A 128,120-nucleotide genomic window follows, 5' to 3' on the forward strand; every position below is an offset into this window, starting at 1 on the left:
TCTACATAATTAACCTTCATACCTTTCTTTCGTAGATTTCAAGCTAACCTAACAAAAAAAAAACATTTTCTTCTTTTTCATTTTCATTGGAAAAAATAACAAAAATTAACAAAAAATTCGTTATTTAGGTCATTAATGCCACAGGCCAACGTTGGGCGCCATTTATCAAATTTGGCAAAAAGTCAAAAAAAAAACACTGCAAAATTTATAAAACTGTGACAGGTAGTATTAAAAATTATATATATATATCTAGCTCATAACTCAAATGATTCTATCCAAATTTTCCTGAATTTGTTTTTGAGTTCCACGTTGGGCGCCATTTTTAATTTATTCATACCCTAAACTTGCTTTTAATTTTCGAACAGAGATAAGTGGTGTGAAAATTGATTTCAAAAATGGCAAATATGTTCTACGTACAGCATTTGAAACAAATTCTTCTTTGAAGCCAATACATTGAGTTCCAACGTTGGGCGCCACTTCTGATAATTTTAACAAGATTTGTAATTAAATCCAACAACCACATTGATTTCCAATTCTTATGGTTCAGCTATTATAAAACTACCAAATTTCACGTTTATTTTAACAGATTGTTTCAATGGACCCTCCATTGGGCGCCATTCCATAATACTAAACATACATATTGGGGGCCATTAATTTAAAAGCAAAAATAGCATCTACGAATATGTAAATTGACAATTTTTAAAATATTTGAAGATTTTTGGGTGGTTATACAGAAATACCATCCGATGACCCCACGTTGGGCGCCATTTATTTAAGGAAATTTTCAAAATTCAATAATCACAATAATTTTCAATGCTCAGCGTTCAGGTATTATTCTGAATATGAATATGTGAAAATTCCATTCGTCGACCCACGTTGGGCGCCATTTTTTAAGGGAAATTTTTAAAATTCAGCAATCCCATTAATTTGCAATTCTCAGCGTTTAATAGACATCGCGTGTTGAGCACAAAAAAAAATAAAATATTTATTTTCAATTTTACGGGTTCATAAGAACTGTTGAGATTTCAATGGATTGGGCGCCATTTATTAAAAAAATAATTTTTAATGATTCGATGGTAGATTTTTTGGTGAATATGAAGTCAGTTTTATCCGTTCAACCAACATTGGGCGCTATTATTTAAAAAAAAACATTTTGAACTTCTTTTGGGATCTCTGAAAAATTATTTCCAAAATTCACGTTTGAAAGCCTTCGTGGACTTCTGGAAAGCCCTTTGAACATTTCTTTGAAAACTAAAAAAAATCCAAATTTAAAAGCCTTTGTCGATCACTGAAAAACTCTTTAAAAATCCACGTTTGAAAGCCTTTGGGGATCTTTGAAAAATTCTTTAAAAAATCACGTTTGAAGGGTCCCTAAAAAATCCAAGTTAAATGCGTCGAAAAATTATTAAAAAAAATTTTCCTTGGGAATCCCTGAAAAACTCATTAAAACTCCACGTGTCAAAGCCTTTGGGGATCTCAAAAAAAATCAATTTTACGGGTTTATAAGAACTGTCGGGGTTTCGGTTAATATTTGGGAGTTCCTTCACTTGACCCCGCAATGTGCGCCATTGAAAAAAAAAAAAAACTTTTGAAAGATTTTATTGATAAAGAAAATTACATCCATTCAAACAACGTTGGGCGCCATTGGTTTAGAGAACATTTTGAACTTCTCTTGGGATATCTGAAAAATTATTGAAAAATCCACCTTTGAAAGACTTCGGTTTTCTCTGGAAAACTCCTTTAAAATCGTATTTAAAGCCTTTCAATATTTCTTTAAAAATGAAAAATCTAAACTTAAAAGCCTTTGGGGATCACTGAAAAACTCTTTAAAAATCCAAGTTTAAAGGGCTCTGGGGATCTCAAAAAAATTATTTAAGAAAAAATCACGTTTGGAGACCTTCGGTATCCCTAAAATATTTTAAAAACTCCTCGTTGTTAGGCCTCCGGAAATCTCTGAAAAAAAATTTAAAAAATCCACGTTTGAAGGTTTTTTGGGAAACTTTGAAAAAAAAAAAATTAAAAAACCACGTTTGAAGGCCTTTGGGTGTCTCTGATTTTTTTTTAAATCCATATTTAAAAGCCTTTGGAAATCACTACAAATAATATTTTAAAAAACCTAGTTCTTTGGCCTTTGGGATCTCTAAAAAAAATCTTAAAAAAATCCACGTTTAAAAGCCTTTGGGAATATCTGAACATTTCTTTTAAACCCCCCTCTTTTAAAATCCACGTTTGAAGGGCTTTGGGGATCTGTAAAAAATTCTTTGAACAAATAACTTGAGATCCCTAAAAAGTACTTTAAAAAATCCAAGTTTAAAGGCCTTTGGGGACCTCGAAAAACTATTAAAAATATGCCTGGGAATTCCTGAAAATCTATTAAGAACTCCACGTTTGAATGCTTTTGGAGATCTCTATAATTAAAAAAATCTTCTTTAAATCCATTTGGGGATCTCTAAAAATACTTTAAAAGATCAAAGTTTAAAGGCCTTTGGGAATCAATGAAAAAATTCTTTAAAAAATTCACGTTTCTGGGCCTTTGGGAAAATCGTCAAAAAATCCACGTTTCTGGGCCTTTGGGAAAATTATTAAAAAATCCACGTTTGAAGGCCTTTGGAAATCTATGAAAAATTCTATAAAAATCTACGTTTCTAGGTCTTTGGGGAATTCTGAAAAATTCTATAAAAATCTACGTTTCTAGGTCTTTGGGGAATTCTGAAAAATTCTATAAAAATCTACGTTTCTAGGTCTTTGGGGAATTCTGAAAAATTCTATAAAAATCTACGTTTCTAGGTCTTTGGGGAATTCTGAAAAATTCTATAAAAATCTACGTTTCTAGGTCTTTGGGGAATTCTGAAAAATTCTATAAAAATCTACGTTTCTAGGTCTTTGGGGAATTCTGAAAAATTCTATAAAAATCTACGTTTCTAGGTCTTTGGGGAATTCTGAAAAATTCTATAAAAATCTACGTTTCTAGGTCTTTGGGGAATTCTGAAAAATTCTATAAAAATCTACGTTTCTAGGTCTTTGGGGAATTCTGAAAAATTCTTTAAAAAATCCACGTTTCTTGGCCTTTGGGAATCACTGAAAAATTCCTTAAAAAATCCCCGTTTGAAGGCCATCTCTAAAAAATTCTTTAAAAAATCCACGTTTGAAGGCCATCTCTAAAAATTTCTTTAAAAAATCCACGTTTTATGCCTTCGAAAATATCTGAAAATTTCTTTAAAAAATCCACGTTTTATGCCTTCGAAAATATCTGAAAATTTCTTTAAAAAATCCACGTTTTATGCCTTCGAAAATATCTGAAAATTTCTTTAAAAAATCCACGTTTTATGCCTTCGAAAATATCTGAAAATTTCTTTAAAAAATCCACGTTTTATGCCTTCGAAAATATCTGAAAATTTCTTTAAAAAATCCACGTTTTATGCCTTCGAAAATATCTGAAAATTTCTTTAAAAAATCCACGTTTTATGCCTTCGAAAATATCTGAAAATGTCTTTAAAAAATCCACGTTTTATGCCTTCGAAAATATCTGAAAATTTCTTTAAAAAATCCACGTTTTATGCCTTCGAAAATATCTGAAAATTTCTTTAAAAAATCCACGTTTTATGCCTTCGAAAATATCTGAAAATGTCTTTAAAAAATCCACGTTTTATGCCTTCGAAAATATCTGAAAATTTCTTTAAAAAATCCACGTTTTATGCCTTCGAAAATATCTGAAAATTTCTTTAAAAAATCCACGTTTTATGCCTTCGAAAATATCTGAAATTTTCTTTAAAAAATCCACGTTTTATGCCTTCGAAAATATCTGAAAATTTCTTTAAAAAATCCACGTTTTATGCCTTCGAAAATATCTGAAAATTTCTTTAAAAAATCCACGTTTTATGCCTTCGAAAATATCTGAAAATTTCTTTAAAAAATCCACGTTTTATGCCTTCGAAAATATCTGAAAATTTCTTTAAAAAATCCACGTTTAAAGGCCTTTGGAGATCTCAGAAAAATTCTTTAAAAAATCCACGTTTAAAGGCCTTTGGAGATCTCAGAAAAATTCTTTAAAAAATCCACGTTTAAAGGCCTTTGGAGATCTCAGAAAAATTCTTTAAAAAATCCACGTTTAAAGGCCTTTGGAGATCTCTGAAAAATTCTTTAAAAAATCCACGTTTAAAGGCCTTTGGAGATCTCAGAAAAATTCTTTAAAAAATCCACGTTTAAAGGCCTTTGGAGATCTCAGAAAAATTCTTTAAAAAATCCACGTTTAAAGGCCTTTTGGAGATCTCAGAAAAATTCTTTAAAAAATCCACGTTTTATGCCTTCGAAAATATCTGAAAATTTCTTTAAAAAATCCACGTTTAAAGGCCTTTGGAGATCTCAGAAAAATTCTTTAAAAAATCCACGTTTTATGCCTTCGAAAATATCTGAAAATTTCTTTAAAAAATCCACGTTTAAAGGCCTTTGGAGATCTCAGAAAAATTCTTTAAAAAATCCACGTTTAAAGGCCTTTGGAGATCTCAGAAAAATTCTTTAAAAAATCCACGTTTAAAGGCCTTTGGAGATCTCAGAAAAATTCTTTAAAAAATCCACGTTTAAAAATCAATGGAGGATCTCCCAAAAAATTAAAAAAAAATCTCGTTTAAAGAATCTCTGAAAAATTCTTAAAACAAAAACTGAACTGATCTAAAAAAAATTAAATCTACATTTGAAGGCCCTTTCGGTCTATACAAAAAAAGTTTAAAGACTTTGGTGGACCTATAAAAAAATCTTTAAAAAATCCACATTTTAAAGCTTTTTGAGGATCTTTAAAAAAATATAAAAATCCCTTTGCGTTCTCATGGAGGACTCAAAGATCTTTTTATAAAGAAATGTTTTTAAATAAAATCTAGAATTATTTTGAAAGTCTTACACATTTGCCAGCACGAATTTCTTAAGCTCTCTTTAGTGGGAAGTGCCCCACGTTGGGCGCCATTTCAACCATTAACACCATATTCATACAATTAACGACTAAATATTATCAATTAAAATAAAACTAACATTTCCTAATGGACTATGAACATGTAGCTTATTGTATTAGCACATACATATATGTATCTATATATGTATATGCCTACCTTTACCTCGAACTTCCATTGTATCTACGTTGATTCCTCTCATCTCTCCTGTATCTAGAAATGTATTTTCTCCAAAATATCTACTCTCCTCGTCATGCTCCTACTGTAGTCGACAATAACATTTGTGGTTTCATCGATATCTTCCAAAAAAAAAACCAACAACAACAACACTTTTCTCTCAGTAGTTACGACTCTAGAGTTTTAAAAATAACCGAATTTTGAAATTGATTGATTTAATTATTTTTTTAATTTTTTTTTTCGATTTTTCCAGCCAGAGTAAAAATTCCCAACAACGTCAACAGCAACAGCAGCAGCAACATCATCATCATCGCCCAAACCATTCCTCCTCCGCCTCATCATCCAAAGAACGTTCCAGAGAACATGCAAAAGACCCCACCTTAGTATCCGAACGAAAGCAAAAATCTGCAAAGACTCCTACGGAGGTCATAACCAAGACCCATGAACATGTCTATGGTCTGAAATCGGCCATAATAAAGACCACAACGAAACTACGTGAAAAATCTCGAGCTCGCAAGGAAAAGAAATGAACAACGAAAAATTAACCAATTCCTAAAACCACTGGAAATCGACATGCCCGCAAACAGGGACCCGCTCTACTCCCTGTTATCTGCCACCCTAATATACATTCAAATGCTAATCCATGACTTATTTTATAAAAATAAATAATATTTTTTTTTTAATTAAATACTAATTTTACTCACTCGCACTTATTGACTTAACCTAGAAATATTTGAATTATTATTATTACGTTTTTAATTTCGACAACAACATAAACAAAGTATTAATTAATTAAACAATTATTTCTTGTATTATTTTTTTTTGTATTATTATTAACCTCTACATGATACTCATATTTTATGAATTTTATTTCGATGCCTAGAATTTTAAGATTTTGTTTTTTTTTTTGTGTATTTTTATGTGTTTTCAAATGTCAAGCAAAACATCCGATTTTGCCTTAAAGTACTTTTTGTGTTTAAGAGAGTGTGTTATGGTTTAGAAATGTTTTTTTGTAAAACAAAAATAAGAAAGAAATTTTGAAGAAAAAAAAATCAAATCAAAGCAAAAACAAGAGTTTTTGCTTTTTAGCACTTTAAGTTTTGTGGAGAATCTCCCCAAATCTCACCCACTTAAATTATTTAATAAAATATTAATAAATTTTTTGAAAAAATAAAAACAGAGATTTTTTATTTAAAAAAAAGCTATTAAATCAAAAAATAAAACTTTTAAATAATTTCTTAAAAAATTCATGTTTGTGAATCTCTGGAAAATCATAAAAAAATCCGCCTTTTAAGATCTTTGGGAAACTCTGAAAAATTCTTTAAAAATCCATGTTTAAAGGCCTTTGGCGATCTCTGGAAAAATTCTTTAAAAAATTCACGTTTAAGGGCCTTTGGGAATCTCTGAAAATTTCTTTAAAAAATCCACGTTTCTAGGCCTTTGGGAATCTCTGAAAATTTCTTTAAAAAATCCACGTTTCTAAGCCTTTGGGAATCGCTGAAAAATTCCTTAAAAAATTCACATTTGAAGGTCTTTGGGGATCACTGAAAAATTCTTTAAAAAATCCACGTTTCTAAGCCTTTGGGAATCACTGAAAAATTCTTTAAAATATCCACGTTTCTAGGCCTTTGGGAAACTCTAAAAAATTCTTTAAAAAATCCATGTTTCTAGTCCTTTGGGAAACTCTAAAAAATTCTTCAAAAATCCACGTTTGAAAGCCATTGGGAATCACTGAAAAATTCTTTAAAAAATCCATGTTTCCATGCCTTTGGGAATCACTGAAAAATTCTTTAAAAAATCCACGTTTCTAGGCCTTTGGAAAACTCTGAAAAAAATCCACGTTTAAAGGCTTTTGGGAAATTTTGAACAATTCTTTAAAAAATCCACGTTTAAAGGTCTTTGGAGATCTCTGAAAAATTCTTTAAAAATCCACGTTTAAAGGTCTTTGGAAATATCTGTAAAATTCTTTAAAAAACCCACGTTTAAAGGTCTTTGGAGATCTCTGAAAAATTCTTTAAAAAACCCACGTTTAAAGGTCTTTGGAGATCTCTGAAAAATTCTTTACAAATTCCACGTTTCTAGGCCTTTGGAGATCTCTGAAAAATTCCTCAAAACAACCACGTTTTAAGAACTTTGGGAAACTCAGAAAAAATCTTTAAAAAATCCACGTTTAAGGGGCTTTGGGAATTTTTGAAAAATTCTTTAAAAATCCACGTTTAAGGGGCTTTGGGAGTTTTTGAAAAATTCTTTAAAAAATCCACGTTTCTAGGCCTTTGGGAATCTGTGAAAAAATCTTTAAAAAAATCCACGTTTAAGGGGCTTTGGGTATTTTATAAAAATTCTTTAAAAATCCACGTTTAAGGGGCTTTGGGAATTTTTGAAAAATTCTTTAAAAATCCACGTTTAAAGGGCTTTGGGAGTTTTTGAAAAATTCTTTAAAAAATCCACGTTTAAAGGGCTTTGGGAATTTTTGAAAAATTCTTTAAAAAATCCACGTTTAAAGGGCTTTGGGAATTTTTGAAAAATTCTTTAAAAAATCCACGTTTAAAGGGCTTTGGGAATCTCTGAAAAATTCTTTAAAAAATCCACGTTTCTAGGCCTTTGGGAATCTCTGAAAAATTCTTTAAAAAATCCACGTTTCTAGGCCTTTGGGAATCATTAAAAAAAAATCTTCAAAAATCCTCGTTTGAAGGCTTTGGAGATCACTGAAAAATTATTTAAAAAATTGTTAGAAATTCCACGTTTCTAAGCCTTTGGGAATCACTAAAAATGCTTTAAAAAATCCACGTTTAAAGGGCTTTGGGAATTTTTGAAAAATTCTTTAAAAAATCCACGTTTAAAGGGCTTTGGGAATTTTTGAAAAATTCTTTAAAAAATCCACGTTTAAAGGGCTTTGGGAATTTTTCAAAAATTCTTTAAAAAATCCACGTTTCTAGGCCTTTGGAGATCACTGAAAAATTCTTTAAAAAATCCACGTTTAAAGGGCTTTGGGAATTTTTCAAAAATTCTTTAAAAAATCCACATTTCTAGGCCTTTGGAGATCACTGAAAAATTCTTTAAAAAATCCACGTTTAAAGGGCTTTGGGAATTTTTCAAAAATTCTTTAAAAAATCCACGTTTCTAGGCCTTTGGAGATCACTGAAAAATTCCTTAAAAAATCCACGTTTAAAGGCCTTTGGGTATCTGAGAAAAACTCTTTAAAAAATTCACGTTTAAAGACCTTTGGATATCTCTGAAAAATTCTTTAAAAAATCCACGTTTTAAGGTCTTTGGATATCTCTGAAAAATTCTTTAAAAAATCCACGTTTGTAGGCTTTAGGGAATCTCTGAAAAATTCTTTAAAAAATCCACGTTTGTAGGCCTTTGGGAATCTCTGAAAAATTCTTTAAAAAATCCACGTTTGTAGGTCTTTGGGAAAAATGAAAAATTCTTTAAAAAATCCACGTTTCTATGCCTTTGGGAATCACTGAAAAATTCTTTAAAAAATCCACGTTTCTATGCCTTTGGGAATCACTGAAAAATTCTTTAAGAAATTCACGTTTGAAGACCTTTGGAAAACTCTGAAAAATTCTATAAAAAATTCACGTTTAAAGGCCTTTGGGAAATTTTGAAAAATTGTTTAAAAAATCCACGTTTAAAGGGCTTTGGGAATTTTTGAAAAATTCTTTAAAAAATCCACGTTTAAAGGCTTTTGGGAAATTTCGAACAATTCTTTAAAAAATCCACGTTTCTAGGTCTTTGGGAAACTCTGAAAAATTCTTTAAAAAATCCACGTTTCTAGGCCTTTGGGAATCACTGAAAAATTCTTTAAAAAAAAATCACGTTTCTAGGTCTTTGGGAAACTCTGAAAAATTCTTTAAAAAATCCACGTTTAAAGGCTTTTGGGAAATTTCGAACAATTCTTTAAAAAATCCACGTTTAAAGGCCTTTGGGAAATTTTGAACAATTCTTTAAAAAATCCACGTTTAAAGGTCTTTGGAGATCTCTGAAAAATTCTTTAAAAATCCACGTTTAAAGGTCTTTGGAAATATCTGTAAAATTCTTTAAAAAACCCACGTTTAAAGGTCTTTGGAGATCTCTGAAAAATTCTTTAAAAAACCCACGATTAAAGGTCTTTGGAGATCTCTGAAAAATTCTTTACAAATTCCACGTTTCTAGGCCTTTGGAGATCTCTGAAAAATTCCTCAAAACAACCACGTTTTAAGAACTTTGGGAAACTCAGAAAAAATCTTTAAAAAATCCACGTTTCTAGGTCTTTGGGAAACTCTGAAAAATTCTTTAAAAAATCCACGTTTAAAGGCTTTTGGGAAATTTCGAACAATTCTTTAAAAAATCCACGTTTAAAGGCCTTTGGGAAATTTTGAACAATTCTTTAAAAAATCCACGTTTAAAGGTCTTTGGAGATCTCTGAAAAATTCTTTAAAAATCCACGTTTAAAGGTCTTTGGAAATATCTGTAAAATTCTTTAAAAAACCCACGTTTAAAGGTCTTTGGAGATCTCTGAAAAATTCTTTAAAAAACCCACGATTAAAGGTCTTTGGAGATCTCTGAAAAATTCTTTACAAATTCCACGTTTCTAGGCCTTTGGAGATCTCTGAAAAATTCCTCAAAACAACCACGTTTTAAGAACTTTGGGAAACTCAGAAAAAATCTTTGAAAAATCCACGTTTCTAGGCCTTTGGGAATCTGTGAAAAATTCTTTAAAAAATCCACGTTTCTAGGCCTTTGGGAATCTGTGAAAAATTCTTTGAAAAATCCACGTTTCTAGGCCTTTGGGAATCTGTGAAAAATTCTTTAAAAAATCCACGTTTCTAGGCCTTTGGGAATCTGTGAAAAATTCTTTGAAAAATCCACGTTTCTAGGCCTTTGGGAATCTGTGAAAAATTCTTTAAAAAATCCACGTTTCTAGGCCTTTGGGAATCTGTGAAAAATTCTTTAAAAAATCCACGTTTCTAGGCCTTTGGGAATCTGTGAAAAATTCTTTGAAAAATCCACGTTTGAAGGTCTTTTAGGATCTGTGAAAAATTCTTTAAAAAAATCCACGTTTGAAGGTCTTTTAGGATCTGTGAAAAATTCTTTAAAAAATCCACGTTTGAATGTCTTTTAGGGTCTGTGAAAAATTCTTTAAAAAATCCACGTTTGAAGGTCTTTTAGGATCTGTGAAAAATTCTTTAAAAAAACCACGTTTGAAGGTCTTTTAGGATCTGTGAAAAATTCTTTAAAAAATCCACGTTTGAAGGTCTTTTAGGATCTGTGAAAAATTCTTTAAAAAAACCACGTTTGAAGGTCTTTTAGGATCTATGAAAAATTCTTTAAAAAATCCACGTTTGAAGGTCTTTTAGGATCTGTGAAAAATTCTTTAAAAAAACCACGTTTGAAGGTCTTTTAGGATCTGTGAAAAATTCTTTAAAAAATCCACGTTTGAAGGTCTTTTAGGATCTGTGAAAAATTCTTTAAAAAATCCACGTTTGAAGGTATTTTAGGATCTGTGAAAAATTCTTTAAAAAATCCACGTTTCTAGGCCTTTAGGAATAACTGAAAAATTCTTTAAAAAATCTACGTTTAAAGGTCTTTTAGGATCTGTTAAAAATTCTTTAAAAAATCCACGTTTCTAGGCCTTTGGAGATCACTGAAAAATTCTTTAAAAAATCCACGTTTCTAGGCCTTTGGAGATCACTGAAAAATTCTTTAAAAAATCCACGTTTCTAGGCCTTTGGAGATCACTGAAAAATTCTTTAAAAAATCCACGTTTCTAGGCCTTTGGAGATCACTGAAAAATTCTTTAAAAAATCCACGTTTCTAGGCCTTTGGAGATCACTGAAAAATTCTTTAAAAAATCCACGTTTCTAGGCCTTTGGAGATCACTGAAAAATTCTTTAAAAAATCCACGTTTAAAGGGCTTTGGGAATTTTTCAAAAATTCTTTAAAAAATCCACGTTTCTAGGCCTTTGGAGATCACTGAAAAATTCTTTAAAAAATCCACGTTTAAAGGGCTTTGGGAATTTTTCAAAAATTCATTAAAAAATCCACGTTTCTAGGCCTTTGGAGATCACTGAAAAATTCTTTAAAAAATCCACGTTTAAAGGGCTTTGGGAATTTTTGAAAAATCCTTTAAACAATCCACGTTTGAAGGTCTTTTAGGATCTGTGAAAAATTCTTTAAAAAATCCACATTTAAAGCCCTTTGGGAATCTCTAAAAAATTCTTTAAAAAATCCACGTTTAAAGAGGTTCGGAATCTCTGAAAAATTCTTAAAAAAAATCCACGTTTAAACTACTTTGGGAATCTATAAAAAATTCTTAAAAAAAATCCTCATTTAAATGCCTTTGGGAATCTCTAAAAAATTCTTTAAAAAATCCTCATTTAAAGGCCTTTGGGAATTTCTGAAATTTTTTTTTAAAAATCCACTTTTAAAAGTCTTTTAGATTCTGTGAAAAATTCTTTAAAAAATCCACGTTTGAAGGCATTTGGGAATCGCTGAAAAATTCTTTCAAAAATCCACGTTATATCTATAATAAGAATTTTATTAATTTTATCCCCCACCCCCTTCTAAGACTACCTACACCTCGAAACATAACCTATCATAATCTTCTGTCACATGAAGAATTTTGTAAACAAGCACAAGTTTTCGTGTTATCTTCAAGAAATATACGCATAGCTACATCACTTGATTCCTCTCCCACTTATCTGGCAATGATATCAGTTCCCCTGATAAGCATCAAGCAGGTGGGAGCTCATTTTCCAACCACATAGATTTCCCGTTAGAAAAAAAAACTCCCTTCGCATTCCTGATGATTCAGTTGTCAATGATTTGCCAAAAAAATCGATTTGAGCTGTTGAAGCCAATGACTAATGCAGTGGCTTGTGATATGAGAGTTAGCCATCACCTGGAGGTTAACCCGAACATTCCTGCCACAGTCAAAACCAAAAAAAAATATTCAAACAAACGAAACCTCAAATTACCCAGAATTGAATACAAAAACAAAATATTATCTAGCACCTTTATCGCTTTTGAGCTGATAGCTAGCTGGCTTTGCTAGCTGCCAATGGTCGCTGTCTGATAAGAAACAAATATTCTGGCCTGGCTGGCGGAGTGATAACAATAACAAAGGTAGTATGGGTCTTTATTGTTGTTGGGTAAATAGTAAGGTTATGTTAACTGGCTCTCTCTCTCTCTCTCTCGGTTTTTTTTTCCTTGAGAGGGAGTTAAATTAATTTTCCCTAAAAATGTCTCTCTCTTTCTTTCTCTCTCTCACTCTCTCTCCAGAACATATAATGTTCGTGTTTAGGCCGTTTTCTGATTTGAACTGCTACCACATTAACTATTGTTGTTGGTAGCTTACCCCTATTACTGTTGTTGTAGTTGTTATTCCATATCATATAGTTATTAATTATTTGGAATAAAAAAATATAACACACAAGTGGTCATGACGATGAAATGCAAAATAGCTTAAGTCTAAAATTCTACAATGGATCTTTAAATGTTTTTTTTTTTTTTTTCAAAGATTCCCAAAGGCTTTTAAACGTTGTTTTTTTAAAGAATTTTCCAAAAATCCCTAAAGGCCTTCAAACGTGGATTTTTAAAGAACTTTTTCAGAGATTGCTAGAGGCCTTTAAAATTTAGATTTTTAAAGAATTTTTTCAGATATCTCTAACGGCCCTCAATCGTGGATTTTTTAATGAATTTTTCAGAGATAGACAAAGACCTTCAAACGTTAATTTTTGAAGAGTTTTTTAGATATTCCCAAACGCCTTAAAACGAGGATTTTTTAAAGAATTTTTCAGAGATCGTCAAAGGCCTACGAACGTGGATTTTTTAAATAATTTTTCAGAGATCGCCAAAGGCCTACAAACGTGGATTTTTTAAAGAATTTTTCAGAGATCGCCAAAGGCCTACAAACGTGGATTTTTTAAAGGATTTTTCAGAGATCGCCAAAGGCCTAAAAACGTGGATTTTTTAAAGAATTTTTCAGAACTTCCCAAAGGCCTAAAAACGTGGATTTTTTAAAGAATTGTTCAGAACTTCCCAAAGGCCTTCAAATGTGGATTTTTTAAAGAATTTTTCAGAGATCTCCAAAGGCCTTCCAACGTGGATTTTTTAAAGAATTTTTCAGCGATTCCCAAAGGCCAAGAAAAGTGGATTTTTTAAAGAATTTTCCAGAGATCCATAAAGGCCTTGAAACGTGGATTTTTTAAAGAATTTTCCAGAGATCTATAAAGGCCTTGAAACGTGGATTTTTTAAAGTATTTTCCAGAGATCCCCAAAGACCTTCAAACGTATATTTTTTAAAGAATTTTTCAGAGATATGTCGAGGCCTTTAAACGTGGATTTTTTAAAGAATTTTTCAGAGATATGTCGAGGCCTTTAAACGTGGATTTTTTAAAGAATTTTTCAAAGATCTTCAAAGGCTTCAAGTGTGGATTTTTTAAAGAAATTTTCAGAGATCTCCAAAGGCCTTTAAACGTGGATTTTTTAAAGAATTTTACAGAGATCTCCAAAGGCTTTTAAACGTGGATTTTTTAAAGAATTTTCCAGAGATCCCCAAAGGCCTTCAAACGTGGATTTTTTAAAGAATTTTCCAGAGATCCCCAAAGGCCTTCAAACGTGGATTTTTTAAAGAATTTTCCAGAGATCTCCAAAGGCTTTTAAACGTGGATTTTTTTAAAAAAATTTTCCAGAGATACCCAAAGGCCTTCAAACGTGGATTTTTTTAAAGAATTTTCCAGAGATCTCCAAAGGCTTTTAAACGTGGATTTTTTTAAAAAAAATTTCCAGAGATACCCAAAGGCCTTCAAACGTGGATTTTTTTAAAGAATTTTTTAGAGATTCCCAAAAGCCTAGAAACGTGGATTTAAAAAAAAAAATAAGGATTCCCAACGGCATAGAAATTTGGATGTTTAAAATAATTTCTGGAGATCCATAAGGCCTTGAAACGTGGATTTTTGAAAGTATTTTCCAGAGATCCCCAAAGGCCTTCAAACGTGGATTTTTTAAAGAATTTTCCAGAGATCCCCAAAGGCCTTCAAACGTGGATTTTTGAAAGTATTTTCCAGAGATCCCCAAAGGCCTTCAAACGTGGATTTTTTAAAGAATTTTCCAGAGATCCCCAAAGGCCTTCAAACGTGGATTTTTAAAGTATTTTCCAGAGATCCCCAAAGGCCTTCAAACGTGGATTTTTAAAAGAATTTTTCAGAAATTCCCAAAAGCCTTCAAAAGCCGATTGTTTAAAGAATTTTCCAGAGATCCATAAAGACCTTGAAACGTGGATTTTTTAAAGAATTTTCCAGAGATCCATAAAGGTCTTGAAACTTGGATTTTTTAAAGAATTTTCAAGAGATCCATAAAGGCCTTGAAACGTGGATTTTTTAAAGAATTTTCCAGAGATCCATAAAGGCCTTGAAACGTGGATTTTTTAAAGAATTTTCCCCGAGATCCATAAAGGTCTTGAAACTTGGATTTTTTAAAGAATTTTCAAGAGATCCATAAAGGCCTTGAAACGTGGATTTTTAAAGAATTTTCCAGAGATCCATAAAAGCCTTGAAACGTGGATTTTTTAAAGAATTTTCCAGAGATCCATAAAAGCCTTGAAACGTGGATTTTTTAAAGAATTTTCCAGAGATCCATAAAGGCCTTGAAACCTTCAAATGTTGGTTCTTATTTTATTTTAGTTTTATTTTTTTGAAAATTGATTTCCTTTTTTGTGACTTATTCAATTCTGCCTTTCACCCACCACATATTTGCCGCTAACGCGATAGTGCCACTTGCCTGCGCCTCGCGAACGAAACAGACAACCCCACTTGCGGTTTAGTTGATATTCATGTGTGAATGCAGTTGAACGTTTTGGGACCCCAAAAAAAAACGGCACATCGGGAAGAAAATAGATCACATCGAAACCTCCGAAACTTATATCTATTGTGAAATTAGAAAAAAAAAAACAAAAAAATAATTTATTGAACAAGATAACCAACAAACCAGCCAAGGGTAATAGCTTCAGAGACTTGAATAAATAAATAGAAAATTTCGGATAGCACTATTTGACGGGCATACTCGTGGCGGAAGTTCAATATTGAAAAAAAAGAGGTGCTAAAATTACAACAACAAAAAAAAGAAAAATAGAGGGTAAGTGTTGAAGTTTGTGAGTGGGTGTGGGGTTGAAAAAATAATTGTTCATAGTTTTAATAATATTAAAAATATATTTTTTTCTTAGAAAAAATATAACAATTTTAAAAAAAAATATAAAATTTTGTAATAATTAAAAATATGTATAAAAAATTTATTTTTATTTTTATTTTTTTATATAAAAAATTAATTTTTATAAAAAATATATTTAAAAAAAATCGGTTCAGATTTGCATTTAACTCCCATATATAGGTTGAGATAAAAAAAAACTGCAACGAAGTCAAACGCCATAATTTTTACATTTTTTTTTTTTTTTTTGTTTTAATTTAATTTTAAAAAAATATTGGAAATAGCATCAAACTTTGGATTAAGTTTACATTTGTTCGAATTGGTCACCTTTGGCACGAATTATGGCCTTAAAACGGCCAATGAAACCGCCGTCACATGCTGCCCGAATTTTGCTCTGCGGTATTTTGGCTCATTCCCGGCGAAATGCTTGCTTGAGGTGATCGACACTTTGGTTTTTTTTAGTGCCAAACTTGCTTTCCAAAATACTCCAGACACCAGATAGTCAAACGGATTGGTTTCCGGAGATTTTGGTGGTCATTGTGCGCTGGAAATGAGGCGAGGAACCTCATTTTGTAAACATTCTTGGGTGGCGGTGGCGTGCTGAGTGCGATGGTGTTGAGTCCTGTTGGAATCTCCAAGGTCTGCGTCCAAAATGTTTGCGTGCCCAAGGCCTAAATACACCCTTCAGAATTTTTTCGCAATAATATTCTTCATTTATTTTGATGCCACGGTGGATTAATACGAGCGGAGAGCGACCATCGGCTGTTATGGCGGCCCAAACCATCACCATGGCCGGCGCTTGAGTTCTGGTGGCCAACCGAAGGTGCACATTTTCAGCTGACCTCTTTGGCAAGTACACTCGATCATTGTGTTTGTTTACAAACAGCTGGACACGAATGTTTTCTTATCGGAGACGGAGAAAACAAAATGCGGCAGTTCACCACTTTCGGTCAAGCGAAGCAACTCTTTAGCTCTTCGGAGTCTATTTTCTTTCTGTTGCGGTATAAGTTCTTGGAATTTCAATGGCTCACTTTCGAGCTCATTTTTCAATATTTGTCGAATGGAATATTGCGATATGTCCAGCTCACGAGTCATTTTTCGGCCACTGCGACATGGGTTTCGATCATATTGGGTGAAATTTTTAAGAATTTCCGAGAGAACCCCAAAGGCCTAGAAACGTACATTTTGTAAAAAAAATTAAGAGTCTCCTAAAAACCTTTAAACGTGGATTTTTTTGAAAAACATTTCAGATATTCCTCAAGGCCTTTAAATTTGGATTTTGAATTTTTTTTTTTTTTTGAGGTTTCCAAAGACCTTGAACCTTGGATTTTTTAAGAAATTTTCAGGGATCTCCAAGGGCCTTTAAATGTGGATTTTTTAGGAAATTTTTCAGAGGTTCTCAAAGACCTAGAAGCGTGGATTATTTTGAAGAATTTTTCAGAGAACTCCCAAAACTATCAAATGTGGATTTTTAAGGAATTTTTCAGAGGTTCTCAAAGACCTTTAAACGTGGATTTTTTAAAGAATTTTTCAGAGATCTCCAAAGGCCTTTAAACGTGGATTTTTTAAAGATTTTTTTCAGAGATCTTCAAAAGCTTTTAAACGTGGATTTTTTAAAGAATTTTTCAGAGTCTCCTAAAGGCCTAGGAACGTGGATTTTTTTAAGGACTTTGCGGAGATTTCCAAAGGCCTAAAAACGTGGATTTTTTAAAGCATTTTTCAGAGATTCCAAAAAGCCTAGAAACGTGGATTTTTTAAAGATTTTTCGGATAACTCCCAAGTTTTCAAATGTGGATTTTTTTAAGGAATTTTTCAGAGATTCCCAAAGACCTTTCAACGTGGATTTTTAAGGATTTTTTCAGAGGTTCACAAAGACCTTTAAACGTGGATTTTTTAAAGAATTTTAGAGACTTTCCAAAAAACTTTCAAACGTCGATTGTTTAAGGGATTTTTCAGAGGTTCCCAAAGTCCTTTTAAACGTGGATTTTGTAGGATTTTTTCAGAGGTTTCCAAAGACCTTTAAACGTAGATTTTTTAACGAATTTTTCAGAGGTTCCCAAAGACCTTCAAACGTGGATTTTTAAAGACATTTTCAGGGATCTCCAAGGTTCTTTAAATATGGATATTTAAAGAATTTTTCAGAGATATGGCGAAACCACGTAAACGTGGTTCAGAGGATTTTTAAGGAATTTTTTAGAGCTTCCCAAACACCTTTAAACGTGGATTTTTAAAGAAATTTTTCAGAGGTTCAGAGGATTTTTTAAAGAATTTTTTAAAGGTTTCCAAAGACCTTTAAACGTGGATTTTTTAAGGAATTTTTCAGAAGTTTTTAAAAAATTTTTCAGAGATATGTCGAAGCCTTTAAACGTGGATTTTTTTAGGAATTTTTCAGAGGTTTAGAGGAATTTTTAAGGAGGTTTTTTTAAGGTTTCCAAAGACCTAGAAACGTGGATTTTTAAATGTGGATTTTTTAAGGAATTTTTTTCAGAGGCTCCCAAAGACCTTTAGACGTGGGTTTCTAAGGAATTTTTCAGAGGTTTCCAAAGACCTTTAGACGTAGATTTTTTAAGGAATTTTCCAGAGGTTCCCAAAGACTTTGAAACATGGATTTTTTAAAGATTTTTTAGAGATTCCCAAAGACCTATAAACCTGGATTTTTAAAAGAAATTTTCAGTGATCTCCAAGGGCCTTTAAATATGGGGTTTTAAAGAATTTTCCAAAGATATGTCGAAGCCTTTAAACGTGGATTTTTTAAAGAAATTTTCAGGGCACTCCAAGGGCGTTTAAATATGGATTTTTAATGAATTTTTCAGAAATATTTCGAAGCCTTTAAACGTGGATTTTTTAAGGAATTTTTTTCAGAGGTTCCCAAAGTCCTTTAAACGTGGATTTTTTAAGGAATTTTTTCAGAGGTTCCCAAAGACCTTTAAACGTGGATTTTTTTAAAGATTTTTTAAGAGATTCCCAAAGGCCTATAAACGTGGATTTTTTTGAAAAAAATATCAGGGGTTTCCAAAGATCTTTAAACCTGGATTGTTTAAGGATTTTTTCAGAGATTCCCAAAGATCTTTAAATATGGATTTTTAAAGGATTTTTTTGAAGAATTTTTCAGAGATACCCAAAGGTCTAAAAACGTGGATGTTTTAAGGATTTTTTCAGAGGTTTCCAAAGGCTGTTAACGTGGATTTTCCCAAAGAAATTAAACGTGGATTTTTTAAGGAATTCTTCAGAGGTTCCCAAAGACTTTTAAACGTGGTTTTTTTAAGGATTTTTTCAGTGGTTCCCAAAGACCTGTAAATGTGGTGTTTTTTAAGGATTTTTTTTTTGTAACCCTACCGAACGTGTAACGTATACGTGTTGTCCAATTACTAATACGCCTCAAGGCACTAGAATCTATATTTTCCAATTGTACAGGGTTTCAATGCCAAACTAATTTCTTCACAACAATTTCCGCCACTATGACCGCCTAATATTTTTTGGGGGGCCTAATGACTTTCCCATGTTATATATTTATTCCTACATGGGCTATATATTAACGATATTAAATTTTTGTTGGCATTGTGTTCTTGTTGTTGTTGTTATCTATATATTTATTAGCACAACAAGTGTTTCACATTCACACGTCAATATTTACTAATCAGAGGAAAAAGGTTTGAGCGTTCTCCCACAAGCAAGCCATCTCCCCCTCACACCTCCCATTTTTGACAAGCAACGCCAGAAAAGAAACCTAGGTGTGAGTAGTGTGATTTTGTACGGAATTGTTGTTTTTGTTGTTGTAATGTTGTTTTATTGACCAATATTGCATGCTCGCCAAACGCAAGGGGTATAATGAAATTCTTGTTTATCAATCGTGTCGGGAGGTCGAAGCTTTTTTTTCGGGGGGCTTTGGAGGTGATTTCATTGTTAAGTTTTTTGATAGGTATCTGCTCATAATTGTGGTGAAATTAATTTGGAATGGAGGGGAGAAGGGAATAACAAATGAGGAAGAAGTAGGGGAAGGGTAGGGCTTTTTTAGTTGTGAAGTTGAAAATGAGATTGACTTCAATCGAAAATACATTTCAATCATAATTATGGTTATGAAATGACCTATGTTTGTATGTGTGTAAAACCCCAAAGGATATGGTGTAAATCAATTCTAGAATAACTGATTGAGCCACACACACACCTAAACATATGCACAACTACGTCATTGTCAACAATATTGCAAGTGTAAAGTTTAAAGGTCATTTGGTAGCCATGGGCAACCATGGGGGTATTACAAAATCAAGTTCAAAGTAGGTTCGGTCACTATGCATCGGCGTGGGGAGGTTTTGTAGGATCTAAAAAAAATATTTCACTTTTGTGTACAGTCCCAAAAATGTATTTTAGAAAAATCTACAATTCTGCATAGCCCTTAAAAAAATTAAAAAAAAAAAAACAAATTTTTTAAAAAGTTACTGAAAATATTTTAAAAAAATTATTTTCAAAAATTTTTGAAAATTTGATTTTTTTAAATTATTTTTTAAGGACTATACAGACTCTTACAACATACTTTAAAATGTGTTTAAATATTTTTTTATTACAAATATTTATTTTAAAAATCCACAATTATATGAAGACTCCAAACAAAAAATAAGAAACCAAAATCTCCATAAAATATTTTTTAAAAAATCCTCCATTATGTAAAGTCAAAAATATTTTTTTTAAGTTCACAATCATGTAATGTCTACAAAAATTATTTTTAAAGAAACTTTCGACTCAATCTCCAAAAAATATTTTTTCAAAAATCCTCGATTATGTGAAGACTCTAAAAAATATCTTTTAAGGAGCCATAAACTTCTAAAGTCTCCATAAAATATTTTTTTTAAAAGATCACATTCATGTAAAGTCCCCAAAAAATATTTTTAAAAAATCCACAATTATGTGAAGACTTCAGAAATTTTTTTTTGGAACCCATGTAGAATGGAGACTTTAGAAAGTCTCCATATTTTTTTTTTTAAATCCTCCCTTATGTAAAGTTTAAAATATTTTTTTTAAATTCACGATTATGTGAAATCTACAAAACCTATTTTTAAAAAAATCGCGATTACTTAAAATCTACCAAAAAATATTTTTAAAAATTCACGATTGTGTAAAGTCGCCAAAAAATATTTTTTCAAAAATCCACGATTCAGTAGAGTATTCAAAAAATATTTTTTAAAAAAATGGGGTTCTGTTAAGTCTAATATTTTTAAAGAGTCTCCAAAAAATAATTTTTAAGAGCATGTAAAATCTCCAAACAAATAATTTTAAAAAATCGAAAAATATATTTTATGATTTTCACGACTATTTGAAATCTTTCAAAATTATTTTTGAGAAGAGACGACTATGTATGTAGAGTCTCCAAAAAAATATGTTTAAAAAATCTGCGGCTACGTTAAGTCTAATATTATGTTTATTATGTTAAGTCTTCAAAATATATTTTTACAAGAAATCCAAAAGTAGGTAAAGTCTTCAAAAATATGTTTCAAAATTCCACAATTACATAAAATTCCGAAAAAAAAATATTTTTAAAAAATCCACCATTATGTAGTCTCAAATTTCATTTTTTTTAAATCCATGATTATGAAAAGTCTCCAAAAATGTTTTTGAAAAAATCCACGATTTTGAGTTTTATTTTTTTAATCCATGATCATGAAAAGTTTCCAAAAAATAATTTAAAAACTTCATGATTATGAAAAGTCTCCAAAAATGTGTTTAAAAAAATCCACGATTATATAGTCTCAATTTTTTTTTAAATCCATGACTATGAAAAGTCTCCAAAAATATGTTTAAAAAAATCCACGATTATGTAGTCTCAAATTTTTTTTAATCCATGATAATGAAAAGTCTCCAAAAATATTTTTAAAAAAATCCACGATTATGTAGCCCTATTTTTTTAAAATCCTTGATTATGAAAAGTCTCCAAAAATATTTTTATAAAAAAATCTACGATTACGTAAAGTCTCAAAATTTGTTAAAAAAATCCAAAATTATGAAAATCCTCCAAAAATATTTTTAAAAAATCCACGATTATGTAAAGTCTCCAAAAAATATTTTTAAAAAACCCATGATTATCTAAAGTCTCTTAAAAATATTTTTAAGAACTCACAAAACAATATTTTTATGAAATCCGTGATGAGGGAAAGTATCCAAAAAATACCTTTTTAAAAATCCACGATTCAGTAAAGTCTTCAAGAAATATGTTTAAGAAATCCACGATTATTTGAAATCTTTCAAAATAATTTTTAAAGTACCCATGACTAAGCAAAATCTCCAAAAAATAATTTTAGAAAACCTCACGATTATGAAAAAATCCACGATAATATGAAATCTTCCCAAATTATAAAAAAAAAAAAGATTTTTTAAAAATTTCAAAAACTATTTTTAAAAAATTCACAATAATGTATAGTTTCTTATAAGAAATCCACGATTATTTGAAATCTTTCAAAATTATTTTTAAAAAAATCCACCATTATGTAAAGACACGAAAAATATTTTCGAAAAATTCAGGGTTTCCAAAAAAAATATTTTATAAAAATTCATGATTATTCAAAGTCTCCAAAAAATTATTGTTATATTATAAGACCAGATTATATTAAGACCCCAAAAAAATATAAAATCCACAATTATGCAGAGTCCCCACAAAATATCTTTAAAAAATCCAGTTTCTAAAAATATTTTAAAAATCCTCGCTTATGAAAACATTTCAAAAATTATTTCCTAAAAAGAATACCTAGGTTTCGGAAAGAGCCATCAGTTCCCTTGTTTTTTGTCTGGGATATTCTCCCCAGGAGTTATTTTTAAAATAACATCTATGACAAAAAAAAAATTACCCAAGTGACGAGATTCTAATCTCAATGGAAGAGGAATGTACTTCTTTGGTTTTGGTTTCTAATTAATCCACTTTGAACCATGGCGTATACGTACTGTCATCACTTACACGCTCCCTATTCCAGATAATATAATTTCAAATTCCTTGAAAACTTGTCAACTTTAATTTTTTATCTCTTTTCGGCAAATTTGTAAATAGCCTCCATTCATTGTTAAGATTTGAAAAAAACTATTCGACAAACATAACCATAAATAATATTAAAATATATATATAGACAGTGTCAAAAATTCCGATATTTGGTTATCTAGAAAAAAAATAAAAATTAACACAAATATTTTTCTTATACGAAAAATGTTAAAATAGACAATAAATAAATCTAAAAACTACATATTTACGATGGACAGGTGTCTATCTAGGATAGAACGAAAAAAAAATTGATTTTTTCCAACAAAACAAAAATCAAGGTATCGAGGTGATAAGCCAGGCAAGCTCTTCATTAAAAAAAAAAAAAAAACAAATCTACTTTTTTTTCTTTTTTTGCCCCAAAACCTTTGAAGTAAACAAAGACTTTCATTTGAATGGTCTTTTCGCTATTTTTGTTTCATTTATTCTTTAATACTCTTTTTCAATTCCTCTATGCTTTCATGCATTTTTCCTATGTCTTTTTTTCTGTGGTATCATAAAGATAAGACCCAACAAATCGAAAAGATTAGAAAATTCTATCGACAGCAAAATATATTGACTTTGAAAGATATTTATATTTCTTTTTTTGTTTAGTTACGATTTCGATTAACATTTAGAGTGTTCATGGTTAGTATATAGGCTAATACTGGTCGAAGGCGGGCCAAAAATTTATTTGCGTTCCAAAAAAAAAAAGAAAAATTAAAAACGAAAAAAAATTGTTCGAAACGATTTAGAAAAAAAATCGAAACAAAGACCAAGAAGTGACAATTTAAAAAAAGAAATGTATGAAAAAGTGAAAATAATTATTAAATGTTTTAGAATATTTTGTGACCTAACATAAAAATTGATTTTGAGTGCAAAACAATCCACTGAGAACCATTTATAAGCTAAAATCATTAAAGCCCATTACTGCGTATTAGTAATGACGCAACGTATACGTCACATGGGCTGGAGGAATTATTAACCAATTAAAGTTACTATTTAAAGAAGATTCTCAAAAACAATAACACAATTTTTAAACACCACAAATAGTGCTCCCTGCTTCAGTGCGATTTCAAGACCCATCTGGGTCAAAAAAGTGAATAAAATATTAGAAATATTGGCAATGAATGAGAAAATCACAAAAAAATGGAAAACAATTTTTTTCGATAGTCGAATTTTGAAAAAGATATAGCTCCGTCCCGTGACCCACCTATGCCTTGAAAATTTACACACACTTACAATAAGAACTCAGCATTAACCAATACAAATTTCGACCCTATAACTCTATTTCTTCTATGAGGCATAAAATCTAAACAAAGAAAATCGGATAAAATACCAAACAAATTTTATAGCCTTTAAATAGTCAAATTTAAAAAATTATAGCTCGGTTCCTGGTCTCATCTAAGCCTTGAAAATTTACACAAAAATGCAACAATGCCTCAGGATTAAGACCTAAAAATATTGGCCACATATCTGCGTTCCTTCTAATTTTTTCGGCCATATAATTCAAATAAACAAAATCGGGTGAAAAAAAATAGAAATCACTAAAATCACGAATTTTCCCCCATTTTATGGACACAATATTGAGGTATAGATTACATTTGATTGTATGAGTCATAGCATACCCATAACCCGATTTATAATCCAAATTAAAAATTTAAACCGGAGCGTATGAGTTATGACACTAGGTATACGCCACCTGGACCCTACTGCCTGGACCTAATTTGGGAAATCATTTTTCAAAAATTTTTCAAATACCAAACAAGTACCTCCGGACTTGAGCATAATTTCAAGGCTAAGCTGAACTCAGTTACCGAACAAAATTATGAAAATTTTAATATTTAAATTAAAAATAAAAAAAAAGAAAAAAAAATAATTTCCAGTTCAAGTAGTGAAATGTAAAAAAAAGTATAACTCAATTCCTGATCTCATCTAAGCCTTGGAAATTTACACAAAAATCTAAGATTCCATCAATGTTAAGCAATAAAAAATTCGGCCTTGTATCTATAATTCTTCCATTATTTCGAGACATATAATTCAAATGAAAAACATGAGGCAAAAAAACTAGATTCTTAGAAGCTATTAAAAGTGAATTTTTTTATTTCATGGTAACAAAATTCGATTATATGAGTCATAGGATGTCCATAACCCGATTAATAATCCAAATTGAAAATTTAAACCGGAGCGTATGAGTTATGACACTAGGTATACGCCACCTGGACCCTTGGAATTATAGTCTAATTTATGTTTTTTTTTTTTTTATTAAAGTGGTTTGAGAAAACATGGTGTCATTTTTCAAATACCAAAAAAGTACCCCCGGGCTTGAGCACAATTTCAAGGCCAAGCGGGGCTTAGTTACCGAACACAATTATGAAAATCTTAATATTATAATGAGAAAACCATTAAAAATTCAAAAAAAAATCCCAGTTCAAGTAGCCAAAAGTAATAAATTTATATCTCAATTCCTGGTCTCATCTAAACCTTGGAAATTTACACAAAAATGCAAGAAGCCGTCAATATTAAGCAATAAAAAAATTCGGCCTTGTATCTATATTTCCTCCATTATTTCGAGACATATAATTTAAATGGAAAAAATGAGGCAAAAAACTAGATTTTTAGAAGCTATTAATCAAATATTAACAGCTTTATTATATATATTATAGCTATTAATTAACCTTAATAAAAAAAGTTTAAAAAAATCCGTTAAAAATTCTATTAAAATCTTAAATATACCGAATATAGCCGTTTTATTGGAGTCTAGACGAAGAAGTGGACCTGCGTAGGCAACTTTTGTCATAAGCCATTACAATATTCAAATACGAAACTTAACAAAAAATCGGTGAATAATGTTCCCAAAATCGTTCAAATATCGAATATTGGAAGGTACAGTTATATGGAGGCTATACGAAGACCTGGACCTGCATACGTAATTTTTTGTCATAGGCTGTAGTACCCATTACGAATTCTAAATACAAGATTGGAAACAACTCCGGTACATAATGTCCCTAAAATCGTCAAATAACGAACATCGGAATGTACCGTTGTATGTGGGCCATACGATATGGTGGACCTATATAGACATTTCTCTTCCAGGGCGTAAAGAGCTTAGAAAGAGCTTATATTATGGCTAAAATCAACAAAATACCGAATATCGGGATGTACAGTTATATGGGGGATATTCAATATCGTGGACCCACTTAGAGGCCTCAATTTTCATAATTTTAAGATCGTAAAATATTTAAAGGTCTGAAAATGAAGCAAAGATCTCAAAACGGTCATTGCAAATAAGTTTGAAAACAGATTCTAAGTTCAAAAAAAACTCAAATTGTTTTTTAAAATCAAAAAGCCTAGTACTAAGCATGGGACTCAAAAACTTCATGTAAATCTAGAATATTGTTTTAAATTTAAGGCATGAGCTGAGCTTAGGTCTTTCAATTTTGTTTTCAAAATTGCAGCTAAGCTAAGGTATTACAATTTTTATTTGAATATTGACAATTATAGGCATCCAGATTGTCTTTAAAGACTAAATTTTAAACTTCACAAATCCTTTAAAAATCCAGGGCTGCGGGGAAAATTATGGGCTTCAAGATTCTTTTAAAAATAGATATTAAAGATTCGAATTTGAGAGCCTCGCTGTTTAAGAAACGAATTCTAGAGTCTCATAATTTCTTTAAAAGTCAATGTTTTATGACAAATTTTCGGGAACTCCAAATTTTCATGTAAATTCCAACTTTAAGGCCAAATTTTAAAATTTGAAGAGAAACCTTAAAAAATTCCTTATTCATTGTCATTTTGTTTTTTTGGTCTCGGAAATCTTTTAAAAATCGACGTTTGAAAGAAATATTTTAGGACCACAATTTTTTTTTTAAATTCTACGTGTTCAGTTGCCATTAAAAAACCCTACAATAGAAGCAATGTTCGAGGTTCGATTTTTGCATACCATGCGACGTATACGTATACGTATTGTCATAAATCATACGCTCCATATATTTGTGGAATCAAATCGATCAAAGTTGTCATATTTAGTTGGACGGTGTTCCGAAACATTCCATAGAAACTGATTTATATTAATGTCAAGCCTCTTATCGATATACAAATGTCAAGGCTAGTGTAGACCAAATTGTAGTGACTCATTAAAATATTTTTTTCCAAAAATTTAAAGATAAAAATTCTTGAATTAAGAAATTGAGAAATAAGCTTCTTGAGAACCTTCGCAAAAGTCTCCCTAGCACTCCGTTTGACCTCAATGTGTTTCAAATATTTCCCGGTTTTTTATATTTTACACATGCAAATAATTGGAATAAATCAAGCACGAAGCACCACTGGCGTATACGTATTTTTATTAGTTATACGTCCCCTGTCTGCAGACCTTCAAAACCATTTTCAAGCACTGTTTCCACAGCAAATTTTTCTTATTAATATGAAACCTTGATCGACATATATACATTTCAAAACCTTGACATATATATTTGGTGTAAACAAAAATTTAAGGACCAATTAAAAAAAAATATTTTTTAAGTTGAAATAAGTTTTCGAAGAAAAAAATATTCTTCGAAACAATTGTCTTAAATAAAATACTTCAAATATGTTTAACATGAATCTTCTTGATCTTCTCTCTAACACGTCTATTTTTCTCAATTCCTTCATAATATCTTTCCTATTTTATATAAATAGTTTAAGTTAACCGGTATTGTCGTTACTTATACGATCCTTTTTATACCCTCAGCCAAAAGGTTATACATCATTTGATACGGTCAAAACGTATCTCATCGAAATATCGTTTTTAGACCCTAAGTCTCTTTGGACCAAATCCGTTTTAGGACATTTGGAGTTGATCCAGCGACGCCCTTCCCTCCCTCCGTCCGCCTTTCTCTCTGGCTGACTAGTGCTCACAATAACTCTCCAAGTGAGTTTCCGATTTAGTCTAAACTTGATACATCGTAATTTTATTATCAAAATTAAATCAAGTTCGGAGATGTACAATATCGGCCCACTGCTTTTAGTACTTTCCCCACAAATGATCGAAATTTTCAATGAAAATATGTTAATGCACAGAAAGAGAAACGATAATTCGATTTTTCTTCAACTTTGCAAATCCTAATATTTGTATCAGTGCTAGGTCAGGTGCGATATTTGACAATGTCAGTCCACTCCATCAAGTGCCTCTCCCACAAAGGGTCAAAATTTTGAATAAATATAACTCTTATAAGATGTGATATAAGAGTCCGACTGTCTTCAAATTTCACATATTCCAATAATTTTATTAACCCAAGGTATGGTGTGATGATGGAATATATCGGTAAATTCCTTCTGGTAACTCCCCCACAAAGGGTCGACATTTTGAATATCCATGAAGCCCATAAAACACGAAATTATCATCCGATTCCCTTCAGACTAAGTACATCTCAATATTTCCATCAACAGCAAATCAGTTATAAAAATGGTAGATATCGGACCATTCCTTCTGCTACTTCCCCTACTAAGGGTCACGATTATAAACTGATTATAAAATCCGAAATAAGCATCCGATTCTCTTCATATTTCACACATTTCTTTATTTCTACTAACACAAGATCTGCTGTGAAGACGGGATATATCGGCCCATTTTTTTCTAATAAAACCAGATTTCCTCCAAAAAAAAAACGCCTGGAACGATTTTTTTCCTCTCCTTTGGTCTCTCCATACTCCTACTTTCAATCTCCTTTTAATATTTCATCTTTATTATGTTTGATCCAAAATCAAAACTCTGGCGTATACGTATTGTCTTTAATTATACGCCCTACGTCATTAAAGCTTCAAAGGCATGGTTTGGAACGGAATATATATTTTTGATCGGCATACAATTCTAAGACGATTTAGCCCTAACCGTCCGTCCTTCTATCCGTCTGTTGTAATCACGCTAGAGTCAAAACAAATAAAGATAGGAAGCTAAAATTATGCACAGATCAGTATTTTGTCTGCAGTCAGATCAGGTGCGAAGATGGGCTATATTGGTCCACGATATCGTATAGCCCCCATATAACGGAAATTTCCGATTTTCGGTATTTTGAAGATTGTAACCAAATTGTTCAATAAAATTGTCTAAAAATCTACAAAAGGAGTTCCTTCTGAGTACTTTACCACCTGAAAGAATATTGTCTATATAGGTCCACGATATCGTATGGCCCCATATAACGGAACCTCCCGATATTCAGTATTTTGATAATTGTAGCCACATTTTTCAACGAAATTGTCTGAGAATCCACAAAAAAAGTTCCTTCTGAGTACCTTACCCCCTGGAAGAGAATTGTCTATATAGGTCCACGATATCGTATATCCCCCATATAACGGTATCTCCCGATATTCGGTATTATTATGATTTTGGCTATATTTTTTCAATGGAATTGTCTAAAAATCCATACTAGAAGTTCTTCCCATTTGTTTTACCCTCCTGGAAGAGAATTGTCCATAGAGGTCCACGATATCGTATAGCCCCCATACAAGGGTACCTCCCTATATTCGGAATTTGATGATTTTAGCCTCAATTTTTGATGGAATTGTCTGAAAAATCACACAAGAAGTTCTTTCCGAGTACTTTACCCCCTGAAAGAGAAATGTCTATATAGATCCACGATATTGTATAGCCCCCCATACAGCCGTACATCCCCGATATTCGGTATTTTGACGATTTTAGGGACATTATTCATCGGAGCTGTTTCAAATTTCATATTTAGAGTTCGTAATTGGTACTACAGCCTATGACAAAAAATTACGTATGCAGGCCCACGTCTTCGTATAGCCCCCATATACCGATCCCTCCCGATATTCGGTATTTTGATGATTTTAGCGACATTATTTGCCGAAGTTGTTTCAAAATTCGTACTTAGAGTTCGTAATAGGAACTTCAGCCTTTGACAGAAAATTGTCTGCGCAGGTTCAGGACTTAGTATAGGCCCCATACATCAGTACCTCCCAATATTCGGTATTTTGACGATCTTAGGTATAATTCTCACCGAAATTGTTTGAAATTTCGTATTTGAAGTTCCTAATAGGTACTACAGCTTATGACAAAAAATTGTCTATGGAGATCGAGGACTTTGTATAGCCTCCATATAACGGTACTTTCCGATATTCGATATTTGGACGATTTTAGGGACATTATTCACCGGAATTGTTCCAAATTTGGTATATGAAGTTCGCAATAGATACGGCAGCCTAAGACAGAAAATTGTTTATGCAGGTCAAGGACTTAGTATAGGCCCCATATATCAGTACCTCCCCATATTCGGTATTTTGACGATTTTAAGTGCAATATTCACCTAACTTGTTTCGAATTTAGTATTTGAAGTTTCTAATAGGTACTACAGCCTGTGACAGAAAATTGCCTATGCGGATCCAGGTTTTCGTATAGCCCCGATATAAGGGTACCTCACTATATTCGGTATTTTGCTGATATTAGCTATATTAATCATCAGTTTTTTTTTCTTCAAGTTCCGTATTGCTTATGCAGGTCTACGTCTTCGTATAGACCCAAAATATAATGGCTATATTCGGTATTTTTAAGATTTTAACAGAATTTTTTTTTTACTGGATTTTAATTTATTTATTTATTTATTTATTTATTTATTTATTTTATTTTTTTTTTTTTTTGAAAATTTCCAAATTCTTTCCAAAGAGTGGAAGATATTCAAAGTTCGGCCCGGCCGAACTTTCTGCTTTTTTACTTGTGCTTATGTTTTACCATCCTCTCTTTATATTTTAAAAAATAATTACATATTTGTTTATATAAACCCCAAGAGTGGTTGCGTATACGTGCTGTCGTTACTTATACGCCCCACACCCCAGTATTTAACTAAAAATCGATTTTTCAGCCTCAATTACAATTTTTTTTAAACATTTTTCCTAATACCTTGTATTTTTCTTTTACTTTCAGATTTTTTTTCTCCAGCAAAACATAAAATTTTCGCAAAGCTTTCGCAACAACCACACAAAAGCAATCTAGAAAAAAATGTCTCTGCTGACGGGTAGTGCAAACTGCATCAAATATGTTTTGTTTGCTTTCAATTTAGTTTTTATGGTAAGTTTTCGATTTTTGCCTGCCATTGGCATTTGACGATAACATGGAGCTGATATTCCGCATTGCTTTTTCATTATCATTTCATCCACCGTTGATAATGTGAAATGGAAAGAAAAGGCGTACAAAAAAACAGATGATTCACCAAATCACTCGAGGCCGGCCATATGTCCCCGCGTTAAGTCCAAAGTTTTAGAATTTCATTTGTCATACTTAGAAAAAATAGAAAATTTCGGTGATTTACCATTATCTATACATCAATCGATCTTCTGCTTTAAACATAAAAAAAAATTATTTAAATTTTTTTATAAATGAAAAAAAAAAAACATTTTGAAAAAGCCGAAACAGAAGCTCTATCGTTGTTACCGGGTAGTGTGTGATAAGTGGTGATTCTCTTCGGTAATCAGGGGCTTGTGGTTTTTGTAAATCGATTTTACAGTCAAATATCTCTAACGTCTACAATGCACTATCGTTTTCAATATTTTGTTGAAATCAGAAAAATTATCCAATTCATAATTTCCCCAAGATTTTGAAGAGTCTTACAAAAAATTAAATTTTAGTTGAAATTGGGGGCGTATACTTAATATCCTTCTTTGTACCCCTTAATATTAAAATCTAAGAGCCTTAAGGGACATTTTTAGGCCAAATTTGAAAGAAGTCAATGTTTTAGAAATCCCCTAAAAAATTCTGATTTTTGGCAAAAAAGTTTTGAAATTTTAGACCCTTATGGGGACACCTTAGCCTTAGGGGACTTTTAAACCAACATTTCTTCAAAAACAAAAGACGTTTAAGGTCTAAACTTAGGATTTCCATATTCATTTAAAAATCTGCATTAAAAACCAAATTTTAGGACCTCAAAATTAAAAAAAAAAAAACTCATACACAATTTTCTGTCACAGACTGTAGTACATATTTGAAATTTCAAATACGAAATTTGAAACTATTCCGGCGAATCGTCAAAATACCGAATATAGGTAGGTACTGATATATGGGGCCTATACGAAGACCTGGACCTGCATGAACAATTTTCTGTCACAGGCTAAATTATTAAATTATTATTTCCGTTTGTATGGTGGAGGTTATAAAAATAAAACTCTTGTTGAACTTCGGGCGTATACTTGTTGGTGTTATTTATACGACCTGCTATTTAATATCAATGTTTTAGGAAATTAACAGGCGTTTTATGTCCAAATTTTAGAGAAGTCGACAAAAGTCAGGAATACTCAAAAAATCTTTAAAAAAAAACAACATTTTTTTTCAAAATCTACGTTCTGAATTCTCGGAGGATATTCAAAAATTATGTAAGGGAAATTCATAAACTCCTTAAGAAATTATAAGACATTGAAAGTCTTATAGGAGCTTTAAAAATTAGACTTTATTTTATGACCCAAAAGTAGCTTCAAAAATTTCGTTGAGAATCCACATTTTATTTCCTCAAAGGAAACTCACAAATTCCAACAAAACTCCTCGTTTTAAGACCACATTTTAGAACTTAAATAGCACTAAAAATATTCCTTAAAAATCCATGACTTAAGGCCGCATTTAAGCCCTTGAGACAACTTTAAATTTTTTTTTTTTCGAAGAACCCAGAATTTTAAGTGACTTTCAGAAATGTCTAGGAAATGCCATTCGAATCAACAATTTATGTCTATCTTTAAAAACGTAGATTTTTTGATTTACTGACTTGGAATATTGCGCTGATCAAGAATATATATACTTTCTAAGGTCTAACATAAGTATTTTGAGAAGTTACAAACGGAATACCAAGGTTAATAGTCATTACCAAGGGGGCGTATTCGTATTGTCGTTAGTCATACGTCCTATGATTCTTTCTAAATACTTTTTTTATTCATTTTTTCTCTTCTTGAACACATTGACGTTTATTTTACAACATTTTTGTTTGTCTGAGAATTTTACTCAATTTATCTTAAAATTGGACCTACATAGACATCACGATAAGTTTTCGATAAGAGTCTAGTATTTTTTTTTATCTTTTTTCTTCGTTGCATAGTGACGTCAATGGAAGATAACAGGAAAAGATCTCAACAAAAAGTATTTATGAAATTCCAAAAATAAATTCTTCTTGGCTGTTTAATTCGCGCTCGCCCAACCCTCTCATCTCTCCAGATTCAGACAACTTTATTTCGATTTCTAGACATTGAATGTCTTCTGAACGACATTATCTTTTATATTCCTTTGGCATTATTAAAAAAAAAGAACTACATCAGATGTTTCACGTTGGGCGCCACTTTCAATAGAATTCCGAAAAGCGTTAAAATTGCTAGACAGGAGCGCCATACTTCTTGTGATTCCCGTTGGCATTATTTTACAAATAAAAAATTGAATAATAAATTTTCAGATGCCTCATTTTGGGGGCCAATTCAAGAGGAGTCAGAAAAGGGTAAATTTTCTAAAAGGGATCTTTCATATATTGGCCATGCTATATGAGCGTCGTGCTCCCTTCTATCCCTTTGGCATTATTTAAAAAAATAACTGCATCAGTTGTTTCATGTTGGGCGCCATTTTCAATAGAAATTAAAAAAAAGGATAACATTTTTGAACGGGACTTTTTTTATGTTTTAAGCCTTCGGATCGGTATACTCCGTTTACTCCTCGTTGGCATTATTTTAGAAAAACGGCACATGAAACCCTGCACTATTTTCCCATGTTGGGCGCCATTTTAATAAAACACATCAAATGTATAAAAGAGAACTTAAGACTTCTGAGGGCCATACTCCCTTTGTTTCCCGTTGGCATTAATTTACAAATAAAAAAATTGAATATGAAATTGTTTCAGTTGGCCCATATTGGGCGCCAATTCAAGAAGAATCAGAAAAGGGTACATTTTCTAAAAGGGGCCTTCCATATATTGGCCGTGCTTTATGAGCGTCGTACTCCTTTCTATCCCTTTGGCATTATTTAAAAAAATAACCGCATCAGTTATTTCATGTTAGGCGCCACTTTCAGTAGAAATTAAAAAGGATAACATTTTTGAACCGGACCTCTTATATAATTTAAGCCTTCGGAACGGTATACTAGCGGAACATGAAACTCTATACTATTGTCCCATGTTGGGCGCCACTTTAGTAGAACACATAAAATTTATGAAAGAGAACTTCTGAGTGCCATACTCCCTTTGATTCCCGTTGGCATTATTTTACAAAAAAAAAACGAATATGAAATTGTTTCAGTTGGCCCATATTGGGCGCCAATTCAAGAGGAATCAGAAAAGGGTAAATTTTCTAAAAGTGACCTTTCATATATTGACCATGCCATGTGAGCTTCGTACTCCTTTCTATCCCTTTGGCATTATTTAAAAAAATTACCGCATCAGTTATTTCATGTTGGGCGCCACTTTCAGTAGAAATTAAAAAAGGATAACATTTTTGAACAGGACCTTGTTTATGTTGTAAGCCTTCGGAGCGGCATACTCCGTTTACTTCTCGTTGTCATTATTTTAGAAAAACGGCACATGAAACTCTGTACTATTGTCCCATGTTGGGCGCCACTTTAATAGAACACATCAAATGTATGAAAGAGAACTTCTGACTTCTGAGCACCATACTCTGGACGGGGCATACTTCTTTTATTACTCGTTGGCATTATTTTGAAAATTGGAAAATCTGTTTCAATTTCCCCATGTTGGGCGCCACTTTAATAGTAATGGCAAATTTCTAAACGGGACGTTCTACGCATTGAATGCCTTCTGTGTGACCTACTCCTTTCGAGCCCCGATGTCATTATTTTACAAATAAAGAACAGAATATTAAAGTGTTTCAGATGCTTCATGTTGGGCGCCACTTCAATAGAAATCAGAAAGAAGTTAAGTTTTCTAAAGAAGACCTTTCATATATTGAAAGCTACTGAGCGACATACTTCTTTTACTATTCATTGGCATTATTTTAGAACAATAGCACTTGAAGCTTTGTTCCAATTGTCCCATGTTGGGCGCAACTTTAATAGAAAACAATAAATTTCCCAACCTTCAATACATTGAATGTCATTTGAGCGTCATACTCATTACGATTCCCGTTGACATTATCCCACAAAAATCATCATAAAAAATTGCATCAGCAGCCCCATGTTGGTCGCCACTTTTAATAGAAATCGGAAAAGGGTTAAAATTTCTAGAGGGGACCTAATATATATTGTTGGTCTTCAGAGTGGCATACTCCTTTTACTTCTCGTTGGCATTATTTTGAAAACAAAAATGGAGAAGCTGTTTCAAGCTGTCCCAAGTTGGGCGCCACTTTAGAAATTAGAACTAGGTTTCAATTTCCCGAAGGGGAGTGGCATATTCCTTTTACTCCTCGTTGGCTTTATTTTAGAAAAAATGAAAACCCTCTTTCAAATGCCCCATATTGGGCGCCACTTTAATTGAAAATGGCAAATTTCTAAACGGGACTATCTATACAATGAATGCTATATGAGCTTCGTACTCATTTCGATTCCCGCTGGCATTATTTAAAAAAAAGACTGCATTAGTTGCCCCATGTTGGGCGCCACTTTGAACAGAAATCAGAAAATGGTAACATTTTTAAACGGAACTTTATATATTTTTTAAGACTTCGATGCGACATACTCCTTGTTGGCATTATTTTGAAAAAAAGTCAATCTGTTTCAATAGCCCCATGTTGGGCGCCACATTAGAAATGAGCAAGAGGATTACATTTCCAAAAGGGACCTTTTATATATTGCAAGCTTCCAGAGTGGCATATTCCTTTTACTCCTCGTTGTTTTTTTTTTTTTTTAGAAAAAATGCAAACTCTGTATCAAATACCCCATGTTGGGCGCCACTTTAATAGCAAATGGCAAATTTTTAAACGGGACCTACTATACATTCAATGTCTTTTGAGTGACATATTTCTTTCGAGTACCGTTGACATTATTAAAAAAAATAACTGGAGTCTCATACATTTTTTTTCAAAAATAATAGCAGTCCCATGTTGGGCGCCATTTGAATAGAAATCAGAAAAAGGGCAACATTTCTAAACGGGACCTTTTATATATTTTTTGGAAACTTTCTGAGCGACATACTAATTCTAATTCTCATTTTACAAAAAAAAAAAAAAAACCAAAAATATTTTCCAATTGCCCCATGTTGGGCGCCACTTTAATAGAAAACAAAAAATTCTCAACGGAACCTTCTATGAATTGATGGTCTGCCCAAGCTGATAATTTCTTTTCATCCTCGTTGGGATTAATCAAAAAATAGAGAAAAAATATCTTTCAATTGCCCCTTGTTGGGCGCCATTTGAACAAAAATAATTATTTTAGTATAAAAAGATGTAGATAAATAGAAAACATTTTTTATTCATTTTTCTCTCTTTCTCTTCCTCCCTCTCTCTCTCCCCCCACACAGCTAACCGGCATTATCTTAATTGCCGTTGGTGTTGGCGTTGCCGCCATCTATACAGAATATGAAGCCTTTTTGGTGTCGAAATTCTTTTCGATACCGACATTCCTGATTGTCATCGGTTCCTTTATCATTGTCATCTCCTTCTTTGGCTGCTGGGGTGCCTTGAAGGAAAACTACTGCTTGATTTTGACCTTCTCGGTGCTGTTGGGTTTGATCTTCATTTTGGAATTGGCCGCTGGCATTAGCGGTTATGTTTTGCGTTCCGATGCCGAGTCATTGATTAAGGGTAGCCTAACGGAATCGATGAAGGAATACAATCCGACGCATACCAATGATGTGACCTTTATGTGGGACTATGTGCAGAGGACTGTAAGTAGATTGATACTAAGTTTCGGGGTTTTCTAGATGAAATAATGCATTTCTTCTTCCCCCGTAGTTCACCTGCTGCGGCGTTGAAAGCTACAAGGATTGGAACACCGTTCTCAATGGCTCCTTGCCATTGTCCTGCTGCCGCAATCCCGTTGGCCAAGTGGGCTCCTTCACCTGTACCATGAACAACGAGGATGTCAATCGTTACAGTCTCGGCTGTTTGAGTGAATTCTCCAATTACATTGCCGCCCATGCCGTGAGCTTGGGTGCCGCCGGTGTGGTCATTGCCATTATTCAGGTGAGTGAGGTACTCCATGGTCCATGTATGGCCTTTCTAATTCGGGTTTTGTTTTTCCATTTCAGTTCTTTGGTGTCTTGTTTGCCTGCTATATTGCCCGCGAAATTAAAATACGCAACGGCATTACCGGTTTCATGGGTTAAACTCGGATGCTGAAAAGAAGAGGATGAGAAGGCGGCAGGAGAAAGTGAGAAGTTTCCAGAGTTTCATAGTCATAATACGCAAACTAAGCTTTGTCTGCAAATGTTTCGCTTTGTTTAATGTTTAATTTTTCAAATGTTTTTTTAAATCAATAAAGAGAAAACAATAAAAATAACAATTTTTTTAAAATGCTCTACGTTGGAAAAAATATTTTTTAATAAATCCACGTCTGTCAATAATTGGAAAAAATATTTTTTAATAAATCCACGTCTGTCAATAATTGGAAAAAATATTTTTTAATAAATCCACGTCTGTCAATAATTGGAAAAAATATTTTTTAAAAAATCCACGTCTGTCAATAATTGGAAAAAATATTTTTTAAAAAATCCACGTCTCTCAATAATTGGAAAAACAATATTTCTTAAAAATCCACGTCTGTCAATAATTGTAAAAAAAATATTTTTTAAAAAATCCACGTCTGTCAGGAATTGGAAAAAATATTTTTTTAAAAAATCCACGTCTGTCAGGAATTGGAAAAAATATTTTTTTAAAAAATCCACGTCTGTCAGGAATTGGAAAAAATATTTTTTTAAAAAATCCACGTCTGTCAATAATTGAAAAAAATATTTTTTAATAAATCCACGTCTGTCAATAATTGGAAAAAATATTTTTTAATAAATCCACGTCTGTCAATAATTGGAAAAAATATTTTTTAATAAATCCACGACTGTCAATAATTGGAAAAAATATTTTTTAAAAAATCCACGTCTGTCAATAATTGGAAAAAATATTTTTTAATAAATCCACGTCTGACAATAATTGGAAAAAAATATTTTTTAAAATATCCACGTCTGTCAATAATTGGAAAAAATATTTATTAATAAATCCACGTCTGTCAATAATTGGAAAAAATATTTTTTTAAAAAATCCACGTCTGTCAATAATTGGAAAAAATATTTTTTAATAAATCCACGTCTGTCAATAATTGGAAAAAATATTTTTTAAAAAATCCACGTCTGTCAATAATTGGAAGAAATGTTTTTTTAAAAAATCCACGTCCGTCAATATTTGGAAAAAATATTTTTTAAAAAAATCCACGTCTGTCAATAATTGGAAAAAATATTTTTTAAAAAATCCACGTCTCTCAATAATTGGAAAAAATATTTTTTAATAAATCCACGACTGTCAATAATTGGAAAAAATATTTTTTAATAAATCCACGTCTGTCAATAATTGGAAAAAATATTTTTTAATAAATCCACGTCTGTCAATAATTGGAAAAAATATTTTTTAATAAATCCACGTCTGTCAATAATTGGAAAAAAAATATTTTTTTAATAAATCCACGTCTGTCAATAATTGAAAAAAATATTTTTTTAATAAATCCACGTCTGTCAATAATTGGAAAAAAATATTTTTTAAAAAATCCACGTCAGTCAATAATTGGAAAAAATATTTTTTAAAAAATCCACGTCTGTCAATAATTAGAAAAAATATTTTTTAAAAAATCCACGTCTGTCAATAATTGGAAAAAATATTTTTTAATAAATCCACGTCTGTCAATAATTTGAAAAAATATTTTTTAAAAAAACCACGTCTGTCAATAATTGGAAAAAATATTTTTTAATAAATCCACGTCTGTCAATAATTGGAAAAAATATTTTTTAATAAATCCACGTCTGACAATAATTGGAAAAAAATATTTTTTAAAATATCCACGTCTGTCAATAATTGGAAAAAATATTTTTTAAAAAAATCCCCGTCTGTCAATAATTGGAAAAAATATTTTTTAATAAATCCACGTCTGTCAATAATTGGAAAAATATATTTTTTAATAAATCCACGTCTGTCAATAATTGGAAAAAAATATTTTTTAATAAATCCACGTCTGTCAATAATTGGAAAAAATATTTTTTAAAAAATCCACGTTTGTCAATAATTGCAAAAAATTACTTTTTAATAAATCCACGTCTGTCAATAATTGGAAAAAATATTTTTTTTTAAAAAATCCACGTATGTCAATAATTGGAAAAAATATTTTTTAATAAATCCACGTCTGTCAATAATTGGAAAAAATATTTTTTAATAAATCCACGTCTGTCAATAATTGGAAAAAATATTTTTTAATAAATCCACGTCTGTCAATAATTGGAAAAAATATTTTTTAATAAATCCACGTCTGTCAATAATTGGAAAAAATATTTTTTAATAAATCCACGTCTGTCAATAATTGGAAAAAATATTTTTTAATAAATCCACGTCTGTCAATAATTGGAAAAAATATTTATTAATAAATCCACGTCTGTCAATAATTGGAAAAAATATTTTTTTAAAAAATCCACGTCTGTCAATAATTGGAAAAAATATTTTTTAATAAATCCACGTCTGTCCATAATTGGAAAAAAATATTTTTTAATAAATCCACGTCTGTCAATAATTGGAAAAAAATATTTTTTAATAAATCCACGTCTGTCAATAATTGGAAAAAATATTTTTTTAATAAATCCACGTCTGTCAATAATTGGAAAAAATATTTTTTAATAAATCCACGTCTGTCAATAATTGGAAAAAATATTTATTAATAAATCCACGTCTGTCAATAATTGGAAAAATATTTTTTTAAAAAATCCACGTCTGTCAATAATTGGAAAAATATTTTTTTTAAAAAATCCACGTCTGCCAATAATTTAAAAAAAAATTTTTTAAAAAATCCACGTCTGTTATTAAAGTCGAAAAAATATTTTATTAGAAAATCCACGTATGTCAATAATTGGAGAAAATATTTTTTAAAAAATCCACGTCTGTCAATAATTGGAAAAAATATTTTTTTAAAAAATCCACGTCTGTCAATAATTGGAAAAAATATTTTTTAATAAATCCACGTCTGTCAATAATTGGAAGAAATATTTTTTAATAAATCCACGTCTGTCAACAATTGGAAAAAATATATTTTAAAAAATCCACGTCTGTCAATAATTGGAAAAAATATATTTTAAGAAATACACGTCTGTCAATAATTGGAAAAATTTTTTTTAAAAAATCCACGTCTGTCAATAATTGGAAAAAATATTTTTTAAAAAATCCACGTCTGTCAATAATTGGAAAAAATATTTTTTAAAAAATTTACATCCAAATATTTTTTAAAAAATCCACGTCTGTCAATAATTGGAAAAAATATTTTTTTTAAAAAATCCACGTCAGCCAATAATTTAAAAAAATATTTTTTAAAAAATCCACGTCTGTTATTAAAGTCGAAAAAATATTTTATTAAAAAATCCACGTCTGTCAATAATTAGAAAAAATATTTTTTAAAAAATCCACGTCTGTCAATAATTGGAAAAAATATTTTTTAAAAAATCCACGTCTGTCAATAATTGGAAAAAATATTTTTTAATAAATCCACGTCTGTCAATAATTGGAAAAAATATTTTTTAAAAAATCCACGTCTGTCAATATTGGAAACATATTTTTTAGAAAAACCACGTCTGTCAATAATTGTAAAAAATATTTTTTTTTAAAAAATCCACGTCTGCCAATAATTGTAAAAAAATTTTTTAAAAATCAACGTCTGTCAATAATTGTAAAAAATATTTTTTAGAAAAACCATATATATTTTCTAAAAAATCCACGTCTGTCAATAATTGGAAAAAATATTTTTTAAAAAATCCATGTCTGTCAATAACTGGAAAAAATATTTTTTTAAAAAATCCACGTCTGTCAATATTTGAAAAAATATTTTTTTAAAAAATCCACGACTGTCAATAATTGGAAAAAATATTTTTTAAAAAATCCACGTCTGTCAATAATTGGGAAAGATATTTTTTTAAAAAATCCACGACTGTCAATAATTAAAAAGAATATTTTTTAAAAAATCCACGTTTGTTAGAATAATCGAAAAAATATTTTTTAAAAAATCCTAATACCGACAAGGACTGAAAAAATATTATTTTTAATTATGTTTTCTATGGAAATTCTAATGGCGCCCAACTTGGGGCGGAAGCAGTATGATTTTGTATATAAGTTTTTCTTTTTGATTTCAAGCAGAACTCATCATTTGTAAATTTTTTCTTAAATTTCAATTATGAAAAGCCATTTTGAACCATTTTCCGATATTTGTTGCAATTTTCCTATTAGAAATTTTGTCGAGGAAAATCTTTTTCTTTTAAAGAAAAGTTTTAGTAAAACAACTTATCAGTCATTTAAAAATTCCAGGTTTGCCTTACCAGTTCCATAAAATCAATACTCGTGGTTCATTCATGTTTTAAGTGTATCGCAAGGGGCAAGTCAAGAGCAAGGGTAGGCAAATTGTCTTGCAACCAAGGTAACCAAAAAAACCACCAGCAGGCTAATGTCAATAGGACATGTGGTCACATTTAGGTCTAACACAAACAAACAACAAAACAATCAAGGAATTCAATTAAATGCCAGTTGTTCTGAAACAATTCTCTTGACTACCTCGCCAGAGAAAGGGAATTTGGTGGAGAACCTAATTTTGAAAACTCACCCCCCTCCCTCTCCAACATTCGCTAGCAAAACAAAAGCTTTCGGAATTGTGTTCCTCTGTGTTGAAAAAAAAATACTTAGTGACCCAATAAATCGTTGGAAAAATAAATTCTGAAATATTGCGAAAATATTTCTTGGTGTTGACAGAATAGAGTTCTTATCATATCTCGCTTAATTGTTGTTATCTTTTCTGGCTGGCCGAAAGAGTGTGAGTGAGATTCCATATGCTGGTGTTGTTGTTATTGTTGTTCGTTTGTTGGTTTTACTCCCACTTCAACCCCATCATCAACAATTGTTAATTTTTTTTAGTTAAAGTAGGTACAGTTGGGGTTAGGTAAATGAAAATCCACGTCTGTCAATGGTTGGTAAAAATATTTTTTTAAAAAATCCAAGTCTGTCAATAAATGGAAAAAATATTTTTTAAAAAAGATTCAAATCTGTCAATAATTTGAAAAAATATATTTTACAAAATCCACGTCCATTGGTAAATCAAAAAAAATATATTTTATTAAATACAGGTCTATAGGTAATCAAAAAAAAATGTTTTTTAAAAAATCCACTCCATAGGTAATCAAAAAAAATATTTTTTAAAAAATCCACTTCTGTCAATGATTGAAAAAATATTTTTTTTTTAAAAATCCACGGCTGTCAATAATTGGAAAATCGTTTTTTAAAACATCCACGTGTGTCAATTATTGGAAAAATATTTTTTAAAAAATCCACGTCTGTCAATAATTGGAAAAAATATTTTTTAAAAAATCCGTGTCCGTCAATAATTGGAAAAATATTTTTTAAAAAATTCACGTAAGTCAATAATTGGAATATTCTTTAAAAAATCCACGTATGTCAATAATTGGAAAAAATATATTTTTAAAAAATCCACGTATGTCAATAATTGGAAAAAATATTTTTTAAAAAATCCACGTATATCAATTATTGGAAAAATATTTTTTTTAAAAAATCCACGTCTATCAATTATTGGAAAAAATATTATTTAAAAGATCCACGTCTATCAATTATTGGAAAAAATATTTTTTTAAAAAATCCGCGTCTATCAATAATTGGAAAAAATATATTTTTAAAAAATCCACGTCTATCAATTATTGGAAAAAATATTTTTTAAAAAATCCGCGTCTATCAATAATTGGAAAAAATATTTTTTTAAAAAATCCACGGCTATCAATTATTGGAAAAAAATATTTTTTAAAAAATCCACTTCCATTGGTAAATCAAAAAAATATTTTGTTAAAAAATCCACGTCTGTCAATTATTGGAAAAAATATTTTTTTAAAAAATCCACGTCCATTGGTAAATCAAAAAAATATTTTTTAAAAAATCCTCGTCCATTGGTAAATCAAAAAAATATTTTTTAAAAAATCCACTTCCATTGGTAAATCAAAAAAATATTTTTTTAAAAAATCCACGGCTATCAATTATTGGAAAAAAATATTTTTTAAAAAATCCACTTCCATTGGTAAATCAAAAAAATATTTTGTTAAAAAATCCACGTCTGTCAATTATTGGAAAAAATATTTTTTAAAAAATCCTCGTCCATTGGTAAATCATAAAAATATTTTTTAAAAAATCCATGTCCATTGGTAAATCAAAAAAATATTTTTTAAAAAATCCTAGTCCATTGGTAAATCAAAAAAATATTTTTTAAAAAATCCACGTCAATTGGTAAATCCAACATATATTTTTTTAAAAAAATCCACGTCCATTGGTAAATCAAAAAAATATTTTTTTAAAGAATCCACGTCCATTGGTAAATCAAAAAAATATTTTTTAAAAAATCCACATCCATTGGTGAATCCAAAAAAATTTTTTTAAAAAATCCACGTCAATTGGTGAATCCAACATATATTTTTTTAAAAAAATCATTCTGTTGGAAAATCCTAAAAGTATATATTTTTTAAATCCACGTCTGTTGGAAAATCCTAAAATTATTTTTTTAAAAAAAAATCCACGTCTGTTAGAAAATCCTAAAAATATATTTTTTTAAATCCACGTCTGTTGGAAAATCCTAAAAATATTTTTTATGAAATCCATGTCCATTGGTAATCAAAAAAAAATATTTTTTATAAAAAAAATCCACGTCTGTTAGAAAATCCTAAAAATATATTTTTTTAAATCCACGTTTGTTGGAAAATCCTAAAAATATTTTTTAAAAAATCCATGTCCATTGATAAATCAAAAAAAATATTTTTTAAAAAATGCACGTCCATTGGTAAATCAAAAAAATATTTTTTAAAAAATCCACGTCTATTGGTAAATCAAAAAAATATTTTTTAAAAAATCCACGTCTATTGGTAAATCAAAAAAATATTTTTTTTAAAAAATCCACGTCCATTGGTAAATCAAAAAAATATTTTTTAAAAAATCCACATCCATTGGTGAATCCAAAAATTTTTTTTTTTAAAAATCCACATCCATTGGTAAATCAAAAAAATATTTTTTAAAAAATCCACGTCCATTGGTAAATCAAAAAAATATATTTTTTAAAAAATCAACGTCCATTGGTAAATCAAAAAAATATTTTTTAAAAAATTCACGTCAATTGGAAAAAAATATTTTTTAAAAAATCCGCGTCAATTAGTACATTTAAAAAATATTTTTTTTAAAAAATCCACGTCTGTCAATAAATGTAAAAAATATTTTTTTTAAATCCACGTCTGCCAATAATTGAAAAAATATATTTTTTTAAAAAATCCACGTCTGCCAATAATTGAAAAAAATATTTTTTTTAAATCCACGTCTGCCAATAATTGAAAAAATATATTTTTTTAAAAAATCCAAGTCTGCCAATAGTTGAAAAAATATTTATTTAAAAATCCACGTCTATCAATAAATTGAAAAAATATTTTTTTAAAGTGGAATAAATATTTTTAAAAAAAATCCACGTCTATCAAAAAGTAGAAAAAATATTTTTATAAAAAAATCCACGTCTGTCAATTATTGGAAAAAATATTTTTTTTAAAAAATCCACGTCTGTCAATGGTTGGTAAAAATATTTTTTAAAAAATCCACGTCTGCCAATATTGAAAAAATTGGTAAAAATATTTTTTAAAAAATCCACTTCTGTCAGTAATTGGAAAGAATAATTTTTTAAAAATTCACGTCTATCAATAATTGGAAAAAATATTTTTTGAAAAATCCACGTCCGTCAAAAATTGGAAAAAATATTTTTTGAAAAATCTACATTCGTCAATAATTGGAAAAAATATTTTTTAAAAAATTCTAAAAACCAGCCCTTACTGTACTGATAACGAAAAACCAAAACAACTTTTTTTCTCCATAAAACAACACGAACAACAACACCACCACCACCACTGAGAACCTCCGCTGTCGTCAATTCCAGCCGAAGAGAACAAATACTAGCAAGTTAACACACGAAACAAAAAAAAAAGATATTATGACTGTTTTTTAAATAGAAAAAAGCTTTTCAATATTTTAGTATTTCTGTAACTTGGCAAGTAAAGAGTTGTAAGAGAAAGAGAACCGTTAATAATATTTCAATAAAAATAATCAAAGAAAATAATTAATATTTTCTTTCCATCCAATAGTGAATCAATAGAAAAAAATTCAAAACTCTTAACGAAAGGATTTGTGTCGCGAAGAAAACGTCTTCAACGAATAACGAAAGGAAAAAATGGCCACAAGGGATTTACAATTGAATTCCGGCATGCGTTGTGCCAAATATATGCTGCTCATTGTGAGCTTTATGTTTGCGGTAAGTATGATTTGATTTTAAGGGAAACAAGTTTTGAATCGAAATTTGGTCCTTCGAGTGTGAAATTTTCCATATTTTCATCTAGGGCCGTCAACGCCATTTTGTTACCTTGATTGTGGTAGTTCTCATAGTCATTCATCGTTGGCTTGTTATCTATATTTGTTTAATTCTTTTTGCTTGTGTATGTGTGTGTGAGTGATAGGAAATGAGTTTATGTGTGTGTGCGTGTGAGGTCCACTCACACACATTAATAATTCATAATTGTTGCTCAGCCGTTTTCAATATCCGTTCATGTTTCCCAATGGTATTTTGCCTTCGGGGGCCACTCAATAAAATGGAACCCCCTTTTTCCCCAACCAAGGTTAAAGGTCAATAGGAACTTCATTTTCTGGTTCGAATCTAAGGATTCCAATCCACATCCATTATTGAGTGCAAATGACCTTAATCGCTGGGGAGTGAAAAGAGCCAATATCGGTCTTCTTCCTCTACAACCTATTCTTGTGGATCGCCAGAGAATTATTTGTCCAACTGAGTCATAGTTTTTTTCTAACAAAAAACTAAAACCGAATTACATAGCATTTTGGGAAGACATATTTTTTAAAATATCCACGTCCGTCCAAAATTGGAAAAAATATATTTTTTTTAAAATCCACGGCCGTCAAAAAATGGAAAAATATTTTTTAAAAAATCCACGTCCGTCAAAGAATGGAAAAATATTTTTTGAAAAATCTACGTTCGTCAAAAATCGGAAAAATATTTTTTTAAAAAATCCACGCCCGTCAATAATTGGAAAAAATAGTTTTTAAAAAATGCACGTCTGTCAAAAATCGGAAAAAATATTTTTTAAAAAATCCACGTCCGTCAAAAATAGGAACAAATTATTTGTAAAAAATCCACGTCTGTCAAAAATCGGAAAAAATATTTTTTAAAAAATCCACGTCTGTCAAAAATCGGAAAATTTTTTTTTTAAAAATCCACGTCTGTCAAAAGTCGGAAAAAATATTTTTTAAAAAATTCACGTCTGTCAAAATTCGGAAAAAATATTTTTTAAAAAATCCACGTCTGTCAAAAAATGGAAAAATATTTTTTTAAAAAATCCACGTCCGTCAAAGAATGGAAAAATATTTTTTGAAAAATCTACGTTCGTCAAAAATTGGAAATATATTTTTTAAAATATCCACGTCTGTCAAAAATCTGAAAATATATTTTTTAAAAAATCCACGCCTGTCAAAAATCGGAAAAAATATTTTTTAAAAAATCCACGTCTGTCAAAAATCGGAAAAAATATTTTTTAAAAAATCCACGTCTGTCAAAAATCGGAAAAAATATTTTTTAAAATATCCACGTCCGTCCAAAATTGGAAAAAATATTTTTTAAAATATCCACGTCAGTCAATAATTGGAAAAAATATTTTCCGAAAAATCTACGTCCGTCAAAAATTAAAAAACAAATATTTTTTAAAACATCCACGTCTGTCAAAAATTGGAAAATTTAAAAAACCAACTCTTTTTGACTTTAAACAAGTAAAAAAGATGTAAGTTCGGCCGGGCCGAACTTTGAATTCCCCCCACTATTGAAAACGAACTTGGCAATTTTCAAAAAATAAAAAATAAAATCCGTTAAAAATTCTGTCAAAATCTTAAAAATACCAAATGTAGCCGTCATATTAGGGTCTAAACGAAGACGTAGACCTGCATAGGCAACTTTTGTCATAAGCCATTACAATATTCAAATGCGAAACTTAAAAAAAAATGTTGTTGTTGCGGAATGTTGCTAAAATCATCAACATATAGGGAGGTACTATTATATGGGGGCTATACCAAAATGTGGACCTGCACAGACACTTTTCTGTCATAGGCTGTAGCATCCATTACGAACTTCAAATATCAAATTTGAAATAATTCCGGTAAATAATGTCGCTGAAATCATGAAAATACCGAATATCGGGAGATACCGTTATATGGGGGCTATACCAAAACGTGGACCGACATGGCCTATTTTCAATACCAAAAGTCCTGTAGACATAATATACATTTGAGTAAAATTTTATCAATCTAATTCAATTCGTTCGGAAGTTAGAGTGATTTCCTCAGACGGACGGACATCGCTAAATCGCTGATCATATATATATATATATATATATATATATATATATATATATATATATATATATATATATATATATATATATATATATATATATATATATCGCGGGGTCTGAAATGTGTATTTCGAGATGTTACAAACGTAATGACAAACTTAATATACCCTCCAAGCTATGGTAGAGGGTATAAAATCCACGTCTGTCAAAAATCGAAAAAATATTTTTTAAAAAATCCACATCTGTCAAAAATCTGAAAAAATATTTTTTAAAAAATCCACGTCTGACAAAAAAAAAATTCACGTCTATTGGCCTTTGGAAAGAATATTTTTTTTAAAAATCCACTTTTTTCGTCTTTGGAAAAATATTTTTTAAAAAAATCCACTTTTTTCGCCTTTGGAAAAAATTTTTTAAAAAAACCACGTCTGTCAAAAATTGAAAAAAATACTTTTTAAAAAATCCACGTCTGTTGGCCTTTGGAAAAATATTTTTTAAAAAATCCACGTCTGTTGGCCTTTGGAAAAATATTTTTTAAAAAAACCACGTCTGTTGGCCTTTGGAAAAATATTTTTTAAAAACCACGTCGGTTGGCTTTGGAAAAATATTTTTTATAAAATCCACGTCTGTTGGCCTTTGGAAAAATATTTTTTAAAAAATCCACGTCTGTCAATAATTGGAAAAAATATTTTTTAAAAAATCCATGTCCAAATTGGAAAAAATATTTTTTAAAAAATCAACGTCAGTCTTAAATTGGAAAAAATATTTTTTAAAAAATCCATGTCCAAATTGGAAAAAAATATTTTTTAAAAAATCCACGTCTGTCAATAATTTGAAAAAATATTTTTCAAGAAATCCACGTCTGTCAAAAATCGGAAAAAATACTTTTTAAAAAATCCACGTCCGTCAAAAATTGGAAAAAATATTTTTTAAAAAATTCACGTCTGTCAAAAATCGGAAAAAATATTTTTTAAAAAAACCACCTCTGTCAAAAATCGGAAAAAATAATTTTTAAAAAATCCACGTCAGTCTTAAATTAAAAAAAATATTTTTTAAAAAATTCACGTCCGTCAATATTTGAAGAAAATATTTTTTAAAAAATCCACTTCTGTCAATAATTGGAAAAAATATTTTTTAAAAAATCCACGTCTGTCAAAAATCGGAAAAAATATTTTTTAAAAAATTCACGTCTGACAAAAATTGAAAAAATACTTTTTTAAAAATCCACGTCTGTTGGCCTTTGGAAAAATATTTTTTAAAAAATCCACGTACGTCATAAATTGGAAAAAATATTTTTTTAAAAACCCACGTCTGTCAAAAATTGAAAAAATACTTTTTAAAAAATCCACGTCTGTCAAAAATTGAAAAAAAAATACTTTTTAAAGAATCCACGACTGTCAAAAATTGAAAAAAAAAACTTTTTAAAAAATCCACTTCTGTCAATAATTGGTAAAAATATTTTTTAAAAAATCAACGTCTGTCAATAATTGTAAAAAAAATATTTTTTAAAAAATCCACGTCTGTCAATAATTGGAAATAATATTTTTTAAAAATCCAAGCCTGTCATAAATTGGAAAAATATATTTTTTAAAAAATCCAGGTCTGTCAATAATTGAAAAAAATATATTTTTTTTAAAATTCCATGTCTATCATAAATTGGAAAAAATATTTTTTAAAAAATCCACGTTTGTCAACAATTAAAGAAAATATTTTTTTAAAAAATCCATGTCCAAATTGAAAAAAAATATTTTTTAAAAATTCAAGTCAGTCTTAAATTGAAAAATATATTTTTTAAAAAATCCACGTCAGTCTTAAATTGAAAAAAATATTTTTTAAAGAATCCACGTCTATTGGCCTTTGGAAAAAGTATTTTTTTAAAAATCCACGTCTTTTGGCCCTTAAAAAAAATATTTTTAAAAAATCCAAGTCCGTCAAAAATTGGAAAAAAAATACATTTTTAAAAATCCACGTCGGTCAAAAATTTGAGAAAAAAAATTTTTAAAAACTCCACGTCAGCCAAAAATTGAAAAAATATTTTTTAAAATATCCACGTCGATCAAAAATTGGAAAAACATTTTTCAAAAAATCCACGTCCGTCAAAAATTAGAAAAAATACTTTTTAAAAAATCCAAGTCTGTCAATAATTGTAAAAATATTTAAAAAAGATTTAAAAAAAAAATGAAAAAGTATCTTTTTTAAAAAATCCACGTCTCTTAGCCTTTTAAAAAAATATTTTTTTTTTAAATCGACGCCTTTTGGAAATATATAAAATATTTACAATATTTATATATGTTTTTTTATTATTATATTAATTTAATTCCTTCCACCTGTTCCAGATCACAGCCATTCTCCTGGTAATGGTTGGCTCCACCATCCAGGCCATATTTGGTGATTTCCGTCAATTTGTCGATGATCACTTCCTGTCACCGCCAGCCCTGCTAATTGCCATTGGCTTCATTCTATTGTTCGTTGCCACCCTGGGTGCCTATGGAGCCATCAAGGAAAGTGTTATGCTCATCAATTTGGTAGGTTGGCTGATCTGTGTTAGAAAATATGAAATTGACAATTTCCTCTCTTCACCTCCTCTCTCTTTCTTCTCTCACCGTGAAGTATGGCGTTTGCCTGTTCTTGGTTTTCATTTTGGAGGTATCTGCCTCAATTGCTGCCTTTGTAATGCAAGGCCAAGTCCGTGAGATGTTGGTTCGCACCATGAACGAATCGCTGGCCAATTACGAGTCGAACGAATATATCCAAGCCGGTGTGGACTTCATGCAGTCCGGCTTGGAATGCTGTGGCGTTGACGGTCCCCGCGATTGGATCAATTTCATTCAACAGTCCAACAGCACTGACAATCGCATCGATGTGCCCTTGTCGTGCTGCGGTATGTACAGCTATGACCTGGAGAGTTGTGAGAAACAATATGAGAATGGCTGCTTTGGACGCATGGACTTTATTATCTCACAGAGTACCATGTTGATTGCCACTGGCGCCACCACGGTGGCTTTTGTGCAGGTAAGAGATCACATTTCCTTGGATATATATTTTTTGGATTAATCGAAATTTTTGTTTTTCCCCCAGCTCCTGGGTGCTCTGTGTGCCTTTATGTTGGCCAAGACCCTGAGACGTAACAAGTCGATACGCGAGGCCCGTCGCTGGCAGTTGCAGCAAAGTTTGGGCGTTCTCATCTCGGGTGGCAAAATGGCCCCACCCATGAATTCACCCATGACCGGCTATACCCAGTTGGAGAAATCTGAAAGATTCTATGAACGGGAGCCCATCGCCTATACACCCAATAGTCCCAGTGTCAACTAAAGCGGGAACGGAAGCTCGACGTTATTTAAATTATATACAGTATATACTTATATTTAATAATATGACATCTACACACACACACAAATGTACTTATTTGATTGTATTAAACAAAAAAAAATTAATTTCTTATAAAAAATTTACTTAAATAAAAAGTATTTTTTGTGGATAGCTTTTCAAGCCAAAGCTGGTCCTAAACATACATTTTTTGAAGAACTAAACATTTATTTATCCCTAGATTTTTTTTATTAATTTTTTTTTCGGGAGGCCTATGAGTGGCGAAATTTTTAAAAATATTTTTATCCAAAGGCAGACGTGGATTTTTAAAAAAATATTTTTTCCAATTATTGACAGACGTGGATTTTTTAAAAATAGTTTTTTTTTCAATTATTTACTGACGTGGATTTTCAAAAAAAAAATATTTTTTCCAATTAATGACAGACGTGGATTTTCAAAAAAAAATATTTTTTTCCAATTATTGACAGACGTGGACTTGTTAAAAAATATTTTTTCCAATTTTTAAAAAAAAAATATTTTTTCCAATTATTGGCAGACATGGATTTTTTAAAACATATTTTTTCAATTATTGACGGACGTGGGTTTTTTAAAAAATATTTTTTCCAATTATTGAAGACGTGGATTTTTTAAAAAAAATATTTGCTCCAATTATTGACTGAAGTGGATTTAAAAAAAATATATTTTTTCCAATTATTGACAGACTTGGATTTAAAAAAAATATTTTTTCAATTACCGACAGACGTGGGTTTTTAAAAAAATATTTTTTCCAATTATTGACAGACGTGAATTTTTTAAAAATTATGTTTTCCAATTATTGACAGACGTGGGTCTTTAAAAAAATATTTTTTCCAATTATTGACAGACTTGGATTTTTTAAAAAATATTTTTTCCAATTATTGACAGAATTGGATTTTTTAAAAAATATTTTTTCCAATTATTGACAGAATTGGATTTTTTAAAAAATATTTTTTCCAATTATTGACAGAATTGGATTTTTTAAAAAATATTTTTTATTGACAGACGTGGATTTTTTAAAAAATATTTTTATTGACAGACGTGGATTTTTTAAAAAATATTTTTTCCAATTATTGAATAATTATTGACAGACGTGGATTTTTAAAAAATATTTTTTTATTGACAGACGTGGATTTTTTAAAAAATATTTTTTTATTGACAGACGTGGATTTTTAAAAAAAAATTTTTTATTGACAGACGTGGATTTTTTTAAAAAAATTTTTTTATTGACAGACGTGGATTTTTTAAAAAAAATTTTTTATTGACAGACGTGGATTTTTTAAAAAAATATTTTTTCCAATTATTGACAGACGTGGATTTTTTAAAAAATATTTTTTCCAATTATTGACAGACGTGGAATTTAAAAAAAAAAACTTTTTTTTCAATTATTGACAGACGTGGATTTTTTAAAAAAATATTTTTTCCAATTATTGACAGACGTGGAATTTTAAAAAAAAAAAAACTTTTTTTTCAATTATTAACAGACGTGGATTTTTTAAAAAAATATTTTTTCCAATTATTGACAGACGTGGATTTTTTAAAAAATATTTTTCCAATTATTGACAGACGTGGAATTTAAAAAAAAAATATTTTTCCAATTATTGACAGAAGTGGATTTAAAAAAAAAAAAAACTTTTTTTCCAATAATTGACAGACGTGGATTTTTTAAAAAATATTTTTTCCAATTATTGACAGAAGTGGATTTTTTAAAAAAATATTTTTTCTAATTATTGACAGAAGTGGTTTTTTTAAAAAAATATTTTTTCCAATTATTGACAGAAGTGGATTTTTTTAAAAAAATATTTTTTCCAATTATTGACAGACGTGGATTTAAAAAATATGTGTTCCAATTATTGACAGATGTGGATTTTTAAAAAAAATATTTTTTCAATTCCTGACAAACGTCAGTAATTTTAATTTTTCTAGCGCCAAAAGGCGATTATTTAAAACATTTGTAGTAATTTTTTTTTTATTCTTCACAACATTTTACAAAAATCCAATTTTTTCAATATTTTTTCCCAAACTCTAAAAAATCTCCTCCACCTCCTTCAAGTTTTATTGCAGCTTCTTAAGACCGCTTAAAAACTCATTTAGCAGCTTCAGTTGTTCCGTCACCGATATTGTGGCTGTGCCACCAATCACATCGTACTGCTCCACATTGCCGCCATAGTCGGCCACCTTGAAAATGTCCACATCAAAGTGGGGACAAATTTGCTGCAAGTCTCCCAGCGGAATTTCATTGATGCCCAGAGACATGCGTTCGGCATGGGCCACCACAGCCCCAATATAATGATGGGCCTTGCGGAAGGGCACTCCCTTGCGTACCAGATAATAGGCCTGCCAAAAAGGAAGATAATTCCATTACAAATTCCCAAAACCAAAACCAAATTCTCTAAAACTCACCCAATCCGTGGCCAACATATCGGCCGACAAAGCCGACTCCATGTGCTGCATTTTCAATTTCATGGTTTTCACCACCCCTTGGGTTACCATTAGGGCCTGTTGCAGTTTATCGAATGCCTCAAAACAATATTGCTTATCGAACTGCAAGTCCTTGTTATACGTTGAGGGTGTACCCTTAATGGTCATCATAATGCCCGTCAGACATGAAAACAGATTTCCCGACATGCCCCTTACCAGTTCCAAACTATCGGGATTACGTTTCTGGGGCATCAAACTGCTGCCGGTGGAAAAATCATCGGCGATTTCAATGAAATCAAATTCTTTGGTGGCATAAATTATCAGATCCTCAGCCAAGCGGGAGAGGTGCAGACCCACCATGGAACAGCAGTAAACGAAGTCAACTGAAAAAAAAAATAGAAAATTATAAACAGAATTGGAATTTTTTAAAAATATTTTCTCCAAAGACCAAAAGACGTGGATTTAAAAACAAAAATATTTTCTTCCAATTATTGACAGACGTGGATTTTAAAAAATATATATTTTTCCAACTATTAACGGACGCAGATTTAAAAAAAAAATATTTTTTCCAACTATTGATAGACCTGGATTTTTTTAAAAAATATTTTTTCAATTATTGACAGACGCGGATTTTTAAAAAAATATTTTTCCAATTATTGATAGACGTGGATTCTTTAAAATTATTTTTTTCAATTATTGACGGACGTGGATTTTAAAAAAAAATATTTTTTTCAATTATTGACAGGCGTGGATTTTTTAAAAAATATTTTTTTCAATTATTGACAGACGTGGATCCTTAAAAAATATTTTTTCCAATTATTGATAGACGTGGATTCTTTAAAAAATATTTTTGCAATTATTGACAGACATGGATTTTTTAAAAATTATTTTTCCAATTATTGACAGACGAGGATTTTTAAAAAAATATTTTTTCCAATTATTGACAGACGTGGATCCTTAAAAAATATTTTTTTCCAATTATTGATAGACGTGGATTCTTTAAAAAATATTTTTTTCAATTATTGACAGACATGGATTTTTTAAAAATTATTTTTCCAATTATTGACAGACGTGGATTTTTAAAAAAATATTTTTTCCAATTATTGACAGGCGTGGATGTTTTAAAGAATATTTTTTCCAATTATTGAAAGACGACAGGATTTAAAAAAAAATATTTTTTCCAATTATTGAAAGACGACAGAATTTAAAAAAAATATATTTTTTCCAACAATTGACGGACGTGGATTTTTTAAAAAAATATTTTTCCAACAATTTACGGACGCGGATTTTTTTAAAAAATATTTTTTCCAACAATTGACGAACGTTGATTTTTTTAAAAAATATTTTTCCAACTGTTGACCGACGTGGGTTTTTGTAAAAAAATATTTTTCAATTTTTGACGGACGTTGATTTTTTTTTTAAATTTTTTGCATTTATTGACAGACGTGGATTTTTTAAAAAAATATTTTTTCCATTTATTGACAGACGTGTATGTTTTAAAAAATATTGTTTTTCAATTATTGATGGACGTGGATTTTTAAAGAAAATATTTTCGATCGTTTACAGACACGGTTTTTTAAAAAAATATTTTTTTTTTAATTATTGACAGACGTGGATTTTTAAAAAAATATTTTATCCAGCTATTGACGGACGTGGATTTAAAAAAAAAATATTTTTTCCAACTATTGACGGACGTGGGTTTTTTTAAAAAAATATATATTTTTTTTCAATCATTGATAGACGTGGATTCTTTAAAATATATTTTTTTCAATTATTGACAGACGCGGATTTTTTTAAAAATAATTATTGACAGACGTGGATTTTTTTAAAAAATAATTTTTCAATTATTGATAGACCCGGATTCTTTAAAAAATATTTTTTTTCAATTATTGACGGACGTCGAGTTTTTAAAAAAAAATATTTTTTTCAATTATTGATATACGTGGATTCTTTAAAATTATTTTTTCCAATTATTTGCATACGTGGATTTTTTAAAAAATATTTTTTCCAATTATTGACAGACGAGGATTTTTTAAAAAATATTTTTTCCAATTATTGGCAGACGTGGATATTTAAAGAAAAAATGTTTTCCAATTATAGGCAGACGTGGATTTTTCTAAAAATATTTTTTCCAATCATTGACAGACGTGGATTTTTTAAGAAATATTTTTTCCAACTATTGACCGACGTGGATTGTTTTAAAAAATATTTTTTCCAACTATTGACGGACGTGGATTTTTTTTTTAAATATTTTTTCCAACTATTGACGAACGTGGATTTTTTTTCAAAATATTTTTTCCAACTATTGACGGACGTGGATTTTTTTAAAAAATATTTTTTCCAACTATTGACGGACGTGGATTTTTTTAAAAAATGTTTTTTCCAACTATTGACAGACGTGGAGTTTTAAAAAAATATTTTTTCCAACTATTGTCCGACGTGGATTTTTTATTTTTAATATTTCTTCCAACTATTGACGGACGTGGTTTTTTAAAAAAAATATTTTTTCCAATTATTTCCCTTTTTAAAAATATTTTTCAATTTTTTTCCTTAACAAAGAACAAATCCCCTCCTCCACCTCCTCCCTTATCGCTACTCACCCACAAAATCTCGATCACCCACAGCATGCATGCTATTAGCCGTTACGGCGGCGAATCCCAGCCTTTCCGCCAGCCAAACACGATCGATTTGCAATGGATTTCCAGCCAAGGCCCCACTTCCCAGTGGCAAGACATTCGCACGAACTCTCAAATCACAGAGCCGCAAACAATCCTCCCGCAAGGCGAATGCATGCGACAACAGCCAGTGGGAGAAGAGCACCGGTTGTGCCCTCTGCAGGTGAGTATAGCCCGGCATTAGGACTTGTAAGTTTTGTTGGGCCTGTTGGCACATTGTGTCTATAAGTTGGCTCAGACTATCACAAGTCTCGCGAATGGCCTTACGCATCCATAGCTTCATGTCGGTAATGACCTGATCATTACGACTACGTCCCGTGTGCAGTTTCTGACCCACTTCGCCAATCAATTCCGTTAAACGCCGCTCGTTGACAGTGTGCACATCCTCATCGGAGGGCAGGAATTTCATCAGACCCTCAATCCAATCGTAACGGACCAATTCAAAGCCGGTCTGAATTGTGGCACACTCCTCGCTGGTCAAATAGCCAGCCTTGGCCAAGGCTTCGGCATAGGCCTTACTGCCGTCTATGTCATCGGCAAAGAGCCGCGAGTCCACGGGTAGACTGCAATTAAGGGTGGCCAGACATTCGTTGGTTTTCCCAGCATTGTTGCCAAAACGTCCTCCCCATAATTGATGTTGTTTTTGTTGCTGCGGTTGTTGCTGTTGTTGTGCCATCTTGCCGGCCTTATCTTGCTTCTTTGGCTGCTGTCGTAGCGTCTTCTTTCCGGAATTTAACTGCCAAACGATCTTGACACTTTGAGATTAAAATCACAACTGTTCCAAGCTTCTATTATTATTATCTGTCTGCCTGCCTGCCTGCCTTCTGCCGGTGTTTCGGGGAAAGGCATTTGGATTTGTTTGTTATCAGTTGGAAATTTAAATTTGTCTGTTTGTTGTTGGTTTTTTTTTCTTTTTTTTTTTTTTTTTTTTTTGTTTAGAAATTGTTTACAAAAAAAACCTCTTTGGTATATTATCTGCGGAATCGGGAGATTGATTGGGGATTCATAAAAATTAAATTTAAAAGCCTTAAAAACTATAAAACATTCTATAAAAAATTCACGTTTAAAAGCCTTTGGGAATCTCTGAAAATTAGTTGGAAAAATCCATGCTTTAAAGCCTTTGGGAATCTCTGAAATTTGTTTAAAAAATCCACATTTAAAGGCCCTTGGGAATCTCTGAAAATTTGTTTAAAAAATCGACGCTTAAAGGCTTTTGGGAATCTCTGAAAATTTGTTTAAAAAATCCACATTTAAAGGCCTTTGGGAATCTCTGAAAATTTGTTTAAAAAATCGACGCTTAAAGGCTTTTGGGAATCTCTGAAAATTTGTTTAAAAAATCCACGCTTAAAGGCCTTTGGGAATCTCTGAAAATTTGTTTAAAAAATTCACGCTTAAAAGCCTTTGGGAATCTCTTAAAAATTTGTTTAAAAAATCCACGCTTAAAAGCCTTTGGGAATCTCTGAAAATTTGTTTAAAAAATCCACGCTTAAAAGCCTTTGGGAATCTCTGAAAATTTGTTTAAAAAATCCACGCTTAAAAGCCTTTGGGAATCTCTGAAAATTTGTTTAAAAAATCCACGCGATTCATTAACAAAATTCGGTTTAAAGACCTTTGGAAACCTCTGGAAAACTGTTCCAAAAATCCAAGTTTGAGAGCCTCAAGGGTTTCCTAAGTTTTTTTAATAACGTTTGAAGTCCTTTGGGAATCTCTGAAAAATTCTTTAAAAAAATCCACGTTTCAATACCTCAAAGGTTCCCTAAAAATTCTATAAAAAATCCGGTTTCATGACCTTTGAAAATATTTAGAAAATTCTTTAAAAAATCCTGTTTGAAGACATTTAGAAATCTCTAGAAATTTCTTTAAAAAACTGTACATTTGAAAGCCTCAAGGGTTCCCAAAAACTCTTTAAAAAAAAATCCCATTTAGAGACATTTGGAATCTCTGGAAAATTCTTGAAAAAATCCCGTTTGAAGACATTTGGGAATGTCTGGAATTCTTTAAAAAAAACTCCTCGTTTGAAAGCCTCAAAGGTTCCCTAAAAATTCATAACAAAATCCACGATGAAGGCCTTCAAGGGTTCCTAAAAATTCTTTAAAAAATCCCGTTTGAGTACCTTTGGGAATCTCTGGAAATTTCTTTAAAAAACTCCACGTTTGAAAGCGGTTTCAAGACCAAGGGAATATTTAGAAAATTCTTTAAAAATACCGATTGAAGACCTTTAGAAATCTCTGGAAAAATCGATAAATAATTCATGTTTGAACGCCTTAAGGGCTGTCTAATATTTTTTTAAATAATCTCGTTGGAAGTCCTTTGAGAATCTCTGAAAAATTCTTTAAAAAATCCAAGTTTGAATGCCTCAAAAATTCATAATAAAATCCACGATGAAATCCTCCAAGGGTTCCTCAAATTTCTTTAAAATATCAAGGTTTGAAAGCCTCAAAGGGTCCCTAAAAATTCCACGATTGAAAGGCTGAAAGAGTCTCTTAAAATTCTTTAAAAAATCAAAGTTTGAAAGCCTTAAAGAGTCTCTTAAAATTCTTTAAAAAAATCAACGTTCGAAAAGCTCAGAGTCCATATATTTTCTTTAAAAAAATCCACGTTTGAAAAGCTGAAAGAGTCTCTTAAAATTCTTTAAAAAATCCACGTTTGAAAGCCTTAAAGAGTCTCTTAAAAGTCTTTAAAAAAATCAACGTTCGAAAAGCTCAGAGTCCATAAATTTGCTTTAAAAAAATCCACGTTTGAAAGGCTTAAAGCGTCCATAAAATGTCTTTAAAAAAATCAACGTTCGAAAGGCTCAAAGAGTCCATAAAATTTCTTTAAAAAAATCCACGTTTGAAAGGCTCAAAGAGTCCATAAAACATATTTAAACAAATCCAAGTTTACGAACCTTTGGGAATTTCTTTAAAAAATCGGTGCTTGAAGGCGTTTGAGAATTACTGAGAAAACCTTAAAAAATTTCACGCCTGTAAGCCTTCAATGAGCCTCGAAAAAAATGCCAAGAAACTACTTTAAAATCCCCTTGGCGATGCCTGGAAATTTCTTTATAAAATCCATATTTAAAGACCTTAAAAGGTCTCTGAAAATTCAAAATCTGGAAACTCTTTATCTGTTCCCTTTTATCTCCCAGCCATTTCGTCTAATCTCCCAGACAACTAAAAGTTTACAGAAATTCATTTTTTTTTATCTGCCGATAACACAGATCCCGAAAATTCACTTGCCATGCAAACAGACTGCGTCATAAGTTTCTCTCCCTCTCCCATTTCATTAAATACTTAATATGAGGCAATTTCAAATGATTTTCAAAACCTTATCTGCATCGAAATAATTACGTGATCATTTTGTTGTTGTTGTTGTCGTTGATTTCTTGTGATAAAGAATTGTGTTGACTTGCATCTCTGCCATAATCTTTCGTTTGTGGGGTAAGGTGTCTTTCTCAGCAATGCATTAAAACAGAATTGGAAATAGAGGTGAGGCAGAGTGGGACCTCGTAGTTAAACTACAAAATTTTGTAAAAAATGGTATGATGTAGGCTGGTAATAAACATCAGGATAAAGTCTAATCTCTTTCTTAAGGTCAAGGATATTGATTGCTTTGGCACAAAATTCTTCAGTCAATTTTTGAGCAAAGTCGTGCATATTTCGCTGCATTATCGCTGAATTCATTCGATTTCCCTTTGAAGTTGGCTTTGAAGTTCATTCTGGGAAGAATAAATGTTGCCCTTCGATGTTTAAAATATCACATATCTTGGTTTTGTTTTCTTTTCCTTCATTTCTTTTTCCTTTTCACATCCTTTCCTTTTTGCCACGTCAACTTCTCAAATATCCTCATTATTTTCATTTAGCACACAAAATATTGCTGTTGTTTATTTATGAACCTGGTAGCGGGTTTTGTAGGAATATTTGCAGAAAAAAATAGTACAATCATATAAATCTCTTAATATTACATATAAACATACATATATCAATCTATATATCATAAGTGTAATTCTATAACAATCACATGCATATCTTTGCATACATACATAATATAAAAAAATGAAAATATTAATAATGTGTGTGGGTGTTTTTTTTTTTTTGTTGTAGTTCCTGTAATAATTGCAAAAAATATGTAAATAAAAAATAATAATATTAATAATAATATCAACAACAAAGCAATGTCAAATCAAGGTCAAGCATAAACCCCTTATTCTTGTTGTTGTTGTGATGGTGGTAGTTTCAATATCCATTCGATGTCGATTCGATAATCCCCCACTAATCCGAGTCGGATGAAATATTTGTACAACTTGTCTTGGCCGAACGTTTATTCAACAAATATTGGCCATTTTGTAAATATGGTCCACGATAGGTAACGGAATTTTTATCTGTCTCATAGATTTTCACTTCGTACAATAGTTCGGGACGCTTGAGCGACTGGCGGACGTTGTCCCAGATGAAAACGGTTAGATTTTCTGTTGTGCTGGGCTGAAAAGAAAAAAAGGTGTTAAGCCAATGATGCTATTCCGTGACATATCTGCAATACTTACCGTATTCTGAAAGAATTCAACGTCTTTGTCAAGATTCTTGTGATCCAATTGCTTGAAAATAACTCCATCCATGGCCAGTTTTAGATCGGTTATATTCATGACCATACCAGTTCGGGCATCAATGGGACCACGCACGGTTACTTCAACTATGGGGCGGGATAAGAGAGAAGAGCATGATTAGAAATTTCTTGAAATTTTTTAGAGATCCGACTTAAATAAAATAAGCATCATATTTTAAAATACAGAAAAGAAACTTCTTTAGGTTCAACCTGGAAGTTACATTTTACATAAAATAAACAATCTTTTGGAAGACCACAACAGGCTTCTCATACGGGTTTCTTATACAAGTTCGCCGGAAGCCCGATCACAACGTTTTCCAAAAGAGTACTTCTAAGTGAGTCACAAGCGATTACTTGTGGAGGTATACAGAGCGAATCTTATAAAACACCAAAAGGATCTTCCTTGAAGGCCAATGGGGATACTTTAGAAGGGATTTCTTATAAGAGGTCTGAAGAGATTTCTTATAAAAGGCCAGAGGAGAGTTCTAATAAAAGGTCAGAAGAAATCCGTTATAGAAGACCAGAAATTACTTCCTTGGAGGGCCACAAGGGAAAGACAAGACAAAAAGAGGCTCTCTACTGTATATAAGGCCAAATATGAGAAAGTCAGAAAGGACTCAATGACGCTTACAGGATTAGAACAGCCTTCCAACGATGCCACAAGGAAAAGACAAGAAGAGTCTCTCTACTGTATAAAAGGCCAAATATGATTTTTTAGAAGGTCACAAGGGACTCAATGACGCTTTCCTTAAAGGATTAGAACAGTCTTCCTGTAGAGACAAAAAGAGCTGACTATAGATTATCAAGTAGGATTCGCCTACGGAGCCAGATAGAGCTCATGTAACTTATATAATGGAATAAAGACAGTTTTTGTCAGCGGAACCAGAATGTGATTCGTATAGACCAGAGAGAATTACACATTGGATTGGTAACTGATATGGCGGACCGAAGAAAGTTGAATGCTTATCTCGCTTTCTTTGAGCGTTTTCTATGTGGAGGAGGTACCAGAAGAAATGGTCCGATCTGTACCATCCTTTAAGAGATCCTGTGTTGATGTAAATATTGAGATGTACCAAGTCTGATGGAATCAGATGTTAATTTCGCGTTCTACGAACTTCATGGATACTCCAAATTTTGAACCTTTGTGGGGGACCGATATATTCCATCTTCATAGCAGATCTTGTTTTAATAGAAATAATGGAATGTGTGAAATATGAAGAGAATCGGTTGCTTATTTCGGATTTTATGATCGTTTTGGTTATTCAAAACTTTGACCCTTTGTGGGGGAGGTACGAGAAGGAATGGTCCGATCCCTACCATCTTTATAAGAGATCCTGTGTTGATGGAAATATTGAGATGTACAAAGTCTGAATGGAATCGGATGTTAATTTCGCGTTTTTGAGCTTCATGAATATTCAAAAGTTTGACCCTTTGTGGGGGAGGTATCACAAGGAGTAAACCGATATATTCCACCTTCACACCAGACCTTGGGTCAATAAAAATATTGTGCTGTGTATAATTTGGAGACAAGCGGACACTGGCATCAAATTTTATAAGAGTTATAATTATTTAAAATTTTGACCCCTTGTGGGAAAGGTACTTGATGGAGTGGACCGATATTGTATATTTTCACACCTGACCTAGAACTGATGCAAGTATTAAGATTCGCAAAGTTGCAGCAATATCGGATTATCCTTTCTCTTTCTGTGCAGTAAATTAATTTCGTTGAAAATGATGACATTTTGTGTGGGAGGTACCAGAAGGAGTGGACCGATATTGCCCATCGACCAAATCGATCTAAGTTTGACAATAATATTACGATGTACCAAGTTTTGATTAAATCGCATAATCCATTCTAGAGTTATCGTGCGCACCAGCTAGACAGACAGACGGACGGATATCGCTAGATCGATTCCAAATGTCATGATACGGATTTGGTCCAAAGAGACCTAGGGTACGTTGAGGCACGTTTTGGCCGTATCATATGATATATACCGTCCCTAGCCATATGGCAGAGGATATAAAAAGGCTAGAGGGGGATACTTTAGACGTGGCTGCATATGGGAGACCGAGGGGATATGTTTTAAAAGGTCAAATCAAAAAAAATCGTATGGGAGGTAACACAAGATGTGATTCCCGATATGGTCTATTATTGAACCTAATTTTAAGCCGGCTTTTTTGCTTTGTGTGGGCTTTACATGATATGCAAACTAAAGACCTCCGATTTTCCAGCCACGTATTACTGCCTACTTCTTCTGAGAAATCCTCAAAAACGTTTTCATGTTTTCTTTAAAATATAATCTACAAATATTAAAATATTAACAAAAAAACACACAATTTCACTGCTCTACATTAACTCACCCGTATAATTGTGGCCATGGCCATTTGGATTGTTACATTTCCCGTATATTTCAAGGTTTTCGGCATCACTCAAATGCTTGCTGTTTGACAAAGAAAAAATTAAAAAAAAAAACATTAAAAAATTACTTTGCTGGAAAAGTGTTTCTTTGGCTTGGGGAAGGGGATAGCGATAAGGGAAACACACAAACAAACAAAACAAAAAAACATTAAAAATAACCAAGACGCAAAATGAAAGTGAATGGGAGGGAGCTTTAAACGATACTATGTAGGCATCTATATGAGGTTCTTTGTTTCAAATCGTTTCATAGAACAATGATAAATCATTGCCAAGTATGGCATGTAAATATTTATATTTACCTGTGTAGACGATGGCAAGCGCTGAAGGTTTCTTTGCGGGTTAAAAAAGCAACAGGTTGTTGAGACATGTTGAAGAGAAATGAGCTACGTAGTTGGATTTGGTTCGAAGCAAAGCGAAGCGGCGGCTTGGTCCACACGCACTTGGACTTTGGAAGTTGACGAAAATCGTTGTTTGTGGATAGATCAACGCCACCAATAGTTCACAGCCAGAGATAACTTTTTATGTGTACGTAGCTAGCGTGTGGCTTTAATTTCTGATTGGATGCAGAGGAGGGGGGGGATTATTTTTCATACAGATACCTCACTCGCTCTCTTTGTCCCTCACTTGCACAATTTCTCGCTCTCCTTTGGTCTAAATAAAAAAACACGAGGAACTGTGTTCTTGTTCAAAAGCCGCTTCACAGCTGCAAATGAAAGCAGAAAAAAACATGTTTAAAACCACAATGACATGAATTCAATCTGTATTCTTATTACCCTGTTTTTCTTTGTTTAATGCACTTTGTGGTTGGTTTATAAATAAATACCGCACAAATTTGTCTGATCTGTTGTGTGTAAGCTTTTGGAGAATTTATTTACTTTGCTGCTCTACTCGATGCAATTGATTGGCGTCGTGTCAGCAGCGACGGAAAGAAAATGAACCATTGTGATTGAAATGCCCCCATACTGTCACACATTTTTGTTTACGTTCGTTTTCATACGTATCATTCACAATTGTATGCCAATGCCGGCGACTGTTTATTGGCGCCTTCATGTAGGGATCTATAGATCGATTGATGCATACCGCGTAAAATGCAAACATCTACTTAAATAAAATGTATTTATTGATATTTAGAAAAAAATTGGCTTTGCTGGCAACTCTTAGGGCGGTAGGGTAATGTATTAATTTGCTTTAAAACCTTTAACTGCTTTTACAAGACTAAGATTCATGTATGGCCTGTCAAATAAACAAAGGTTGCCTGTGCTTCGTGGGCGTCCATAAAGAACGAAAAAAATTTCTGACTCATATTATTATAAAATAAAAATGTCATGTTTGCAATTTTTTTCAACACAAAACACTGTGCTTTTTTAATAACACTAAACGACTATTAGATACTTTTTTATTTATTTTTAATTATTTTTGATACCGTTCATGCACATATTTGTTATAATTAAAAGTTTTTGCACACATATTCTTCTTTACACATGATATTTATATATGTATTGTATTTGAATACATAAACGAGAAATACAAAAATATATTTATTCATTTAAATAGTTGTTGTTTTTTTTTTTGTTTATACACACAAAGATTAAATGTAGAAAAAGAATAGAAAAAAGATAAACTAAATTTCGTTCACCTAAAATTTGCTTAATTTTAAGTTTAAAATATTCTTATAATACACATTAGTTAATAATATTATTGTTGTTTACGATCTTAAACTAGAATTATTCAATAATTTAAGAAAAATCATCATCATCACTTCAATTTAAGTTAAGTTAATTTAATCTTAATCGATTTTTCATCTCAGATGGACAAAAGAAATTGTTTAGTAAAAAAAAACAACAAAATTATATACTATGATGTATTTTTTTAAATAAATATTTAATAACATTAATTTTTCATACGTTTACTCTCGATGGTGAGTTCCTTAGACAACGGATCGGTACTCTTTCTTTTATTTGGATTTTGAGCCGAAACTTTGGTAACTGTTGTGCCACCGCCACTGTTTGGGAAAGACAAATGTGAGAAAGGAAAAAAGGTTAATAATTAAAAAATATAAATCGTTAATGAATAATGGAATGAAAGTGCGCCGATATATCCCATCTTCACAGCAGATCTTGTGTTAGTAGAAATAAAAATACTCACCTTCTGGTCGGTGCTCCTATTGCCACTTTTTTATCATTGATATTTGTCTCTATGATATAGACATTTCCACTGGCGCTGCCTCCGCCGCCGCCACTACCGCCCATCATGTTCGATGAGTTCTGTTTGGCATCGCCGACAGGTCGTATATTAACAGTATTCCGTATGCCACCAGATGAGCCTGCCGATTGTGATGTAGATGTTGACGACGATCCCACCATTGTGGCTGACATTGACGACGGCATTCGCTTTTGCATTTGAGCCAGAGTTTTGGCCACATTCATCACTGAGGGTTTGTGGACCAATGTCCCACCGGGGGAGGAGGAGGACGACAATATTTGAGGATTTGATTTTGATTTATTTAAAGTTGAGGATGACGACGACGCCGCTGCAGCCATACTGGCAGCCATGGCTGGAGATATTGATTTGACACTACTTATTATGGGTAATTTAGTGCTAGACGAGGTCACCGTCAGGGAGGGAGTCGTTGTCAGGGATGTGGGAAATTTGTGCGCTGTACCAGATTGGCTACCTGCTGCTGCTAGATTGGTTTTCTTGATAATTGCTCGTTTTAGGGTTGATATGGATGGCAGGGTGGTGGTGCTGGTGTTGCTAATTGATTTCTGTAAATTAGCCGAAGAAATTGGTGTGGCAGTCCGTTGCTGAACATTGGATTTGGCCACCGAAACGGCAGCCTGTTGTTTGGCCAGGGTGGAGACTTGACTGCCTTGACTACCACTGGCGGCCACCACTTTACTGGCAATGTTTTGTAACTGTTGTTTTATGGGCGTCTTGACATTGGTAATGATCAGACCTGAAGGAGATTTGGTGGTTATATTGACATTGGGCGTTTTGCTAATGGCCAAAGTGGTGTTGGCCCGCTGTAAGGATGGTGGGTTTGAGTTGGAGCTACTTTTGTTGTTGTGGTTGCTGTTTGCCTTAAACCTGGCCAGAATATTGCTGGTAAGTGAATTGCTGCTGCTGTTCGTTGTTTGGGATTTGGCCAAGTTTGGGCTGGAACCCATTGCTGAAGATGAAGAACTAGAGGTGGTCACAGGGCTACTATTTGTCCTTCGTATTGCGGGATTGTTTTGTAAAATCTTATTGATTTGTATACTTTGAGATGGCGCCGATGAATTTCCTCCTCCACTTGGGGTCTTAACATTTGCTGAGCCCAGACTTTTGTTCTGCGATCCAGTTTGTTTGGTAACAGCTGTCAAGGAGATACTGGGTGATAGGTCATTCAATTGCTTGGATATGCTTGTGGTACCCGGCGGTGATGAGGTTGGTATAATTTGCATTTCAGATGTAGATGTTGTTGTTGGCTTTCCGGCACCTCGTGGATACACAATGCCCATATTCATGGGTGAACTGGGTTTGGAGGAGGTTGTTTGTTTCTCTTGATTTTTGGGATATAAAATGCCCATGTTCAGGGTACGACTTGAGTCCGCACTGCCGCTTGATTTTGTGGAACCATTAGATGACATCTGTTTGTTTGCTTGACTTTGTTGAGATTTTTGATTGGCAGCCGACGTAGATGATTGCTGTTGCCCGGTGGCTGATGAGTGCTTAGAATGACCCGTTGTTGTGTGACTTTGCTGAGATTTTTGATTGGCTGCCGAAGAGGAGAAGGTGGTGGAGGAGGAGGAGGAAGAAGGTGCAGATGATTGCTGTTGTTGCCCGCTGGATGATGAGTGTTTAGAGTGACCCGTTGTTGTGGCATGGTTTTGAGCCATAGAAGATTTATTTGAGCCACCACCCATACTGTTGTTGTTATTATTGCCCTTAGATTGTTCCAAGTTTCCAGTAGTTCGTCTTGGATTTGTAACCAAATTTCCAGAAGAATTGGCAGGTTTTGAGGAGGATGTTGAGTTATTAGCGCCTCCCCCTGAAGACTCAGAGCGCCGATAGTTGATTAAACTATTCGTAGTGGGTGGTGGAGGGTCATTGGATTTTGTTGTTGTGGTGTTGTTTGCATTTGAAGGGGGATTAGTAAATGCCGATGGCGGCGAACTTGTAGACATTGTTGTACCCGATGAACTGGCAGATGGCATTAAGGAGTTTCCAGCTGAAGGTGAGGGGTTATGATTTTTCGATTTGTTTGATAAATCCGCTGACATATTCCTTGAGCTGGGTCTTGATGATTGGTGATGTTGTTGCGACTGCTGCTGCTGATTCAAATATGACGAAGCTGAAGAGTACAGGCTAACTGGGGTGGGGGTATTATTACTCTTCGAACCACCTGGTAAATTTGTGGAATTTTTACTGCTAGACGTTGAATGTTTGTTGTTGTTGTTGTTATTGCCACTTTTCCCCGTTTTCGATTTATCCAGAATTGTAGAGCCCGACGAGCCTATGCCAAAATCCCCAGCATAACTATACATGCTGGGCATTGCAGAATATGAATTTCTCAGCGACTGCTGATACTGTTCATAGCTCGAGAGCGCATTGGAATTTGTGGTATTTGTCATGCCGGCCGAGGAGAGAACCGCATTTACCATCGATGTGGATGCCGATGAGGTATACATTGAGGCAGCAGCCGATGATGAGGCAGCCGTAGACATTGCCCCGTGCTGAGGCGGCGGTGGTGGTGGTAATGCATTGGCCAAAACGCTGCTAGCCAAATTCATACTACCCGCCGAAGTGGCACTCAGTCCCTGGAGTGCACTGCTGGGTAGACCATACATGCTCAAATCTCCCAATGCAGCCAAGGGATTTGCTGCTGGATTTGCTGAGGCGGGTGGACCAGTGGGCGGCATGCGTCCAGCAGCCATTGCTGTTAGCGCTGAATATGGACTGAGATCGGCATAGGCATTTAAATTTTTATAATAGTTCAGCATGTCCAGATACTGTTGGGTAGTGGAGGGTGTGCTGTTGGGACCCAGCAGCGATTGCAGCAGATGTGGAGCAAAGCCACGCGGACCAAACAGGCCGGACATCTGGAAAATTGGAAGGAAAATTATTTAGAAAAAAATGGGCTTTAAAATGTTTTCCAAAAAAATAAAAATAAAGAGCGAATAAAAAAAGTTCTAAACAAATTTAATAAAAAATAGGTAAATACATAAAATAAACAGTACGGAAACGTAAATAAAATATAATACAATAATAAAAATTAAAAATAAAAATAGGTTAAAAAATAAAATAAATAAATATATAACAAATAAAATAAATAAATATATAAAAAATAAATAAATAAATATAATAATGCAAAGAATAAATTAAAAAAAATAACAACTTTAAGTAAACAACCAAAGGAAACTAAACACAAACTCCTTGGGCAGGAGTCCTCTTACCGAAATATTTTTTTATACCCCTCAGCCATATGGCTAGAGAGGGTGGGTATATATCATTTGAAACGATGGCCAAAACGTGTCTCATCAAAATAATGGTTTTAGACCCTAGATCTCTTTGGACCAAATCCGTTTCAGGATATTTGAAGTCGGTCTAGTGATGTCCGTACGTACGTCTGTTTGTCTGTCTGTCTGGCTGGTGCGCACAATAACTCTCCAACGAGCATTCGATTTGGTCCAAACTTGGTACATCTGGAAAATTGCACGATAACTCTCGAAGGTAGTATTCAATTCGATGCAAACTTGGTACATTGTAATATTATTGTCAAACTTAGATCGAGTTCGGAGATGGGCAATATCGGTCCACATCTTCTGGTACCTTCCCCACAAAAATGTCGAACTTTTCAAAGAAAATAATTTTCTGCAGAAGAACGAGAAAGGATAATCAGATTTTGCTATAACTTTGCGAATCCTAATATTTGCATCAGTGCTAGGTCAGGTGAGAAAATGGACAATATCGGTCCAATCCTTTAAGTACCTCCCCCACAAAGGGTCAAAATTTTGAATATTTATAATTCTTACAAAATGTGATTTAAGAGACCGATTGACCTTCAAATTACACACATCACAATATTTTTATTAAACCAAACTCTGGTGTAAACTTAGGATAAATTGGTCCACTCCTTATGGCGCCTCTCCCACAAAGGGTCAAAATTTTGAATATTCATGAAGCTTGTAAAACCCGAAATGAACATCCGATTCCATTCAGCCTTGGCACATCTCAATATTTCCATCAACACAAGATCTTTTAAAAAGCTGGTAGAAATCGGTCCACTCCTTATGGTACCTCCCCCACAAAGGATTATAATGTTTGAATAACCAAAACGATCATAAAATCCGAAATAAGCATCCGGTTCTCTTTATATTTCACACATTCCATTATTTCTACTAACACAAGATCTGCTGTGAAGATGGGATACATCGGCCCACTCCTTATGGTGCCTCCCCCACAAAGGGTCAAAATTTTGAATAACCATGAAGTTCATAAAACGCGAGATTAACAACCGATTCCATTCACACATCTCAATATTTCCATCAACACAAGATCTGCTGTAAAGATAGTAGAGATCGGACCATTCCTTCTGGTACCTCCCCCACAAAGGGTCAAAGTTTTGAATAACCAAAACAATCATAAAATCCGAAATAAGCATCGGGTTCTCTTCATAATTCACACATCCCATTATTTCTACTAACCCAAGGTCTGGTGTAAAGATGGGATACATCGGTCCACTCCTTCTGGTACCTCCCACACAAAGGGTCAAAATTTGGAATATTCGTGAAGCTCATAAAACACGAAATTAACATCCGATTCCATTCAGACTTGGCACATCTCAATATTTCCATCAACACAAGGTCTGTTAAAAAGATGGTAGAAATCGAACCATTCCTTCTGGTACCTCCCCCACAAAGGGTTAATATTTTTGAATAACCAAAACGATCATAAAATCCGAAATAAGAATCCGGTTCTCTTCATAATTCACACATCCCATTATTTCTACTAACACAAGATCTGCTGCGAAGATGGAATACATCGGTCCACACCTTCTCGTACCAAATATCATATAAAGTATAGAAAGTAGTCGATATAGTCCAAATCTGAAACGTTGTAATATTTATTTCAGTCTTAAGTCAGATATGAATTGGTCAAAATTGGCCAACTGCTTCGGAACGTACTCCATGGGTAATGAATGGTCAACAATTTGAATAATCATAACACAAGGCTGGGGGTATACATCTGTCATCTGTCGGCAAAACCGACTGATATTATTTTACTTGTTATCGTTTAAAACCTAAACCCAACTAGGGCCAGCAAGAAGTCATTGGAAATAGTCCATCCTTACAGAGGGCCAATAGGAAAACTCCAATGTCAATATTCCCACCAAAAATCTCCGTCAGGTCTGCGCCATTACCAATGTCAAGACGCCCATAAAGCAACAGTTACAAAACATGGCCAGTAAAGTGGTGGCCGCCAGTGGTAATCAAGGCAGTCAAGTCTCCACCCTGACCAAACAACAGGCTGTCGTTTCGGTGGCCAAGTCTAATGTTCAGCAACGTACTGTCACACCAATTTCTTCGGCTAATTTACAGAAATCAATTAGAAACACCACCACCACCACCCTGCCATCCATATCAACCCTAAAACGAGCAATTATCAAGAAAACCAATCTAGCAACAGCAGGTAGCCAAGCTGGTACAGCGCACCAACTTTCCACATCCCTGACAACGACACCCTCCCTGTCCCTGGTGACCTCGTCTTACAATAAATTACCCATAATAGGTAGTGTCAAATAAATATCTCCAGCCTTGGCTACCAGTATGGCTGCAGCGGTGGCGTCATCCTCTCGTTTAAATAAAACAAAATCAAATCCTCAAGCATCGTCCTCGTTGATCAATTCTCTTGAATAGCACAAATGCCTTTCAAAATATTTTCAACAAATTATAAAGGACATCCCCCAAGGTCTAGAAGTTTTTTCTAGGTTTCCTTCAGACAGAAATCTCTCTCTCCCTGACGGTGACCTCGTCCAGCAATAAATTACCCATAATAGGTAGTGTCAAATCAATATCTCCAGCCATGGCTGCCAGTATGGCTGCAGCGGCGTCGTCATCCTCAACTTTAAATAAATCAAAATCAAATCCTCAAACATTGTCGTCGTCGTCCTCCTCCCCCGGTGGGACATTGGTCCACAAACCCTCAGTGGTGAATGTGGCCAAAACTCTGGCTCAAATGCAAAAGCGTATGCCGTCGTCAATGTCCCTGACAACGACTCCCTCTCAGACGGTGACCTCGTCTAGCAATAAATTACCCTCCTCCTCCTCCCCTGGTGGGACATTGGTCAACAAACCCTCAGTGGTGAATGTGGCCAAAACTCTGGCTCAAATGCAAAAGCGTATGCCGTCGTCAATGTCCCTGACAACGACTCTCTCCCTGACGTTGACCTCGTCTAGCAACGACTCCCTCCCTCGTCTGACAACGACTCCCTCCCAGACCTCGTCTAGCAATAATTTACCCATAATAGTGTCAAATCAATATCTCAAGCCTTGGCTGCAGCGGTAGCGTCATCCTCTCCTTTAAATAAATCAAAATCAAATCCTCAAACATCTTCCTCGTTGATCAATTCTCTTGAATTTGCAAATGCCTTTCAAAATATTTTCAACAAACTATAAAGGACATCCTCCAATGTCTTGAAAAGTAGTTTAAATTTTTTTCTAGGTTTCCTTCAGACAGAAATCTCTCTCTCCCTGACGGTGACCTCGTCTAACAATAAATTACCCATAATAGGTAGTGTCAAATAAATATTTCCAGCCATGGCTGTCAGCGATGGCATCATCCTCTCGTGTAAATAAAACAAAATCAAATGCTCAAACATCGTCGTCGTCCTCCTCCTCCCCTGGTGGAACATTGGTCCACAAACCCTCAGCGGTGAATGTGGCCAAAATTCTGGCTCAAATGCAAAAGCGTATGCCGTCGTCAATGTCCCTGACAACGACTCTCTCCTCAGACGGTAACCTCGTCTAGCAATAAATTACCCATAATAGTGTCAAATCAATATCTCCAGCCTTGGCTGCAGCGGTGGCGTCATCCTCTCCTTTAAATAAATCAAAATCAAATCCTCAAACATCGTCCTCGTTGATCAATTCTCTTGAATTTGCAAATGCCTTTCAAAATATTTTCAACAAACTATAAAGGACATCCTCCAATGTCTTGAAAAGTAGTTTACATTTTTTTCTAGGTTTCCTTCAGACAGAAATCTCTCTCTCCCTGACGGTGACCTCGTCTAGCAAAAGAATAACCCATAATAGTGTCAAATCAATATCTCCAGCCTTGGCTGCAGCGGTGGCGTTATCATCTCCTTTAAATAAATCAAAATCAAATCCTCAATCACGTCCTCGTTGATCAATTCTCTTGAATTTTCAAATGCTTTCCAAAATATTTTCAACAAACTATAGAGGCCATCCCTCAATGTATAGAAAAGTAGTTTAAAGTTTTTTCTTCTAGGTTTCCTTCAAACAGAAATCTCTCTCTCCCTGACGGTGACCTCGTCTAGCAATAAATTACCCATAATAGGTAGTGTCAAATCAATATCTCCAGCCTTGGCTGCCAGTATGGCTGCATCCTCTCCTTTCAAAATCAAATCCTCAAACATCGTCCTGGTTGAATTTACTTGAAATTTCAAATGACTTTCAAAATATTTTCAACAAACTATAGAGGCCATCCCTCAATGTCTAGAAAAGTAGTTTAAAGTTTTTTCTTCTAAGTTTCCTTCTGACAGAAAGCTGAGTGAGGAAAGAGCGATTCACAATATCCACAATTGATTTTGGGTGTTGTTTAGGTTATTTTTTTTATCGAAATTACCACCTGTATACCTTGAGAATATTCGGTGAAATATCTTAAAATTTATATCCATTTCATATAGCTTATCTCCTAAGTAAAGCTCTATATAACTTAAAAACGAAACGATTAAAGTAAAATAACAAAAAACCGAAAAAATAATACTCACATTTTTGTTATTATTGTTAGTGTTTGTATTAGCTGTACTCACGTCTAAACCTGAATATGGCGACATATAATTGGCCAAATTTTGAGCATTGAATTTGTTTTGCAAACTAAAAAGACAGAGAACGGAAAACTTGGTTTTAAAACTCTTCAAAAAAAACCCGAATTTGTTATACTTACTCTTCAATATTTGGTTTTTCATTTAGTTCTGAGCTTATTTGCAGATCCCTTTCATAGGCAGTCCAGGCCTCATTCTTTTCCTGTTCACTTAGCTCCTGTTCAACCTTATTCTCCAAAAGACTATCGTGTTCATGATATTTGTAAACCAATTCGGGATAGGAACGCAACAATCTGGCCAATATGCTATCCTGGGGCAGAATTGGGGTGGGTCGTTTACTTTTATCGGGTACGGTTAGGCTGGGAGATGGCAGGAAAATAGAAATAATCAATGGTGGGGGTAAAAAAAAGAAGCATGTATAGGGTGAGATGAAAAAACTGCAAGCAACTGCAAAGCCACTCATCCGACAGCTGTTAACATTTTATCCAGTGACAGCTCATAATATTTTTTACAAGCCTACAAAAGCATTTTGGTGAGGATTTTCCAGAAAAAAAATATTCGTGATGGAATGCAGGCCTGATAGTGTGTTCCCTTTGTATTTGGTTCGGAAAACCACAAGTGGCTATCGTTAGAGCACTCCAGCATTTAAATGTGAATAAATCTCGTGTCTGTGTCTCGTACCATCACTTGTTACCGTGATACTGGTAGCATAGCCCGACATATGTCAAGGAAGTGAAGGCAAGAAAATAGCAACATCAGCAGAAATGGTTCGAAAAGTAAAAAATGCGACTTGATGGAAACCCGCGTCGCAGTGGCCGAAAAATGGCTCGTGAGCTGAACATATCGCAATACTCCATTCGGCAAAAATTGAAAAATCGGGGGGGGGGAGCTCGGAGTAAAGCCATTGAAATTCCAAAAAGTGCGAGAACTTTCCCCGCACCAGAAAGAAAATAGACTCAAAAGAGCTAAAGAGTTGCTTCGCTGCTTGGCCGAAAGTGGTGAACTGCCGAATTTGGTTTTCATCGTCTCCGAGGAGAAAACATTCGTTGTACAGCAAAAGGCGAACTTAAAATCTACACCTTCGCTTGGCCACCAAAACTCAAGCGCCGGCCATGGTGATGCTGTGGGCCGCCATAACAGCCGAGGGTCGCCCTCCGCTCGTATTAATCGGCCGTGGCATCAGAATAAATGCCGAATATTATGGCGAAAATATTCTGGAGGGTGTATTAAAGCCTTGGGCACGCAAACATTTTGGACGCAAAACCTTGAACATTCCAAGAGGACTCAGCACCATCGCACTCAGCACACGCCACCCAAGTAGGGTTACAATATGAGGTTCCTCGCTTCATTTCCAGCGCACAATGACCACTTAGAATGCGCCACCCAAGTAGGGTTACAAAATGAGGTTCCTTGCTTCATTTCCAGCGCACAATGGCCACCAATATCTCCGGATACCAATCCGTTGGACTATTGTGCCGAGAGTATTTTGGAAAGTGACAACCTTCACTAAAAATACCAAAGTGTCGATCAACTCAAGCAAGCGCTTCGCCGGGAATGGGCCAAAATACCGCAAAGCAACATTTGGGCAGCGTGTGACGTTTTCATTGGCCGTTTGAAGGCCATAATTCGTGCCAAAGGTGACCACTTCCAACAAATCTAAACTTATTCTAAAATTTGATGCTATTTCCGATATTTTTTCTTTCATTCAAAAAAAATTTAAAAAAAAATCTCAAAACTATGGCGTTTGACTTTGTTGCAGTTTCTCTTTATCTCACCCTTCTTCAAATTGAGACTTTTTAAGGCCTTCCTTTTACTTACATATATAGTTCCGCCAATTCCGCCATATTATAATGACGATCGATTTGTTGTTCATCCACAACCCTAAAACTCATGGCCTGCTTTGTAACCGAACGTGAATACACCTTTTCCTCCATGGTACCCTGAAAATGGAAAATAACATAAAATTTTTGTAGGTCCCTAAAAAATAAAACTTTTAAAAATTCCATGCCCACCATTGCCAATAGCCGATAGATATAACAATTTCTTTTCTGTCCCAGACGAAAAACCCGAAATATATTCTGTTGGTCATTGGAGGGATTCCATGAGGTGTCCAAGATAATGACACGATTAGCACCAATCAAATTAATACCCTGGCCACCGGCCTTGGCTGAAATCAAAAAGACTCTGGCCCGTTCGTTAAGTTGATTATTGAACTCATTGATCATGGCATGACGTATGGACTTGGGAGTCTTGCCGTCCAAACGATAATAGTCCTTGCCCAGGTGCCATTGCGTGGGTGTGGTAATATCTAAAAGCAAAATGAAAAGAAAATAATTTTTTTCCAACTTCCCTTTACACTTTCTTATCGCGCCGCGAAAACTCACTCAATTCCTTGCGCACGGTTTCATCATTTTCGGTGATTTTCTTAAAGAAATACTCCACCACATTTAGCACGGCCACAAAGGCTGAGAAAATTAAACTGAAAAAATTTTAAATAATTATTTATATTGAAATAGATCTCTGCAAATTTCATTCATACCATTTCTCCCGCTTCTCCTCACACATTTGTAGGATTTTAAACATTGTTCGCAACTTATTGCTGGGCATTATGGATTCCAAATCGGTTTTCGTTAATAGGCTACGCCACCAGTCGTTTGTCACCGACATTTGTCCCGTTTGACTGTCATAGATATCATCGGGTTGATCATCGTCGGAATTATGATCCTTTTGTTTTTGACGCACCACTTCTTTTTTGTTGCGTTGCTGAAAAAATATTGAAATAATTTATTAATTTTTTTTTAAATATAAAAAAATCCTTTAATTTTTTTAAGAAATTCGAAAATCCATTTCTAAAGATGCGAAAGGCTACCTTAACAATTTCTGAAAAAAAATCAATAAAAATGTCTTTAAGAACCCCCACTAATTTTTTTAAAACAAAAAAAAAAGGCTGGGAAATCTTTTTTTTAATTTTCTTAAAAAAACGTTAAAAGGCATGGAAGCCTCCTATAAAATTTAAATTAGAAAGCGTCAGTCTGTATAAATCTCCTAAAGATGCGAAAGGCTCCCTTAAAAATTTCTTAAAAAAAAATCACAAAAAATGTCTTTAAAAACCCCCACTAATTTAAAAAAAGGCTGGGAAATCTTTTTTAAAATTTTCTTAAAAACACGTTGAAAGGTGTGGAAGCCTCCTATAAAATTCAAATTAGAAAGCGTCAGTCTGTATAAACCTCCTAAAGATGCGAAAGGCTCCCTTAACAATTTCTTGAAAAAAAAAAAAAAAAATCACAAAAAATGTCTTTAAAAACCCCCACTATTTTTTTTAAAACAAAAGAAAAAGGCTGGGAAATGCTTTTTAAATTTTTCTTAAAAATACGTAAAACGGTATGGAAGTCTCCTATAAAATTCAAATTAGAAAGCGAGAGTCTGTATAAACCTCCTAAAGATGCGAAAGGCTTCCTCAACAATTTCTTAAAAAAAATCACAAAAAATGTCTTTAAAAACCCCCACTAATTTTTTTAAAACAAAAAAGGCTAGGAAATCTTTTTTAAAATTTTCTTAAAAACACGTTAAAAGTTATGAAAGCTTTCTATAAAATTCAAATTAGAAAGTGTGAGTCTGTATAAATCTCCTAAAGATGCGAAAGGCTCCCTTAACAATTTCTTAAAAAAAATCACAAAAAATGTCTTTAAAACACCCCGCTTATTTTTTTAAAACAAAAAAAGGCAGGGAAATCTTTTATAAAATTTTCTTAAAAACACGTTAAAAGGTATGGAAGCCTTCAATAAAATTCAAATTAGAAAGCGTGAGTCTATATAAACCTCCTAAAGATGCGAAAGGCGCCCTTAACAATTTCTTAAAAAAAAAAAATCACAAAAAAATGTCTTTAAAAACCCCCACCAATTTTTTTAAAACAAACAAGTAAAAAAGCTGTAAGTCCGGCCGGGCCGAACTTTTAATACCCTCCACCATTTGGCACAAATTTAGCAATTTCCAAAAAAAAAAAAAAAAATAAAATAAAATCCGTTAAAAATTCTGTTAAAATCTTAAAAATACCGAATGCCTATAAGACGACGTGGACCTGTATAGGCAACTATTGTCATAAGCCATTACAATATTCAAATGCGAAACTTGAATAAAAAATCGGTGAATAATGTCGCTAAAATCATAAAAATACCGAATATCGGGGGGTACCGTTATATGGGGATATACGAAGACGTGGACCTGCACAAACACTTTTCTATCATAGGCTGTAGTACCCATTACGAATTTCAAATGCCAAATTTGAAATAAAAATTCCGCTGAATAATGTCGCTAAAATCATAAAAGTACCGAAAATCGGTAGGTATTGTTATATGGAGGCTATATGAAGACGTGAACCTGTACTAACAATTTTCTGTCATAGGCTGTAGTATCGGTTACGAACTTCAAATACCAAATTTGAAACAATTCCGATGAAAAATGTCGCTAAAATCCTCCAACTACCGAATAATGGGGGGTGCCGTAATATGGGAGCTATACGAAGACATGGACCTGAACAGCCATTTTTCTGTCACAGGCTGTAGTACCCATTACGAATTTCAAATAACAAATTTGAAAAAAAAATCCGCTGAATAATGTCGCTAAAATCATAAAAGTACCGAATATCGGTAGGTATTGTTATATGGAGGCTATATGAAGACGTGAACCAGTACTGACAATTTTCTGTCATAGGCTGTAGTATCCATTACGAACTTAAAATACCAAATTTGAAACAATTCCGATGAAAAATGTCGCTAAAATCCTCAAAATGCCGAATAATGGGGGGTACCGTAATATGGGAGCTGTACGAAGACATGGACCTGCACAGACAACTTTCTGTCATAGGCTGTAATACCCATTACGAACTTCAAATACCAAATTTGAAACAATTCCGATGAAAAATGTCGCTTAAATCCTCAAAATACCGAATAATGGGGGGTACCGTAATATGGGAGCTATACGAAGACATGGACCTGTACAGACAACTTTCTGTCATAGACTGTAATACCCATTACGAAATTCAAATACCAAATTTGAAATATTTCCGCTGAATAATGTTGCTTAAATCACCAAAATACCGAAAAAGGGAGGTACCATTATATGGGGGCTATACCAGAACCTGGACCTAAATGACCCATTTTCAATACCAAAAGTCCTGCAGACATAATACACATTTGAGCAAAATTTTATCAACCTACTTCATTTTGTTCGGAAGCTAGAGTGATTTCCACAGACGGATAGACGGATTGACAACATCGCTAAATCGACAAAGAATTTTATGCTGATCAAGAATATATATACTTTCTGGGGTCTAAAATCTCCTTTAAAATTTTCTTAAAAACATAGTAAAAGATTATAAAATTCAAATTAGAAAGCGCGAGTCTGAGTAAGCCTCCTTCAAAATTCACATACAAAAGTGAGGTTTCCTTAAAAAAACAACTAAAATAGTATCAGTCGGTTCTACTGACAGACGTATACCCCCCAGCCTTGATTTATGATTATTCAAACTGTTGACCCTTTATGGGGGGAGGTTCCAAAGCAGTTGGCCAATATTGAGCAATTAATATCTGAACTAAAACGGATATAAATATTACAACGTGGCAGATTTGGACTATATCGACTACTTCCTATACTTTATATAAGATATTGCAAATTGGACGGAAAATGTAAAAATATGCATGATGTAACAGATATAGCAAAACGAAGAAGTATTCAATTTTCATACTTCATCTAATATAGGTAAAAATATTGGTATGCGCAAAATTTGAAAGGAAATCCAACATTTATCTTCAATTTTATGCGAAATCATAAATTCCATATTCATCTCAGGTTTCTGGTGGAGAGAAATATTTAGATATACCAAGTTGTAAAGAATCGCCGACTTGTTTTGCAAGTTATGGCAGATAAAGGTATTGGAAATTGTGACCCTTTGTAGGTGAGCTACCAGAAGGGGTTCGCAGTTATACAGGGCGAGATAAAAAAACTGCAACAAAGTCAAACGCCATAATTTTATTTTTTTTTTAATTTGACTGAATGAAAGCAAAAAATGTCGGAAATAGCATCAACTTTTGCAATAAGTTTAGATTTTTTCGAATTGGTCACCTTTGGCACGAATTATGGCCTTCAAACGGTCAATAAAACCATCACACGCTGCCCGAATGTAGCTCTACGGTATTTTGGCCCATTCCCGCGAAACGATTGCTTGAGGTGATCGACACTTTGATATTTTTTAGTGCCAACCTTGCTTTCCAAAATATTCCAGACACAATAATCCATCTTATTGGTATCCGGAGATTTTGATGGCCATTGTGCGCTGGAAATGAAGCGAGGAACCTCATTTTGTAACCATTCTTGGGTGGCGCGTGCTGAGTCCTGTTGGAATGTCCAAGGTTTGCGGCCAAAATGTTTGCGTGCCCAACCAAGGCATCAATACACCCTCCAGAATATTTTCGCAAAAATAGTCGGCATTTATTCTGATGCCACGGTTGATTAATACGAGCGGAGAGCGACCATCGGCTGTTATGGCGGCCCAAACCATCACAATGGCCGGCGCTTGAGTTCTGGTGGCCAACCGAAGGTGCACATTTTCAGCTGACCTCTTAGGCAAGAATACACGATCATTTTGTTTGTTTACAAACTGCTGGACAACGAATGTTTTCTCATCGGAGACGGAGAAAACCAAATTCGACAGTTCACCACATTTAAAGTTGGTTTAAAGTTGGGAAAGTCTCCTTTAAAAATCCAAGTTTAAAGTTGGGAAAGTATCCTTTAAAAATCTCTTTAAAAATCCACGTTTAAAGTTGGGAAAGTCTACTTTAAAAATCTCTTTAAAAATCCACGATTAGAGTTGGAAAAGTCTTCTTTAAAAATCCAAGTATAAAGTTGGGAAAGTCTCCTTTAAAAATCTACGTTTAAAGTTGGGAAAGTCTCCTTTAAAAATCTTTTTAAAAATCCACGTTTAAAGTTGGGAAAGTCTCCTTTAAAAATCTTTTTAAAAATCCACGTTTAAAGTTGGGAAAGTCTCCTTTAAAAATCCACGTTTAAAGTTGGGAAAGTCTCCTTTAAAAATCTTTTTAAAAATCCACGTTTAAAGTTGGGAAAGTCTCCTTTACAAATTTCTCTAAAAATCCAGGTATAAAGTTGAGAAAGTCTCCTTTAAAAATCCACTTTTAAAGTTGGGAAAGTCTCCTTTACAAATTTCTCTAAAAATCCAGGTATAATGTTGAGAAAGTCTCCTTTAAAAATCCACGTTTAAAGTTGGGAAAGTCTCCTTTACAAATTTCTCTAAAAATCCACGTTTAAAGTTGGGAATGTCGACTTTAAAAATCCACGTTAAAAGTTGGGAAAGTATCTATTAAAGCCCCAAATTTAAAGTTGGGAAAGTCTCCTTCAAAAATCCACGTTTAAAGTTGGGAAATTCTCCTTTAAAAATCCACGTTTAAAGTTGGGAAAGTCTCCTTTGAAAACCTCTTTAAAAATCCACTTTTAGAGTTGGGAATGTCTCCTTTAAAAATCTCTTCAAAAATCCAAGTTCAAAGTTGGGAAAGTCTCCTTTAAAAATCCACGTCTAAAGTTTGGAAAGTATCCTTTAAAAATCCACGTTTAAGGTTGAGATAGACTCCTTTGAAAAATCTTTAAAAATCCACGTTTGAAGTTGGGAAAGTGTCCTTTAAAAATCCACGTTTAAAGTTGGGAAAGTGTCCTTTAAAAATCTTTTTGAAAATCCACGTTTAAAGTTGGGAAAGTCTCCTTTACAAATTTCTCTAAAAATCCAGGTATAAAGTTGGGAAAATCTCCTTTAAAATCCACGTTTAGAGTTAAGAAAGTCTCCTTTAAAAATTCACGTTTAAAGTTGGAAAAGTCTCCTTTCAAAAATCCACGTTTAAAGTTGGGAGAGTCTCCTTTAAAAATCCAAGTTTAAAGTTGGGAAAGTCTCCTTTTAAAATCTGATTAAAAATCCACGTTTAAAGTTGGGAAAGTCTACTTTAAAAATCGACGTTTAAAGTTGGGAAAGTCTCCTTTAAAAATCCAAGTTTAAAGTTGGGAAAGTCTCCTTTAAAAATCTGATTAAAAATCCACGTTTAAAATTGGGAAAGTCACCTTTAAAATCTCATTAAAAATCCACGTTTAAAGTTGGCAAAGTCTCCTTAAAAAATCCAGGTTTAAAGTTGAAAAGTCCCTTTAAAAATCCAAGTTTAAAGTGGAGAAAGTCTCCTTTAAAAATCCACGTTTAAAGTTGAGAAAGCCGCCTTTAAAAATCTTTTTAAAAATCCACGTTTAAAGTTGAGAAAGTCTCCTTTCAAAATGTTTTTAAAAATCCACGTTTAAAGTTGGGAAAGTCTCATTTAAAAATCTCTTTAAAAAACCCACGTTTAAAGTTGGGAAAGCCCATTAAAAATCTCTTTAAAAATCCAAGTCTAAAATTGGGAAAGTCTCCGTTAAAATTCTGTTTAAAAAACCAAATCTTAAGTTGGGAAAGCCCCCCTTCAAAATCTTTTTATAAATCCAAGTTTAAAGTTGGGAAAGCCCCTTTAAAAATCCACGAAAAGTCTCCTTTAAAACAGGTTTAAAGTTGGGAAATTCTCCTATAATTTTTTTTTACATTCAAATTGAAATTTGAGGAAGTTCTAATTTAAAAATCCACATCTAATTTAAAAATCCATTTTTAAATGCGTGATTTCCTAAAAATTCCGCCAATTAAAATTTCTTTAAAAATCCGCGTTTAAAGGCGGGAAATTCTCCCCCAAAAATAAAAATTTAAAAGCATGAAAGTCTTCCCATAAAAATCTTCTTTTAAATCAGGGAAAAAAACATCATAGAGGGTGAAAGTCTCCAAAAAAATCCAAATTAAAAAAGACACAGTCTTAACTTAAAATGTCTTTAAAAATCCGCATTTGAAGATGTGAAAGTCTCCCCTAAAAGATCTAATCAAAAAAGGATTAATTCTTCATTAAAAGTTCGTAGAAAGTCTCTATAAAAACCTAGTTAAAGAGGGTCAAACTATCCTTAAAAATCAACAGTTAATGTGTGAAAGTCTCCTTAAAAATCCACGGTTAAGGTGTGAAAGTCACCCTTAAAAATTTCTCAAAAATCCACATATAAAGTCGTACACATCTGCTTTAAAATACACATTTAATGGTGTAAAAATCTCCCCTAAATATTATCGTAAAAACCCCATGTTGAAAGGTGTTCAAAGTCTCTCCTAATAAGTCTTAGAAATCAAGGATTAAAGTTGTTCATAAAATACAATCAAATACATACCGAAACAGCATTCTTCCAGGCATCTTCTAAAACCTTTGGATGTGTCCAAATCTGCAAAGAAATTTGCAAAATCATTTTAAGCTTTACACTCGAAAAATAAAATGAATTAAACTTACTTTACGCAAACATGTGTAATCGGTAATCAGACCCTTTCCGCGATAATGTTCATCACGATTCTTGATGGCATTCAATATGTGTTCATAGAGATTATTTTGTACCTCTGTCATGGGTATAAATAATACGTATTCGAATTTCTGTGGCAAGAATGTTTTCAGCAATTCGGCTTCTTTGCGCTAGAAGAATAAATAAAAAAATGAATCAAAAGGTTTTTAAATCTCTAATTTTTTTAAGATTCTACCTGTACAAATTTCGATAGTTTTTTGTGTAAAACAAACGAACGTTGTTTCATAATTTTAATATCTGTCTTTCCAGAGTCCTTGTGCTGGCCGTTTTTAATGGGATTTGCATAGAGATTGGCAAATTCTTTTTCCGTACCCAAAAACAGGGGTTTTATGAAATTCACCATGCTATAATCTAAAAAAAGGGGGTATTAGTTTTGAATATTTTTTTGAAAACGCTCTGCTACTCACATTCTTTCAGATTGTTTTGTATGGGCGTACCGGTCAGCACTATACGCCTCGGCGTTACAATCTGAGCCACAGCCATGCTAATGGCCGATTTGCTATTCTTAATAATATGACCCTCATCACAGATCACTAAATCAGCACCTGAAAACAAAGAAATACCAAAAATTATTTATCTTCCCAAGATCCAATTTTCTAACAGATATATCCTCCTTACCAGGCTGCAAGAGATAGTTATTAACCTTCTGCCTAATTTCTTCCAAACGATGAGCACTAATATTGCCACGATTCTTATAGGAATGATAAAATACCAAGGTACGAAATGCCTCATAGCCAATTAGTAGACAACCTGCACGATTGTGATTAGCCTGGGACCATTCGTGCAGAATGCCCAGTTTTTCATTTATATCCGAGGTGTCATTAAACGTGTAGACTTTTAAATTCTTTTGCCTCAGTGGACCCAGCCAGCGTATGATTTCATCGGCCCAATTCATGACCGTACTCTTGGGACATAACACTAAAATTTTTGTCGTTTTCAATTCCTTATAGGATATCACAGTATGTAGGAGGGCAATCAATTGCAGTGTCTTTCCAAGACCCATACAATGTGCCAGAATACAACCAGAACCGGGGCTCTTTTTGAGAGCATCCACACCACCATAACAGGAATCGTACATAAAACGTACACCATCAAATTGATGGGGTTTGAGCAGCTTGACAATGCTTGGATCTACCCGAATGAATTGTTTTGTCTCCTTGATGTAGTCCAAAATGAGATCTTTATTTTTATCCACATCGGGACGATCTTTGAGCACCTTATCCAACATATTGTGTTTCTTCTCGAGGCGGGCGATTCGTTCATTTTCTTGTTTTTGGGCCTTTAGAGTTTCGCCAGCCAGCTGATCGGGTCTTAGCATGGGTTTTATGGCCCTTGGCTTTGTTGACTGGCTGGGCTCGGCATCGATTTCTTCCACATCGGAGTTCTCACTTTCAGAACTTAGGCATATGAGCTCTTCATCAATTTTACTAATACGTTTGCGTTTTTCGGCATCCGAAAGCATTTTGTCCAATTTCTGGGGACGAGAACCTCGCTTGCGAAACAGCAGATTGTCATTTAGTAGTTCAATTTCAGTGGCCGTTGGAGGATCACCATCACCGTTTTCGGCATCTGCCTCAGTGACATCTTCATTTTCCTTCTCCTTTAATGACAAATCCGTGGCCTCTTCCTCATCGCCTTCCTTATTACCATTTTCCTTGGGCTCCTGCTCCTTGTCACTGTCCAAATCGATTTCATCATCTTCATCCATTACTCCCTCATTGTCACTGTCATCGACAACAAATGTTTTCAAAAACTTATCCACCAAAGGTGAATTTTTGCCACTTTCATCATCCTCCTCAGAGGCGGCACCCAGTAAGAGATCTTCATCTTCCTCCTCCAGTTCTTCCGAGTCTGTACTGGATTCATCCAACATTTGACGTTTGATGTCCTCATTACAACGTTCCAGAAATTGTTTTTCCGTAATCACTTCTTCCTCAGCCTGGAAATGTGGAAGACAGCGAAAGGGAGATAGGGAGAGAGAGAGAGAGACATTAGTCCAAAATACATTGAGGGTAATCATGTAGTTCCTTCTTGTCTTTTATTGTCATTTACATACTCACTTCACTTTTCACTTCATCATCCGAACCAAATTCCACATCCATAAAATCAAAGCGATCATTTTGACTTTTGGTCGATTGAGCTTTGGTCTTGCTTTTGTCACTGATCTTACTGCTGCCACTGTTCGCCACACTCCTCTTTGCCAAACCATCGATGTTTAATAGACTGAAATTGAAACAAAAAATTACGATTATTAATTATTCGCTGAAAAAGAGCCAATTTGTTCTAGAGAAGTATTTGAACAGACCTCAAGGGCTCTCTTGAAAGTTCTTTAAAAAAAACATAAATTTGAAGATTTCAAAAGTTGTCCGACAAAAATTTATGTTTGAGGACCTCATAAGTTCTTTTCATTATTTTTTAAAAAATCCCCATTTGAACACCTCATGGCTTCACTAAAAAACTCTTTAAAAAATCACCGTTTGAAGACCCCAAAGGTTCTCTAAAAATTCTTTAAAAAATACACTTTTGAAGTACTCAATAATTCTTAAAAAAATCTAATAAAAATCCCCATTTTGGAGACCTCAAAGATTCTCTAAAATATTTTCCAAAAAAAACTTTATAAAACTTATGTTTAAATACTCAATATTTCCCTAAAAATCTGCTTTTTAAGTCCTCAATGGTTCTGAGAAAAATTCTATTAAAAATCCACGTTTGAAATCCTCAATAATTCTTAGAAAAATTCGAATAAAAATCCCCATTTAAACACCTCATGGCTTCACTGCAAAATTCTGTAAAAAAAATCACCTTCGAAGGACCTCAAGGGTTCTCTGAAAAATTATTTAAAAATCCACTTTTGGAAATATTTATAAAATATTTTCCAAAATTATTTTGAAATATTTTCCAAAAAATATTTTCCAAAAAAAATCTTTATAAAACCTAAGTTTAAATACTCAACAGTTCCCTAAAAATCTGCGTTTACAATTCTCAATGGTTATGAGAAAAGTTATTAAAAATCCACGTTTGAAGCCCTTAATAATTTTTAGAAAAATTCTAATAAAAATCCCCATTTAAACAACTCATGGCTTCACCGCAAAATTCTGTAAAAAAATCACCTTCGAAGGACCTCAAGGGTTCTCTGAAAAATTATTTAAAAATCCACTTTTGGAAATATTTATAAAATATTTTCCAAAATTATTTTAAAATATTTTCCAAAAAAAAAATCTTTATAAAACTTAAGTTCAAATACTCAACAGTTCCCTAAAAAGTCTGCATTTGGAGTCCCAAATGGTTCTGAGAAAAATTCTATTAAAAATCCACGTTTCAAGACCTCAATAATTCTTAGAAAAATTCTAATAAAAATCCCCATTTAAACACTGCAAAATTCTGTAAAAAAAATCACATTTGAAGGACCTCAAGGGTTCTCTGAAAAATTATTTAAAAATCCACTTTTGGAGACCTCAAAGATTCTCTAAAATATTTTCCAAAAAAAAAAATCGTTATAAAACTTATATTTAAATACTCAACAGTTCCCTAAAAAATCTGCGTTTTAAGTCCTCAATGGTTATGAGAAAAAATCTATTAAAAATCCACGTTTGAAATCCTCAATAATTCTTAGAAAAATTCGAATAAAAATCCCCATTTGAACACCTCATGGCTTCACTGAAAAATTCTTTAAAAAATCACCGTTTGAAGACCTAAGGGGGTTCTCTAAAAAATTCTTTATAAATCCACTTTGGGAGACCTCAAAGATTCTCTAACTTATTTTCCAAAAAAAAAATTTATAAAACTTATGTTTAAATAAGTAAAAAAAGTTCCATAAAAAGTCCTCGTTTTAAGTCCTCAATTGTTCTGAGAAAAATTCTATTAAAAATCCACGTTTGAAGCCCTAAAAAGATCTTAGAAAAATTCTAATAAAAATCCCCATTTAAACAACTCATAGCTTCATCGAAAATTCTGTAAAAAATCACCTTTGAAGGACCTCAAGGGTTCTCTGAAAAATTACTTAAAAATCCACTTTTGGAGACCTCAAAGATCGTCTAAAAAATTTTCCAAAAAAAAAAATATAAAACTTATGTTTAAGTACTCAAAAGTTCCTTAAAAATCTGCGTTTACAGTCCTCAATGGTTATGAGAAAAATACTATTAAAAATCCATGTTTGAAATCCTTAATAATTCTTAGAAAAATTCTAATAAAAACCCCCTTTTAAATAACTCATGGCTTCACTGCAAAATTCTTTAAAAAATCGCCGTTTTAAGACCCCTAGGGTTCTCTGAAAAATTGTTTAAAAAGCCACTTTTGGAGACCTCAACAGTTCCCTAAAAAATCTGCCTTTGTAGTCTCGAATGTTTCTGAGAAAAATTCTATTAAAAATCCACGTTTGTAGTCCTCAATGATTCTTAGAAAAATTCGAATAAAAATCCACATTTGAAGTCCTCAATGATTTTTAGAAAAATTCTAATAAAAATCTACGTTTGAAGGCTTTAATAATTCCTAGGAAAATTCCAGGTTTGAAGTCCTCAATGATTCTTAGAAAAATTTTAATAAAAATCCACGTTTGAAGTCCTCAATTATTCTTCAAAAAAAAATCTAATAAAAATCCACGTTTGAAGTCCTCAATGATTTTTAGAAAAATTCTAACAAAAATCCACTTTTGAAGCCTTGAATGATTACTAGAAAAATTCTAATAAAAATCCACGTTGGGAGTCCTCAATGATTCTTAGAACAATTTTAATAAAAATCCACGTTTGAAGTCATCAATGATTCTTAGAAAAATTTTAATAAAAATCCACGTTTGAAGTCATCAATGATTCTTAGAAAAATTCTAATAAAATTCCACGTTTGAAGTCTTCAATGGTTCTTAGGAAAATTCTAATAAAAATCCACGTTTGATGTCTTCAATGATTCTTAGGAAAATTCCAATAAAATTCCACGTTTGAAGTCTTCAATGGTTCTTAGGAAAATTCTAATAAAAATCCACGTTTGAAGGCCTCAATGATTCTTAGGAAAATTCTAATAAAAATCTACGATTGAAGACTCTAGTGGTCCCTCAGAAAGTCTTTAAGAAATCCACGTTTGAAGACTCAAGTGGTCCCTGAGAAAGTCTTTAAGAAGTCCACGTTTAAAAACTCAAGTGGTCCCTGAGAAAGTCTTTAAGAAATCCACGTTTGAAGGATTCTCAAAAAATTTTATAAATATCCACGTTAGAGGACTCATGTGATTTCTGATGATGTAAAAGATTCGTTAACATTTCCTGGCATTAAATCCCTATGGGATGTCTAAAAAATGTCTAAAGTTCAATGGGACCTTTAAAAAATTCTTTATAAGGTCCACGTTTGAAAACCCCAAATCTTCTCCCTTACATTGCCAAGTGATCTAAAAATTATTCTGATCTTAATGCACAGATCTCACGTCTTACCGTTCTATCTCCTTATCATTTCTCTCATCCTCATCCATAGACTGATGTGATTTCCTTTCTTTACGTTCCACGCTAAGATTCTCCTTGTCACTCTCGCTGTTATGCGAAACATCATCATTCGTGTGACTTTTCCTTGATTTCTTCGAACTATTGGCGGCATCTCCATCGGAATTTCCATCGCCCGCTGAACTTTTCTTCTTCTTTTTGGGTTTGAAAAAGATATCGGCATCGCTATCTTCGTCGTCACCAACACCATCTTCATTGTTATTGCTCGATGTTTCAATGGCCACCTCATTATTTTCTCCCTTATCACTGTCTTCCTCATCCAAGGAGGAGTTGGGCGACGAATTGGTTTCTCTTTCGAATATTTCCGATTGGACATATTGTGTCAGATTTATGCCATCATCATAGTCTAGATAAAAATTGCCAGACAACAGCTGGGATTGCTGGTTTTCGAGGGGAGAAATTTTGAAATTTTCCTCAGAACGATTTGTTGTTTCATTGTCTGATGCGGAAGATTTTTTAGGAACTCTATTCCTTTTTGGTTTATCAACGCCTTGACCTTCTTCATTTTCCGAACTTGTCGCTAACTCACTACTAGATCCCGATGATCTATCCGAGGCATTTAGAATACTCTGCTTAGACTCTTGATTCAGTTTACGACGACGTCCTTTGGAAGTTTTCTTAAAATCCGTTTGGATTTCAATGCTGCGGGTTTCCTCATAACAATAGGGTTTGAATTGAGTTTGAAAATGCCTATACTGTTGTTGTATATAGTCATGTAGCTTCACCTCAATATTCGTTGTAGCCGTGGAGAAATGTTCACAATCCCGCTGTAAATTGATGGCAAAATCTTTAAGTTTTTGCACCAGCTCCGAGCAAAGATCGTCTTTCACTTTATTTTTCGCTACAAGATTGCCGGTTTTACATAGAATTTCAAATTCTTCTTCGAAAATACGATGTTCCAGGGGTTCCGAACAATTATCGGGCAGGTGTCTCATTTCACTGGTCACTTCCTCCGAGGTGGTTTCTTTGGTACATTGTGAACTAGCCTGGGTTTCCTGTGATAATATTTCGGTATTTTGACTGAGATTTAGATTTTCCACATTTTCTTGGGGTATTTCCCTAATTTCTTGATTTTCACTTGGCGTCTCTAATCGTTGTGGCATTGCTTCGATGCTGTTATCTACTATTGGCTGAATATCTGACTCATTTTCCCGATCACTTATTGACTCATTTTGCTTTTCACTCTCCCTTTGTTTGCTGGCTTCATCGACAGTTTCATTTTCCATTGAAACATCCAATGAATTGCTTTCATTTTGATTTGGATTCTCATCCATTCCGGAATCCCTTTCTTCTTCTATTGACCCCCCGTCCGGCACCGTTTCCCCCATGCTCTCATCGCTCCCCTCCTTCCCTTCCTTGTCGCTTTCCAGACAATGATTAATTTGTTGAACTAAATTTGCGATTTTCTCAAAACTCTTTGAGGAACCCGTTTGCCGAGCATAGTTCAGGAGACTTCGTTTCAACACCTCCACTTCATTTTTGCCCACTATCTCTTGGGAATAACAATGATCACTGTTAATAATGGACAGGGAATTTGTTTCATTCTCATCCGAGGCCTGTTGGTCGTTTTCTTGATCTGGCATCTCCTCATTTAACTGGCTCTCAAATTCCTCTAGATTTCCCATGGAAATCGATGAGGCATTGCTGAGAACATCGCCCTCTTCATCGTCGTCGTTGGGTTCATTTTTTATATTTGTTTTTTCGCTATTGGAAATGTCTTGTTTGACATTGGTTTTAGTGTCGCCAGTGGAAGTGGTGGCATAAACCTCGACTTGACACAACTCATTATCGTCGTCATCATCTAAATTAATTGTCTCGTCATAAAAGCAATCTGGTTGGAGATTTTGGCTTAACATTATTTCACTGCCGATGGACAGCTCTTCCTTTATTGGCAGGCTATCATCTGAGCTTCTTACTGGTGACACAACATTTTCATTGGAATTCTCAGCATTTTCTTTGCCAACTTCGCATGGCACTTCAGCCGGCGTTGATTCTTCACATTTTTCAGCAATTTCAGTTGTGTCATTTAATGGCCTTGTTTCCTCTGGTTTATCAGAACTGCTTCGATTATTTTCCATTTCAGGTGGTGGTTCCCCTGGCAATTTGTCTGTTGTAGCTGCAGGTTCTATTGGCAAATCTGTTCCCGGCCTCCATTCTATGCCAGATTCCATTTCATCTTCCATCTCCTTTTGGAATATTTCCAAAATCTCTGATTCCTCATGTGCTAGCATAGATAAGTTATTATTTCCTTGCGCCTCCTGTTGTGCTTGCTGTCCAATCAAAGCATCCTGAGTTGAGGTATCATCCAACACACTTTGTATTAACAGATCCCAACTAGTTGGAGCTTTCTCATTACTGTTGTTGTTGTTGCTGCTGCCGTTACCACTGGTTGTGGGACAATCTGTGGAGAGGTTTGCCTCCAACTCCTCTTGGGTCACACTATTCATTTCATCATCCATTATATTGGGTGTTCTATCGAATGGATTTAGACAACTTATTGAATTCTGTACATTTTCCAATACCAAATCCAGATTGGTAGTGGCGGTGTTGTTTTGATTGATTGTTTCTTTCTCCATGGTTTGTTTGACGTCGTCGCCGTCGTCGTCTTTCGTTGTTTATTCACAACGATGAAACACTGAAAAAGAAAAAAAGAATATAATTATCATAATCACAAAATTATAAATTTATTTTGTCTTCCTCAGCGGCCCCAAACAATAATATTTTGGCGCATTAGTTAGTTCCCCCTCCTCCTCTTCCAAATACACCACACACACACACTTTTTTCCAACTTGGCTTAGTAAACATCGACGACTCCCTCCCTCCAATGACTATTCCACGTTCCAAAGACAAAGTGCAACATCAATTCTCATTACCTTCCACCATCAAATTAACAAATTTTCCATTTTTTGCCTTCAAATTGTGTGAATTTCTTGGATATATACGATGTTTAAAAAAATATTATTGAGTCCACGAAATAAAAAACTACTACCGAAAAAAAATTTACGCCATCTTGGTGAAGAACTACCAATCATATTTAAAAACGTTCCAATCGATACGAATGGGGAACGCAAATAAAAATGATTGATAAAATAAAGCACAAAACAAAACAAAGTTACACACAGATTCTTTTGATGTTTACGAAAGTGTGTGAAGCGTAATGGCCAAAAAAGGTATCAGATGTTTCTTTGGCGGGCAGTTCCCATTGTTAATCACTGAAAATGATAACACTCACTGCAAAATGGTATCCTGTTAATGAATCGCTCAATTGAACCATCGTAGAAGAATACAGGTGGGGGTATTAGCACTTGTGAACAGCAATGAGTAAAATATATATTTAAAACACTCTCCAAAACTTAATTGATTTTTCTACGATTGTCTTCAGAGTTAGATAAATCCAATTTATACTCACGACAAGTCCCTGTTTGTTAGGGGGAGGAAAAAGTAAGAGAAAAATGAATTTTTGTTTTTTTTTACTCTTATAGGCCAATTATAAATAACAATGCCAGAAAAGGAAGCAAAAAAAAAAACAATTATGTTCTTTTTTAAAATGTATTGATAATTTGAATCATTTTTCATTCAAAATTTTAGGTATTAAATATGTATTTGTTCAAAGTCCATTCATTGTTTGACCAGCTCTCTTTCGCTGTGCGAGAATCCAACTATAAGGTTTTCCGATTTCCAATTGTCAATCATGAATCATATGAAAACTTAGGCTAATATTTTAATGGAAATTATAAAAAATATATTTTTTTACCAAGGAATAAAAGTGTAGTTGATAAACGTGTGAAAAAACAGGAACTAGTTCTGAAGCCTCCTTTTACAGAATAGTTCAATTGAACTAGTTTGTACATGCATTCACATGCCAAGCGTGCCGGGAAATCTTCCAAGGAAAATGAATGTACCTGATGTGGAAAACACGGTAAACACCAATGGCTGCAATGAGTATGAAAGTCCCAATGATTCAAGGAAGCCAGCGAAAAGAGGCAGACCCATGAAACGAAGAATGACCATTGATTGCAGATCATCACTTAAGGAAGACACCGAAGAAATTGTACCCAAGCGTGGTCGAGGTAGACCTGTTGGATCTAAGAACAAAAAGAAACTACTGCAAACTTATGAGTTTAAGGAAAACTCTGAAGAAAGTGAACCTGTTAGAGAGTTTTCCACATGGAAGAGGCGATACACTGTGTGCGGGGATTCATACGATGAAATATTCAGATCGGGAAACGATGATGATAAAGATTTGGTGAAAACACCTCGTGGCAGAGGTCGTCCAAAGGGTTCAAAAAACAAAAGTAAACTTCCCAAGGCCATAGAACCATTTATAAAATTTCCACTTAAAATCCGAGAGGTGAACGGGTCAGAACCTAATAATGATGACAATAAACCCCAGATAGATTCAACGGAAAATGATGATGAAGATAGAAATGTTAGCAAAATATCCTGCGAAACAAAACACAAGGAATCTGAGGGTTATCCAAAAACATCTGTTGTGGAAAGAGGAAAGGAAATAGTCGGAAAAAATAATTTACTAAAAGAGAGGAACAATTGTGGGAAGGAGAATGGTAAATGCCTAGGAGAAAATAATGAAATTCCTTTAAGTAATAGGCAAATGAAAAGCTTGGATGATATGGAGGCCAAAGCTGATCTAAATTCCAGCGATTTTCTAGATACAAGTCTGAAGAGTAAAAGAGGTAGACCCAAAAAAAGCGAGTCAATAGGTTTTTCCGATCTACAAGAAAGTTTTAATGCTATGTCCATTCGTAAGAGACGTTACACTGTCTGTGGGAACGAGAATCCTTTTGAAGAAATTCAGAAAATCGAGCGTAAAAACGATGCGACGACACCCCGTGCCAGAGGTCGTCCAAAGGGTTCTAAAAATAAACCCAAATTAGAGGGTTTCCTAAAATTGCCATTTGATGGTAAAAATGAAACTTTGAAGAAGACAAAGGCCAGGCTTAACAAAAATACGGACCCACAATTAAATGGTACAATTCGGGAAACATTAATGTCGCCCATTCGAAAAGAAGAATCTGCAAAGAATGGAGTTCAAATGGTTTCTGCGGATGTGAAAAAGACAGACACTTTTAGCGCCAAAAGAGAACGACGGAAAAGTGTTTGCTTTCTTTCCAGCAAAGAAAAGAAAAGCATGGTTCTGGAAAACTTTTTTAACAAAAATTTTAAAGTCAGTGGTAGTGTTGCGAAACTACCACCCATTGGCAAGGAAAAGAAAATTAGAGATCCAATGAAGAAAGGGAAAAATTCTCCAGTAAATACGAATTTACTTGAGTCCAGCGACCTACAGCCGACCACTGACAAAAGAACTTTATCTTCTCCAAATCAAAGAGATTCGACTGAAAAAGAAAACATAGAAAATCTGGATATTACACTGTCAAACATAAGTAGCGAGACTAAGATTAAATCAAAGAAAAAACCCAACATTCCAGATGCTCCTGACAAAGGCCAAAATAAATTAAAAATGCATGAGATATCATCGAACGCTCCCACTACAAATGAACCGAGCAGACCTGTTACAGAAAATGATATGCAAAGCCTTAGAGGTGAAGAAATAAAGCAACAGGTTAGTTCGGGGAAGGAACTTGGGATTGCCACAAATTCCAATTCTTTAAATAACGAAGTCGGAAACAGCGAAGAACCAGTCCAACAAAGCAATGACTTTGTGCTTCATAGTTTAAAGGAAAAAGCAAGGAGGACAGGAAACGATTCTGCAGAGTCTGACTCAACCGCAAAGGAACGACAACAATCCATAATTTACAACATGTCCACGCCAACTCCAAGCAAAATAGGGCGAAAGAAAAAGGATGGGGGAAACCAACTCCCCGATAATCAGCGTTTTAGGGAAGATCAATTAAGGGCCTATTCCGAAAAAAGTACAGCTCAAATTGACTCCATTCACACTGGGGCTGAGCAAATGCCCTCTCCAAGAAAAAAGAAAAGAAAGAAAGAATCTGAGGAGAATTCATCATTGGAAGACAATAATTCTTTAGAAAATCGGAACAAGGCACGTTGGAATGACGAAGAGCAATATTCAATAGGGAGAGAAATTAAACAAAACTTTTCTATGGAAGAGGAAAACCGATCAGTTATTAACCAGGAAGAAAAAGCTGGGCATAGTAGTGGAAATATTGCTGGAAATTTAGAGAATAATAGAAACATATCTGGGAAAGATACAAATGAAGACGAATCGCCGCCAATTATAGATTGTGAAAAGTCTTCGACGTCTGCAGAAAATACAATTAGAGAGAAACAAGCACGGGAAAATCCACTATCAATGGAAGGAATGGACGAAAAACAATATCCGATATGCTGGAGAATAAAGCAAAACTCTTCTTCCCAAGAGGCTGATGCAACCGCATTTGAAACAACTGAAAATGGACCCCTGCAACCTGCTCGAGAAATGTTTTCACCGTCTCCAAGGAAAAAGAAAAGCAAGGAAAATACCAAAGAAACCCATTTCATAAGGGAAGAGAATATAAATGGAAGAGAATCATATCTGAGCGAAAGCAACAGCATCGGATTGAAGAAAAAGCGAAAGAAAAGACTAGAAATTTCCCATGATCCATATGAAGCGGAAGACCAAAATCAAACAAAAAGCAATGAATCCCCCCTTAGAAAGGAAGGACCGGAAAATTCCCTAGGAATCGGACTCTCTGAAAGCCAGTTCTATTCCAAAAGAGAAATGAAAGAAGCAGAATCGCCACTTCGTGAGGCCCAGCAACCAACAAGCGAAAGCCAAGAACCCGACTTAAGTTCCAAGGCCGAATGTGGTAAGGGAAGAAAATCTCCAAAGAAAAAGGAAAGCAAGAAAAACATCGGAGAAACCCATTTCAATGGAGAAGAAAATATAAATGGAAGAGAATCATATCCGAGCGAAGACAACAGCATCGGACTGAAGAAGAAGAAGAAGAGAAAGAAAAAACCAGAAATTCCCCACGAGCCATGTGAAGCAGAAACCGGAAATGAGAGCAACATCAATAAATCACGTTCAATATCTCCCCTTAGAAATGAAGGGCAGAAAAATTCCCAAGAACACGAGCCCTCTGAAAGCCAGAAGTATTCCAAAAACGAAATGAAAGAAATAGAAACACCACTCCCTGAGGCCCAGCAACCATTAAGCGAAAGCCAAGAACCTGACTTTAGTTCCATGGACGAACGTGGTAAAGAAAGAGTATCTCCTTCATCGGAAAGCATATGGAAAGCTGTGGAAAATGCATTTAAAGATTGGGAAAATAGTGATTGTGAAGGCGACAACATAAGTGATCATAGCCACAGGAAGAGAAATCAAACTCCCGTGGCAGAGGTAAATTTGAATAACCTCAACGAACCTGGCGAAAATCCATGTCAATTATCAAATCAGCCAGCAGAGAACGTTTCCCAAACACCCGCATTGCCAAATCGAAATAACCCGATTGAAGAGAATCAAACTGGTGTAAAACGGAAAAGAGGTAGACCCCGAAAACATCCCCTTCCAGAAGTAAATGAGACGGAAACAAATAAAACACCCAAATATCGCGGTGGACGACCCAAGGGAGCTCGAAATAAAACTCCAGCCGAAAGAGCTTTAGACCAGCAAATGAAGATGCAACGCAGAAATATCTTACCCAGATCCGAAGAAGGTTTGTTGCTGAGAAAAATTCCCCGTGAACGTTTAGATGAGTCGCTGGCCATACTCAAAGATAAGAACAGTCCCGTTTGGGAAGAACGCAATACATCGTGTCTGGTTTCGATACATCGCCATTGGGAGGACCCACTTAAACAAGCCTGCCAACAAAGAATACGCTTGAAGTATGCTCGGCAATTTTTGTTACGCCGAGATTGGGTTAATTTGTGCAAGGTTTTGTGTATCTCTGCCAAACAAAAAATGCATTACAATATCAGCTTTTATCCGATTTTGGCTAAGGTAGGTTCGAATTGATTTCTTTGATCGATTTTAAGGAACAATTAAATATCCTTTTTTTTGTATTTTTTTTTCCAGTTTGGAGCAATGTGTTTGGCCCACAACAACGAGAAGGAAGAATTTGATGCCTTTATGCAAATGTTGGCCAATATAGATGATGGCAAAAGGGTGCTGAAAAAAATTACCCAACTTCCGGTACAACAAAGCGATGAAGAATGAGATGGGATGTTCTTTATTTATGGTCTGTTTCTCAAATCGAAGCGACTCCAAAGCCACAGGCTGATATGTATGGAAATGTGCATTGATTTTCCAACAACTGAATGAGTTTTGTTGTTGGTATGTAATGAATATGTTATCACATAGGGTTCATCCCTAGATGTAAATAAAATAGAAAAAATATTTGTATATAAGGATATGCAGGAGTTTCCATATTTTATTTAAGGGCAGAAAATTTGGGGGGCTGAAAATCAAGGGGCCAAATTCTCGCAATAGATCGGAAATATCGCACACATTTTTATCAAAAAAAACACACACACAGAAAAATTCATTTCGATCGACATCGATTCGATATCGAATGCAAGAATTTGACACTTTGTTTTTCCCTTTCAATTTTTAGGTAAATGGGGGTTTTATGAAAACTGTGAGAAGTAAACAGACCATATCCGTTCAGAACAAGTAAAATAGTATCAGTCGGTTTTGTCGACAGATGTATACGCCCAACCTTGACTTATGATTATTCCCGAAGCAGTTGGCCAATATTGACCAATTCGCATCTGACTTAAGACTGATAAAAATATAAAAACGTGCCAGATTTGGACTATATCGACTAATTCCCATACTTTATATGAGATATGTGCAAATTTTTGAAAAATCTGGAAATATACGTGAGGTAACGGATATAGCGGACCGAAATATTCCGTTTTCATACTTCATCTAATACAGATAAAAATATTGGTATGGGCAAAATTACAAGAAAATCGAACATTTATATCAAATTTTATGCGAAATTGAATATTGAATTCCATATTCATCTCAGGTTTCTGGTTAAAAGAAATATTTAGATGTATCAAGTTATAGAGAATCGCCGACTTGTTTCCCAAGATATGACTGATATATGTATTGAAAATTGTGAACCTTTGTGGGTAAGGGACCAGAGGGGGTTGACAGATATATATCATCTTCACAACAGATCTTGCGCTAGCAAAAATATTTGTATGTGTGAAATTTGAGGAGAGAGTCTAAAATCTTGAACCCTATGTGGGGGAGGTACCAGAAGAAATGATTCGATCTCTACCATCTTTTTAACAGATCTTGTGTTGAGGGAAATATTGAGATATACCAAGTCTGAATGGAATCGGATGTTAATTTCGTGTTTTATGAGCTTCTTGGTAACTCAAAATTTTTTACCTTTGTGAGGGAGGTACCAGAAGGGGTGGGCCGATATATCCCATCTTCACACCAGACCTTGGGTTAAGAAATATATTGTGATGTGTGCAATTTGAAGAGAACCGGTTGCTTATTTCGGATTTTATGATCATTTTTGTTAATCAAAACCTTGACCCTTTGTGGGGAAGGTACCAGACGTAATGGTCCGATCTCTGCCATCTTTATAACAGATCTTGTGTTGATGGAAATATTGAGATGTGCCAAGTGTGAATGGAATCGGATGTTAATATCGTGTTCTATGAATATTCAAAATTTTAGACCCTTTGTGGGAGAGGTACCAGAAGGAGTGGACCCATACATTCCATCTTCACACCGGACTTTGGAATTATAAAAATATTGTGATGTGTGTAATTTGAAGAGAACCGGATGCTTATTCCGATTTTATAATAGTTTTTGTTAATCAAAATCTTGTGTTGATGGAAATATTGAGATGTGCCAAGTGTGAATGCAATCGGATGTTAATATCGTGTTCTATGACCTTCATGAATATTCAAAATTTTGACCCTTTGTGTGAGAGTTACCAGAAGGAGTTAACCCATATATTCTATCTTCACGCCATACCTTGGTTTAATAAAAATATTGTGATGTGTGCAATTTGAAGAGAATCGGATGCTTATTTCTGATTTTATGATCGTTTTTGTTAATCAAAATCTTGACCCTTTGTGGGGGAGGTAGCAAAAGTACTGGTCCGATCTCTACCATCTTTATAACAAATCTTATGTTGATGGAAATATTGAGATGTGCCAAGTGTGAATGGAATCGGATGTTAATATCGTGTTCTATGAATATTCAAAATTTTAGACCCTTTGTGGGAGAGGTACCAGAAGTACAGACCTTGGATTAATAAAAATATTGTGATGTGTGTAATTTGAAGACAATCGGACTCTTACATTACATTTTATATGAGTTATAATTATTCAAAATTTTGACCCTTTGTGGGGGAGGTACTTGATAGAGTGCACTGATATTGTCCATTTTCGCATCTGACCTAGCTCTGATGCAAATATTACGATTCACCAAGTTGTAGCAAAATCGGAATATCTTTCCCTTTCTGTGCAGTAAATTATTTTCTTTGAAAATGTTGACATTTTGGTTATTGAGGTACTAGAAGGAGTGGACAGATATTGACCATCTCTGAACTCGATCTAAGTTTGATAAAAACATTAGGATTCGCTAAGTTTGTATCAAATCGGATACTCCCTTCGAGACTTATCGTGCGCACCATCCAGCCAGGCAGACAGACGGACATCGCTAGATCGACTGCAAATGTCCTGAAATGGTTTTGGTCTAAAAAGACCTAGGGCCTAAAACTGTTATTTCGATTAGACACGTTTTGACCAAATAATATATTTAGTTTTTACATTTTTCTCAACTAATAAACGTTGTTTTTTAATAAAAAATACTTTTTTTTACCACATTATTTTTTAAATTATTATTTACTTTCCACATACATATGATTAAATGAAAACACTTTCAATGATGAATATTTGTTAAGCTATTATTTCCGTTTTTTTATTAATTTTATTTCAATAATGTTGTTCTTAATTAACAGAAGAGAAAAAAATATATATTTATATGACATTGGTTGTTCGTTTAAAAATTAAGTGCAATTATAAAATATTTTTTTTTTTTAATTATATTTTATTGCCTGTCAAGGCATTTGTTTGTATGCTTTTCGCCATGAAAAAAAAAATATCCTTTAAAGTTATATCAAAAAGAAAAAAATGAAAAGGAAATACAAAATAAAAGAAAAAAATGGGATTAAATTTTTTTTTATAAGCTATCAAGAGGAAAAATTATGAAATATTTAAACAAGTACAAATTGTAAAGCTTTGCAAAAGGGCAAAATAAAAAAGAAAATATTATTTTTTACTTGCTTTAAGATAATTTAGTAATATTTTTTTTTGTTTTTAAATTAAAATATCCAAATATTGGGGGCCATTGTGAAATGCCAGGAAGAAAATAGTTCACAAAATCACCATTTCAAATGGCCTACAATTTTTAGGATATTTACAAATACAAATATGTAAAGAGGAGCAGCAGACATTTTGTGAGAAACATTTCTTGCCTTACTTAATGGGAAATATTGCTTTTCGGTTATATTTTTCCGCAATCTGCTGGAGAAAACTATTTGCTCTACATATATTTTTTTTAATTTTGTAAATCTAATTGAAAGAAAACTTGAATTAATGTAATGTATATTGTTGTTGTTGTAATGTTAATATGTTTTGCTATCATCATTATTCTCTGCAAACAAAAGTATGAAGAAGAAGAAGAAGAAAAAAAATCTTAAAACTAATTTTTTATTGTTTTGTTAATATTTTGTTGTTTCTCTATTAAAGCAAGAGATGAAAGACAAATTAAAATGATTCATTCGTTCTTTTCGTTTTCATTAATAAAATTTTTGTTGATTTTCAAAAGACAATTAAAATTGTTAACATTACTTCTCCTCTCTTCTGATCATGATAGTACACAGTTTTGTAGTAGGTTTATATAGATCGATAATAGTTGATATAATAATAGTTGTTACAATAGTTATGATAATAATAATAATAATAATTGAATTTACTTCAATTGGGCATCGCGTGTACTTAGAGGCACGAATTCTCACACCGCAGCTCTCACCTGCCTTCGAGCCCCATAAATACACTTAACAAGTTAAAGATTTCAAACATTTTGGGATTATTTTTTGTTTTTTTTTTTCATTATTTCACGTTGTGTGTTGTGTTTGTTTTTGTTTTGTTTCGAATGTCAAAAACTAAAGTGCATTTATATTCTGAGCAAATTAATTTAAGACAAGACAAAAATTGAATTTGAGTTCATTGCCTGGATGATGGATGGATGCTGATTTCAGGGCATATTTTTCTGTATAGTTCGATTGACTGGTTATTTGTTTATCATCAGCATGTCATCGTCATCATCATTAGGCTTTTTGTGATACGGCTGTCTTTGTTGGGTATTTTAAGTTTTCTTAATAGACTTCTTCCTCCATGGAGAAATCCGAGGTGTCGCCAGCATATAGGGAACTAGAAGAAGAAAAAAGAGAAAAACAAAATTAATATAAAGTTGAACAAGTAAAATATGATCAGTCGGTTTTGCCGACAGATGTTTTTTTTTTCGCGTTTTTTACCAGAAAGAATGGTCCGACCTCTATCATCTTTTTTACAAATCTTGTGTTGAGGGAAATATTGATATGTACCAAGTCTGAATGGAATCGTATGTTAACTTTGTGTTTTATGAGCCTCGTAAATATTCAAATTTTTGACCCTTTGGGGGGGAGGTACCACAAGGAGTGAACCGATATATCCCATCTTCACACCAGACGTTGGGTTAGTAAAAATATTGTGATGTGTTTAATTTTGAGAGAACCGGATGTCTATTTCGGATTTTATGATCGTTTTGGTTATTCAAAACGTTGACCCGTTGTGGGGGAGGTACCAGAAGGAATTGTCCGATCTCTACCAGCTTTTTAACAAATCTTGTGATTATGGAAATATTGAGATGTGCCAAGTCTGAATGGAATCGGATGTTAGTTTCGCGTTTTATAAGCTTCAAGAATATTCATAATTTTGAATATTTGTGGGAAAGGTACCAGTAGGAGTGGACCGATATATTTCATCTTCACACCAGACATTGGAGTAATAAAAATATTGTGATGTGTGGAATTTGAATAGAACCTGATGCTTATTTTGGATTTTGTGAGCGTTTTTGTTAATCAAAACCTTGAATCTTCGTGGGGGAGGTACCAGAAGGGATGGTCCGATCTCTACCATGTTTTTAACAAATCTTGTGTTGATGGAAATATTGAAATATACCAAGTCTGAATGGAATCGGATGCTAATTTCGTGTTTTATGAGCATCATTGTAACTCAAAATGTCGATCCTTTGTGAATGAGGTACGAGAAGGAGTAGACTGATATATCCCAATTTCACACCAGGCCTTGGGTAAACAAAAATACTGTGCTGTGTGTAATTTGAAGACAATCGGACACTTACATCACATTTTATAAAAGTTATAATTATTCAAAATTTTGACCACTTGTGTGGGAAGTACTTGATGGAATTTACCGATATTGTCCATTTTCGCCCCTGACTTAGCACTGGTGCAAACTCTAGTATTCGGAAAATTTTAGAAAAATCGGATTATCCTTCCTCCTTCTGTGCAGTAAGTTATTTTCTGTGAAAATGTTGACAATGTGAGGGTAGGTACCAGAAGGAGTGCACCGATATTGCCTATCTCCGAACTTGATCTAAATTTGAGAATAATATTATGATGTACCAAGTTTGGATAAAATTTGATACTCCTACGAGAGTTATCGTTCGCACCATCCAGACATAGGGACGGACATCGCTAGATCGACTCCAAATGTCCTGAAACGAATTTGGTCCAAAGAGACCTAGGTTCTTAAACCGTTATTTTGATGAGGCATACGTTTTGGCCCCATCAAATAATATATACCTTATCTAGCCATATGGCTGAGGGTATAATGCCAGGTAAGTTAAGGTTAAAGGAACCGTAGTTGTCATGAACTGTCTGTACTCTAGTAGAAGGCCTCCCAACTTTGTTGCATTCCAAAATCGCCATGGATTTGATGTGGAGTTCCGTGAGAATATGTTCTCCTTTTTCCTTTTTTGATATCGCAACATAAAAATTGTTCACCAGCAAAAATTCCGAAGATTCAATTGTCCCCTTATTATATCCATATCCCTTAACACCCATACTTACTTAACAGCACGACACGTAAAGAAGACAATACGTTTCAATTTCTTGTTGTAGAAGAAATAGTTGAACGACCAAAGACAGCCGGGTTCACCAAAGGGATCTGAACTCAAATCCGGATTATAGCTGTAAATGTCACATTCCTGTAAATTGATTTCATCATCGATGGCCGACCATAAGGGTTGACGCAGCGCCTGATACTGATCGCCAGCCAGTGCAGAGAGATTTGAATGTACCGAATTCATAACCCATTGCAGGGAGGGTTCTTTGCTGAACTCGTGACTCTGGAAAGGAAAAAATAAAAAATAAGGAGCAATTAATAATTATGAAAAAACCAGTCAAGTAGTATCTGTCGGTTTTGCCGACAGATGTATACCCCCCCCCCCCCCCCCCCCTCGACTTATGATTATTCAATATCTTGAATTTTTATCGCTTATATCGCTTTCTTGGAGCGCTTTGTTTTCCAAAAGAAATGGTGCGATCTCTACCATCTTTATAAATTGAAGGAAATATTGAGATGTATCAACTCTGAGTGGAATCGGACGTTGTTTTCGGATTTTATGATCGTTTTAGTTATTCAAAATTTTAGCCCTTTTTGGTCCGATCTCTACCATCTTTATAACAAATCTTGTGTTGATGGAAATATAGAGATGTGCCAAGTTTGAATGGAATCTGATTTTTAAGCTTTAAGCTTCACCGATATTCAAAATTTTGGCCCTTTATGGGAGGGGTCAAAATAAGAAGTAGACCGATATATTACCTTAGTTTAATAAAAATATTGAGATGTAAGCAATTTGAAGAGAAACGGATGGTTTTTTCGGATTTTATTATCATTTTTGTTAATCAAACCCGATCCTTTGTGGGGGAGGTACAAGAAGGAATGGTCGAGATCTCTACCATTTTTATAACGGATCTTACGATTATGGAATGTGCCAAGACTGAATGAGATGTGCCAAGACTGAAAGGAATCGGATGTTAATTTCGTGTTTTATGAGCTTCATGAGGATTTAAAATTTTGACCCTCTGTGGGGGAGGTACCAGAAAGAGTGGACAGATACATGCCATCTTCACATCAGACCTTGGGTTATAAAACTATTGTAATGTGTGTAATTTGAAGACAATCGAATACATACATCACAGTTTATAAAAGTTATAATTATTCAAAATGTTGACCCTTTGTGGGGAAGGCACTTGATAGAGTGGATCGATATTGTCCATTTTCGCACCTGACCTAGCACTGATCCAAATATAAGGATTTGCAAAATTGGAGCAAAATCGGATTATCCTTTCTTTTTTTGTGCAGTAAAATATCTTCTTTGAATATTGATATTTTGTGTGGGAGGTACCAGAAGGAGCGGTATTGTCGATATTGCCTATCTCCGAACTCAATCTAAGTTTGACACTAATTTTGCGATGTACTTAGTTTGGATTAAATCGGATATTCCCTTCAAGAGCTGTCGTGCGTACCAACCAGACAGACAGAAGACGGACATCGCTAGATCGATTCCAAATGTCCTAAAACGGATTTGGACGTATGGTCTACAAACGTTATTTCGATAAGCCAGGTTTTGGCCGTATCAAATTATATATACCCTCTCTAGCCATATGGCTGAGGGTATAAAAATTGTTTGTGAGCGCCTAAAAATATGTTATATAAATGGTGAATATTAAATGTTAACAAGTCACTTTACACATGACGCCAAAATATTATGTAAACAGGCCTTTTGGGTGAATAAAATCGACCATTGTTTCCCAAATAAGACAGCTGCCTTACAACAAATATCAACTGCGTTTCCCATAACCTAAAAATATACATTTTTACCTCATCCCTAAGGGTTATGGTGGCCAATCAGAATTCGTGCCAAATGTGACCAATTCGAACAAATCTAAACTTATTCTAAAATTTGATCCTTTTTCCGAAATGTTTTCATTCAATAAAATTAAAAAAAAAAAAAAATTATGTTGCAGTTTTTATTATCTCACCCTGTATCTATAGAAAATCTCTCCTTTACATTTACAATTTGATCGTAAATTATGTAAATTTGTTTTCCTGTTGCCCTGTGTTGTCCGAAAGTAAACTTTCTTTCCAAAACAAACGCGCGCACACACATACACACACCCACCCACCCAACTCACAAAAGCCAGTCAGTCGAACAATTTATGATTGTGTTCTTGGGTAAATATACACAACTACATTCTTATGTAGGTTAATGTGCGTTTCTCGAAGACGAAAACAAAACAAAAAATATACCTCTGCGCCAAAAACATAAAAGCTAACATAAAGAACCCAAAAACATACCATACAACACAGATGTATGTAGCTACATACAAAGTAGATGTTGTTGGTTGATAATTTGTTTGTCAATATTATTAACAAAAAAAAAGAAGCGAAGAAGAGCAACCACAAAAATATTATTATTCTTGGCAGACTAGACGCACAAACACACACACTCAACTGCTACATCTTGTCAAGCAGTGGCTATTTGTGTATTTCTATGGCTGTTATATTTTTTTGACATTGAGTAAAGGCATATAGCAACAAAGAATAAAAACAAACACACGTATGTACGTCAGTGTGTGTGACGATGATGAGTAAAAACAAAATTTTGCCAAGTTCTCAAAATAACAAATGGTTTGTTTTTCAAAAACAAAAATCCATTTTAAAATTGTTTTCAAAACAACGAGTGTAGATAGTATAACCATTAGTTACGCAAAAGTGTTTTGCCTCTAATTCGACTAAAATCCATTCCTTAGCCATTTCAATTGATAATCCAATTACTTGTTTCTTATACCTATTTGCATGACTTATGTAATTCATTGATTTTGCTGGACGAAAATCATTCACATCCTCCATCTGGGGAAAAAACGGTTCATTTACCGCCCTTGTTATCAGACTCAAAACAAATAAAGAATGACAACAAAAGAAACAATCGATCAGTAAATATTGGCCGCATATTGTCATCGAATTAATATTCCCGCCATTAATTGGCTTCACCTTCATTTTTTTTAATATCCCTCCCAAAAAACACATAGTCGCTGTATGTACAGTAGAAGTCAAAAAGCTTAGGCAGTAATTTGTCGTCTAAACAAACACGTTTTATTTTTTTGGGCACATGTAAACAATTTGATAAGAAACACGTGACTTGGGGCCAAGTGAGGGAAAATTTGTTGATAATATGTAAGTCATGTAAAGGCAGTGGAGTTAAATAAGAAATTTGTAAAATAGCCACTATCTTGACCCGAAAGTAGGGTATATCTCTTGGGCATAAAGCAGGCCTTCATATGTAAAAAAGCTATATGGTATTTTATTAAAAAAGCATAGATGGTCTTCTCTAACCTTCTGGACTTCTAAAACAAAAAAATTAAAATACAATTCTTGACAACGGAACTGGTTGTAGGGAATCGGAATAGTAACCAACACCGTATAAAATACCCTTTTTTTAAATATTTATCACGTATTTCGTGTTGACCATATTTGGGATTACTCATTAGATGGTCTTCTCTAACCTTCTGGTCTTCTCTTCTCATAGATGGTCTTCTCTAACCTTCTGGACTTCTAAAACAAAAAAATTAAAATACAATTCTTGACAACGGAACTGGTTGTAGGGAATCGGAATAGTAACCAACACCGTATAAAATACCCTTTTTTTAAATATTTATCACGTATTTCGTGTTGACCATATTTGGGATTACTCATTTGTTTTTTTCAAGACGATTTCCTTATCTATGTTTATGTCGTTGTATTCGCCATAAAGTTTTCTCAATACAAAGAATTGTTTTTGTTGTCAAGTGTAAATAGATGATGACTCAGGAGAGTTGTGAAGTCTCATAAATCGCTTATCAGTCTGTTGGACATTGGCAAATAACGATTATGATTGTCTTTGTAAGTTTTGAGATAATTAGTTCATAAGAGAGATATGTTATGAAATTTAAATGTTGGAGATTTTGATTTATCTTAGTGCGGAAAGCCCTGGTAGTTATATACTGGGTAGCCCTGGCGTCTAAGAGGAAAGTATTTTTTTTTCGAATAACGAAGTGCCAGTGAGGCCTTGACTTAGTAAGCGACATTTGGCGACCCAAAAACCAGTAAAGAAAGTCTAAAAGTCGGGCGGGCCGACTTTATGATACCCTACACCCCTTTGCATATTTAGTAGAGCTTCATATAAGAAATTAAAAATATAGCAAATCGAATGAACAAAATATATGGGAGCTATAGCTATATCTGAAACGATTTTCACCAAATTTGACATACCTGTTTCTATGCCCAATTTGGTCGTAAGTCTCAAATATCATACCATTTGGTTTAATATTACACGTTTGGTGCGCAGTAAAAGACTATATTCAAATCTGAACCGATTTCGATTAAATTTTTGGGAAACGTATTTCTGTGCTGTATTTGATAAATTTCCCCAAATGTCGTTGTTACAGAGAGCATATTACGGCAGCGGAGGACAAAAATATCAAATCGGATGAACAATATATGTTGGAGTCATAGCTATCTTTGAACCGATTTCGATCAAATTTGGCATACTTATTTCCAGTTTTAATTTGGTCGTATATAACGAGTTTGGTGCACAATAAAAGGCAAATCGGACGAAGATATATGTGGGAGCTATATCTAAATTTTGTCCGAATACCTCCACTTTCAATAGGGTTCGTCCTTGCGTAAAATAAATGATTGATGCAAATTTCCTCTAGATCGGACAATAACTGCAACCTGTACATTGTTTCCAAAATTCATGGAGAGACAGACAGACGGACGGACATGCATAAATCGACTCAGAATGTGATTCTATGCAGATCATCAAAAGGAACTATGGGTCTATCTCGTTTGTTTTTGCCTGTTACAAAGGAAAGCAAACAAGACATAATACCCTGACCACCTTGTGGTGTAGGGTATAATAATCTAGTGGTGTTGGTACCTTTCCGAATTGGACTCCCTAGGCAGGGTGTAATGTCAGCAAGTGTCCATGGCACCCACTGTATTCTAAAGTTTATGCCTCCATTTCCTCCTTTAAAACTTCTCCACATTTAGGAAAGGAATTTGAGTACCACGGTGATCAACACGCTTACCTCTAAACATCCTGTACGCTTACCTGCCGAGTACGGAAGATTTGTCAGTCTAAAGTAACGTTAGATGAAGACGGTGCTATTGCTGAGGCCAGAACGACCAAAGATGAGAAGGTACATTAAAGGACAATTAACTGCTAGAGTCGATAGATACATCGACGTAGACCCATTCAAAATAAGGAACAAACAAACTTATATTCATAAGAATGTCTCAAGGAACAATCCGAATGAGGTCTTGTCGCAAGTTCTGGCAAACAGGATTAATACTTGGCTAGACCTCGAATATTAAATCCCTTAAAAAATAACTCTAAAGTGTCCGCTGAAACACCATTCATAAGGGTTATGTCTGTGTCCCTATTGCTAAGTTAGGCCAAGATTCCAAATAAATAGTTTTTACGAATTGAAAGGCTTGAAATTCTAGTGTGACATGCCCTGATCCCGATTAGTGACTGTAGAGGATGAGATCAACAGAGGAAAAGCCACAAAGCGGGCCATCGAAGACTGTCAGATTGTTTGCTTTGAAAAGAAAAACCTTTTGAAGAGTTCTGGTAATCAGGTTAAATACCTGCCCAGACCTCCAACATTAAATCCCTTAAAATAACTCTAAAATGTCCGCTCAAATAAGGGTTATATATGTGTTCCTGCCGCTACGTTGGGCCAAGATTCCAAATAAATAGCTTTTACGAGCGGACGGACGAATTGAAAGGCTTGTGGCGTACCCTCACGATTAGCGTCTGTAGAAGATGATACCAACGTAAGAAAATCCACACGCCACAGGCGGACCAAAAATTCGTCAAATTCATGTAAAGTTATTTATTCCACCAAAGACCTTTAGATTTGTTTTCTTTGAACAGAAGACCTTTTGAAGATCTTCTGTGTATGGGATACCTTTAAACTATTGAAAGGCTTGAAAGCCAAGTGTAGCTTACCCTCATCACGATTAGTGGCTGTAGAGGATGAGATCAACGGAGGAGGAGCCACACGCCACAGGCGATCCAAAAATTCGTCATGTTCGTGTAAAGCCATGGGCCATTTCCGAACTAAGTCAACCTAAAACTCCTTTGTTCCTCTACGAAGAAGCCAGCAAAATATGCCCTTTATGTATTCGAAAGTCGTATATAATTTTTTTTTGACAATGGAAGACCTCTATGTATTTTACGTTCAAAAGATCTCTATAGACCTTCCGAAAGCATTCGCCTATGGTAGACCTGTGAATATTAACAATGTGCCTTTAGATTGTCTTTTAATGCCTTTAGATAGTCTTTTAAATGTACAAATCCTTTCCTATTGCCTTCGACAATGTTTTACAAAAAGATTTTCTGAAGCTCTTCAATCAAGAAGTGATCCATAAACATTTATAAGTTCTTTAAGGGAATAACTTTTGAAGGCTTTCTGTGAAGGAACAAAACATTGCCTAAAAGTAGGTAAAAATTCATTTTAATTTGAATTCCCATAATGTCCCCCAATTTTAAAGATAGATCGATCTCCACCATATCTTCAATAATTTCGATCCTCTCAATCCTTTCATTCTTCTTTTTAGATCTTAAAATGAAAATTCCTTTAAAAAAATTCTCTTGCGCCTAAAATTATGCAAACATTTTTGAAAATTAAATATCATATCTTCACCCTACTCACCTTGGCATCCGAGAAATCATAGTCCGGCTCAAATGAAGCATTCAGCGTAGCAATTAAATGGAATAGAGTTTTACGCGATATGGTGTCACACAGAATTACACCCTCATCTCCCGACTGGCTATTGTTGCGATGGAAATTTGGCGAGAGATCAGCCAGTGTTTGTGGCGGCGATAGGGCCTGCAAATCGTGCGGCCCATAGCCATGCGTTTCCGATGTAAAACGTTTGTATAAACTTTTATCGGCTGCAACCATTTTGCATGAGTACGATTCAATGCGTCCAAATATGGTGCTGCTACCCGAGCCAATGGACAGGGCATTGTTGATGGCCTCAAAACGTGAACTTTCCAAGAGTTTCATTTTTGGGTGTGTGTGTGTGTGTGTGTGATTTGAAAGCCAACAAGCGTCTGTGTCTAATATTCAAGTTATGAGATTTTACGTTCCAGGCAAAATCTTCTTTGGCCGTCTCAACTCGACTCGACTCTATTAATTGTCTATTCAATGACAAATTGAAAGTTCTTCTTCCTTATGGATGGCGGTCCTTTCTTTTTGTATGTGTCTGTGGAAATTGTATTCCTATTGAGTAATATTTTTCTGTAACTGTGTGTGTCGTTCTGGGTTTGAAATCTTGTTTGTTTTAACGATGCATATAACTTAACATTCCTAAGTTAAGAGGGGACACACGACGACCTTTTTTCGATTAAGGTTTTAATTCTTATTTAGAGTTTGAATGCTCAAATTTCAATTAAGACTTGAAGTTTTAAGGTCGCTGGTCACACTTCTTAAGCTTGGAGACATATAAATATCGGCTTTGGGCAAACAATTCTTTGTCTGGCTGAGATGCTGCTGTTCATTATTGTCGGTTGGCCGGCTGGTGTCGTCAATTGGCAATTGAAGTTTCTGAACATGGTCGAGGGATGTACCAGAATTCTTTTCTTCACACCGGCTCTGTTGTCCTTTATGCTACAGGTTCTGTTGATGGCTACTCTTTGTTCTTGTTGTTGTTGTTGCTGCTGCTGTCTGATGAGTTGCTGTTGTTGTTGCTGATGAAACATTACACTAATACCACGCACCGAATTATACCGGAATATTTCTAATACAAATTCTGATTGGGAAAATCTAGTTTTGTTTTCTTTTGTTACTTTTGTTGTTGTTGCTGTGTTGTGTTAGTGGATATGGTATGGTTGCTTGGTAGGCTTTTTCAAAATGGCGTCAACTGTATTTTTTTGTTTTGTAGTTTGCCTGCCTTTATGAAGAAACACAAAGTACAACTGCCCTTGGTTTCACTTCAGGAAAAAGATTTTAATATTTATTTCCAAAGGTATCTTTTCGTGTTGCTGTAAAGCTGATGCTTTGCTTTTTTAATGGCTTTGCTTTCTTTGTTTGGTGAACAAGTGATTATTCAATCAGTTTAGTTTTCTTTTGTGTTTTCGTTTTGTTGGAGAAAAAAATCGAAAACACTCAGCGCCTTATATTTCACTTATTTTTTTTTTTTTTTGTATCGCCACACTTTTTTCACTTTATTTATTGAAACACTATCACTGTGTTTTATAAACGTTCTTCAAAATCCATATCAAACATATTTGCTAATAATCGTAATAAATACATTCTCGTAGCTTTAATGAAATCACCCAATTATGTAAAAAATTAAAATAGGAGATATTATGCCGTTCTCGCTTCCAAAGATTCACTTCCGTCTTGCGTTTTGCATATACTATGTATATATATGTGGCCCAAATAATTGATTTCGTTTTGCTTCCTTTTTTTGTGATTAATTTATTTTTAGCTTCTTGCTTTGGATATCTCGTTGATTGTGTATTGAACAGAGCTGGTTTACAATTAAATTTTTTGTGTGTATAGCACTGAAAATGTCAAATGCGAATGGTAGATAGAGGTGGTAAAACCAATCGATGGCAATATCGATTTTTTATTCTGAATATAGTTATCGATATTATCGGGCGAAATGCCAGTACCAAGGTAGATCTAACAGGTAACCGCATCGGCGAATTGCTACAACAAAGCAACTTTTGTGGTCCCCTCAAATGTCAAAATTGGCATCTAAGGCGAAAAACATAGATTCGCCATGACATTTAAAAGTTGCGGCAAATTTGTTTCAACCAATCAGAAACGAGGTGTTTGTTTACATTTTATTTTGTGTCCCTCTCGTCGTAAACGAACGTCGCAATAAAAGTTTTTATTGTAAAACAAATAAGAGTAAAATAAGTATTAATTGTAGTATTGCGATTTTTTTAAACAAAGAAACTTATAATGACTATATTTTACTGGTTTAAACCGAAAGTTTTCCGGAACTGCAAATGACAAGAGTCTAATTCTTGCACTACTTCCCGTGATGTGCTTTGGGAATCTTAGATGTTGAGGCTAACTTAATTCTTAAAGCTGCACTCCATTCTAACCTCCTTCCTTCATGTTCTTTTAATTTTTTACTGGTTTCACTCTTAACTTACTCTTAAATTATTTGAAATATTATAAAAAGGTACTTTTAGGGAAGACAACATAAACAAATTTGTTGTTGCATTCATTTAGGGCGAATTCTTCATTACAACAATTCGTTTTGACATTTAATGGTGCCGTCAGCTGGGCTGATGCGATTACCTAGTACATCTACCTTGGCCAGTACGAAACAACAAGGGGAAATAACGGCAATCATAAATAATTGGGGAGACCTAACTTCTGAATATGGCAACGGCAATTGATATTTTTTGCACCTTGTGATCCCTATTAAATAAAATACAAAAATATTTAAAGCTTTTTGTTTGTTTGCGAGGTTTTGAGACTTTTTAAACAATCTGAATTAAAAAAATTATTACAAATGCTTTGAATACATGTGAAACTCTTGTTATATCTGGGGAGCGACAAAGAAAATCAAAAATGCACTCCTAAACTGTCGATTTCATCTTATTTTTTGGTGTGATTTTGTTGTTAAACAATGAAATAAAATTTAAAGAAGGTTATTGTTGATAATAAATTGGAAATGTGGTACGTATAGACATTTTGTTGCCAAATTCAAAATGACTAAATCTAATTTGTTCTCAGTGAAAAACTGGACCATATGTCTTTTGGGGCTTAACTCTAGTTTGGTAAAACCTCTAGAGTTCTTTTTTTCTTGAGGTACGTATTTGCATCCTGATTCCGGGAAGATATTTTCTCTTGGGGACGGACCCGGGAACCCAAATATTCGATTCGACTTCGAGACCCGGTTTAGACCCTAAGCGAGATTTGAAAGATTAGGATAGCTCCAACCCACATTTGAAAGCTTATGATAGACCCAACAAGCAAATACATAAATTCTTGATCAGCGTAAATTTCTAAATCCATTTAGCGATGTCCGTCTATCTGTCTTTTGTAATCACGCTATCTTTGGAACGAATTGAAAAGTTATGTACGTAAATGGGCCAAGGTGGACCGAACCTTTTCGTATATACCGCGTATAACAATACCTCCCAATATTACTGTTTCAAATTTCGTATTTGAAGTTCGTAATGGTAGGTGCTAGACCTATGACGGAAATTTTTCTATGCAGGTCCACGTTTTCGTATAGCTCCCACATAACGATACCTTATGATTTTAGCGACATTATTAATTGGAACTGTTTCAAATTTCGCCAGGCCAAGTCTTTATATAGTCCCCATATTGAATGAAAAATTGAGCGTTTTATTGAAATTTTGAAATTCCTTCCAAATGTTGGAGGGTATTGTATTAAGTGTTTCTATTATCACAAAAAAACAAACATCTTCAGAATTAACTTCTGCGATGCTAATCATTTCTGTTTCCCCAACTGTTTTGACCTATCCCATTGCATTCTCCACAATCCAGCATATTTTTCCAACGCTAATTACCTTGCCTACTACGAATACATTTTGTATATTTATTCTCTGTGCTATTTTCCATTCGAATAATGTTGTAAAAAGAAACGATTCTTGTAAAATGTAAACATCTACATAGTTCTTTGCACTGTTATTGGTAGAATTGTTTGAATTTTCTTCAATTAAACAACTTCATACGTTAATGGGAAGTAAATTTATTTCTGATGTTATTGCTGTCGGGTGGAAAAGACAATGTACTTCTGTAGGCATTTCAAAATACTTTGGAAATGTTATTGTTTACATTACGTGAAACAAAAAAAAGAAAAATAATTTGTAGTTGATTATCGCCAATTAAAAAAAGGTGTATAAATTGAATCTTTTGTTGTTGTGGTAAATGTGGAAAGAAGGTGTGCAAAAGAAATGTTTGGCTGGGCCATGACCTTTGATAAAAGTACAATGGTTTAAAAAAAAACATTAAAGGTAATTTTATATTTAGCTGCTCTGATTTTTAGGGAGATATTCTAAAGGGAATAGGTTAGAGAAATTGAAAAAAAATGAAGACAAAACTTTTTCAAATCAACCGTACAAGGCCTCACACTTCGCATATATTGGAAAAAGTAACAGCTTCCATTTAACAGTAATGATGGTAAAAGTATTTATATATACAGAGCATGGTGGAAGGATACAGGTAGATACATCAACGCTTTGGAGCATTGATATGTCAAAAATTTTAATTTTTTTTTGTAAAAAAGGAGATTTTTATAATTTTTCTTATACGACAGGATTCGGAGTTTCCTCTAATATGAATTTTTCAATAATTATTTTTACAATTTGATTAATTTTTCAAATTCAAATTCAAAATTTTCGTTTTCAAAATTGGGTTGACAGTTCATTGTCCCAGCAGCTGTATCGATGGGACTGTCTGTATTCTTCTACCATAATACAGAGACAAGTGACGTTCCCCAACTGCTTTTGCTATTAACGATAAATTCAGAAAATTTCAAACTAAAAATGTTCATAAAGAAGAAGCAAATGCTGAAGACTTTGTTACTTATCGGTAGGGCTTACCCATGGTAGAAGAATACAGGTAGTCGCTTCGACACAGCTGCTGGGAACTGTAAAACCGATTTTAGAATTGAAAATTTTGAATGAAAAATTATTGAAATTAATAAAAACAACATCCAATTTACGTCGTATAAGAAAACATATAAAAATCAACTTATTTTTGACAAAACACTTTAAAAAATTTGACATATCAATGCTCCCAAATATTGATGCATCTACCTATATTCTTCTTCCATGGGCTTACCGTTATATTTCGTTAATTACTGAAAATGTAAACCAGCTATGAGCATCATCCAACGAAAAAGTATAAACAACGCACATGTATTCTCTTTCGATTTTCAGTTGTCATTGATTTGATAAGCCGAGAAAGTCTCTTACCACTACTAATGCGTATATTATGAGCAAGGTTGATGTAAACAATTAAGAAATTGCTGTTATCGATAAATACCGTTAATTTGTCTTTTGGTGAGAGTATATACAAGGTTTTTTGACTGGATTAAGTCATAGCATAGACAAATAAAGGTATAGACTAAAAAGTTGTCTCATCTGTTATCTCTGAAAAAAGTACTTCAATAGATGTCGTCCTTTATTATTTATCAATTAAAAAAGAAACATCGACTTTCTTTACTTTTACATTATCCAAATATGTCGTGAAATATAAAAATATAGAACTTAAATAGCAGAAAAATGAATAAATTGTTTTCGAAGTCGAGTGACTTCACTAGCCCTGAGTGACTTGACTGGCCCAAGATCAACAATAGTGACATCTGCCGGAAGGGAAAATTTAAAAAATTTTTAGTCTATACCTTTATTTGTCTATGGTCATAGACTGGCTTGTTCGTAGAGACAGACAAGAGAAGTTTTAGGTTGATGTAGTTCGATTTTAGCCCTACGCTTTTTTGTTAAAGCCAGTCGATGATTTTAGCGGCATTAGTCATACGAACTGTTTCATCTTTCGTATTTAGAGTCCATAATGGGAACTACAGTCTATGCAGGTCCAGGTCTTCGTATAGCCCCGATGTAACGGTACCTCCCTATATTCGGTATTTTGAAGATTTTAGCTATATTATTTACCGGATTTTTTTCAAGTTTCGTATTTGAATATTGTAATAGCTTATGAAAAAATTACCTATGGAGGTTCACGTCGTCGTTTAGACTCTAATATAACGGCTATATTCGGTATTTTTAAGATTTTAACAGAATTTTTAACGGATTTTATTTTTTTGAAAGTTGTTAAATTCGTTCCAAATGGTGGAGGGTATACAAAGTCCAGGCCCGGCAGAACTTGCAGCTTTTTTATTTTTTTTTTAATTTTATTGAATGAAAGCAAAAAATGTCGGAAATAGCATCAAATTTTAGAATTAGTTTAGATTTGTTCGAATTGGTCACCTTTGGCACGAATTATGGCCTTCAAACGGCCAATGAAACCGTCACACGCTGCCCGTATGTTGCTCTGCGGTATTTTGGCCCATTCCCGGCAAAGCGCTTGCTTGAGGTGATCGACACTTTGGTATTTTTTAGTGGCAACCTTGCTTCCCAAAATACTCCAGACACAATAGTCCAACGGATTGGGATCCGGAGATTTTGGTGGCCATTGTACGCTGGAAATGAAGCGAGGAACCACATTTTGTAACCATTCTTGGGTGGCGCGTGCTGAGTGCGATGGTGCTGAGTCCTGTTGGAATGTCCAAGGTCTGCGGCCAAAATGTTTGCTTGCCCAAGGCTTTAATGCATCCTCTAGAAAATTTGCGCAATAATATTCGACATTTATTCTGATGCCACCGTCGATTAATACGAGCGGAGAACGACCAACGGCTGTTATTACGGTCCACACCATCACCATGGCCGCCGCTTGAGTTCGGGTGGCCAACCGAAGGTGCACATTTTCAGCTGACCTCTTTGGCAAGTAAACACGATCATTTTGTTTGTTTACAAACTGCTGGACAACGAATGTTTCCTCATCGGAAACGGAGAAAATCAAATTCGGCAGTTCACCACTTTCGGCCAAGTTAAGCAACTCTCTAGCTCTTTTGAATCTATTTTCTTTCTGCTGCGGTGTAAGTTCTTGCACTTTTTCGAATTTCAATGACATTACCCCAAGCTCATTTTTCAATATTTGCCGAAAGGAATACTGCGATATATTCAGCTCACGAGACATTTTTCGGCCACTGCGACGCGGGTTTCGATCAAGTCTATTCTTTACTTTTCGAACCATTTCTGCTGATGTAGCTGTTTTCTGCCGTCCACTTCCTTGACATATGTCGGGCTACGCTATCAGTATCACGGTAACGGGTAGGAGACGCAAAAGATTTATTCACATTTAAATGCTGGAGTGCTCTAACGATAACCACTTGTGGTTTTCCAGCCAAATATAAAGAAATCACACTATCACGCTTGAATTCCATTGCGAATAAATTTTTTCTGGGAAGTTCTCTCCGAAATTCTTTTGTACGCTTGTAAATAATATAATGAGCTATCACTGGAATAATTGTAACAGCTGTGGGTCGAGTGGCTTAGAAATGACAGCAGTCTGAAGTTGCTTGCAGTTTTTTCATCTCACCCTGTATTCTTCTACCATAATGAATAATTTGAAATTTTTTGAAGCTGTATGGCATTGTGAATATATATTTATATCTCAATTTAAATATTCATAAAAAAGCACGTAAAAATATATGTAACAATAAACAATCACAATCGATTGTATCTTACCTTTTTACCTGAGATTCAGTTCTATTCTATTCCGCACTAGATGTTGTTGTATTGAAAATAAACAATTTAATTGTTTATATTAATGAAAAAAAAAGAAAAACAAAAGAGATCAGGAACTTCGACTAACAAATTCTCGTTATGGTGGGCCTTTAACAACATCTAAATGAGCGGAAACATAGCGCGCTAATGTCAAACGGAAACCATTTCGTTTTTCAAGGTGTGAATATTTAAAAGAGTCCGCCACGAACATGAAAGAATAAGAAAGAACAAGAAACGCACCTAACGAGATTCATTGAGTTGTCAAATGCATTCTTTAAATACTTAGTGTTCCATAAAGGCTTGTTTTTTTTTTTTTTTTTTTTTGAAAGATGTCATTATACCACATTTATCCTACCCCAAAATGTTTAGTTTCTAAACAATTACTTGTATTTGTTTATACGAAACGTTAACAATTTGAAAATCAGAAACTAAATTTTGTGATTCATTTACACACACGCACACACACAACAATGCATTTTTGCCTTACTCTTGTTGTTTGTTGTTGCTTACTTACATGCACCGTTACCGGTGAGTGCCTACGTCAATTAACAACAAAGGCTCACAACAAAAAATGTTTTGTTTACAACGCGTGGGTTTCGTGGGTTGTTTGCTTTGAGGTGTTAAACTAGAATCCATTGATTTTTTTTATTTTATTTAAGGAATAATAAATTAAGGAATCCACACAGTTCGTTTATATTAAACAGAGAGTTTTGCTCAATTGTGCCTCTCTGAAACTAGAATAATATTTAAGCTACTAGACAATATGTCGTTTTTCTTTGGTTTGTTGTTTTTTTTGTAGGGAAATGTTTTAAAATCGTGGTATTTTTGTGTGCAAGTACCGGCCGACATTTTACTCTTGCTCAGGAATCAACTCGGATGCCCATACATCTTGGGGCCAGCCAGTGCGTCCTTTGCTTTGTCGATTTGCTGCCTGAAACGAAAACGGAATTTATTAGAATTATTAAGGATGATGGCAATGTTAATGATTTAGATAGTTTTATTTAAAAAAATATATATATCAAATAATTTATGATAGAGATCAGATAGTCATGATATGAGATAAATTATATGAACACTTATTTCTATCAATAGACTAAAAACTACTTAAATGTTGTCTCCTCGTAGTTTTTAAAAGCAAAACTTGTTAAAGAGAGAAATCTGCTCTGAGAGAACAACATAAGTGAGAAAATACGGCAATGAAAATTGGATGACAATACTTCAAAATCAATCTCTCTCTCTTTACAGAAGCTGACATTGAATTTATTGTTAGGTCTGCCTGGAGAAGAATTGCCCATGATCTTCTTCCTCAGAGAGAAAGGTAGTTAGTTTTCCCGTGGGTAAACAGACAAATTTCTGGAAAATGTGGAAATATGCGTGAGGTACCAGATATAGTCGACCAATTTATTCAATTTTCATATTTCATCTAATACAGACTAAAATATTGGTATTTGCAAAATTTGAAGTAAATCAAACATTTATTTCCAATTTTATGGGAAAGAATCGAAGAATATGTTTCGCAAGTTATGACAGATAAAAGTATTGAAAATTGTGACCCTTTGTAGGTGAGGTACCAGAAGGGGTTGGGCAGATATATATCATCTTCGCAACAGATCTTGTGTTAGCAAAAATGTATGTGGATGTGTGAAATTTGAAGAAAGTTAGATGCTTATTTCCTATTTTTGAGCTTATTTCGTGTTGCTGGAAATATTGAGATGTACCATGTCTGGAATGAAATCGGACGTTGATTTCGCTTTTTATGAACTTCATGGATATTCACCATTTTGAGCGTTTGTAAAGGAGGTACCAGAAGTAGTGGACCGATATTGCCCATCTTAACACCAGAACTTGGGTTAATATAAATATTGAGATGCGTGAAATTTGAAGACAATCGGACACTTACATCACATTTTATAAGAGTCGTAATTATTCAAAATTTTGACCATTTGTGGGGAAGTACTTGATGGAGTGGACCGATATGGTCCATTCTCACACCTGACCTAGAACTGACGTAAATATTAGAATTGGCAATATTGGGATGTGTGAAATTTGAAGACAATCGGACACTTACATCACATTTTATGAAAGTCGTAATTATTTAAAATTTTGACCATTTGTGGGGGAGGTATTTGATGGAGTGACGCAAATATTGGGATTTGCAAAGCTGGAGCAAAATTTTTTTTTTGTGAAAATTTCGACCTTTTGTGAGGGAGGTACCAGAAGGAGTGGACCGATATTGCCCATCTCCGAACTAGATATAAGTTTGACAAAAATATTACGATGTATCAAGTTTGGACCAAATCGGATTCTCCGTTCGAGAGTTATTGTGCGCACCAGCCAGACAGACGGACGCACGGTCATCGCTAGATCGACACCAAATGTTTTGAAACGGATTTGGTCCAAAGAGACCTAGGGTCTAAAACCTTTATTTCGACTAGGCAACTTTTGCCCGTATCAAATTGTATATACTCGGATACTCCCTTCAAGAGTTATCTTGTGCACCAGCCAGCCAGATAAACGGTCGGACTGTCGGAAATCGCTAGATCGACTCCAAATGCCCTGAATCGGATTTGGTCCAAAGAGACCTATGGTCCAAAAACGTTATTTCGAAGACGGTGTTCTGCATAAATTATTTTCCGTCATCGGCCGTGGCACTCATTACGAAATTTGAAACAATTCCAGTGAATAATGTCGCTAATATCATCAAAATACCGAATAAAGGTAGGTGCCGTTATATGTGGGCTATATGAAGACGTGAAATTACATAGACAATTTTCAGTCATAAGTTGTAGTACCCATTATGAGCTTAAAATACGAAATTTGAAATGATTTCCCTAAAATCATTAAAATACCGAATATCGCGAGGTATTGTTATATGGAGGCTTTACGGAGACGTTGACCTGTATATGCAATTTTTTTGTTATTGGATGTAGTACCCATAGTACCCATTACGCACTTAAAATAGGAAATTTTAAACAATTCCGGTAAATGAAGTCGCTAATATCATAAAAATACCGAATATCATGTGGTACTATATCGTGGACCTATATAGACAATTCTCGTCCAGGGTGTGAGGTACTCAGAAGAAACTTCTTGTGTGGATTTTCAGACAATTCTATTGACAAAATTCGCTACAATCATCAAGACATCTTATATCGGGAGGTACCGTTATATGAGTGATATACGAAATCGTGGACCTAAAGTACCCACAAAGAACTCTTTGTGTCGAATTTCGCACAATTTTATCTAAAAATGTGGCTATGATTTATCAACAGATTTGAAACGTTTATTTGATAAAATAATTAGTATTTGACAAATATTCCAAACATTCACGTTGGGCGCCACTTTGTGATGCAATCTTAAAACAATTCAACAAGATATTTTTTATAGTTAATAGAAAAAATTAGAGGTTCAAAAACAATTTCGTCAAAGTTCAAACAAAAAAATACTCCTTATTGGGCGCCACTTTTGTTATTCATATGAGTCCAACCAATTATTTTCCACAATTTCCAAAAATTGTTAGCCTAAATTCCAAAATGGTTATCCTAAATACTTCATTCCAATCATCTACTCTGTCAACTTTGGGCGCCTGCATTATTTCATGCGTTAAGGTGAAAGTACATAAAAGGCTTTTTTGACTGGCTTCTTCGTAGAGAAACAAAGGAGTTTTAGGTTGACATAGTTCGATTTTGGCCCTACGCTCTTTTTGTTCTTTTCCCAAGAAGCCAGCCAATGGCTTATGCAAGTCAGAAAAGCGAAGGCTAGCAAAGATATTTTTCTCCTTAAAGGTGAGAATATATAAAACGCTTTTTCGACTTGCTTTAGTCATTGGCTGACTTCTTGGGAAAGAACAAAGAAGCCTAGATCCAAAATCGAACTAATTCAACCTAAAAATCCTTTATTTATCTACAAAGAAGCCAGCCGATGACTTAAGGTGAGAATGCATAAAACGCTTTTTTGACTGGCTAAATCTGTGGAGGGGGGCTGGCTAAGGGTGGGAATACATAAAGCGCATATTTGGCTGGCTTAAGTCATCGGTTGGCTTCTTCAAAGAGGAACAAAGCAAAGACATAGAAGTATAAAGATGGGACAAGACAGAGTCAAGATATGGCAACCCTGTGAAAATACCACTGTTGTTATGATATCGTAACAACATAGTTAGCAATGTTATGCGATTTAAACCGCTTAGGCAATATGCTATTAATTTGAAAAGTCTATGGAATAGAATTTTGAAACCCAATTTTTGGATTTTTCAAACTTTTGTTTGCCATTTTTTTCTATAAATGTGTTTTTAGATTAACATGGTCCTGTCATGAACTGTTATCTAGATAGTATAGACACAAACCATTTGCTCAGAATGCATTTTGTCTAGTCTTTACCTTTTTAGGTCTTTGAACAAAGGAGTTTTAGGTTGACTTAGTTCGATTTTTTCCCTAGGGCAACCTGATAAGCGTTTTATGTATTCCCACCTAAAGTCAACAGCTGGCTTCTTTGTAGAGGAAGAAAGAAGTTTTAGGTTGACCTAGTTCGATTTTGGCCCTATGCTTCTTTGGTCTTTGCCGAATAAGCAAGCCGATGACTTAAGCCACTCAAAAAAGCGTTTTATGCATTCTCACATTAAGTCATCGGCTGGCTTCTTTGTAGATGAACAAAGGAGTTTTAAGTTGACTTAGTTCGATTTTGGATCTAGGGTCCTTTGTTTTTTGTCCCCAAGAAGCCATCCTCCCCAAAAAGCTAGGTGAGTATAGATAAAACGCTTTTTCGGCTGGCTTTAGTCATCGGTTGGCTTCTTCGTAAAAGACCGAAGGGTTGTCTTCAATTTCTAGAGGATTACTGAAAAGCCTTTTTGTAGAAATACTCTAAAACCTCTTTAAACTATAGGTGATCTTCCATCTGTCGTCCATGTCTTTTTTCATCCAAAAATCCACTTCAATCAATTGTGGCACGCGTCTCAACTCTTCCAAAAAAGTTTTGAGTTTAAAATCCAGCTGATTAAGTTTTCTATACTCCCCCTATTTTTCAATACGGGCACACAAAAAAAAACGAAAACAAAAACAGAACACAAAGATAACATTTTAATGCAATTCAGTAATTATGGAAGATTAGAAAACCAGAAAGAAACATTCTGAAATAGCCATGTGTTTTTTACCCACAAACACAGCATCCGCCAGAGCACTTGTTCGTTTGGCCAATTCAAAACAGTGTTGTGCTGATAAAAAATGCTTTTAGAATTCATTACATTCAATATTGCAATATAAAGTCATTATGGTTGAGGTTATGTTCTGAAACACATATACACACGCACACACACAAATGGACAGATGGATATATTTTTATGATTTTGATACGCTTTTGTTTTTGTTGGTGTTGGGAAAACACTTGGCTGAATTAAGTCAACCAAGAAAAGCAAAAAAAAAGCCAGACACCACTTGATATTGGCCACACACAAAACAACAAATTTCAAAGACATGGACCAGTAAAATATCAAAACCAACAACAACATGACATGGGAACACTTCATGTGAAGGCATAACGGAACCGGCACCTTATTTCTCCCCCTCCCCAGATGTCATAACCCAGCCAAGTAATTCAATTCAAAAGTTAAGTATGATACAACAGGAACAACAACATCCAACAATAAAAGGGCAATCTCTCCCTCTCGCCGCCAATTATGTTAATGGTTTCAATATAAAATATTGTACATACTTATCTACTTAGAGTTCCGAAAAATTATTATTGACGGGTAATTGTGGTTTTTTCGGTGTTTGCTGTTGCGGGATTGAGACATAAATTAAACACCATACACATTTTGTTTAAGTGTCATTTAATGAGCCATCCCACCCTTTTGCCTATAATTGCTAACAAGGACTCAAACCACCCCCGAACTTCTGCTTTACATTTTGCTACTCTGTTCTCTGTCAAAATGGGCATGCGGTTTTTCGTGTGTTTATTATCTTTCCAATTTTCGCCACTTTTTTGAACATCGTCGTTAATCGTTCGCCCGCTTAACTTTTGTGTACATTTTTTGTGACAGCAGGTCCATAATTCTTAATGGCATTTGTTTGTTTTGTTCATTTTTGCCAAGTAATTTATAAATGTAAGTTGTGTAAACAGTGTATTATTGCCTCACCCCAACGCCCATGGTAGAAGAATACAGGTAGATGCATCAACGCTTGAGAACATTGATATGTCAAAAATGTTAAAATGTTTTGACAAAAACAAGTAGAGCTTTATAGGTTCGATTATTTGACCCAAATCGTGGCTTGTTATGATATGCATTTTTCAACAATTTTTACAAATTTTAATAATTTTTCATTCAAACGTGCCAAACGCCTCACACTTACCTTGGCCGTTTCACTGCGTATATACGCCCTCTTTTCATGGGAATTTTTTCGATGCAAAGGTTTGAGATCAGCTCGAAACCCATTATTGGGATCCTGATCACCATCCAGCACTTCGACTAGATATCTAATATAGAGTATGGCTAATTTAAGGGTTTTAATCTGAAAAAGAAGAAAAATAGAGGGGAATTAGAAAAATTGGACAAGTGGTTTGTAACAAAGTTTTTTTTTTTTTTTTTAAAGCCAGGTCAATAGGGTCAATACATTATTTGTAAGACTTCCAAAATGTGTCTTACAGTACGTTTATATATATGAGGGTTAACCCACTGGGTTTGAATTTAAATTGTCATATCCATTACTTCTATTTCAAATAAATCCTCTCAAAGTAGGTTAACCCTACAAAAAGTTCTAACGTAAACATGGCATTAGTGACGTAGAAACCCATAAGGTTAAAAAAACAATTTCGTCAAAGTTCAAACAAAAAAATACTCCTTGTTGGGCGCCACTTTTTTTATTCATAATAGCCCAACCAACTTTTTTCCACAATTTTCAAAAATAGAACAGTTTTGGTTTGTTTGTTCGGGATACCGTAGTCTTTTGTTGTTGTAAAATGGTCAGACTTTATCCCTTTATTGTTTTTTTTTTTTTTTGTAAAAACAACGTTTGTTTATTAGTGGAGAACGGTGGTAATTTTTACCAGGGGGGAAGGCAAAAATTGTTGGCCTAAATTTCAAAATGGTTAGACTAAATTCCAAAATACTTCAATCCAATCGTCTACTCTCTCAACTTTGGGCGCCTGTATAATTTCATGCGTTAAGGTGAAAGTACATAAAAGGCTTTTTTGACTGGCTTAAGACATTGGCTGGCTTTTTCGTAGAGGAAGTGCCTCTTTGTTCTTTTACGAAGAAGACAGCCGATGACTAAGGCTGGAAATACATAAAGCGCATATTTGGCTGGCTTAAGTCATCGGCTGGCTTCTTCGTAAATGAACAAAGGAGTTTTAGGTTGACCTAGTTCGATTTTGGCCCTAGGCTCCTTTGTTGAGAACGGTGGTAATTTTTACCAGGGGGTAAGGCAAAATTCCAAAATGATTAGCCTAAATTCTTCAATCCAATTATCTACTCTCTAAACTTTGGGCGCCTGCATAATTTCATGCGGTAAGCTGAAAGTGCATAAAAGGCTTTTTTGACTGGCTTAAGTCATCGGCTAGGTTCTTCGTAGAGGAAGTGCCCCTTTGTTCTTTTACGAAGAAGCCAGCCGATGACTATGGCTGGAACGACTGGCCTTAAGCTGGAATATATAAAGCTCATATTTGGCTGGCTTAAGTCATCGGCTGGCTTCTTCGTAAATGAACAAAGGAGTTTTAGGTTGACCTAGTTCGATTTTGACCCTAGGCTCCTTTGTTCATTTCCGAAGAAGCCAGCCAAATAAGCGCTTTATATATTCCCAGCTTAAGGCCAGTCGAAAAAAGCGTTTTATGTATTCTCACCTTAAGGCTAGAAAAGAAATTCTTCTGCTTAAAGGTCAGAATACATAAAACGCTTTTTTTACTTTTTTACAAAGTCATCGTTTGGCTTCGAAGGAGCATAGGGTGAACAAGTATTAATTTTGGGCCAAAATTGAACTAAGTCAACCTAAAACTGTTATTTTTTTTTTGTAAAGAAACCACCGATGACTTAAGCCAGCCAAAAAGCGTTTTAAGATGAAAATACATAAAGCGCTTATTTGATTGGCTTAAGTCATCGCCTATCTTCTTCGTAGGGGAACTAAGCAAATACCTAAAATGGTAAAAACTAGACAAAATGCATTTTGAGCAAATGGTTTGTGTCTACAATACATAGAGTAACAGCTCATGGCAGAAACATGTTAATATAAAAACCACAATTACAGAAACGAATAGTAAATAAAAATCTAAAAAATTCAAAATTTTGGTTTCAAAATTCTGTTCCATAGACTATTCCAAATATTTTCATATTTTCTTAGCGGTTTAAATCAGTTAACATTGGTAACTATGTTGTTATGATATCATAACAACAGAGGTATTTTCACAGGGTTGCCATATTTTGATTCTGTATTGTCCCATCTTTACAAACTAAGGTGTTTTTGGTTGATTTAGTTCGATTTTGGCCCTAGACTCCCACAAAAGCGCTTTATGTATTCCCACCTTTATGTGTTCTTAAGGTGAGAGTACATAAGATGCATTTTTGAGTGGCTTAAGTCATCGTAAAAGAAAAAAGGAGTTTTAGGTTGACTTAGGTCGATTTTGACCATACGTTCCTTTGCCAAATACATAGCGCATATTTGGCCGGCTTAAGTCATCGTCGATTTTGGCCCTATGCTCTTTTATTCGTTTCCAAAGAAGCCAGCCAGATAAGCGCCTTATGTATTCCCACCTTGAGACTTTTCAACCTAACAAGTTTAAGAACATTCGTGATGGAATTCAAGCGTGATAATGTGATTTCTTTATATTTGGCTGGAAAACCGCAAGTGGCTATCGTTAGAGCACTCCAGCATTTAAATGTGAATAAATCATTTGTGTCTGGTACCATCGCCCGTTACCTTGATACTGGTAGGGTTGCTTTACGTCAAGGAAGTAGACGGAAGAAAACAGCAACATTAGCAGAAATGGTTCGAAAAGTAAAGAAGCGACTTGATCGAAACCCACATGGCAGTGGCCGAAAAATGTCTGGTGAGCTGAACATATCACAATATTCCATTCGGAAAATATTGAAAATTGAGCTCGGGGTAAAGCCATTGAAATTCCAAAAAAGTGCAAGAACTTACACCGCGACAGAAAGAAAATAGACTCAAAAGAGCTAAAGAGTTCCTTTGCTTGGCTGAAAGTGGTGAACTGCCGAATTTGTTTTACTCCGTCTCCGATGAGAAAACATTTGTTGTCCAGCAGTTTGTAAACAAACAAAATGATCGTGTTTACTTGCCAAAGAGGTCAGCTGAAAATGTGCACCTTCGATTGGCCACCAGAACTCAAGCGCCGGCCATGGTGATGGTGTGGGCCGCCATAACAACCGATGGTCGCTCGTATTTATCGACCGTAACATCAGAATAAATTCCGAATATTATCGCGAAAATATCCTGGAGGGTGTATTAAAGCCCTGGGCACGCAAAAATGTTGGCCGCAGACCTTGGACATTCCAACACGACTAAGCACTATCGCGCTCAGCTCGCGCCACCCAAAAATGTTTACAAAATGAGGATCCTCGCTTCATTTCCAGCGCACAATAACTATCAAAATCTCCGGATACCAATCCGTTGGACTATTGTGTCTGGAGTATTTTGGAAAGCAAGGTTGCCACTAAAAAATACCAAAGTGTCGATCACCTCAAGCAAGCGCTTTGCCGGGAATGGACCAAAATATCGCTGAGCAAATTCGGGCCGCGTGTGACGGTTTCATTGACCGTTGGAAGGCCATAATTCGTGCCAAATGTGACCATAATCGAACAAATCTAAACTTATTCCAAAATTTGATGCTATTTCCGACATTTTTTGCTTTCATTCAATAAAATTTTAAAAAAAAAATCTAAAAATTATGGCGTTTGACTTAGTTGCAGTTTTTTATCTCTCTCTGTATTTTTGACAGCGATTTGTGATTTGACTCTCTTTGAATTTCAAATCACAATTATTGTTCTGTTCCAGAACCTGCAAGAACTTATTATTTTTCGATATCGTAAAGGAAAAGTTGGTAATCGTATTAAAAAACTTTTACATTCTTGCAACTCTGGAACAGACCATATGTTTTTGACAGCAAACTTGGTTGTCAGATAGGCTTTGGAAGGGGTATGCAAACACACTTAAGGTGAGAATACATAAAACGCTTTTTGACTGACTTAAGTCATCGGCTGAATTTTTTCGTAGAGGAATAAAGGAGTTTTAGGTTGACTTAGTTCGATTTTGACCCTACGCTTATTTGTTCTTTTCTGAGGAAGACAGCCGATGACTTAAGCCAGTAAAAAGCCTTTAATCAAACTGAGAACAAAAATAATGAAATATCACTCTACTCACCTTTGACAATTTCGTATCGGATGGCACATTTGGAATCTTATCGCGCAAACACGAAAATGCATTGTTGATGCTCTGCGTTCGCCGTCGTTCCTTTTTATTTGCCGTGTTCCGTTTCTTTACAACACGCACTGGAGGAACAGAAATAGTTGTATGAGATTTCGGTGAGTCATTTGTAAACAAACTATCATGAAATTGGCTTTCCACATCTTAAAACAACAATAATAGAAGAAAATTTTCACTTGGATTACAAAAATTAAATGGCTGGAAAATTTATGATTGGCAACAGAAAAATGCCACGAAAATGAGAAATTAAATTTGTAATTCTGTTGGGAAATTGTTGTGAAAAATTACCTTCTAAATCGGATGAGGAGGCAGGACAATAACTGCTGGGTGATCGATAATAAGGATGGTTATTACTGGCATTTATGTTGGCGGTTAGCGTGCAGGTTGTGGTAGTTGGTTGACAACAGTCTTGGGTTTGTTGCTGTGGCGACGGCTGATGCAATTGCTGGTGGTGATGTTGATGATCCTGATGATTTGTTATTTGATGTTGTTTGGTATCCACACAATATGTGGGTGTATTCCAGGCATCTAGAAAATCAGAAATTGATATTTTTAAAACTAGGAAATAAATATATGGTTTATTCCAGAACTGCAAGAATGTAACAATTTTTACAACGATAACCGATTTTCCTTTTAATTTTTATCGAGACGCTCTCCAGTGCTCCCGTACACAAAAAATGCAGCACAATTCTTAGAAGAGTAGTTTTTAGAAATTTCCATTTTTAAACTTTTATCGGTTAAAACAGTGAGTGGGAAAGCAGATATTGAACGCCACCGATGTAGTTAGGGGTGTGAGTCAAGTTTTATACATTTCCATGGGCTCATGGAGTGGTTTTGAAAGGCATTTCCAATGACGTCGGTGTTGGGCCCCCATAGTATGCAGATTCGTGTGTTATTAACGGCGGCAAAACATTTATTCATTAATTTCACTTTTTGAAATATTTCAGATTCCTTCGGTACCATTACTGGCTTAAAACTATATATATATATGGATGGAAGCACGAGCCAGATTAGTATTGTCATACAAAATTCATGTTTACATATTCCAATGACATTTTTCATTCAATGACATATTTTTATTTAAATTTCACCTCCACATAAAGTTATTACAATTTTGATATCTTGTTATTTTAAATATTATTTTCGTATTTTTTTTCTTCTAAAATAAATTTATAACCTACGTTCAATTACATTCATGTCGATCAAACGATAACTATCATTATTATAATATAAATGATTATTTTGAAAGAACGGCGTTGATTCGCGACATATTTGTTGTGTTTCATATTTCGACATATCGATCTGTTGTTGATTACTTCTTCTATTAGACAACTGTTATACTTTCACTCAATACAATTTTTTTGTTTGTTTAGTTTTTTTTTCTTTATATTCAACACTTTAATTTCTCATGTTTCAAAAGTAAACCGTTACTCGTTTGTGTTCGAACAAGATTTGTATCAATACTGAAATCAATTCAATTCTAAATGTTTTCATTTCAATGAATGTTTCTTTTTGCGCGGAACAATAACAATTTCAATGTTATTTTCTATAAACACACAAGCGAACAGAGGCAGGTCTTTATTTTCCACCCCCCAAATGCTCTCAACCAATGAGAAGAGAGCAAAGATTATTGTCATGATTTCTAATTGGTCCATTAGAACTCCATATTGTTTTCATGTCATTTGTAGTAGTTGCCACTTTACTATAGGGTTCATTAGATCGATATTCACATGGGGGTAAAAATGAAACAAAAAACATATTTTTACTTTGTTTCTCTTTCTTTTACAGGCCTGTTTAACACCGAATACAGAATACCTCACCTGCCCGGCCGTATTGGGTAAATACGCAAGGTCACATCTTCAAGCCAACCAAGTAAAAGAAGGGTAATTTAAAATATTAAATTCTTCCAAATATAGCCCAACAGTACGGTTACAAATAAATGGGTTAACCCGCTGGAGTTAGATTAAAATTGTTATATACATTACCTATACTTCAAATA

At 33.7% G+C, this 128,120-nt stretch overlaps 9 protein-coding genes across 17 annotated transcripts in view; 4 read left to right on the top strand and 5 right to left on the bottom strand.

The window, feature by feature from the left end:
- Positions 1-6,294, top strand: part of LOC101898946 (mucin-4) — a 155,280-nt gene extending 148,986 nt beyond the window's left edge. For all 5 annotated transcript variants that reach the window (XM_059125120.1, XM_059125124.1, XM_059125125.1 and 2 more), the window contains one exon: positions 5,371-6,294. In XM_059125120.1, coding sequence (XP_058981103.1) covers positions 5,371-5,647 — 277 coding nt within the window. In that variant the 3' untranslated portion in view covers positions 5,648-6,294. The remainder of the gene's footprint in view (positions 1-5,370) is intronic.
- A 23,920-nt stretch (positions 6,295-30,214) lies between these two features.
- LOC101895543 (CD63 antigen) lies at positions 30,215-36,711 on the top strand. The gene is made up of 4 exons (XM_011293382.2): positions 30,215-30,358; positions 35,718-36,083; positions 36,151-36,381; positions 36,447-36,711. Exons 1-4 carry the CDS (start codon positions 30,290-30,292, stop codon positions 36,522-36,524), a joined length of 744 nt encoding a protein of 247 aa, XP_011291684.1. The 5' UTR covers positions 30,215-30,289; the 3' UTR covers positions 36,525-36,711.
- A 4,503-nt stretch (positions 36,712-41,214) lies between these two features.
- On the top strand, positions 41,215-50,393 carry LOC101895831 (23 kDa integral membrane protein). 3 transcript variants are annotated; one of them, XM_059125195.1, is made up of 5 exons: positions 41,215-41,233; positions 44,589-44,755; positions 49,190-49,378; positions 49,464-49,865; positions 49,932-50,393. In XM_059125195.1, the coding sequence occupies exons 2-5, from the start codon at positions 44,675-44,677 to the stop codon at positions 50,163-50,165; spliced, it is 906 nt and encodes a 301-aa protein (XP_058981178.1). In that variant the 5' UTR covers positions 41,215-41,233; positions 44,589-44,674; the 3' UTR covers positions 50,166-50,393. The 3 variants fall into 3 exon arrangements, with proteins under 3 accessions (XP_058981178.1, XP_005181579.2, XP_058981177.1); XM_005181522.4 differs by lacking the exon at positions 41,215-41,233 and adding an exon at positions 44,466-44,508; XM_059125194.1 differs by lacking the exon at positions 41,215-41,233 and adding an exon at positions 44,473-44,494.
- A 1,741-nt stretch (positions 50,394-52,134) lies between these two features.
- On the bottom strand, positions 52,135-56,080 carry LOC101896006 (argininosuccinate lyase). Its single transcript, XM_005181523.4, has 3 exons — positions 55,217-56,080; positions 52,599-52,999; positions 52,135-52,532 (listed from the first exon to the last, which is right to left on the bottom strand). The coding sequence occupies exons 1-3, from the start codon at positions 55,965-55,967 to the stop codon at positions 52,251-52,253; spliced, it is 1,434 nt and encodes a 477-aa protein (XP_005181580.2). The 5' UTR covers positions 55,968-56,080; the 3' UTR covers positions 52,135-52,250.
- Positions 56,081-59,139: 3,059 nt separating this feature from the next.
- LOC101896166 (6-pyruvoyl tetrahydrobiopterin synthase) lies at positions 59,140-63,206 on the bottom strand. The gene is made up of 5 exons (XM_005181524.4): positions 63,065-63,206; positions 62,591-62,994; positions 62,234-62,313; positions 59,814-59,959; positions 59,140-59,751 (listed from the first exon to the last, which is right to left on the bottom strand). The coding sequence occupies exons 2-5, from the start codon at positions 62,656-62,658 to the stop codon at positions 59,542-59,544; spliced, it is 504 nt and encodes a 167-aa protein (XP_005181581.2). The 5' UTR covers positions 62,659-62,994; positions 63,065-63,206; the 3' UTR covers positions 59,140-59,541.
- Positions 63,069-90,310, bottom strand: LOC101896337 (transcriptional regulator ATRX). 2 transcript variants are annotated; one of them, XM_011293383.3, is made up of 16 exons: positions 90,151-90,310; positions 87,212-89,912; positions 83,859-84,021; positions 82,417-83,737; positions 82,206-82,343; positions 81,974-82,149; positions 81,732-81,908; positions 81,616-81,666; positions 74,876-75,099; positions 74,721-74,815; positions 74,349-74,644; positions 74,155-74,276; positions 72,459-72,695; positions 72,325-72,388; positions 64,437-67,372; positions 63,069-64,293 (listed from the first exon to the last, which is right to left on the bottom strand). In XM_011293383.3, exons 2-16 carry the CDS (start codon positions 89,851-89,853, stop codon positions 64,182-64,184), a joined length of 8,754 nt encoding a protein of 2,917 aa, XP_011291685.2. In that variant the 5' UTR covers positions 89,854-89,912; positions 90,151-90,310; the 3' UTR covers positions 63,069-64,181. The 2 variants fall into 2 exon arrangements, with proteins under 2 accessions (XP_011291685.2, XP_005181582.2); XM_005181525.4 differs by having other exon boundaries at positions 72,283-72,388.
- Positions 90,311-91,103: 793 nt separating this feature from the next.
- On the top strand, positions 91,104-95,608 carry LOC101899123 (uncharacterized). Its single transcript, XM_005181540.4, has 2 exons — positions 91,104-95,198; positions 95,274-95,608. The coding sequence occupies exons 1-2, from the start codon at positions 91,137-91,139 to the stop codon at positions 95,412-95,414; spliced, it is 4,203 nt and encodes a 1,400-aa protein (XP_005181597.3). The 5' UTR covers positions 91,104-91,136; the 3' UTR covers positions 95,415-95,608.
- Positions 95,609-99,323: 3,715 nt separating this feature from the next.
- LOC101896516 (repressor of RNA polymerase III transcription MAF1 homolog) lies at positions 99,324-109,944 on the bottom strand. Its single transcript, XM_005181526.4, has 3 exons — positions 108,067-109,944; positions 101,368-101,645; positions 99,324-99,667 (listed from the first exon to the last, which is right to left on the bottom strand). The coding sequence occupies exons 1-3, from the start codon at positions 108,421-108,423 to the stop codon at positions 99,613-99,615; spliced, it is 690 nt and encodes a 229-aa protein (XP_005181583.1). The 5' UTR covers positions 108,424-109,944; the 3' UTR covers positions 99,324-99,612.
- A 6,172-nt stretch (positions 109,945-116,116) lies between these two features.
- LOC101896696 (heart- and neural crest derivatives-expressed protein 1) lies at positions 116,117-127,720 on the bottom strand. 2 transcript variants are annotated; one of them, XM_005181527.4, is made up of 5 exons: positions 127,303-127,720; positions 126,410-126,649; positions 126,059-126,186; positions 122,042-122,200; positions 116,117-116,631 (listed from the first exon to the last, which is right to left on the bottom strand). In XM_005181527.4, exons 1-5 carry the CDS (start codon positions 127,415-127,417, stop codon positions 116,551-116,553), a joined length of 723 nt encoding a protein of 240 aa, XP_005181584.3. In that variant the 5' UTR covers positions 127,418-127,720; the 3' UTR covers positions 116,117-116,550. The 2 variants fall into 2 exon arrangements, with proteins under 2 accessions (XP_005181584.3, XP_011291686.2); XM_011293384.3 differs by having other exon boundaries at positions 116,141-116,631; positions 126,059-126,264; positions 127,303-127,708.
- Between the last annotated feature and the right edge of the window lie 400 nt (positions 127,721-128,120).

This window comes from Musca domestica, unplaced genomic scaffold, assembly GCF_030504385.1.
Source record: "Musca domestica strain aabys unplaced genomic scaffold, Musca_domestica.polishedcontigs.V.1.1 32, whole genome shotgun sequence".
NCBI classification, from domain to species: domain Eukaryota; kingdom Metazoa; phylum Arthropoda; class Insecta; order Diptera; family Muscidae; genus Musca; species Musca domestica.

Excerpts from the sequence above, each read along its gene's own strand:
- LOC101895543 (XM_011293382.2), top strand. The coding sequence starts at position 30,290 with ATGTCTCTGCTGACGGGTAGTGCAAACTGCATCAAATATGTTTTGTTT. Across the intron at positions 30,359-35,717 it reads CTTTCAATTTAGTTTTTATG|CTAACCGGCATTATCTTAAT; the intron begins GTAAGTTTTCGA and ends CCCCCCACACAG. Across the intron at positions 36,084-36,150 it reads GGGACTATGTGCAGAGGACT|TTCACCTGCTGCGGCGTTGA; the intron begins GTAAGTAGATTG and ends CTTCCCCCGTAG.
- LOC101895831 (XM_059125195.1), top strand. The coding sequence starts at position 44,675 with ATGGCCACAAGGGATTTACAATTGAATTCCGGCATGCGTTGTGCCAAA. Across the intron at positions 44,756-49,189 it reads TTGTGAGCTTTATGTTTGCG|ATCACAGCCATTCTCCTGGT; the intron begins GTAAGTATGATT and ends CACCTGTTCCAG. Across the intron at positions 49,379-49,463 it reads GTGTTATGCTCATCAATTTG|TATGGCGTTTGCCTGTTCTT; the intron begins GTAGGTTGGCTG and ends CTCACCGTGAAG.
- LOC101896006 (XM_005181523.4), bottom strand. The coding sequence starts at position 55,967 with ATGGCACAACAACAGCAACAACCGCAGCAACAAAAACAACATCAATTA. Across the intron at positions 53,000-55,216 it reads GGGTGATCGAGATTTTGTGG|TTGACTTCGTTTACTGCTGT; the intron begins GTGAGTAGCGAT and ends TTTTTTTTTCAG. Across the intron at positions 52,533-52,598 it reads ATATGTTGGCCACGGATTGG|GCCTATTATCTGGTACGCAA; the intron begins GTGAGTTTTAGA and ends CCTTTTTGGCAG.
- LOC101896166 (XM_005181524.4), bottom strand. The coding sequence starts at position 62,658 with ATGTCTCAACAACCTGTTGCTTTTTTAACCCGCAAAGAAACCTTCAGC. Across the intron at positions 59,960-62,233 it reads CCATGGCCACAATTATACGG|TTGAAGTAACCGTGCGTGGT; the intron begins GTGAGTTAATGT and ends CCCGCCCCATAG. Across the intron at positions 59,752-59,813 it reads TTGAATTCTTTCAGAATACG|CCCAGCACAACAGAAAATCT; the intron begins GTAAGTATTGCA and ends TTTTCTTTTCAG.
- LOC101896337 (XM_005181525.4), bottom strand. The coding sequence starts at position 89,853 with ATGGAGAAAGAAACAATCAATCAAAACAACACCGCCACTACCAATCTG. Across the intron at positions 82,344-82,416 it reads TAACTATCTCTTGCAGCCTG|GTGCTGATTTAGTGATCTGT; the intron begins GTAAGGAGGATA and ends CTTTGTTTTCAG. Across the intron at positions 82,150-82,205 it reads ACAAAACAATCTGAAAGAAT|ATTATAGCATGGTGAATTTC; the intron begins GTGAGTAGCAGA and ends CCCTTTTTTTAG.
- LOC101899123 (XM_005181540.4), top strand. The coding sequence starts at position 91,137 with ATGCCAAGCGTGCCGGGAAATCTTCCAAGGAAAATGAATGTACCTGAT. Across the intron at positions 95,199-95,273 it reads TTTATCCGATTTTGGCTAAG|TTTGGAGCAATGTGTTTGGC; the intron begins GTAGGTTCGAAT and ends TTTTTTTTCCAG.
- LOC101896516 (XM_005181526.4), bottom strand. The coding sequence starts at position 108,423 with ATGAAACTCTTGGAAAGTTCACGTTTTGAGGCCATCAACAATGCCCTG. Across the intron at positions 101,646-108,066 it reads ATGATTTCTCGGATGCCAAG|AGTCACGAGTTCAGCAAAGA; the intron begins GTGAGTAGGGTG and ends TTTCCTTTCCAG. Across the intron at positions 99,668-101,367 it reads TTTACGTGTCGTGCTGTTAA|TTCCCTATATGCTGGCGACA; the intron begins GTAAGTATGGGT and ends TTCTTCTTCTAG.
- LOC101896696 (XM_011293384.3), bottom strand. The coding sequence starts at position 127,417 with ATGTCGAAATATGAAACACAACAAATATGTCGCGAATCAACGCCGTTC. Across the intron at positions 126,650-127,302 it reads CGACATGAATGTAATTGAAC|ATGCCTGGAATACACCCACA; the intron begins GTAGGTTATAAA and ends CTGATTTTCTAG. Across the intron at positions 126,265-126,409 it reads CTCCTCATCCGATTTAGAAG|ATGTGGAAAGCCAATTTCAT; the intron begins GTAATTTTTCAC and ends TGTTGTTTTAAG.